The following is a 144,179-nucleotide window of genomic DNA, read 5'->3' as shown; positions in this document are numbered from 1 at the left end:
AAACAAATTGACATAGTTTAAACTAAAGACATCTGCCAAGGCCAAAGGTGCATTCACATGCTCCATGGATGGTCCCATTTCCCAAGTTGGAAAAGTCGTTATTCTGACTTTGGTGTGTTCATGAGCTTTAAGTTAATATGGAAACAACATGGACGCTACAAAGATGATGTGTTGTATTTTATTGTTCAGACCATTTAAACAACACGTTGAGAGCTGTTTCCAGTATTTGTATAATGAAGAGCAATGGTTGATGGATCAGGTGAGCCATCAAAAATGATCGGAAACTCATGTTTCAGATTATTGCGACACCACGTGAATGCAGCACAACTGCTCTTATCTTGCTTGTCTAACTGCGCGTCAATCACTGCTCATGCACACGCATTCATTCTCCCTTGTGGGGGGAGGGGCTTAGGAGACCGTTTTGGGCTTTAGCAGAAAGGGGGGAGGGACTGAGAAGTTGTTGATGTTCACATTTTTTGGCTAAGTCTTGGATCTTCGCAATCCTACCTACAGGACCTTTTAACAAAAGTGAAAAATGATTTGTGTATCCACTCCAAACTTTAGTGGGAACTTCCTTGGCCCATGCAGGCCAGTAGTTATTCCGTAATCCTGCTGACAGACAGACAAACACACAAACTAAGATGAAAACATAACTTCTATGGCGGAGGAAAAAAAGAAGTACCATACTTAGGTACAATTTTTAAGTACTTTTACTTTCCATTCCAACATTTTATGTTACTTCATTCATTCATTCATTCATTCATTCTTCTACTTGACATCTCAGAGGCAAATATTGCACCTTTTACTCCACTACATTTATTTGAAAGCTTCAGTTACTTTACAGATTTAGATCATTAATACAACATATAATATATTATATGTATTATTATATTAAGCTAGCTATCAGAATATAAAATAATTCAAATTAGCTCCACCTTTACCAGCTGCCTATTATACATATAATATTATTATGATCCAATAATATAATACATGTTATTGTAAAATGAGCCATTCTGCTTAATTAGTACTTTTACTTTTAGTACTGAGTATATTTTGATGCTAATACTTTTGTAGTTTTACTTAAGTAACGTTTTGAATGCAGGACTTTTATAGTAACAAGAGTATTTCTACTTTGTACATTGTAGTATTTCTACTTTTATTTAAGTAAAATACCTGAATGCTAATTTCACCAGTGAACAACACACAACACAGTTTTACTGTCACTGTAATTCTTTCCAGTAGAACATACTGTATTTTTTGTGTTTGGTTTTATTGTTTTCACACGTTTTTACGTGAGTTTTGTGCACTCGTTTGGCTGTCATGCACATCACACAGACAGTAACACAGATGGACTTGATGCACAGAATGTGGCTAGCATCCCGTCTCCTTCAACACTTTCTCATCCCCGTTAATGAGAGATGGTACAATTGTGCTGCGCCATCAGTGCTGCGAAGTGTCCCAGTCATTCAGAGAGCTTGCGATACAGCAGACGAGTGTTGCTTGGCTACTTGTGGCAGCAGAAGGAGGAAGGTGAAACAGATTTGCTGAGATCGGAAGCCAGCAGGCGAGACAGAGTAGAAACACCTCGGATCAGAAGTAGATGTCCATTAATGCAAGAGGATCATTCATCAGCTGCAGGGGATCAGCTCCCCAATTTGCCAAACATTCCTACTCAGGTTTAGTTTGACTTGTTCACACTTTTTTTCTAATGTCATTTACATAAACATAACATTTGCTCAAGTACTGCACTTAATGTATACAAAATATATTCAACAAATAAATTACAATGTAGTATCAGTTAAGATCAAACTTTATTGATCATGGGGGGAAACTCACAAACAGCAAGTGTGTGTATATATAGTAAGAAATTAGCTCCACCTTTACAAGCTCCAACATTAAAGTCATGCTTGAACATTAAAGCTTAAGTGCGTAACCTTTTTATATTAATGAACTTCTGTTACATTCAAGCTATTGCCAAATGAGTTGCTACAAAGCTAATTAAGACTATCAGTTCCACAAAACTCTCTCTGTATTTCTCAGTATGGCTATGTTCCGAAACTGGTGTCGTCCGGCGACTTTAACGTGCAGAAAATCAAGTGAAGATGATTACCTCTTCTGAAGAGTCCATGTTTTTTTAATCCTCTGTGTCCTCCTTGGCTACTAGCAACTGCGCCATTACTTCAGATACATTCTCACAGAAACTACTAGGGACACAGAAACCACGCACTATAGCTTTGATGCATCAATAATTATAAAAAAATATAATACACATTAGTCTGAAATTAGCCTGCATAATTCAGCATGATGCATGCTTTTACTTTTGTACTTTTACATAAGTAACATTTAGAGTTTTACTTGTAACACAATATTATTAGACTGTGGTATTGCTGCTTTTACTCAAATAAAAGAGCGGAGTACTTCTTTCACCACTGGTAGAAAGAAACACTACCCACACAGGTTTTTTTCATTTTCAGTCTTTGCTATGTGTTCTCTCTCCTTGTGATCTTTAAAAAAAAAAAAAACTTTCTCATGAACACAAAGTTACAATTCAAAGGTTCATAACAGTTCATTTGGCTTGAACACAAAGCATTCCGTACATATATGTATACATACAATACAGTAGGTGTGCCCTGTTTACAGTGGGGGTCGACATTGGTGGACACTGGTCACATAGTGAACCTTTTTTTCCCTTCCTGCACCTCCTGTCCTGCAGGAATATCCGTCTCCACACCAGACCCCTGGCTCCGGCCCGTCCCTCCACAACAATGAACTCCTCGCCCCACAGCTCCCGCGCCTCCATCGACATCCTGGAGGAACTCCAGCTGATTGCTGCACAGAACCTGGAAAAACTGGACATCAACAAATACTATGAAGTCGTCTGTGAGCTGGGGAAGGGCACCTATGGCAAAGTGGACCTGGTCATCCACAAAATCCGAGGTAACTGCAGTGTGTTTAAGCTGATACTAACTGCAAATGTTGGATGTTTCCCATGTTCGCAGATCGAGATGTCAGTTAGAACAAAGTGTTTTAAGGTTCAAGTGGCCAGAATTACTGGATTTTCTCTGTCAAAAGGGAAATTACTTCTGTTGTAATCAGCACTATGAAATGGGACCAGTATCCATGGATGTGTAATAAAGTGGCTTTTTTTGCCTTTCCAAAACCAAAAATAGAAGAGCAAAATGTGTAAGGAATAAATTAAACTGTGAAATGTCAGGGAACGGCACACAGTTCATCTTCGCCAACCCGGCTGGTGTTTGATTCTTTATTCCAAAAGGAAACTAAAAGATCCAACATTATAGAGTCCATCTTTCTTTTGAAAGAAGCAGGAGACATTTGAATTTCTGGTTTGAATTCATCACGTCTTGCTTTGGGCAGAGAAGATTGTACCTGCAGAAAAGTATTTGTCCAGATAGGGGAGTAAATCTCCAGGGCTGCAGGTGGAGGAAATGGGGATTTATTTTCTTTTGTGTCCCTACTTTGTGATTCAGGGGGTCATTTTTCATAACAATAGTGTAACAAATGAACACTGATATGAAGGAATCAAAAATATTTCAGTTTTCACTTACCCCCTCGCTCAGGTAAAGCACTTTTATTCGTCTCTGAAGTGTTTACTTTTGAAAATGAATTTTGAGGTAATGTGGGCCACCTGGACAGTATATGCAGAACCTTTTAGCACAGCTGTTTATCAGACTAAATTAACTTCTTAACTAATAGAAAATCTGTTCAACCTTTTCACATTAAAAACCAAACATGTTGACCGTCTGCTCCGAGCTTCTTAATCGTTTCTTTTATGGAGCACAAAGCCCATTTCAGGGTGGCTGCAGTCTGCTACCAAGAATTATTCTGACCTTTTCCAGCCTGTGTTAGTGCACAGTTGAAGGATGTATTTGCTGCTTTATTACCGATATCTTCTCAGAACCATCAGAGAACCAGTGAAGCTTTACTTGTCGGATGCTGCTTTGAATGTCATGTGGGAATATGGGAATAAATGGGATGAAGACGACATAGAGAACTTTAATCCTAATTGTGTGGAAGTGCATTTTAGTGAAGAAAGGAACTGAAATGTAAATCAGTCACAGATCTTAGTTAGAAGTGGGGTCGACATCCTGATGGTGTTTTTGATGGAGTCATTTTTTTATATTAAGTGTCTGCCAACCAAATCTAGTCCAATATTTGATTTTCACTTAAACTTGTTTAGAATGTTATTTATTTATTTCCAGAATGCCCCATTAACACAGGAAACTCCTCTTGCATTATGGCATTAAGAACAAACAGAGCTCCCCTTGACCTTTTCTAAAGTGTCTGCAGACTGTAAAACTGCACAAAGCACTTTGCAGAGCTGATCCGGTGGTATTGGAGAAGTGTCCCCTCTCATCTTTGCTGACACACTGACTATTGGTGCCGAGAGAGGCAGACATGGCAGCTCTCCAGGTTTATATTGTCTGGGGTATTTCAGATTAGCTCCCCCCTCGCTGCTCCTCTTGTTGCAATGAAGTGTCTGCTGAGGTGAGCTGAACCTTTGAACCTCACAGTTTACCTTCCTGTGATCCCTCCACACAAGTAAATGTGTTTTTCTGCATCCTTTAACAATATTGCATCCAGTGAAAAAGGCTCCTCGTCTTTGGCGTTCTAATCTTATATCCAGCTTGTTTGCAGCTATTACAAAATTCCAGACACAAAAGCAGTGGTGGACTGTAACTAAGTACTGTACTCAAGTACAGATTCCAGCTACTTGTACTTTACTTGAGTACTTCCATTTAATACAACTTTATAGCTCTACTCCACTACATGTCACAGGTGAATATTGTACTTTTTACTCCACTACATTTGTCTGACAGCTTTAGTTCCTTTCAGTTGACAGTTTTTCATGCCCTTCCTGTCCAGTGAAAACCACGTATCTCCAGATGTGTTGATGTTGAATGTTTGTGATAAACTGAAGGATGAAGGATGAAGTGTTCCTTTATGTGTTGTTAAAATTCTCCTACTTCTTAAGCTAAATAAAGTCTTGGATCAGCTGGAAAATGCATCGTCACAAAGCTGGAAAAAGGGCTGTTTTTCTGACACCATGAACAGTTGACTTTTTAGAGATACGTGGTTCTCACAGGACAGCCACAATGAAGACATATGATGATCTCATAGAATATGATGCACTGCTGTAGATTAAACCACCCAACAGTATATAAAGGAGTTCACATTAGCACAACCTTAAACATCTACAGCAATAAAATGCAACATTACTTATTAATGCAGCAGTAATGTTAATCCATCATACAGTATATAATATGAAAACGCAGACAAGATCGTTTTACTGCAAATAAGTACTTTTTACTTTTAATACTTTAAGTTAATCTTGCTGATACATACTTTTAAGTAATGTTTGAAATCCAGGACTCTTTCTTCTAGTGTAAGTATTTTCACAGTGTTGCATTAGTACTTTTACTGGAGTAAAGGATCTGCATACTTTTTCCACCTCTGCATGGAAGCAGCTCAACATCCTGGTCACTCCGTGAGAACATAACTAGTCTGGCAGAGGATTTGAAAAACAGCAGGATTTAATTCAGTAGAGTGGAGATTTTAATTATTCATCAAATTTTGATCATTTTAATTAAGTTCACGCACACATTCGGCAGCTGCAAAATAAATCCCCAACACTTTAATATGCTGGAAAAAGAACAAGAAGAAGTGAGGAATGAGATTAATGGAGTTATGTAACACCTCTCTCTCTTCTTTTTTTCCAGGCACAAAAATGGCCCTGAAGTTTCTGAGGAAGAAGACCACCAAGCTGAAGAGCTTCCTGAGAGAGTACAGCATCTCCCTTTACCTGTCGCCCTGCCCCTTCATCATCAACATGTACGGCATCGCCTTCGAAACAGACGAGTACTACATCTTTGCTCAGGAGTACGCTCTGGCAGGTGATCTGTTTGACATCATCCCTCCACAGGTGAGAAAAACATTATACAGTTTTTTTAGGAATATATATTTTTTTATTTAGTGAGATTTGCACTTGCCGGGGATACCATTATCTCCAATGTTGACTGTGAGAGAAAAAAATGTTTATGAATCAGCTTAGAAATCATAGAAAAAAATGCACTCTGTAAAACTGCAGAACTTGCCTGAAAATCATCATGTTTTGAAGTATTCTTGATCATATCATGTCGTATCAAAGTAATCCAGCAATATTTTTATGACATGCATGCTATACTATGACTTTTTATGATTATAATCGCACATTACACTATGATTTTTAAGCTTTTGAGGTACTATACTATGACTTTTTATGATTTTTATGGCATACTATACTATGACTCTTTATTTTTTATGACCTACTAAAATATGAATTTTGTATGACTTTATGACATACTATGACTTTTTAAATATTTTTATGACATACTCTACTTTAACTTTTTTATTACTTTAGGACATACTATACTATGACTTTTTGTAATTATTTTTTTTTTTTTTTCATGGCATACTAATATATGACTTTTTTATGATTTTATTATAACATATACTGTGACTTTTTATGATTTTTTTTTTTTAATGACATACTATACTATGCAGAACTTTACTGACAATTATCATGTGTTAATGTTTTCCTTGGTATCAAAGTAATCCAGTGATATTTCTCTGGACATCCATGAGTATACTGCAAGGAACTACTACTACTACTACTATAGCGAGGGAAATTCCCCAGTGTGGGGTTAATAAAGTCTATCTTTTCTTTTCTTATCTTATCTTACTACGAGCATTCTGCATACCTTCAATGGTTTTAATTTGCAAAAATATAAACAAATAGGCAAAGAAACGTGGCTCCCAGCTAACGCACTGAATCCATTGCGATTACAACATGATACATCCCCCAAAGCATTGGGGAACTGTAGCAAAACTTGGAACATGATAGAAGAAAGAATCAGTTACAAAATCCATTATTTTTTGTATCTATCAACTTTGTTGTTATTTGGCAGTTTGCTACTGTAACAAGTTCAAGTTCTTTTTATTGTCATGTACACAATTACAGTAAAGCAGTGAATGAAATTCTTAGATCTCATCCTCGAACAATCGAAAACAGTCGAACAAAATCTAATTAGAATCTAAAAAGTGCAGCAGCTAAAATACAGGAATACGTTCTAATACAGTGGTACACAGTAATAGTACAGATACAGTCAAATGTATCAACTGTAATGTAAACAGGGTGTGCAGTCATGTAGTAAATGTCTATACGTAATGAGAACAGGTTGTAGACAGGTAGGTATACAGACTTAAACATTAAGCAGTGTTGGAGTTATTCTTGAACTGATGGGGTGGTGTTATACTGTATACGTGACCTCATTGTTCTTCTTCTCTGTTCAGGTGGGACTCTCTGAGATGGTGGCCAAGCGCTGCGTCCACCAGGTGGCCATCGCCCTGGACTACCTGCACTGTAAGAAGCTGGTCCACAGAGACATCAAACCCGAGAACATCCTCATTTTTGACAAAGAGTGCCGGAAGGTCAAGCTCTCAGACTTTGGCATGACGCGGCGCGCCGGCTCTCCGGTAAAGCGGGTGAGCGGCACGATACCGTACACGGCGCCTGAGCTATGCGACACCACGCGGCAGGAGGGCTTTTGCGTGGACTACAGCACGGACGTGTGGGCGTTTGGCGTGCTGCTCTTCTGCATGCTGACAGGAAACTTCCCCTGGGAGAAGGCCATGCCGAACGACACCTTCTACGAGGAGTTTGTGCGCTGGCAGCGTCGCCGGACGGGCACTGTGCCGTCGCAGTGGCGCCGCTTCACTGATGAGGGCCTACGAATGTTTCGTAGGCTCCTCTCCGTCGAGCAGGAGCGCCGCTGCTCCGTCAAAGAAGTCTTCAGCTATTTTAACCAGTGCTGGATGTTGGACACCGAGAACGGGAACAGCAGCAGCTTGGTGAGCAGTGCGCCTCCTCTGGACATCAGATCATCCTCATCTGAAGAGGACGTATTAGTGGACAGACTGAAGCAGCAGAGCTTGTCGCCTGCTTGTGTGGTGGTGAAGGGGAGCATCATGATGGACACCCACTACTCCTCCATGTCCACGAACAGCTCGTCATCATCCACCGGCAGCTACGAGCGTGTCAACAGGGAAAACAACGAAAGAGGACGCGTCCTGGTGGCAACACCCATTGAGATCTGCGTGTAGAGACGGCTGACGCTGCGTTTCAGGCTGCTTTGTGTGCTGAGGAGGACGGGAAAGGTGTGGCGACTGATTGGTGCTTAACGTAGCTTAGCTTCCCTGCTCATTTCTGATGAAGACGAGCTCTGAGGAAATGAGCTGTGAGACGATCACAAGCCTCCTGTATGTGATTTATACTTCAGATACTGACATGAACTCCATGGATGACCTGTCAAGAGAAACAAAGATGAAGGGTGAAGAAATAAACAAACAAAAACATTCATAATCCACATATGTTCAAATGTTTGGAAAAATCTAGTCACTGCAAAAATAATCTGTGAAGAAAGAGATGTGATTGGCTTTCAATAAAATGATTTGTTTATGGTACTATTATGTGTTTATTGTAGTGTACCATTTTTATGTTTGGTAGATGGGTTTCTGTAAAGTGTGTGTGTGTGTGTGTGTGTTTTTGTTTTTTTTTGTATATTTTTTTTTCAATTTGGAGTTAAATATGTATTTATATCAGATGCATTTATTTATGATATATTATCTCACAGACCTACATTTTCATTTTAAATATTCATCATCATGTTGTTGTGATCTCCCATAAAAGTAGAAGTATGCAAACAGTTTTTTCATGCAAAATGTCTTTTTTCATGTTTGCCTGTGATGCCCAAACCGACTTGCAGTAGCAACCAACAATATGAGCGGCTGAAAACGCATCTCCCGGTCAGCAGTAAGTGTTAATTGAGTATCTTCTTACTCTTCTACCCAGTCCTCCCATTAAACTCCAGCGTACTGGGACCATAACTGAATACAGCTGCAGCCCACTTCCTTTCAGGTAAACATCTCACAATAATCAGATGATTTTATTATGTGAATAAATATTTAGTAACATGACGATGGAGAAAAACATACAAAAGTATCATGAATGAATCATTCTTATTTTTCAATTTGCATGGTTGATGAAGAAAATGGGAATTAGCTTTGATTGAGCAGGTAAAATAATTTTTCTGAGGATACTACCTACCCTCTCAACTTTTATTCCAATGTTTGCTGTTTAATTAGAAAGTTGAAATGTGAAGCAAGATGGACTAATGAAGAAAAACATTTGGGGATTTAAATGTTTAAAAAAGCTCTCTTTTGTGTTAAAGTATTGCATGCAGTGATTACTTATGTGGTGAACATTTGTTGAAATAAACAAGAATTAAAAGTGGACCTTGTTCTTTATTAAAATAAAAGAATAGTATAACATTTCTGGAAGATTTGATACCACTCTCATGTCTGGGCAGTTATATGAAGCTACAGCTAGCAGCCGCTTGGCTTATCTTAGCCAGCCTGGCACTGTCCAACCAATCCAGTACTGTAACAGTAAAAAAGTACAAAGTAAAGAAGTAATAAAGTGTCATGAAAATCATAAACAAGTGTTTTATGATATACTACTGTATGGCATTAAAAAGTCCTAAAAGTCATAGTATAGTATGTCTTGAAAAATTATAAAAATATATAGTATGTAAAAAAAAAAAAAATCATAAAAAGTCATGAAAAATGTCATATTATAGTATGTCATAAAAAAGACATAGTCATACTTTACCATGACTTTTTAATCACTTTTTTTGACATACTATACTGTGCTGCACGGTGGCTTGATGGTTGGCTATGTGGTCTTATAGCAGGAAGGTGCAGTGTTCCAACCCAGGTAATCCTGCACAAGGTTAGTGGAAGTGACTTTGGATGAAAGAGTTGGCTTAAAAACCTGTTAAGTGAATTTACTATACTTTGAATTTTTCGACATGCTATACTATGACTTTTTTATCAATTATTTCGACATACTATACTATGACTTTTTTATCACTTTTTTCGACATGCTATACTATGACTTTTTTAATCACTTTTTTCGACATACTATACTATGACTTTTTTATCACTTTTTTTTCGACATGCTATACTATGACTTTTTTAATCACTTTTTTCGACATACTATACTATGACTTTTTTATCACTTTTTTTTCGACATGCTACACTATGACTTTTTATCAATTATTTCGACATACTATACTCTGACTTCTTCATCATATTTTTTCGACATGCTATACTATGACTTTTTTATCCCTTTTTTGACATGCTATACTATGACGTTTTTATCACTTTTTTCGGCACACTATACTATGACTTTTTTATCACTTTTTTCGACATGCTATATACTATGACGTTTTTTTATGACTTTTTTTAGCTCCGTGTACCCTGCAGCACTGTGGCCCAATGGCTGGCTCTGTGGCCTCATAGCAACAATGTGCAGGGTTCCAACCTGGGTTATACCCCACAATGTGGTGGCTAAATCACATTTCAAGTGAAGGTCCTATGACATACTATACTATAACTTTTTAATCACTTTTTTCAACATGCTATACTATGACTTTCTTATCACCTTTTTCAATACTATACTATTACTTTTTTATCACTTTTTTCGAGGTGCTATACTATGCACCACTGTGGCCCAATGGTTGGCTATGTGGCCTCATAGCAAGAAGGTGTAGGGTTCCAACCCAGGTAATCCTGCACAAATTTAGTGGAAGTGACTTTGGATGAAATACTTTGGCTAAGACACCTGTTAAGTGAATTTACTATACTATGACTTTTTTATCCCTTTTTTCGACACACTATACTATGACTTTTTCGACATGCTATACTATGACTTTTTTTATCACTTTTTTAAAAATATTATGCCATGTTATTGGACGTGACTTTGGATGAAAGAGTTGGCTAAAACACCTGTTAAGTGAATTTACTATACTTTGACATGCTAGACTATGACTTTTTCATTACTTTTTTCGACATGCTATACTACGACTTTTTTATCCCTTTTTTCGACACACTATACTATGACTTTTTAAGCACTTTTTTCGACACACTATACTATGACTTTTTAAGCACTTTTTTCGACATATTATACTATGAGTTTTTTCGACATGCTATACTACGACTTTTTTTATCCCTTTTTTCGACACACTATACTATGACTTTTTAAGCACTTTTTTCGACACACTATACTATGACTTTTTAAGCACTTTTTTCGACACACTATACTATGACTTTTTAAGCACTTTTTTCGACATATTATACTATGAGTTTTTTCGACATGCTATACTATGACTTTTTTATCCCTTTTTTCGACACACTATACTATGACTTTTTTATCACTTTTTTTCGACATACTATACTATGACTTTTTATACTTTTTTTCGACATACTATACTATGACTTTTTTTCGACATACTATACTATGACTTTTTTTATGACTTTTTTCAGATCATACTATGACTACTATGACTTTTTTTCGACATACTATACTATGACTTTTTTATCACTTTTTTTGACATACTATACCATGCTTTTATGACTTTTCGACACACTATACTATGACTAAGCACTCGACATATTATACTATGAGTTTTTTCGACATGCTATACTATGACTTTTATCCCTTTTTTCGACACACTATACTCATGACTCTTTTAAGCACTTTTTTCGACATGCTAGACTATGACTTTTTAAGCACTTTTTTCGACATATTATACTATGAGTTTTTCGACATGCTATACTATGACTTTTTTTATCACTTTTTTCAGGTCATTATACCCTGCAGCACTGTGGCTCAATGGTTCCCTTTTTTCGACATACTATAGTATGACTTTTTCATCACTTTTTTTAAAATATTATGCCATGTTATTGGACGTGACTTTGGATGAAAAAGTTGGCTAAAACACCTGTTAAATCCATCCATCCATCGTCATCCGCTTATCCGGGGTCGGGTCGCGGGGGTAGCAGCTCCAGCAGGGGACCCCAAACTTCCCTTTCCCGGGCCACATTAACCAGCTCCGACTGGGGGATCCCGAGGCGTTCCCAGGCCAGGTTAGAGATATAATCCCTCCACCTAGTCCTGGGTCTCCCCCGAGGCCTCCTCCCAGCTGGACGTGCCTGGAACACCTCCCTAGGGAGGCGCCCAGGGGGCATCCTTACCAGATGCCCGAACCACCTCAACTGGCTCCTTTCGGCGCAAAGGAGCAGCGGCTCTACTCCGAGCTCCTCACGGATAACTGAGCTTCTCACCCTATCTCTAAGGGAGGCGCCAGCTACCCTCCTGAGGAAACCCATTTTCGGCCGCTTGTACCCTGGATCTTGTTCTTTCGGTCATGACCCAGCCTTCATGACCATAGGTGAGGTAGGAACAAAAAACTGACCGGTAGATTGAGAGCTTTGCCTTCTGGCTCAGCTCTCTTTTTCGTCTAACGGTGCGATAAATTGAATGTAATACCGCACCTGCTGTGCCGATTCTCCGACCAATCTCCCGCTCCATTGTCCCCTCACTCGCTGAACAAGACCCCAAGGTACTTGAACTCCTTCACTTGGGGTAAGGACTCATTCCCTACCTGGAGAAGGCACTCCATCGGTTTCCTGCTGAGAACCATGGCCTCCGATTTAGAGTGCTGATCCTCATCCCAGCCGCTTCACACTCGGCTGCGAACCGATCCAGTGAGTGCTGAAGGTCACAGGCCGATGATGCCATCAGGACCACATCATCTGCAAAAAGCAGCGATGAGATCCCCAGCCCACCGAACTGCAACCCCTCTCCACCCGACTACGCCTCGATATCCTGTCCATAAATACTACAAACAGGATTGGTGACAAAGCGCAGCCCTGGCGGAGGCCAACTCTCACCTGAAAGCGAGTCCGACTTACTGCCGAGAACCCGGACACACTGTTAAATGAATTTACTATAATTTGACATTTTCAACATGCTATACTATGACTTAATTATCACTTTTTTCGACATACTATACTAGGAGTTTTTTCGACATAGTATACTATGACTTTTTCATCACTTTTCGACATGCTACACTATGACTTTTTATCAATTATGTCGACATACTATACTATGAATTTTTCATAATTTTTTTCGACATGCTATACTATGACTTTTTTTTATGACTTTTTTCAGCTCGTTATACCCCACAGCACTGTTCCCCAATGGCTGGCTCTGTGGCCTCATAGCAAGAATGTGCAGGGTTCCAACCCAGGTTATACCCCACAATGTGGTGGCTAAATCACATTTCAAGTGAAGCTCCTATGACTTTTTTATCCCTTTTTTCGACACACTATACTATGACTTTTTAAGCACTTTTTTCGACACACTATACTATGACTTTTTAAGCACTTTTTTCGACATATTATACTATGAGTTTTTTCGACATGCTATACTATGACTTTTTTTATCCCTTTTTTCGACACACTATACTATGACTTTTTAAGCACTTTTTTCGACACCCTATACTATGACTTTTTAAGCACTTTTTTCGACACACTATACTATGACTTTTTAAGCACTTTTTTCGACATATTATACTATGAGTTTTTTCGACATGCTATACTATGACTTTTTTATCCCTTTTTTCGACACACTATACTATGACTTTTTAAGCACTTTTTTCGACATGCTAGACTATGACTTTTTAAGCACTTTTTTCGACATATTATACTATGAGTTTTTCGACATGCTATACTATGACTTTTTTTATCACTTTTTTCAGGTCATTATACCCTGCAGCACTGTGGCTCAATGGTTCCCTTTTTTCGACATACTATAGTATGACTTTTTCATCACTTTTTTTTAAAATATTATGCCATGTTATTGGACGTGACTTTGGATGAAAAAGTTGGCTAAAACACCTGTTAAATCCATCCATCCATCGTCATCCGCTTATCCGGGGTCGGGTCGCGGGGGTAGCAGCTCCAGCAGGGGACCCCAAACTTCCCTTTCCCGGGCCACATTAACCAGCTCCGACTGGGGGATCCCGAGGCGTTCCCAGGCCAGGTTAGAGATATAATCCCTCCACCTAGTCCTGGGTCTCCCCGAGGCCTCCTCCCAGCTGGACGTGCCTGGAACACCTCCCTAGGGAGGCGCCCAGGGGGCATCCTTACCAGATGCCCGAACCACCTCAACTGGCTCCTTTCGACGCAAAGGAGCAGCGGCTCTACTCCGAGCTCCTCACGGATAACTGAGCTTCTCACCCTATCTCTAAGGGAGACGCCAGCTACCCTCCTGAGGAAACCCATTTTGGCCGCTTGTACCCTGGATCTTGTTCTTTCGGTCATGACCCAGCCTTCATGACCATAGGTGAGGGTAGGAACAAAAACTGACCGATAGATTGAGAGCTTTGCCTTCTGGCTCAGCTCTCTTTTCGTCTAACGGTGCGATAAATTGAATGTAATACCGCACCTGCTGTGCCGATTCTCCGACCAATCTCCCGCTCCATTGTCCCCTCACTCGCGAACAAGACCCCAAGGTACTTGAACTCCTTCACTTGGGGTAAGGACTCATTCCCTACCTGGAGAAGGCACTCCATCGGTTTCCTGCTGAGGACCATGGCCTCCGATTTAGAGGTGCTGATCCTCATCCCAGCCGCTTCACACTCGGCTGCGAACCGATCCAGTGAGTGCTGAAGGTCACAGGCCGATGATGCCATCAGGACCACATCATCTGCAAAAAGCAGCGATGAGATCCCCAGCCCACCGAACTGCAACCCCTCTCCACCCCGACTACGCCTCGATATCCTGTCCATAAATACTACAAACAGGATTGGTGACAAAGCGCAGCCCTGGCGGAGGCCAACTCTCACCTGAAACGAGTCCGACTTACTGCCGAGAACCCGGACACACTGTTAAATGAATTTACTATAATTTGACATTTTCAACATGCTATACTATGACTTAATTATCACTTTTTTCGACATACTATACTAGGAGTTTTTTCGACATAGTATACTATGACTTTTTCATCACTTTTCGACATGCTACACTATGACTTTTTATCAATTATGTCGACATACTATACTATGAATTTTTCATAATTTTTTTCGACATGCTATACTATGACTTTTTTTTATGACTTTTTTCAGCTCGTTATACCCCACAGCACTGTTCCCCAATGGCTGGCTCTGTGGCCTCATAGCAAGAATGTGCAGGGTTCCAACCCAGGTTATACCCCACAATGTGGTGGCTAAATCACATTTCAAGTGAAGCTCCTATGACTTTTTAATCACTTTTTTCGACATGCTATACTATGACTTTTTTTTATACCTTTTTTCGACATGCTATACTATGACTTTTTTTTCACTTTTTTCAAAAAATTATACAATGCAGCACTGTGGCCCAATGGTTGCCTCTGTGGCCTCATAGCAAGAAGGTGCAGTGTTTCAACCCAGGTAATCCTGCACAAAGTTAGTGGAAGTGACTTTGGGTGAAAGAGTTGGCTTAAACACCTGTTAAGTGAATTTACTATACTTTGACTTTTTGTGACATGCTAGACTATGACTTTTTCATTACTTTTTTCGATATACTATACTATGACTATTTCATCACTTTTTTCGACATACTATACTATGACTTTTTCGACATGCTATTCTATGACTTTTTTATCACCTTTTTCAATATGATACTATTACTTTTTTAATCATTTTTTTTGAACATACTATACTATGACTTTTTCATCACTTTTTTCAAAACTTTGTACAATGCTCCACTGTGGCTCAATGGTTGGCTCTCTGGTCTCATAGCAAGAAGGTACCTGGGTTCCAACCCAGGTAATCCTGCACAAAATTAGTGGAAGTGACTTTGGATGAAAGAGTTGGCTAAAACACCTGTTAAGTGAATTTATTATACTTTGATTTCTTTCGACATACTATACTGTGACTTTTTTGACATGCTATAGTATGACTTGTTTATCCCTTTTTTCGACATACTATACTATGACTGTTTCATCACTTTTTTCGACACGCTATACTATGATTTTTTTATCACTTTTGTCGTCATGCTATACTATGAGTTTCTTATCACTTTTTTCGAGCTATTAGACAATGCAGCACTGTGGCCCAATTGTTGGCTCTGTGGCCTCATAGCAACAAGGTGCAGGGCTCCAACACAGGTAATCCTGCACAAAGTTAGTGCAAGTGACTTTGGATGAAAGAGTTGGCTAAAACACCTGTTAAGTGAATTTACTAAACTTTGACTTTTTGCAACCTGCAACACTATGACTTTTTTATCACTTTTTTCGACGTGCTATACTATGACTTTTTCATCACTTCTTTCTACATGCTAGACTATGACTTTTTCATAATTTTTTTCGACATACTATACTATGACTTTTTCATCACTTTTTCCGACATGCTATACTAGTGCTCATATTATGCTCATTTTCAGGTTCATAATTGTATGTAGAGGTTGTATCAGAATAGATTTATGTGGTTCAATTTTCAGAAAACACCATGTTTTTGTTGTACTGCACAGTGCTGCAGGTCCTCTTTTCACCATGTGTGTTGAGCTCTGTTATATATAATTACTTTTTTTTATCATTTCGACATGCTATACTATGACTTCTTCATCTTTTTTTTTCGACATATTATACTATGCAGTACTGTGGCCCAATGATTGGCTCTGTGGCCTAATAGCAAGAAGATGCAGGGTTCCGTTGTATGACTTTTTAACACTTTTTTCGACATAACTATACTATGACTTTTTTATCACTTTTTTTGACATACTATACCTGAACTACCTGAACTAAGTCATTTAGAAAGTATTTAGAAAAAAGTGATGAAAAAGTCATGTAGTCTTTGCTACATGACTTTGTGATGCTATAAGTCAAAGTATAGCATGTTGAAAAAGTGATAAAAAAAAGTCATGTTATAGTATGTCAAAAAAGGTTCTAAAAAATCATAGTATAGTATATTGAAACATGGCATAGCATAGTATGTCATAAAAAATGTCACAAAAAAGTCATAATATAAAATGTCAAAAAAATCATACTAAAGTAGGTCATTAAAAAGTTTAAAAAAAAAGTCACAGTATAGTATGTCATGAAAAAAATAAAAAAAAAGTCATAGTACAGTACGTTGTTAAAACGTCAAAAAAAAAGTCATAGTGTACTATTATATATAATACTATACTATAGTATTTCTGTTTGGTTTCTTAACAATAATAATTCATACTTTATTAATCCCACAAGGGAAATCACAATTCTTTCATTCTATTGTTAGAATAGACATTACACACAGGCCTGAAATACACACATGCTCAGTACCTATACATGGACTAATATCAGAGTGAGGGGGCTGCAGCTATCAATGGATAAGCACCTTGAGCAGTTGGGGGCTCAGTGCCTTGCTCAAGAGCACCTTGGCAGTGAATTAGCACCTCTCCAACTAGCAGTCCACCACCCTACTGTTGTCAAATGGAGACTTGAACCACTGACCTTCTAGTTCCCAACTTAATGCCCTACAAACTGAGCTACTGCCACCCCAAATTATATGAGCATATACTATTATTATTATCATATTAGCAATAGTTTGAGTATGGCTGGTCACTGTGGCACAGAGGGAAAAGTCAGGTTTAGGCAGGTTTCCAAAAAATATGAGACTGAGCACAAGAAAATACTTTCAGACTAGAGACCAAGTTGAAGAAACAGGAGAAAGAGAGAAAGGACTGGCTTAAATCAGGCAGCAGATAATCAGAGAGATGGACCACAGGTGTGAGGAGCAGCAGGTGTGTGGAGTTGGAGTCGATGAGCAGAATGTAGGTCAGCCACGCCCAGCCTGGACGGGAGAGGGAAAAACACAGGAATACAAGGGGAAATGGAAAACGTACTGCAGATCCTAACAATGTCATTAAAAGTCAATAAGAATGTCACGAAAAAGTCATAAAAAGACATGCTATAGAATGTCATAACAAATTATAAAAACAAGTCATAGTATAGTATGTAATAAAAAAGTCATAGCATTTAATGAAAAGTCATAAAAAGTCGTATGGTATGTTATAAAAATGTCAAAAAGTCACAGCCATAAAACATTGTGAAGGTTTCACTTTGGGTTCTGGGTAATTGTGACAGCATTTCTCACTATTTTCATTATTTTTAATATAAATCCATAATGAAAACAATTATTAGTTAATAGTTCAAAATGACCTCCATTTTACCAACTACCAGAGTAAAATCCTGCTTTTACATGAGTGCATTAGTCACAATAATCTATGATATAAAAAATAGAACAACAGTCACGGGGGACATATTCCTGCATTGAGTACTATCACTGTTGATACTTCAGCTACTTTTCCTGATTACGGTTGATGTCTACTTCCCGTTTTAATTAATCAAACTGCAGATTTAAAGCCAAGAGATCCACTCCTATTAAGATGTACATTCCTGCTTCAGCATTTTTTTTTTTAAATATAAAACACATTGAACACAGACTACAACTACAAAAAGATCAGTGTGCACATTAGATGAAGCTTCAACTGTATGTCGGTCACATAATTATGCCCCAATAAACTCACAACGCCCCACAAAGCTGTAAAACAACTGAGGCATGTTTCCTGCTTGGCTGTAACGAGCAGCGGCTGCCTCAACAACAAAAAACTCGCTGGAATCTGAATTACATAACACCCACTGTGGTACTGATCTGATTTAATGTCACAGTTAAGAAAATATACATACATAAACAGCAGAAGACATGCACATCACACAGTGTTTTTATGGACTGATACGAAAAAGAAAGAAAAAGACTTTCCAATGTTAGTCCAACAAAATTAACTCTGCTCAGATCTAATGGAACCAAAGAGGGAAAAAAAATGTTTAGTGCAGCTGAGCATCACTGCATGTTCAGCATAGCAATTACTACTGCACTCACTGATCTCAGTGTTTCTCCCAACATGTTTACTTTATTACACTACCAGCAACAAGACTGACGGGAGAAAAAATACAGTGAATGGTCATCTGCTTTGTTTCTGTGACTGATGTTCAGGGGTAGAATAAGTACTAAGATCTTTATACTTAAGTAAAAGTATCAATACTACAAAGTATATATATATATATTCTGTTATAAGTAAATATTCAAAAGCTTACTTCAAAATATAATTAGAATACCAAAAGTACTCATTATGCAGAATGGCCCATTTCAGAATCCTTTAAATTATTGTAATTAGTGATGCATTCATGTGTATATGAACTACTTTATATACCGCTGGGTAGCTTCATCTATCATCATCATTTATGCGTTGTTTATATTTTGTATTATTATTGTAAATCTGCAATGTAACCAAAGCTTTATAAGAAATGTGTGGAGTAAAAAGTGCATTTCCCTCCAAAATGTATAGTGGAGTTGAAGTAGCAGAAAATGGAAATACTCAGGTAAAGTACAACTACCTCAAAACTGTACTTAATTACAATACTTGAGTACATGTTCTTAGTTACTTTGCAGATTCTGATTAAAGCAAAATATAAATCAACTAATGAAGTATTTGTATTGTAGATATATAGATACATATGTATATTAAGTTATTAAAATGAGCTCCAACAGCTGCAACATTCAAGTGATGAACACATGAATGCAACAATAATTCTAATTCAATAATACAATAAAAAATATTCTAAAATGGGTTCTCCATAAACAAGTACATTTACTTTTTGGTACATTAGGTATATGTTGATGGGATTTACATTTGTTTTACTTAAGTAAGATATTTGAATGCAGGACTCTTACTTGCAACAGAGTATTTCTACGCTGTGGTATTTATACTTCTACCAAAGTATACTAAAAGAGTACTTCTTCCGCCTCGAGTAATAGCATGGTGGTAAACTGACTCTGTATTTGTGCTGTTTAGACCATTTTTACTGCTGACACAGCATGAGGCCATATATCACGATGATCAATGTGAGCTTACAAACATGATACAGAATTTGATTAACAACATGTACAGAACTGAATGTTCCCCAAATACTGCATCTTCTTTCTGTTCTGTTGATGTTTTTGCATTATGCAACAAATCATAGCAGAAAACTGCAAGTTCTTTGCATGTTTGACTGTCATTTTCATCCAGTGGTGGAATGTTGCATTTCACTGCTGTAGATGTTGAAGGTCGTGCTAATTTTAACTCCTTTATATACTGTTGGGTGGTTTAATCTACAGAAGTGCATCATATTCTGTTGGGTAGTTTAACCAACAGCAGTGCATCCTAAACCATAATAGAATCATATGTTTGTCCTGTGAGAACCACGTATCTCTAAAAAGTCAACTGTTCATGGTGTCAGAAAAACAGTCCTGTTTTCAGCTTTGTGACGAGGCATTTTTCCAGCTGATACAAGAGGCTTTTTTAAAGACTTTATTTAGCTTTAAGAAGTAGGAGAATTTTCTCAACACATAAAGGCACACTTCATCCTTCAGTTTATCACAAACATTCAACATCAACACATCTGGAGATACGTGGTTTTCACTGGGCAGGAAGGGCATGAAAAACTGTCATCTGAAAAGTAACTGAATCTGTCAGATAAATGTAGTGGGCTAAAAAGTACAATATTTACCGCTGAGATGTAGTGCAAGTATAAAGTTGAATAAAATGGAAATGCTACTTGAATAATACTTAGTTACTTTCCACCACTGGCTTCAGCAGCAGCATTTGGCGCTGAACCACCTGCCAAAGCAGCAGATCTGTGCTGCAGAGATAGTGAGCGAGGGATGTTGAAGGTAAAGAGACAGACATTGAGAAATAAATATAAGCAGGATAAGGAAAATGGTGACGAGGGAGAGAACAATGAAAAAAGGGAAGAGAGGCAATAAAAGAAGAGGAATAAAAACAATGAGAAGCTCCATTTGCAGCTGCAGGCGTAAACACTGCGTTGAGATGACAGCCCAGACAGCCATGCTTGTTAACGTGCTGGTGTTTAGCAGGCATAATGTTGTTCACCATGATAACATTCATCCAGTGAGATGGTAATTAGCTAGTAGCTAAATGGTAGCCTATAGTACATTAGTTTTCTCCTTGTATGAGATTAACGATTCCTGTATATAGTCCCTGACACACACACACACACACACACACACACACACACACACACACACACACACACACACACACACACACACAGACCTCCATTACAACTAAAACAAAACTTTCCCTGATCAACAATATGCAATGGAGAAAAACACAGATAAAGGGAAGAGCTATGTGTTCTCTCACCCAGCAACACTTCTAGAAAATAAGTCTGGAATGCTGTCTGTGATTATTTGTAATCTGCAGCTACACAATTATGCCATCTGTTGGCTTTATGTCCAGAAGTGCTCTTACTTATTAAATCCTCACTGACACACACACACACACACACACACACACACACACACACACACACACACACACACACACACACACACACACACACACACACACACACACCAGCTGCTGCAACACTGCATTAAAAAGTATGCCATGGTAACAGTGTCCACATGCTTACGCAGTCTCAGGCTATTTCAGCAGCTGAGAGCAGCGAGTCTATTTTGAATGCAACAAGGTGAGAAACATCTTCCTGTCGCTGCAGGTCAACACGGCAGCCTGATAATGATATGAGAGAGAAGAACTGTGAAATGTTTCCAGAGATAGATTTTACGATAAGACGGATGTGTTGGAACTATTTCCATCAAAGTGAGGTTGTGACTCCAAAAGCAGAGCTTAGTGTTAAAGCCTGACTGAAAATACTCAGATATTAACTGTTCTACAGCAGCACACTGCCCACACATTCAGCTGTGAACAGCTTCAAGTCCAACAGAAATTAAATTACTCATTTTTTGTCTGCTGAAGTATATATCTGCTGGGCCCTAAAAATCTGAAATTTATATTTTTTTGTAAGGGCCTTATGTATAGTGAGCAGGTCATTACTGCAAATAAAACCCTGAAAGGGGGATGCAGGACCCTGACACAAAGCGGATGAGTAGACGTTTGTTACATGGCTTTAATACTCAATTCTGATTGGTCAATAACGGCATTTGACGGTCTGAGGACCATTTTCAAATCAATAAATCAATATTTTGTCCAATTATTGATTTCTGATGCAGGATCCCCACACACGGCTACTTACTAAAGAAAACAATAATTTGACAAAAAATATTGATTTAAAAATTATTTTATTGATTTAAAAAGGGTCCACCAGTCTATGATCACGTTTGTTGCAATTTATACATTTTCATTTGTTTTTATTAATTGGTTTTGAGGCCGTTACTTTGGTTTCTTGAAGGCAACTATTCACATCAAATATTTATTTTTCTTGTTCATATAGCCCTGGTACTATTCATTCCAGTGAGAATTAAAATATTTCCCTCAGAAACGTAATTCTGCTTGCTATTAAACAAACAGTTGTTTAAAAAAAGATATAAAGTTTGAGAATAAACCCCATTCAGTTATTTGGTGACTTGCCAAAACCCAGACACACTTCACTTCCTGCAGCAAGAACATGTTGTTCCTGACTGTGTAGGAGCAGCAATAACAATTGTGGATCCCAATTTCTGCAAACAAGATTTACAAAACAAACGCTGCATAAATAAATCAGTGTTTCTAAGTCTATTTGTTCATTTCATTGAGAGAGAGAGAGAGAGAGAGAGAGAGAGAGAGAGAGAGAGACAGAGAGACAGTGAGAGAGACAGAGAGAGAGACAGAGAGAGAGGGAGTGAGGGAGAGAGAGAGAGGGAGAGACAGACAGAGAGAGAGAGAGAGAGAGAGAGAGGGAGGGAGAGAGAGAGAGAGAGAGAGAGAGGAGAGAGACAGAGAGAGAGAGAGACAGAGAGAGAGACAAGGGTTCAGTTTTATTGACTTTTATTAAATAACATTTATCTTTTTTTATTCCTCAAATAATAAAAAGTGCAGGCATGAAAGCAAACTCTAAAACTCTGACAGTTTACTTAAAAGCCTCCGTTTTTAAACATATAATGTGAACTGAAATACAAGGGCTTATACACAGATGGATAATTAAAGCTGCACTAGGCCTTCAGCTCTACATAACTGAAATGTATTAAAGGGTCAGTTCACCCAAATCACAAAAACATATTTTCCAGCATATTCCTGTAGTACGTTATCAAGTTAGGTACATAGTTTTATTTGCTGAGGATAATCCAAAGACCTTTTTTTTTCTACATTTGGTCGAATAAACGTCCAGAAAAAAAAGACACTCATAACACCAGAACTTGACTGAGAATCGGCCCATTTTTAAGTTTTTCTCAGTATCAAAGTAAACCAGTGATAGTTGTCTGTACATCCATCCGTCTGCTTAGCCAAGAAAACACTCATTCTAACTCCAGAACTTGCCTGAGAATCATCAAGCTTAAGTTTTCTTCAGTATCATAAAGTAATACAGTCATTGATGTCTGTACATCCATGAGTACACCACAAACAGGAAGTGTGTATACTTTATTCGGTGTACTTTTAATGCTGCTAATTTGACAAAAATTTAAACAAATATAGGCCAAAAAAAAAAAACAAGGTTCATGCCATAGCCCACAGCTAACTCATTGAATTCATGGCGACAGTATACTTCCTGTTTAAATCTCCCAAAGCCCACAAATTATGGGAACAGTAGATCCAAAGTGGCCAAAGTGACATATTCAAATAGTTTGTTTTTTCCGTGTAGTTTGTTATATTACATGGACAATGACATAATAAAGAGAACAGCAGCAAACCCTCCCATTTGAGAAGCTGGAATAAAAATAATAATAATCAAATGTTGATTCATTTGCAGCCGACTAATAACCTTATCAATCAACCTAAGACCACTTTGGGGTAGGTCCATTTTTGTGATTTCATTGAAATGACCCTTTAACTTTACACTTTCAGAAGTCCCGTAACCATAAGAGAAGAATTTACCAGCTTGGCCATGAACACATTGAACATAACATAACACATCTTTTTCTGTACCAAACTCAAGCTGCTGTCTAGGAGATGTTTTCTTCTGTTTGTCAATTTGAAATTGACACATTCTGTGAGCAGAGAAGCCTCCAAACCTGACACCAGAAATAAAAGTGCTGGAAATATGATGAATGTACAGTTCGTGGTCTCAGTCGGAGGAGACAGGATGTTCTCTGTTGCAGTACTACTTTAGACTTGAACCGGAATTCCAAATTTCTATATATAAATCTTTCTTAGTGCATATTTACATTTAAATTAATTAGTAAAAAGGGTAAAACAAAGTTTACAAATAGACATAAATAACCAAAAGAATAAAATCATACTATAAAGTGCGTTGTAGCAAACATCAATTATGCATGCAACTTGAAAATAACAAATTTTTTTAATGACTGAAGCACTAACAATAATAAAAAAAAGTAGTACAAAACTGTAGAAAGAAAAGGAGTGGCCTTATATAAAGATATCATTTCATATACAACAAATCAATAAAGCTCATTTAAATTCATATAATTATTATGTTCAAATAATAAATTGTGTTTGTGACGTGGCTAGTCCAAGTGTGGACCTTCAAGAGGAATAAATTACCATTCACACGCACAAATGAAAACACACACACACACAATCTTGTCCAGTTGGTGTTAAAAAAAAAAAAACAGAACACAACAAAGACACATCTTATAAAAATCCTAAAGTGGCCCCTGATAGATCTGTCTCTGAGGTCGAGTGGAATCTTACCAGAAGGTTCCCCTTCTGCTCAAACATTAATTCATGTTATAAAACGTGAAGTGAAATCAGGCAAATCACGCCGCACCCTGAGGAGATCTGTGGATCATTCTGGAAGAAAAGAAAAAATGACATCAATGATAAAGAAATGTATTTCTGGACATTTTAATAAAAGAAAAAAAAAAAAGGTTTTGCCATTTCATTTTCTCCTGATCAAATAATTTGATTGTTTCAGCTTTACAAGCAAGCTGCTACACTTGTAATAAAATATTCCATACCTCAAGTGCCTTCCAATTTGTTCCGTGTCATCTCTTCTGTTGTCTGGTTACGCTTGTGAATAGTGTGTTCTGTTGGACACAAACACAAATAAATAAACTCACCAAAATCATTTTTCCAAAAGCAGGACATACAGTCATGATTATCAAATAACAAAAAAGTAGATCTGGTTATCTATACCATTCTGTCGTATAATAATTTACCATAAAACAGATGTCAAGAAGTCAGATTCTGGTCTTAACCCCATTTCGTTGTTGTGTTTTGTCTTTGTAGGGCAGTATATATTTAGATTTAGGGAGCCTTGCCAAGACCCTGAAAAACAAGCCTCAGACTGCAATGGAAACGGGGTATCCACATTGATTTGACACTATTACTCATATATTATTTTACAAATATCAATATTCATTTGCAGTTAATCTCACTTTGTTGTCTATTTGATTCTAAAGGCACAAGGTTTAGATCTTTCACTACATTTGCATACTAACATATAATATACTATACCCCTTCTGCAGTTAGTATGCAGGATGAAGTATTTTGGAAACAGTACAACAGCCTAAATAAAACACTAGTGACCCCCAGAGGCCACGCAGCTCCTCACACTATATAACATCAAATACTTTGGACCAACAGACAGATTTAAAAACGTACCTTGTGCTCTGGACATCTAATTGAGAAGTTATCCTCTTTTAAGACACAGCCTGAAAAACACAGACACACAAAATAAGCCTTATATCTTAAAATAATTGTCACTTTAGGCCGAGACATTTAGGAACGACAGCCTTCCCACACATTTCAGAAAAGCACAAGTGACTCAAGCTCTCATCGTTTTCACAGTTCAGTCAGGCAGACAGAGTTTTCAGGTAACAGCAGTTAAACACAATATAAGAATAACTTTAGAACATATTTACAAACAGTACAATTAATAATGAGGGGTTTTACTGTATCCCTTTATGGCTGCAATACTCTACACATACTTCTGACACATATTTCATACTGTACCTGACTGAATGGCACAACTGTAGTGGTAATTTCTGGGACAGCCCTTCTGGAAACATCCCATTATTGCACCGGTTTGTTGACACGCTGAACATATCTGAAAAGGAGAAGCACACAATGAGAAAAAAAAGCACTCAATATTATATTCTATGCAACATTTTATCAGATAAAACTCGTTGCACATTAGAGGATAGATACCCGAACCGAGCCGGGTTCGGACAGATATTTAGAAATGATGTTCGGGTTTGGGTCGGGCTCGGTCACATCAGCACGATAAGGCATTGAACATTTTAAATTTAAAACAGCTTATTATGTAGGTGCGCGCCTGTGTTAACGTGCGCTTGTTGCCCCATGTGCGCTGATCCGCTCATCAGTTGACATTTCAGAATGCCTTCCTACAAACGTACGTGTGTCATTAGTATGAGAAAACAAATGAGATTTTAACTGGGTCGGGCTCGGGTCGGGCTCGGACATAAATATTTTAGTGCCTGTCGGGCTCGGGCCGGGCTCGGTAACTGCTCTGTCGGGCTCGGGCCGGGCTCGGACATAAATATCTTAGTGCCTGTCGGGCTCGGGCCGGGCTCGGTAACTGCTCTGTCGGACACGGGCCGGGCTCGGACAGAAAAATGCGGCCCGATCAGCACTATTGCACATGTAACACAATAACCTAAATATGTCTTATCTCATTAAATGATAGGTTTAGATTCTTTTAAGTCAATTTTGATACATTACTCACATGCACATATGTACATTTAAAAAGGTTTCGGTCGCTAAAATCGTTACTCCTCTTCATACTGGCTGGGAAAAGATTCTCCACCTACATTTTTATTCCTCAATTTGTGTAACAATGCATTCAAAATAGATCCATTTCTGTTTATAATAATTGGCATCCTACAAAGTTCTAATGCTTTTAGTTTGAAATTCCCTCTTTGTTTCCTTTCTGGGCAGGAGTGAGAGGATTGTACTGTATTGTAGAGGTACTTTCAAGGAAGAAAAAGACTAATAGTGCTGAAACTATTAGTCAATAAATCAGTTATTAGATCGCTAGCAAAATAATCGTCAACTATATCGATAATGTGTTAACTGTCTCAGTCATTTTTCAAGCAAAAGTAGTGAAAAAAATGCTTCAGGTTCTCAGAAGATTTGCTGCTTTTTTTGTCATATATTATTGTAAACTGAATAATTTGGTTGAGTTTTGGATTTGTCGTCTGATCAAACAGGACATTTGAAGATGTCACCTTGGGCGTTTAGGAAGTTAAGCTGGGCAATTTTCACTTCTTTTTTTTTTTTGGATAGACTGCTGGTTGAACGTTCTGAGGAGGACAGGGGATTGTGTCCTCCATCACATTATTAATACCACAATAGGAATAAGAGTATTTATTTATATTGATGTATATTTCTATATGGATGCAGAACCACATATACAAAATTAAAATTGGCATTACATCAGACAGAACGTAATACACTTGAAAAACAAGAACTCAAATTAGTCATTTACTGCTTAAAAGTATTTAGCCAGAATTTTCGAAAATGATCACACAAACATAATCATATTGCAAGTCCACAGAGGGTTAAAAAGACGTTGGTGTGTGTCACTTACCGTTTCCTGTGCGAGCCGCGCCGCCTCCTCTAACCCGTACAGCTTCCCTCGGACCAGGAAGATGCCAGCGGACCAGATCCCGCAGTCCTCGTGGATCCAGCCCTCGTCCAGATGAAAAGGCACCTTTGGGATAGAGTGGCTGTCGCTCTCCAGCAAAGCAGAGCAGTCGTAACCATAGAAACCATCATCTGAGGCATTTACTGAACGTCTACTGACGAGCAAATGCTCTTCCTCTTTCTGCTCGCTCCTGCTGTCCCGAGATGGGCCGGTGGAGTAATACGGGCCGTGCAGGTCCCCGAGGCCCATGGCGTTGGCCGTCTGACCGCACAGGCAGCACACCAGCGTGGCCTGACACCTGCTTTCCGAGCTGAACCGACCCAGCTGGAAACAGGAAGTACTGGGAACAAACCCAGACAGAGATCTGGTGGCTGTCTGCTGCTGTGCTCTGCTGCTCCTTACTTTAGCCTCCTCCTCCTGATAGTTAACAACAGTGCACATCCTCTTCTTCAAGTGAATAAAAGGGCTAAAATTTCCCAATTTCTTGCTCTTTTTTTCCTGTTTTTTGTTTGCATATTTAAGCTTGATTTCTGGCTCTCTTGGAGAAAACAGAGCAGAAGGCCCGGTCCGTGGGCGCACTTTATTCTTCCGCGTTGCAACCGTTTTTTTGTTTCTTTTCCTTTCATGCTGCTCTGTTGCGATTCTGCAGTTTTGTTTCCGTTTGTTTCGCAACCTTTTAGTTTTTTTACGAAAGGCGAGGGGCTTCTTTAGTTTATGATTTGCACTTTTCGTGCGCAACGCTTGGCGGCGAGGCTGCGACTTTCTCGGCGGGGACTTCCTGTCTGTCCAACCGTCCACGTCGGACTCCTCTGAATTGCTGCTCACTCTTTGTGACACGCTTGGCTTGGAGGCCAACTCGTTTGCATCTGAGCTGAACAACATCATCGCATACTCCATCATGTCATCAGAATCACAACTTTCGTTATAAATACCCACTGCGTCCATTTTAGCTTGTCTCCTCAAACTGTGCCGAGACACACTGCAGGTATATTGAGGCAATTCGGGCACAGATCTTCGGATTCTGGTACTACGACGAACTCTGTGTGAAGCTTTTTCATCCTCGCTCTGAGGAGGAGTTTTTCTCACCAAACTCTTCCTACAAGAAACACCTTTCTTACAAGAAAAGGCGTTGCTTTTCTTCTTTTTGTTAGTGACCGAAACTTCGATAACGTCGCTGTCATCGCTTGATCCGTCTACCGGAGATTCGGCAGGGTTGCCGTAAACAGCGCTCAGCTCTGACAGGAGCACTATGGGCCTGGTGTGATGTACAGGAATGTCCACCGAGCTGTCTGAGGAGTCTTCGGAGTACGAGCTGTCAGGACTGGGTGAGCTCAGAGGCTGAGGTAGGTGATAGCAACCTCTCCCTTCGTCCAGTGAGGACACAGCTGGGGACAGGGGCTCCACAATGTGCCTCACGCTGTCTTGGATGAAAGAACTGCATAAGAGCGGCTCCTTAGCGGAGGACACGAGGAAAATAACATCAGAGCCGCTGTCACTCTCCTCTCCTCCGCTGCTTTCGGGGACCGGGTCGCCGGTTTGGTCGGGCCCGTAGAAACCCGGATGCCACAGGTTGTCACGGTACAGATCCAACCCGGGAGCTAGTGTTGAATTCATATAGTTACCTAATGGCTGGGGGCCCTGCTCCATGTCTCTGCAGAGGGCAGGTGCCCCCAGCTCAGGATGCAGCTGAGAGTTGTAGGAGGACGAGGCTCTAGATCTGTACGGGGAGCTGATCTCAGTGCTGCAGCTCGGTGGGAGTCTGTGGTACCACTCGGGCTTCTTTGCCAGGTCCATGGCTTCAGTGTGGCTGCGGGTCAGGGGGTTGACGGAGTAGCCCTTTGACAGGTCCATAGCCATGAGAGATGGATCCTGAGGGGACACTTCCATCACTGCAACAAACACATATTAACATTATTCAGGGTTTTCCCCTGCCATTATTAGGTTTAGGTTCAGCACCCGAGCCGAATGAATGTAACTAAAAGACTTTTCTCAGATCTAATGATTGTAGTTGGACTTCTTTAGCTTTAAGTTTTGTCTTTAAGCTTTTTGAGTGCAATTTATTTATTATATGCTCTAGCTTTTCCAACGTTTTAGACACAGATATGGTGATAATAATGCTACAAAATGATATGAAAAAGACGCAAAACTACCCACGAAGAGACACAAAATGTACGGGGAAATTGCTTCTTTTTTTTTATGGAAAAACGTCAGATTTCGTTTAAGGACGCCTAAACCCCTGGCACCTAAGTCTTCCACAAAGCTAGGGAAAACACTGATTATTGAGATGTATACTTTTATACCTGCTTCTTACTAGTTCTTCAAAGGGCATTGAAAGGGAACAGAATATTTTTTCGGATTCATCATATATTCTATGAATTGTCCAAAATAATGTTTAACTTTTTTATTTTTTTTATTTTACTATTTCTGCTTGAAAAAGATTTAAAACAACTAACCGATAGGCCATGTTGTTTGTAGTTGTTTTGTCTCTCTTTGAGTGACATTTTCCAGGTGAACCAAAACCAGAAAGATACAAAAAACTATTTTAATAAATCAGTCGTTTTGGGGTTTTTTTCCAAGTAAAAATAGGAAAAACAAAAACAAAATTGCCAAACATGTTCATCAACATTTTCAGGTTCTCAAATTACAGAATTTGTCTGCTTTTCATTGTCATAATGCACTATAAATTGAATATCTTTAAGTTGTTATCGGTTTGTAAAAGGTCCTATGTTGCTTTTTGGATATAGGCCTTAGTGGTCCCCTAATACTGTATCTGAAGTCTCTTTTATATAGGCCTCAGTGGTCCCCTAATATTGTATCTGAAGTCTCTTTTATATAGACCTTAGTGGTCCCCTAATACTGTATCTGAAGTCTCTTTCCCGAAATTCAGCCTTGGTGCAGAATTACAGCCACTAGAGCCAGTCCCACAATGAGCTTTCCTTAGGATGTGCCATTTCTGTGTCTGTAGCTTTAAATGCTATTGAAGAGGAGAGAGGGGGGGCAAGGTGGAGGGTGGGGGTGTGGTCTTGACCAACTGCCAGGCTTCGCTTGTTTTCAAGCCATGATGTCTCTCTCTTTCTCGTGGGCGGGCCAAATTCTCTGGGCGGGCAAAGCAGAGAAAGAGGAGGTAACCTTTCCCCTTATGACGTCATAAGGAGGAGATTCCAGATCATCCCATCTGAGCTTTCATTTTCTTAAAGGCAGAGCAGGATACCCAGGGCTTGGTTTACACCTATCACCATTTCCACTGGGGGACCATCGGCAGGCTGGGGGAACTCACATTAATGTTAAAAAACCTCAAAGTGAAATCTTCATGCCATGGGACCTTTAAACAAAACACCTTGTGTTTTATGTCACCTTGGGCCCTGGGAAGTTTTGATGCATATTTTTTTCCCTAATTATTTGACATTTCATTGAATATACAATGAATTGATTTATCTGAAAAATAAAAGATGTATCGATATTGAAAATAATAGTAAACTGCAGCCCTGTCACCTGAACTTGAGATTTTTTTAATTCACACTGGAGGTGAAGAGAAGCTGACTGACTCTTGTCCACACTGACACTTCTCTGAAAATATGTATTTGTATAAATATTACAGGAAACCAATAAAAAAAAAAACAGAGATGCAGATTTTATTTTCTAAAAGCATATCTATTCTGCCTATTTTAATTGATTCGCTAATTTTAGTATATTTAAATGAAATGTAGACATGAAAAGGAAAATCAACCAAAATATAAAATAAATAAAAAAATATTGGCTTTTGGTTTGCAGATTTTCAATATTAACATTATTTATTTATATATTATATATTAATACTCTGTTAAGAATCAGGATCAGGACATGTCTTTAACTGAGATTTCTAACATGACATGTTAACAGGTAGGCCCGTTCATGAGTAATGTAGCCAAGTAATGTAAGGTAACCTGCCCATAAATAATGACACGATGTAACGTTGGACCTAACTCACACAATAAGTGTACAATTGTCTGTTAATTAAAGTGTAAAATTGCTGGCGGTCTTACCCCTGAGGCGGCAGCAGTTCTGATGGTTCTGATGGACGACTCCGGTCCTGACAGTGCGGGCGGTAGAAAGACACTTTCCCCTCAAACAAGTCGGGTAGCTGGGTTAGCTAACACACCTCTCCGGGCCCATCATCAGACTGGATGTAAACAAAAGCTGTGAGTTCATGCTAGCTGACTAGCTAATTTTAGCCCGCTAAACTAATTCAAAACGGATCAGACACTCGACGCGATAACGTGAAATAAACATTTTTGTTATATAATTGCTGTCAGTCAGTTAGAACCCTCTGGCTAGTGTTGGTATTTTGAAGTTGTCATAATGGAGACCATCTTCCTCGTCAAGCGTCAAGTCACACTGAAACAACCAGGATGACACCGAAAAAGAACTATTTGCTTTCAAAGTAAAAGCACAGTTTTAGTTTTTCTTTATTGCAAGGCAAGTACAATAACAAATAACAAAATATGCCAGTGGCTATACTGTGTACTTCACACTGGAGTTCACGCAAGTGATGTTTATATTTACTGCTTATTTTGTACTTATTCTCTTTCTTAATCTTTTTCCACTATATTCTGTCCAACTGTCACGAGTTGGATGTCAATTAGGGCTTTTATTTTGAAATAGTCCCTCGGAACTTAACTTTATTTTTATGAGGAAAACTTGACTTCCTCCTCTTCCTACAAAAAAGTGGTGAATACCGTCAGCCTGAATATTATTTTTCTGCATCTTCACAGGGCAGCAATACAATTAATACAGTAGCTGTGAGTTTTTATCTTTCATGTACAAACAGCGACTGAATCTAAATAAATAAAATGTGGCCCCAAATTTCAACCTAGCAACCCTGACAGAGACTTGTAGCATGACAAAAGACAACACAAAATAACAGAGATGGTTTAGGTTTAATCTGCCAATTTGGTTTAATTAATACAAGACAGTCATATTTCTAATACTTTAGTGTACAAATATAAATTGCAGTTTGTGTATAGACAGAGAAATCTGCCAGTAAAGTTACCTGCAAGAAATGTTTATAAATGTGTTTAATTTAAATAAGTTGATTGATTAAATAAACAAACTTTAATGACAAGACATACAGCAGAGAATAAACGTGAGAACAACATACATACAGTAGAAACCACTGTAAATGACAAACTCAGTGTCAATACACAATAAACAGTGTAATGTAAAAATATTTAAAACCAAAAATATAAAAGGAGTGAGAAGTGAGATTGTGTATAAGAGTTCCAGGATTTATTAAATAATATTTTGTGTTTGTTTTAAATACATTTCTTGTGGGTAAAGCTACAGTAAATATACTACATGTTACAGTGAAAACAAATGTAATGTTGCTATTGTAAAAATGGACAATTTCAGGGTGAAGTCAGGTCCAGAGCGTGATGGGCCAGCCTCAGGTTCTCTCTCAGCTCGTCCATCTCTCTTTCTGTTTTGGCCCTCGTGATGCTCAGCTCGGTGTACATGTCTTTGTACTTCTTTGTGGCGTTCCTCTTGTCCTGGAATGTGACAGACATCAGGTTCACTTCCCGTCTTTGATTCACAGTTATTATTGGATCTGCTGTACATGTGTGACTCTCACCCTCTGTGCTGACTGCAGGTCGTCCCTCAGAGATGTGATCTCCTGCTTCAGACACTGCACCTCAGACTCCTTCACTCGCAGGGTAATCTGAGATGAAAAATAAAGAAAAATCAGCTACATATAGCTAGTTAGTTTCGAACATCTTCACACTGAAATGACACATGTGACACGTGTATTGAGAGGGTTGCTAGTGTTTAGTACTTCATGTAAACTGATTGTAAAGCCCATAAAACAAAGGCTAACTGCCATAGAGGAGAGCACCCAACCTCTCATTCAGATGTTCAGATTTACTTTCCGTGCAGCTCTTGTATTTGGGGTCCCTCTCGTTTTTGCGGATATTATTAGGGGCCGGGCAGCATGCTTTTCAGTTCCCTCTCATTTCTATTTGAACTGTTACCTTTCTCCACCTTCACACAAGAGTGAATAAAGAGAAGACGTACCTCCATTTCATACACATCCATTCCCTGACTGTGTGGCAGGGCGTCCTGCTTCGCCAGAGAACAAAGTCTGGTGATCTCTGCTGCGAGGTGACTGCTCAACTCCTGGAGGAAAAAGTCAGAAACAATACAACAATGAGGCTTCTTACTTATTATTGACACTATGTTTTTGAATACACATCATACTCATTTTTTTTCTACAAACAAAAACCTTCAGAATAATTTAAAACATACTGCAAAAATATATAAAATTCTACATATAAGGGGTTTAAATTAAGACAGAGTAGTTTTTACACCCTGGATCTCTGTGGGTATTAACTGTGTAGAAGAACATGTAAAGGATGTATTAAAAAGTAAGTGTCAGGACTCTCACCTGGTTTCTGGTCCTCAGGTCTTGGTTTTCCTGCTGGCACTGACACAAAGCCTTCCTCTCAGCATCCAGAGCTTGGACAAGGTGTACGTTCTCCAGACACTTCAGAGAGAACTGCTGGGACAAAACCTCAAGCTCCCGCTGGTACGAGCAAAGCTCCTCACTACAAAAACACACAGATATTCAACATAAACATCTATTATTCATTAGAACATGTTGGAGAGAACTACGTCTAAAAGTGCTCACAGTCATCAGTTTCAAGCTACACCACAAGATGCCCAGATATAAAGTTTGTCTGGATAATGGGTCCTACATACAAGATGTACCTGTGTTGTCTGAATATGTCCTCCAGGTGTGTGTTTCCTGTGCTGTTCTCTGACTGACATCTCTTTTGCACCTCCCTCTCCAGCTCCAGCCGGTGAGCGTTCTTGACGGCTTCGATTGCTGAGAAAGGTGAAATTAAGGGGGTGTAAGATTTCATGAGATCAATGAAGGATTTTATGCTGAATATCAACGTTTTTTTTTTTTTTATTGAAGCTGCCCAGGAATCATTTACAAATGTTATTGATATAACCAGGGCAGAAGTAGACTACATTGTTTATTACATTTCTGAATATATACCAACTAATAAATACCATACTATACTTGTGAACTTTAGAACTTTGTCTTTAAAGAGAGCATGGATGGATATAACAGTATCAGTTCCCTGTCGAAAATGGCTGTCTGATGGCAAGGTTAAACCGGTGAAAACATTTTAAATATTCATTTCACTTCACTGATATTGATTTTTTTTTTTTTTTTAGGTGGCTAAAATACGTTTAGCTGCTGCCGTCCACAGCAGTACCTGTACATTCCGTGTCGGTACTTCTGCCTGCTTCTCCAAACTGGGGGAGGGTCGACCGCCATCTACTGTAGGTAATACACTGTACTATGGATAAGTACCTCATACAACCCCGCTTCAAACTATCTGAACTATTCCTTTAAAGGTGCAGTAGGTAAGACTTATAAAAATAACTTTCTGTCATATTTGCTGAAACTGACCCTATGTTCCAGTAGAACTACATGAAGCAGGTCATTTAAAAAAAAACTAACTGCGTGTCAATCACTGCTCATGCACACACATTTATTCTCTCTTGTGGGGGGAGGAGCTTAGGAGACCGAAAGGGGGGGGAGGGACTGAGAAGTCCTGGATCTTCACAATCCTACCTACAGCACCTTTAAGCGTTAGATGGGTTTTATTTTTCCTTGCAGGAGGACTTTTCAAAATAAAATATGTTGTGGACAGGAGTAATGAGAGTGTCTGCTCACCGGTTGCCGTGGCAGCGGTCTCCTCCTCCAGCAGTCTGTCTCTCTCCACCAGGAGACGCTCGACTTCCTGTTGGTGTCGACGCTGCAGCTCCTCCACAACTTTTAGGTGAGACTCCTCCATGGAGGTGAAGTTGTGTTCACACGTGGCCTGGAGGACACGAGTCACTTACTTATAACTTTCTCTGTCCCATATCTTTATCATTTCAATGTTATTAATAACAATACTGTTACCATTAGAATATTAGTTTCCTTATCATGTTGGATTAATGTTTTGCTTTCTCTCAATTAAAATCAGATATCAGATGTCAGGAATTGTCATCCCTGTCTGTTATAATGGAAGCTAAACAGTTGAAAGGATAGTTTAAAAAGTGTGTTTCCCCATTCAATAAAAAATCCCATCACCTCTCACCTACATCACCTCTCACAATGTTTCAAAGTAACCGTGGGTGATATGGCGATATAAAATGAATATCTCATAATGTATTGGTGGGCAAGATATTTCTATGTCTTTTGCACTGAAGTGATGAAGTACCTTGACAAAAGAGACTGGCAGTAAATGTACTGTATCATGATCAATATCATAAAATGAAATTACATATACTGTGATAGAGAACTGTATGCATATTGAACTTTTTTATCCCCCTGTCCCCGCCCAACGCCATTGGTTTCCATAACTTTTCTCTGTAGTATGAAAACGAATAATCAAAAGACACTTGAACAATGAACATGCCTGCATTTTTTTTTATATGATGTGTCAAATTGGTGGACTTCCCCTTTAAATTTATGAATTTTGTCTAGCATGAAGATGGTTAAATGTACAGACAAATGATCTTTTTATAAGTTTCAACTATGGGCATCTATAATCTTAAAATACTGTCTATGTAAACCCCTCCAGCTCTACTTACCTTCAGCTTGTCCATCTCCTTCTCATGTTGCGTCTGAACAGAACTCATTTTCCCATCAAGCTCTTCTTTCACCTGTTCGGCCATGACGGCCAGCTGCTCCTCCAGTTCCTCCACTCTTCTTCTCAGCACTACAACTTGTTCCGTCTCCAAGCCCAAAGGATCTGTTTCCTTGTGGGATGCATTACTTTTCTCTGTGTTTTCATCTGCTATCTCCTGGATCCCCAACTGACATTCAACACATGAAAGTGGGATTTCCAGGCACTCAACCATCTCCGCTTCTTCCCCAATTCCATCTGCAATACTTTCATCCGCTACCTGTAACTCAACATCTGTGTCCTGTGGGTAAGCCTCTTCTGTCTGGCAACATGTGTTCACCTTATCGCCCAACGACGACGACTGCTGTTCTACATTTGACAATCTTTCGCTCAGCTCCCGGTTTTCTTCCATTAAGTCCACACAGTTGCTGCAGACGAGAGAAGAAGTGAGCAGCTTCTGTTTGGTTTCCTCAAGTTGCCTCTCGTATTTTGACTGAAGCCTGCTTAAATGACAGCAGTGTAACGCTTCAGTTGCTGCAGAGTGAATGAAACCAGACCAGGGATACTCAGAAAAGTGAAAGTCAGCCATCAACTGGAGTTTGTCGTGGGCTGAGGTGTCGACAGAGGAGGCGAGATGGTTCAGCAAAGAAATTTTCACCTGTGTGACGCCTCTGAAATGTTCCATCTCATACAGCTGGTGATTCAAATCAAACATCCTGCTTTCATCTATATTTTTGGTTTCAGTCTCACTTGCAACATTCCAAACAATATCCAGATCTTTCAAACCTTCCCTCCCTTCATCTGTGCATGTCTCAGAAAGTAGACAATGCCCTAAAAGCAACATTTGTTTCTCCACCAGCATACGTTCTGTCGCCTCAGTAAGAAGCCCTTCTACGTGTTTCTCCTCATTAAGCTCAGAGGGATTGGCCTTCAGTTTGTTGAGTAGCAAACTCCAAAACTCTTCCTCCCACTTCAACTGACTCTCTGCTGTAGGCTTCCTCTCTTCCTCCTTTCTCAAAACAAAATCCAACTCCTCAATCACCTCCAACAATTTCTCCAAAGCTTTCAACCTCATGACCATTCTGTCTATCACTTGCCGGATCCTTTCTTCACCAGAAACACATCTGTTGCTATCTCCATCTTCCAACCTCCTCTTTTCCAACTCTTGATTCAGTCCCCTGATGTCAGCCTCCGCCTCTGCAGCGGTTTGACGGCAACGTTTCTCAGCTTCCTTCAGCTCTGCGTTCTGCGTCCGGAGCTCCCTGCAGGTCAGTTCTGATTGCTCGAGCTGTCTCTCCAGCCCCATCAGCTTGGCCTCGGTGGCCTCAAAACATCGGAGCAGGTATTCCTTATTCTCCTCTTCTGTTTCTTCTGTTTCTGTTGGGACGTTCAGCTGCAGCAGCGCCTCCATCTCCCTCATGTTCTCCTCAAGGGAGGTGATCAAGGTCTGGGCCTCAAGGAGCTGCTGGTCTCTGGAGCTTAGCTCCCTCTCCAGATCTTCTACCCTTGTTTGTCCCAGCTGTTCCACTTCAGGGAGGTGATGGGGTTCAGTGTACCTGCTGCTGAGCTCCACTTTCAGCCTCTCTATCTCGCGGTCGGCCTCCGTCAGTTGGTTAAGCATCTCCTGGTTGCGCTGGTTCAGGGCCTCGTTCTGGCTTGTGAGCTGCTCCACCTCTTGGGAAAGCCTCTTCACCATTTCCTGTTCTGGAGGTAAATGCTGCTCTTCACAGTAGCTTGGCGGGTCGGCATCTCCCTCTGCAGGCGACTCCAGAATGAATGAACTATATTCACTATTATTTATTTGTGTTTCTGAGCTGGGAACCTGGTCACAGTCGTCTCTGTCCAGCTGATTCTTGTGGTTAATTGTTGCAACGTCCAAATCTACAGTTTGTCCGTCAGTCTGAGGAAATAAGTGTTGGCTGTCTGATGCAGGTGATAATAATAAAGGTGTGTCTTCTGTCTCAGGATGCAAATCCCCCAGTTCTTGGAAGTTGCCCTCTGAGTCATGCAGCCAGATGCTGGGCGTCTGAGGCGGTTCCAAGCTGAGCTGCTGCTGCTGCTGCATGCTGATAATTTTCAGCTGGAGCTCTGCGGTTTCTTTGCACGCATCCATCAGGGTCTGTGCGCTGCTGTTTAATGGCTTTTCATTTGTGTTCGATGGGCAGAAATCTGCTTCAGAAGTAAGAGGACGGTCCGGCTTAAAAAAAAAGAGAAAAGGGGACAAATAGAAGCATTAGCAACCCCACAACTATCAAAAACTGAGAAAAGCAAGTAGCTGAGGTGCAACCTCTGGCGGACCTGCTGCTGATAAAATCCTGCTGTACTCAGCTGAGGCTCCAGCTCCAGTCTGCAACGCTCCGACTCTGCCAGCTGAGCCTTTAGATCCTCCACCTTCAATAGACAACCAGTTACTATATAAAAGCTTGCATCCCAAATCTGCAGCTACAGTACAATAATCAATTACATGTAAGAATATTGGTATGAGTTGAACCCATATTTAAAGCACTCACCCCCTTCCTGTAGCCCTCCAGCATCTTCTCAATCTCCACAGAGTCTTTGGCTTCAGTAAACAGCGGGACTCTTCTTTCCGATTTGAACACCGTCTTCTCCACCTGCTTCCAGCACTCTTCAATCTCTTCTTCCACTTTCTGCTGTGATTTGGGACTCAGTGCTCTGACATCTTCTGCTTTAACTCCAATCGCCTCCCAACCCAGAGGGAAGCCCAGCATGCTCTCGTACCTCCTCCTCCTCTCCTCCCTCCTCTTCCTCCTCTCCAGATCGCCTAGGTCCAGTGAGCACAGAGTTTTAGTCCTCTGAGGATCCGGAGACAGTTTGTTCGGAGGCCTGAACTCGGCCCAGTCGAAGGTTTTGTGGCGCCCCTCCCGCCGTCTCTCCATCACACTCTTGTGTTTGGGGTGAGAGTCTCTCTCTGTGGAGACGTCGGCCGGGAGAGAGTCCTGAGTCACATCTGGTTTGGGGAGAGCTTCAGGTGGGCTGCAGGGAACGTGGAGGCCAGGTAAACTGCACACAACACATAGGCATGTTTAGATGGAGGATAGGAAAATAGCACGATGTAAATAAAGATCTAACAATTAGTATATTTATCTAGTCGAGTAATCGTCAAACATTTTGATAACCAATTCATTGTTTAAAATGTGAGGATTTTCTGCTTTTCACTGTTTTATATCACAGTAGATTAAATATCTTTGGGATTTGGACTGATGGTCGGACAAAACAAGTTATTTAAAGATGTCAACTTGGGCTCTGGGCCATTGTGGTGGCCTTTATCTTTTGTTTTTACTATTTTTCCAATATTTTGTATAGACTAAACAGACAGATTAATCAATAATGAAAATAATTATTGGTTGCAGCCCTAGTGTAGACAAATCATGTTTCTAAATCCTAAAACAAAGCCCATGGGTCGGATGCAATTTGCCACCAACATTTTTATTTTTTTATATAACTGGTTTAAGAGTTTACATTTAAACATTGACACACCATCGCACAAGAGTATTTTAATGTGACTTTACCTGGCTACATCAGGGGCGATAGCTGGACGGACGTTTTTCATCAGAGCCTGGATCCAGTTCTTGCGTATCCCTGAAGTCATGGCCGACAACGTGTAGACACCCTTTGGGGTCTAAGAAAAACATTTAACTTAACTTCATGTTAATGCAAAAGATACAGTTTTGTCTGTTTAGAGTGGAAACTGTTTTCTTACATGGATCTGAAATCCGTAGTTCCTCTGCACCTGATACTCAGACACATTATGACACTTTGTTAGGTCGATATCTCCTTCAAGATCTGAAGCCTGAGGGGAGAAAAGCAAAATACATTTGAACTTCTTAAATGAAACAATTCTTATTTCTAGTGTAAATTATATATAAACTGATATCAAAATACCTCCTCAGCTATTGAGTCCTTGTAGTACCTCAGGCTGTAAGTCGACAGCACAAACCAATATTTCTTCCACTAGAGGGAAGCAAAAGACAAACAAAACAATGATCGAGAAGTTCACAAACAGAATCAAATGGTATGCATTTAAATCAATCAGTCAGTAAAAAATGGTTTACCTGCTCATTTTCATCCAATTTGACCATCCAGCCTTTTTTAAAGTTTAATAAATCTGGCTGTAAAGAAAACACAATGTTAACACTGTTGCTATAGTATTCCCAACAGTAATCAGACTTGTGTGTAAATTAAGTATTTAAGAAGAACAGGATTATATTTTTTTAAATCGATTAAATGTTTTCACGCCCGAAATACACACACATGCACAAACAGGAGAGCTGTCAGAGGGAGGAGGCTGCCCATGGACAGGCGCCCCCTGAGCAGTTGGGGGTTTGGTGCCTTGCTTAAGGGTTCAATCAGTAGTGCCCAGGAGGTGAACTGGCACCTCTCCAGCTACCAGCCCACACTCCATACTTGTTCCGCGTGGGAACTTGAATCAGCGTCCATCCGGTTCCCAAGCCAATTTACAGTGTGGTATTAATACTTTAACTTCAGTTAAGGGTCTGAATACTTCCTCGACTCTGGTGCAGACACAGTTTTGGAAAGTGCTATGAAATATTGACATTCTCACATGGAGCCGTTTGGTCTCTAGGGATCCCAATTGGGGTGGCCATACTTTTTTTTTTATCCACACTGTAGTTCAAAGAGTTACGTCTCACTGCTACCTCCCCTGATGCAGATTACAGCCACAAATAATAAGTATTTAGTTTTTTAATTGTTAGTAAAAAAAACAATCTGTTTGGTGACTCACTGGCATGATGGTGTCGGACGTCCTACGGTCCAGAGACTTGGCTCTTCTCTGGGGTGGGGGTGCAGTGAGCTGGGCTATGTCTCCACATGACTGGAGCTTCTGTGGAAGGCAAAAAAAAAAAAAAATCGAATGATAACTTTGTGCTAACTTCTTTCACCACTAACATTTGTTTTTGTTTTTATCTGCAGACGTGAGGTGTTTTCTGAATCAGGACGGTGGCAGTTTGTATGTGCGGCCTGCATTCCATCAAGCAGAGTAACCGATCAGTCTGGATCCTTGGCACAGATGTCAGCTGTAAGGATTAGGCCTGCTGTAGAGCACTGCGGGGAGCCCAACAGGCTTTTCCACCGCCTGTTAAACTCTTACTCACATCACCACTGAACTGCACACGGATGACTGCATTTGGCTGCATGTATGTGGAATGCATGAAAAGGTTTTAGACGCAACATAATGCCTGATGACTTTTTTTTTTTTTTTAAATGATCCAGAATCCAGAAACACTGAGCGAGATCCCTGCATGCTTCTTATGATAAGGTTTCATGCTGGCGGATAGAGCTGCACGTATGTCTTTCAAGTCTGAATTACACAGAATTAAATAAAACAAAGGGTATGTTTTTTTGTTCACTTGAAAAGATTCATTCTCCCCTCTTATATAATCACATTTCAACAGGAAAAAATGAGCACTTTGATCGTTACAGAACATTCTTTGTGTTTTTCTTTTCCTGGCATTTAAATTGAAAACTATCCAAGGACACAACACATGGAGGAACACAGTGCTCTGGGCTGCAGTGATCTTTCTTTCTTTTCTTCCCAAACAATCGCTGACCACTGCAGACAGAGCCTGTCCTCTGTTTGGTGAAGAAGCCTCCTTAAGCTGGAGGGGGGAGAGTGGGGGGAGGGGGGTGAGTAGGAGGAGGAGGAGGCTGTCTTGGGAATCTCAACTCTGAGGCCTGAATGAACTCCTGACAAGCTCTTTTGACCTTCTCCTGGCTACCAAAACAAACGCACCCAAAGACACATAAATCCTCACATGAGATAAAATGTGCTGCTGTGTGTATTTAAAGGGCAAATCCTCTGGAATGAGGATCTGCCTCGATGAATGAGGAATGAGGTCTGTTTAATCAAAGATTAACAGCTGCCACAGTAATGACCATCTGGGACAAAATAAATGTACTGTGATCATACTTTTACAGTTGTTTTCTACATGAGCTTTGACCAATGGAGGGGTTGTTTCATGAAGGTGGCTCAGGAAAGCAGTTTTTACTGTGAGCCTATCGAACTAAACCAGAATCTAACGGTTTCATAAAAGCCCACTCAGAGCTGAAGTCAAGCCTGGTTTATTTCATTTCATTATCTGAAACACAGACGTGAACCATCAAGCACTGATCACAATAATTCACTGTGAAGAAAACAGACATGTAAAATGTAAAACATGTAATAAAACTTATGTCCGTGGCCACCGAGCAGCAGATATTAAACATATAAAATGGAGAATAAAATATTGAGGGGAATCCAAATAAAACCACGGCCATGAATAAAGTATAAGAGAACTTGTTTCTTAGTTTAGGTCAGCAGTGAGCGCCAACTCTTCTAACATTGGTAATCCTGGATAACTATCATTAAGTTGAGGGATGTTGCATAAAGCCTTAATAATACCTTCTTTAAGTAAGTCAGGCTTATTTTCAGGAAAATTCTGTTTCATAAAGGAGGTTTAAATAAGTCTAACCTAAGTTAATGTGGAAACTAATCCCTCCAGACTAGCCTGGCCTCGGTCAGGTTAGTTTTCAGGGTTAGCTTCACTTCAGAAACAATCTGACAGACTGAAGCACAGTTCCTCCCCAAAGGTAAAGTGTATGTCACATGTTGACATGTGATGCACTTAAAGGTGCAGTAGGTAAGACTTATAAAACTAACTTTCTGTCATATTTGCTGAAACTGACCCTGTCAATCACTGCTCAGGCACACGCATTCATTCTCCCTTGTGGGGGGAGGGGCTTAGGAGACCGTTTTGGGCTTTAGCAGAAAGGGGGGAGGGACTGAGAAGTTGTCGATGTTCAAATGTTTTGGCTAAGTCCTGGATCTTCGCAATCCTACCTACAGCACTTTTAATTGCATGATTAGAATCTGAAATCATATAGTTTGTATTCTAATGTTTCTTATTTTTATTTAATGACATTTAAAGAGAGAGCAAATATTTTCACCATATGTACACACATGTACAAACCAAGTAAAATAATCCATGATAGAGAGAAATAGGCTCATTATTTACTTAATTGTACTGTACTTTAAGTATAGCAAGTGGCATTATATACATCACTAATTATACAAAGAAAGTCTTGTCAGTCTTGTGCGATTTGAACCCCTGATGTCATGATTACAACAAACACAGCAACAAACGGAGCTAACAGAGTACAGCTGAGCTGAGTTCATCTTTACTTTTGACAGAGTGTGAACTCGCTGCTGACCTACAACTTGCAGCCTAAAGTTCTCTTTTGCGTTGTTCATGGCAGTGATTTTGTTTCCTGAATTGTACTGAGTTAAGTCCAAAGACTGCAGATTAACCCACTAATCAAGGTTCAACGTTCAGATTTGAAATGCATCTTTAGTCCGCTCTACACACAGGCAATTCAAATTCAAATATATAAATTAGAATAGAAGAAAACAATACAATAGCACAACGTATATAAAAGTAGCACTAAAGGAAGAAATAAAAATTAAAACTAAATTGCATTTACAAGGGAGATATACAGTTACGTATGTACACAGTATAAACATTAAGTATGTGAAATATCAATTATAATATTGTTGCTGTCAGGCAGAAACCTCATATATAAATATAAGATCTAAATATAAGAAGGTTAATATTTATAAGGTTAATATATATAAGGTTAATATATATATATATATATATATATATAAAACTAGAAAGAGCAGTACAGCAGAGTAAGTACAAAAAACTGGGAAAAAATGGTTCTTGTGGCGGTAGGTTTTGGTCCTAATGGACCTAATAAAATGTTTTCAAATTAGTATTTTTCATTACCTGAAAAAACGGTTTAGGACATACAAGGTTTTTACTTGACAGCGACGATATGCAAGTTATAGTGCAAAAAGACTTTAGGTAGTAGTGGGAATGAGGGTAGTGCAAAAGCCTGCTACTTGCACAGAAGTTCCTGAAAATAAGCCTGATTTACTGAAGTAAGCCTGGTTGAACTGATAATCTTGCTTTATGTGGACTGTTTATGCTTCATGTATGTGTTCTGTTGGTACTGTCACACAAAGACAGACACCCGTCTTCTTAACGTCTACGCACCTTTTTAATCACTAGTGTCTGGCTTGACAATACACACAAACAGATGTGCACTTGGAAAGGAGGCATGCCTTTTTGAGTTCATCAGGTTCAGTAAACACAGGCCGTCACTTAATTCAGAGTTTCGAGATTCTCGTAAAGAGTCCTTGAGAGTTCCTGACGTTGCGCTGTATCTTGTTTTAGGTTAGAGGAATCCCTGGAAACAGTCTGCAGGAGGAATGCCATCTCCCACATTATTACACACACAAAAAGAGGCAGGCAGAATGCCTTCAGGGCATCACAACCAGTTCTGTTCACAAACAAAATGCAGCTCTGAATGAATCACTGCCTCTCTCCCACCTGCTGACACATGCACCCACTCTCACACATGCTTGGAGGAAACACAAGTCCTGACACGGCAGGATCGACTCGTCCACGCGTTTCATGCCAAACTCTCAGCACCTTCTTTTCAGCGCTTCAACATTAACTGAATGTGAGTTGTTATGACGCAGAAGACTTCAATGAATCAGGTCTCATGTTTACACACATTGGTTGACTGATGCAAATAGAGATTGACTTCGTCCAGCCGTCCACAGTGTTTGATCAGGTCAGAGCTTCATCGGTAGAGTGAGGTTTTTCTCTGAGTAACAACTGGTTGAGTGAATCATGTTCAAACCAGCCCACAGCCAAGCCCAGTACAGGCTGAGTACAGCTGGATACAATGACTGGTCTTAATCATGACGAACCCACCTTGAGATGAATCAACCCTTTCTCTTTATGGTTATAACTATCAAATGGTAGCAACCAACCACAGTCAGAAAATGGGTTTTTAACTGTTTGATGTTCATGTTAAAGGCCCTGAAAACCTATTTTCTTAATCACATTCCTACAATATGCTATGAGCACATTGTTCTACAACGTTACAATACAACAATAATAGTAATTTCACAAGGGATATTTATGCTTCTATAATAATAATAACATAATAAATATAATCATAATAATGTGACATTGGTACCCCTCTATCTCAGTCGGCCTCTTGTCCAAACATAACTACCTGATCAGCAACTCTGTCGCTCTGTTTTAGGCCTCATTTCATTTGGTTAGGCCTTTATTTTCTTTCCATTTGCCTTGTTTTGCTAATTAAAACAAAGCATTATTGTCGTAGCTTCATGTACTGTACCGCACAGACGTGAGAGTGATATTGATCGTCTCATTTAACTCCAAGCAAGAAAGCAAATATTTCCCAAAATGTTGAACTGTTCCTTTAACATACACTGGATGACATAAATTTGTGTTCTTTTACACTGAAGACAAGAATAAAGAAGCATGCAGAAACTTGCAGAAATTCTATAAATGTGTTGCTTTGGTGATTTAAAAGTATTACTGTATATTGTTAAACAAAACACGCCTCATGGATGACTAACGTTCAAGGTATTTTGGGCACGTCCAACTAGGAGGAGACCCTGTGACAGACCCAGAACACGTTGGAGGGATTACATATTGTCGCTGTCCAAAAAAAATCTTGCAGGTCCAAATTTGGTGATTTTTAATCAATACAGAAGGAGTTCTTTTATGGGTCTTAAAGAGGAACTCCATCACATAGACTCTTGTTGGCACATGATTTTCCCAACAAAACACATTTTCTTTCTGCTCAAGATCTGAAAGTTCAGTTCTGTCGGATTCTCTGGCCCTTTCCGAACCGTGACGAAATAGACAAGACTCCGAGGACAGTGGGTTTTTTTTTTGTTGTATATTGGGGGGCCACCAAAATATAGCTATTAAGAAATGAAATTGACATTTAAGGTTGAAATAATTGTGTATAGTTCATGTTTTGAGTTTCTTCAGTGGTAGCATGCCACGTTACGACAAGACACACTTCCAAGAACCACAGAAATGTCTGACAAAAAGCCAAAGCAGTCAAAAATATTTGAGTTATTCGAAAGAGACGCACACTATCAACCTGGCGGCCTGAGGCGACGCAGAAATATCAGATGCTGTCTCTGGACCACCAGAGAAGCACAGGAGGACAGGATTGGATCCAGCCTGACTGACCCGAGAAAAAGTACAGTTCCTGGATGTACAGGAAATACAAATAGGGGAATCGCTTGAGGTCTATTTCTAACGTCTGCTTTTCTGTATAAATAGCAGAAAAATGGCTAACTGTAGCCCCTTTTAGTGCCTCTCACACATAGCATTAGCCTGATAAGCGCCTGAAGAAAAACAACATCGTGCATGACCCAGATTTATTGCTCTACAGTGGCAGTAAACAGAACTCATGGGCCCGCTGATAACTGCGCTACATTCACACCACTCCTACAGGCCATTGCCCCCTCCCCCCTCCTCTGTTGCATCTTTTAAATATGTATAATAAATATTTATATATGCAGAGAGGGTTCTAGCTGAATCTGAGGGCGTAGTTACCCTAAAATAAACACATTTAAAATCCTTTGGGATTATCTGATAAATATGAAAAAGAAAGAGAGAACTGGGGGACTCTCAGTGCCTTAGACAGTGAGAAAATGTATTTTTCTCTGCATTTTTCTCTTTCTTCTTTTGTAATCTTAAATATAATTATACACTTGTTTTATATGAAACTTTTGAACAACAATTCTTAAAATGCACTAGTGATTTTGTATGTCTACAGTTTACCTTTGGCATGTCTTTTGGGTGTGTGTGTGTGTGTGTGTGTGTTTTTTTATATAAGCCATTACAGGTTTCTACCACACCCTCACATGTATTTGATATTAATTATATGTGATTTGTATTTAAATGTGTGAAACAAATAAACCAAACAAAAAATAGATGGATGGTTCGACCTGTGTACAGTACAGTAGTGTCAGAGGTACACTGTCGTATTAAACGTGTACTTGGTGTAGTTACCTCTCTCTTGTTGGTGCGAGCTTCTCTTCTGCCCCTCCTGGAAACGGCTGTCTCCACTTCCTGCTCTTTCTCGGTGGCCTCCGATCCCAGCAGCCTCTCCGCTGATCTGCCATGGCTGGAAAACATGAGCAACTAATTAGTGAAAAAAACAAACAAACAAAAAAAAAACTGCATGTGTTGCTTCCCTGACCTCGCTAACACACAGGTAGGTTCTGACATAATTTCCATCAGCATGATCACTGAGGATGACAGCTTGATAATAGACTCCAAACAGCACCTGTGCAGCAGAGCAGAGCCCAGAGGACACTAGATCTTTCTCTGAGTGTCACCACTGTTATTGTTGCTGTCAAGAGTTATCACTCTTAACAGCACTCTCAACGTTGTTGCTGTTAAGAGTTGTCACCACTGTTATTGTTGCTGTTTAGAATAAATAAGAGCTGACATCCTTCCAACTGGTGTCGGAGGTGTATTGTGTAGAAGTAGAGAAGGTATTATACGCCGAATACACCAAAGTAACCTGATATACAGTAATGTATACACAACTGGGATGAAAAGCAGTGTTGTCAGTTAAAAGTTGGCTTGTGCTAATGTGTGCCGATAGGAAGTTGATGAAGGATGACAGTAAGATTCACATTATTCTTATTTAGTGGGTTTTGTAAACACATAAAAATACCCAAAGATTTGCTGGTTATACCTCTTATACGTTTTCTCTCTTTGATAATGATCTAAAATAGTTTTTTATACCACTGGTTTGGCAAAATAAGTTATTTTAAGATATCAATTTGTGCACTGGTAACTTACTGATTGGTATTTGTGATTATTTTTGACATTTTGTAGAGTAAATAATTGATCCTTTTAAAAAGGTCCCATGACATGCTGCTTTTGGATGCTTTTATATAAGCCTTAGTGGTCCCCTAATACTGTATCTGAAGTCTCTTTTATATAGGTCTTAGTAGTCCCCTAATACTGTATCTGAAGTCTCTTTTATATAGGCCTTAGCGGTCCCCTAATACTGTATCTGAAGTCTCTTTTATATAGGCCTTAGTGGTCCCCTAATACTGTATCTGAAGTCTCTTTCCCGAAATTCAGGCTGGGGGAACTCATATTAATGTTAAAAAACCTCATAAAGTGAAATTTTCATGCCATGGGACCTTTAATTGGAAAAATAATCAGTAGGTTAACTGATAGTGAAAACAAGACAACAAGAGAAATGAAAGCAATAAGAAAAGGATTGCTTAGCAGATATAATGTTCACCATCTTAGTTTAGTGTGTAAGCATGCTAACATTTGCTAATTAGCACCGGACGGATCCACGGTGCCGCTGCAAAATAGCCTCGGGAAGGAACTTGTTTTGGTGGAACGTGTACGTTCAAAGGTTGTTTTAGTTGTGCAACAGAAAACTCAGATTGGACAGATAGTCTAGCTAGCTGTCTGGATTTACCCTGCAGAGATCTGAGGAGCAGTTAACCATAGTCCTCAGAAATTAACCAGAGTTAACAATTCCAACTCAAAGAAAGCCCAAGGTAACAGACATCCGGCCGTAAAGAGTGACATCCGGCGGAATTTCCGGCGGCACCGCAGCAATCCCGGAAGTGGAAGGTCGTGGGTATAGACTAGTTTTGCAGGTATTTGGTCATTAACCAAGTGTTGCACAAAGTAAAAGTTTGACCTGATGATGGCACTAGAAGAAGACTGAGATGATCACTAAAAAATTGTATCCAGAGGGGAACATGTCTGAACCAAATTTCATAGCAATCAATCCAACAGTCACTCAAAACAGAACAAAAAAGAGGCATTAATGTAGCAATATTATCAAATAACAATGATGGGAGTTTTTAGTTTTCTTTGACCCCAATGAATCTTGACATAGCTTTTAAAATCCTATTTTCAGATTAATTAACATAGTCTGTAAAAACATAAAACATTACATCACCGTGTAACTCTTTCAGTACATTATAAATGGAATAACTCCTGTAACCTTTTCTTGAGCCTGATGTTTTAGTGCCCGCTCTGCCTCTGGTGGGTTCAGAGAGCTTCGTGCCCTAAAACTGCGCTTTCAGCAGAAGTCTGCTTCCTCTGACAGGCAGGCAGACAGTCAGTAAGGTCCTGAGAAACAATGCTGAAGATATCTAATTACACCAGAGTTTTGGAATTTCTGGCCTTATTTGGGGGGCATTAAGCATTTTCTGTTTTTGTTTCCCAAAAAGGCAATGAGTGAAGAAATGAGATGTATTCTCCTCACGTGACCAGTTTACATGGTGCTGGGGCACAAACTGGGAGGGTTTCTTTAAGCTAAATTTAAAAATGCAGCAGTCAGATCTCTAATGGAGGGGTAGAGCGTGAGCCTTTGATCTGGTGTTTAGCGGTGTGTGATGGCTGTTGGCTTTATACTGGGGGGGGAAGCAGAGAGGCATTGGATGTCCTTTGTACTAATTGCTTGCACATTTACCCCCTTTTCCTCTGCCAAGGCACTTTAAATGGCTGTTACCAACAGAATACATAAGAAAATAAACACCAGACTGCTGCCAAACACAACGTATAGAAGACTTATTTACACATATTATCATCAAAATTGGCTGAAAATCTTCCCCCTGATTCAATTCTAACCTTTTGTTCTGGCTCTGATTCTTGTTGTTTGCTGATGTCTGGATGTTGTTTGACTCAGCCAGCTGGTTGTTACTGCCGGGGGCGATGTATCCACTTCTCACCAAGTCCAAGGAGCCAACTAGGCCACTAAAACTGCCAGTAGAGACCGGGCACAGGTAGCTAGATGTGTTGCCTGGATATAGAAAACAACACAAAAGGGTTTCAGACTGTTAAATATACTGAAGGCAGGAACACAGTTTGTTGCAATTCCACACTGACTCGCTTTAAAACAGCCAGCAGCCAAAGAGCTAGATGAAATCATTCTTTTTGTGTGTGTTTGAAACACTATGTCAGGGTTCACACAGAGTTTTTCCTCTTAACATTTAACTTTGTGATAAACAACATTTTTCTCAAATTTAGGAAATTACCTAAAAGTTAAAAGAAGCAGCTCAACTGGATTTTCTGGATAATAAGATAAAATACTGAGTGGTATGAAGTGGTTCAATATTCAAAAGTAATTGCTATGGTAACGCTGACAAAACCACAAACCAGTTTTGGGTCCATATGACAGCTAATTAATCATTTTCATTTTGGCTACACTCCGACACAAACAAAGAAAAGACTACAGTGACCTAATCATGAATAAAAATCAACAAAAGGCACAGATGAACTGGACAGGAGAAGAGGAGATGACCTGAAAAAAAAAATACTGTATATATAACTGCTTGAGATAAATGAAGAACCTGAAGTTACAAACTAATACTCCACCACTTTATTGCACTCCTATAACACAGTCGGAGTCACGATGGACAGTTTAAGTTAGGTTTAAAGTCGATACAGGAGAAACGGAGGTATCGTCTTTTCTTTTCGACACATTCTTCTTCCTTGTCAAAACTTGCCGCCTACGTTACCCACAATGCCAGTCAACCATCGACAGCTTGAGTCGCAGATTCAGGACTGTTATGCTAGTAGCGGCTAATGTAGCCTCAAGCCACTAACCTGGAGCAGAAATGAGCAGCAGGCTACAGAGATCTGGTAAGCTCATTCATTTTATTATTATTTTTTTATTATTTGGTTGAAAGAAACCTGAATTCTGATAGAGAAACGTTTTGAAAATTGGTCAAATTTGACAACAGGAGGGTTAAGTTAAAATGTTTCACAAAATCAGCCACTAATTCCATCACCTTTCATGAGTTTCCAGATGTAAATCAGAGTAGATCCATGACTTAAATATTTGACTGTATGTGTCTGTATTTGTAGTCTATTTAAAAGGGTGAGCTGTTTCATTTCTTTTTCATTTCTCTTTCAGGAATCCAATGACAAGAGGGAACCCTGACAGCATATTTCATTAGACAGCCTCCCTGTTTGGCTCTCAGAGGGTCCCTCGTATATAACCCCCATCTCTCTAATGAAGCAGCCTATAGGCACTGTCAGCAGGAGTTAACCCAGACCTTTATTACAGGACCTTTCCAGACCCTGCCATAAGTCTGATGCCAGATGGGTGCTGCTGTCCACTTTGTCACAGCACAAAGCTCCAGTAAGGAGGAATACCTGTCCTTTGCTAATCATCAAGCCTATTAGGACATGTTTAAGAGGTCTTTTATGGATCGTGTTTGGCTTTAATGGTGCCTGAGGGTTAGAGACACACGTTTTCCTGCACATCTCACAGTGTGTTTCTGTCTGTCAGTCTGTTATGTAACTTCCTGCTAAAACTCCTCCAGCCCGTTCCCATGATTACAAGTCAGTACTGGGTCAACATTCCTGGTTAAACAAGGGTTAAACGAAATGTATAAATAAAAAGCTGGAAGTGTGAGAACATCTGCAGGATGTTAGGACAGTGAGAGAGAGAGGACAGGAAGTGGCTATGATTGGCTGACGGACATGAAAGCCTGGGTTATGTGAGTGTATGTTTTGATTCTGTTGCACCTGCAGGGGTCTTCTCAGGGCCCGGGGGATCTGAGTCTGGGACAGTCCACATGGGGGTTTCACCCGGTCCCCTGACCTGCTGGTCTTCCTGCCACCGACCACAGCCAGACTCTGCAGCATTCTCAGAGGACGGAAAACTTTGTTCAGTTGCAGCCATTTTTGCTGGACTGGGTTCCTAATGTTTTGTTAGAAAAACAAAATGATCGTTCAGTAACACGTTTTTATTTTTTGTACACTGTTCAGAGACCATACAAATAATAACATACTACAAAGATTGGCTACAGCTAATTTTCATTATTGATTATCTTGATTCATTCCTCAATTAACTGATTCATTGTTTCGTTTATAAAATGTATGAAAAAACCCTGTTTGATAAATAATCTACACGATTAAAAATTGTTGCTGAATAACTTTCTGTCTGTTGATAAATCACTTGTTTGGCCCTGAGGGTAAAAATAGGACATGAGGTCACTAAAACCAAAATGATTCAATCATCCTATTTATATATGTATATAAATGTGCTAATTTCATGGCAATCTGTCATCTAGATTATGAGATTGTTAAAAGCTTGTTGAAAGCCCAAAAAAAGCCAAAATGCAAAGGGGATCATCCTCTGGAGAACATAAAGGCACTCAGAACTTTTCAAATCAATGTGCTGAGTAGAGTTATATATATATATATATATATATATATATCATTAACTACTGGATGGAATGCAGTGGTGGAATGTAACTAAGTATATTTACTCAAGTACTGTACTTAAGTACAAATTTGAGGTACTTGTACTTTACTTGAGTCTTTTCTTTTCATGCCACTTTCTACTTCTACTTCTACTCTACTTCTATACTTTCTACTTTTTACTCCACTACATTAATCTGACAGCTTTAGTTACTAGTTACTTTACACATTAAGAGTTTTGCACACAAAACACATGTAGTTCATACGATGGTTTATAATAAATTAAATAACCCAACAATATATAGTAGGCCTACAAGTTCATCTGAAATGATGAGCCGATTAATCACTTAGTTGATTGACAGAACTGTTTTGGATCGTTTCCAGTTTCTAAAATGTGAGGATTTGTCTGCATTTAGTACTTTCACTTTTAATACTGTGAAAGTATAGGGCCGTACGTTCCCTGATGATACTAAATACTTATACTTAAGTAACATTTGCAATGCATGACTTTTACTTGTAACAGAGTATTTTTTTACAGTGTGGTATTAGTACTTTTACTTAAGTAAAGGACCTGAATACTTCTTCCAGCACTTATGGAATGCAATTTTAAAAAGACATTCATGGTGCCCAGGGAATGAATCCTACGGATTTTGGTAATCCTCTGACTTCTCCTGTGGTGACACCAGCAGGTTGACATTTTTTTAGTTTTGGGTGAAATGTCTCAATAACTATTGTATGGATAGCCATGGAATTTAAAACAGATATTCATGTTCCCCTCAGTATGAAATGTAAAAACTTTGGTGATCCAAGATGAAAGGTTAGGGGTCGCCAAAAACATCAAGATTCATCCTCTGAGGACAATGATTATCTATATCGAATTAAATAGCAATCAGACCGGTAGTTGAGTAATCATTTGGCCCTACAGCTGTTGGAAAAACTACAATGCATGCTCAAATGTGCACTGAAGCATTTGATGGATGTTTGCTTTGCTACCTGCGAGGCAACAGGTTCCACTTTGCGTTTTTTCTTCTGATTTTGCTTGTTAGTCTGTAGATAGACCACAAGCTGTTCACTCCACCTGGTAAACAAAGATAGAACCAGCAGAGACAAAACATGAGTTACAGGGAAACCTTATTACTTACCGCTCCTGTAATTTCTCTACAGTTTTATACACACCCATTAATGATCTCTTTATTGTCACCACGAATGAATATTTCCTGCTCCGGCGTGGCGATGCAGAGTGCATTTCTCTGTCCCGTCCTGGGCTCTGCATCAGTGATGTCTGCACACAGATTCATGTTCACTGTCCCCTGTGGCAAAGTGCTCGGCTGGAGGGGAATCAGAGGAGAGGTTGGAGAGCTAGTTATGGAATCTGGCTTACTGGAAGGACTGATCACCAGAACGCAGATGACTGACAGTTAAACAGAGAGTAGTTTGTAGGGGTGGGAATCGATTGGCACCTCACGATTCCGATTCAGAGGCCAACGATTCAATTCTAAACCGATTATCGATGCAACAATTTTTGTATGTACATTTCCATGCGGGATTTTTAAAAATATACATATAAATCTGAGTTTGCTACTCAGAGTTTGCTAATCGCTTCCTAGACCAAGCAGCTAGACAAAGCTTAGATTTTGACGTATACAGCATTTGTCACACACAAGTTTTAATGAAATGTTTTGTCTACGGAGGTTTTTGTTTTGTAGTGCTTAATACTTAAGCCTTAAACGTGCTTGTGAAAGTCACCTTCTCTCTCAGTAATCTTCCATGTCAGAGGCTCAGTCATGTTTAAAGGTGGAGAATTGGCTTTTTAGAACATGAAACATGAGGTGGTCAGATGTAATGTGATAAAGTAGATGAACAGCCTATGTGTTTTGCCTAATTATTTTATGTCTTATTAGATCATGTGTATATATACAATGTTCTGCACTCTTGCCTAAACTCTAAGTTGCTGTCCATCATATATATATTAACTTATCAGAATCGATAATCAAATCGTTCTAGAGAGAATCGCGATGCATCTAAGAATCGATTATTTTTCCCACCCCTAGTAGTTTGTGGTGTTAAGTGTGCAATGAAAGAGATTTGAGGGGATCACCGAGAGAGGGGGATGTGTGCATTAGAGGACAGGCTAAGCCCAAATCATCTGCTGTGGTTCTGCACACAACATCTGGCCTAAAGATGCCTGCTTGATCCCAACATTACTGTAAATGCAGATATACAGAACAGGGTTTACTGTACACTGCGGCCTTGTGTATATTTGTGTCAGAGCAGTCTCTTACCAGTTCGTCCAGGGCGAAGCTCAGGCTGCCGTCTTCGTACAGGATAAAGAAGCGCCGCTGCCATTTCTGACATTAAGACACAACAAATAAAATCACCACAGCACCGATTTTCTTGGGGGAAAAGTCCCAATAAACAACTAGAAAATAAAGGTGTGTATTTCAGCTCAGTTTTGATCATGTCTTACCCTTGACCTCTGCATCGGGTTGTCAAAATCTGTCCCCTCAGGAGCCAAACACAGCCAGCCTGCATATATGGGTTTTGCCTGCAAGTCACGGAGGAAAGTGGAGTTAGCATTCAGAATGCCTCTTAGGTGTTGAAGCACAGGCTGTGATCACCTGACTGATGTGTAAGCAGGGTGGGAAATTAACTTTTTTGCCCACCATCCACTGTGGCTGGTGGATACTAAATTTTACCAGCCACTTAGCCGATATTTTTTACCAGCCACTATGTGCACTATTTAGAATTTTTATTATTAGGCCTAATACATATTTTATTAATATAGGCAAATAAAAAGTGATGTGAAAAAAAGCCTGCGAGACCATGGTAAAATTGTGTTTGGTCAGTTTGGTCATATTCTACAGTAATTGTAGGCCTACATGTTTAATGAACAAAAAAAATATTGACTCATCTCTCAGTAACATAGCATTAAACAGTCCCTCCAGGATTTCACAACCTTTTTTTAAGATTGTTGCGGCCCAAAATGCCTGATTTTGCGGGAGCTTTTGTCAAAGATTGCGATAAAAGTTGCGATGTCTTTTGTATTTTTGTTGCAATGAAGTTGCGAGAGACAGTGAAAGTTGCTTTTTTTGTATAGTTCTTTAAAAAATAAAAAGGAAACGTATTTTGGGGAGAATAAAATGACTCTGGGCTGAAATTTCCAAGTAACCTTACCAAAAAGGCTCAGGATGCTGCAAATGTTGGTATAATATGAAAATGGCTGGTGGGTTTAAGACAAAAAATAATAATTTATTGAATGAATCAAATTTGAACATTTCTGTCAGTGGCTTGTTGATCTTTACATTGTTTGTTAATTTCCTAACCTGGCCTGGTTTGATAAAGTACTTATTGGACTTTAACTTATCATTGCACTTACAATAACGACCGTAGCTGTCCTCAATTTAGATCGTCGTGTACGTCTCATCTCCGTTTTTTTCCTGCATCCACCGTGTGTGTGTGGGTGTGGGTGTGTGTGGAACAGAGCAGCAGAGAGGCCGACAGGATTAAAACAGCAGCAGCTTTCAGCGACTGAAAAATCATTACAGCGTACATTGATGTTTAGTCCAGGTTGGCAGGACGGTCTGAAATGTTGTGCATGGTCTTTCGCTGTACGTTTTGTCAATGCGCCACTTGTTCGAAAAGTAGGCTACCTTCTCTTTTTCTTTACTTCGCCCTTAACAGAGTACATTCATAGCTAATGCTGACTCCGCGGCAGGCCTCTTAACACCGGGGATATGTCGCCACATGTTTTTAACCGATAATTTTCATTTCGTCTCTACCTCAGCTCAGCTACATAGTGTCACGGATGATCGCTGAAAACTACTTGACGAAAGTCTGGAGTTGACGGAAATATGCGTGTTCAAAGCCCCGGCTGTGAACGGTTTCATTTCCTATAAGTTCTTCACGATAAATGTCCTCCGTTATTTTGGTATTTGAATGTTTTTATTATGAAGCAGCAAATTCCGGAAAATCATTCATTAGCAGTAACGAAACGCGACTCCTATAAGCATTGTGCATTGTTTCTTAGCAACAGCATTCTTTGACAAAAGCTGTCCAATCCATTACAAGGAATGTTTTACAATCCCCCCGCCACTGTAGCTGGTATACAAGGCAAAGTCACCCGCCACTTTGAAAAAGTACCCGCCATTGGCTGGTGGCGGGTGCTAATTTCCCACCCTGTGTGTAAGGCTAAAACAATTTGTCGATTGATGGATTAGTCAATTGAATTAGCATCTGTTTATATAACCAATTAATTGCTATAGTCATTTTTTTGTTCCCTACTTCCTGCTTCTCAAATGTGAGAATGTTATGCTTTTCTTTGTCTTGTGTGATAGTAAATGAAATACCTTAATTAAATACCTTTAGGTTTTGGACTGATGGACGAAAAAAAAAACTATTAGAGCTAGACTAATAAATCGGCCAAGTCGATACATCTGCAAATATTAGTTCATAGCACGTTTTGAGTTCATTTAGAAACAGGGCCACCTTTACATAGATAGTCCACTGACAAGTTAATCATTTTAACTGTAAAATGTTCTGCTTGGTATGGACAGTCTCTTGGTCACAAAAAAATCTAAGGGATCTGTATCAAAATTGTTTATTATGTTATGTGTTTGTGAAAAAAAAAAGATGTTTTAAACTATCACACACTGATATCAGTATCAGCCAGGCTATAAAAACCAAACATTAATGGACGTCCCCGTTAGGTATACGAAACTGTGTGAGGCATTTCTTTTTTTTTACTATTTTATGACACGTAAAAGACCTTCAGATGAATCAATAATGAAAATAATCATTAGTTTGTGCCTTACAGAATGCTGTCAGATACATACTGTATTCAAATGTACACTAGAACTCGATTATGCAAGCTGGAATCTACAGTGACATCCAACACTTCTGCAAAACTGTTTTTAACTGTATTTAAGCGCTAAAAGCCAAGCCACTATTCTAATTTATATGATGGAACATGAATATGACCCCTTAAATCTGAAAGTAAGATACAAAAAAAAACAAAAAATAAATTCTTTTCAGGTACATCTTCTTGTTCAGCTATCTGGGCTGCAACTAACGATTACTTTCATTCTTGTTTTTAGTTGACTCATCGATTTATCAACTTATTGTTTCAGCTCTACAAGAAAACGCTGTCTATTTGTGCTGTAATATTGCTGACTGTAGACTTTTCTTTCAAAGCAATATGCACACGGTATGTAATATTTTACAATATGTTAAAAAACAGTCAAAAGATGATCCACAAAATAGCTTTTTTTTCTCTGTGAGCACTGTGACTTGAGTCAGAGTAATACCATGTGTAGTGTTTGCAGGTTGAGCTATAGCGCTAAAATTACAGGGCACCGTGAAACCAGGCAGGGGGGACAGAGAGTAATAACACATTTCAACAATGTGAGGCATGCAGGAAGCTGTCATGATCATCTCTTTACATCACCTCCACATGACAGACCTGCAAACACTGTTTTCAGAGGCCGGTTGAACCAGGTGTATTGATATTTTTTGTGAGCACCAAATAAATAGAAGTCTGTTCTGTGGAAATGTTTCACCAATAGGTGGATTGAGAAATATGGATATATCATTTGGATATTTGATTAATTATTTGTCATATATCCAGTAAAAAAAAAGCAAACTTTTCTACAAACACCGATTCCAATGAAGTTGGGACGTTGTGTAAAACGTAAATAGGCATCAAATTCAAAAGAAGTGAACATTTGCAAAAAAATCTATAAAGTTTACCAGTTTGAACATTAAATATCTTATTTGTAGTGTATTCAATTGAACATAGGTTGGATAAAGATTTGCAAATCATTGTATTGTTTTTAGTTACGTTTCACACAACGTCCCAACATTGGAATTGGGGTTAGTAATTCCACAGTCTCAAATGTGTCTGTTTCATATCAGGTGTATTTAAAGTTACCAATTTCTAAATTGACAGCAGTTATTAAAAGGTGTTACTTATGTGACACATTTATTTTTATTTTATCTTTTGCTATAATGAAGAAGAAAATGACAATTGGTATACTATTAAGTGCGATGGTAAAAAATAAATCCCTGAAACTGAAACAAGATTTTTGTCCCTTTATGACCAACTGTGCACTCCAGAACCATCATTTGTGACTATTTTATTCAGTTTTTTTTTATTAAAATATAAATTAAAAACTTAAAAAAATAAAAATAAAAACACTCCTACCTGACCTCCCCTGCATTTGTGTAAAGTCTCTAACTTAACCAAAGATTTTACACATTTAACTAACGTTAGCTAACAGATCGGAGTAGCCTACATACTTGCTGATAGCTACAATTTATTTATTTTTTTACATGTTCACGTTTCATATTTGAATGTTTTCAGACTTCAAAATAAGGCTGGATTTACAATACATTATTTATCGTTAAGAAAACTAGCTAACGTTAACATCCGGTCATTTTAGGATGCTCATAACAAAAAGGAGCAGACCACTACGTCGACTATTCACAAAGGTGTTTTCTTGACGTAAAAAACATGGTTTATTTTTTTCTATTAATAACTTAAGGACAAATGCATGAAGACCATAATTCACTCTTAAAATGAATGAACTAGCTAACAGTCACATTACAGTCACATTAACACATGAACAAAAGTTAAACGTTAACGCTACCTGCTCCATGTCATGGTCGGTCAACAGATGCAGCTCCCGGGACTTGAAGCAGTTTTGACATTTACTTTTGTTAAAAATGTTGGCTTGAAATTTGTTACAGGGACTCATTGCCTTTTCTCCCGACATGTTTCAGTCCTTTGCCGGTGAGTAATCCAAACACAGCCCGTTCTCCCTCCTCCGGTACTCGGCTTTGAATGAAGCGGTTGATCCCGAACACGAACATCTGTCAAACACAGAGCTGGTGACTCTGTCGTCATGGACATGTAATTTGACGCGTTATCACCAAACAACATCCGGTCACAATCTACAAAATAAAACCAACAGTTTTGCTTTTGCTTTAAAACAATTAAAATACGATAGAACGATATACAGCAAGTAACCGATATAATGACCAATATCATGAAAGAAAATAAGATAAGATAGTCTTTCATTAATTCAGAGTGGAAATTCCCGTGTTGCAGCAGCACAATGACAAAAAAAAATCTACAGATAAATAGAGAAAAGTAGAAAATACATAATTATAGGTATATAAAATGAGAATAGATAAAAAAAAATAGAACCTATACAACAGCAATTAAACTCAAAATTTAAAAAAGGCAAGCATAGTGTACCCGATACACTGGCAAGAACAGTACTTATATTGTTATACTGTCTTAAGTGAAGTGACATCTACTGTGACAGCTACACAAGAATACTATAAAACAGTAGTAGTATTTATACTCATAAATAAATATGATGCAGATAATATAATGAACATATTAAGATATTGTGGTATGATATAGTATAATATGGTATGGGGTATAAAATATAATATGAGATAAAAAGTAGCAATATAGCGTTACAAAATACATAGTATAGTATAGCAGTAAATAAAATAAAAAATAAAAAACCTTGTAAAGCTAACAGGTGTTGGATGTTGTTAGTACATAGCTATGGACATGTATTGTTTCACAAAGATAATCAGCTCAAAAAAGATTGATTGGCTTTGATTTATAAAAATAAAATTTGTTCAAAAATAACAAACTACTAGGGTAAAACTGAAAGCATTACAATACATTTTCCCAACAATCCCCCCCCAGTTAATTACTGTACTGCATTATGGTTATAACCAATCAATTGTATTTGTCATGTTATCATATAAGGTATAATTCTAGCTTTTAGTTTTACCAATACATGACTACAATGCGAGACTAGCCACAGGTTAAATGTAGTGTTGCAGTTTCTCACTGCGACCACTGGTGGGGAGCAAACAGTATTTGCTGCAGGGCTGTTGTAATACATTGTATAATGCTGAGGTTCATACTGTTACAGATGACAACATGTATATTATAAGTATAGATACTATTAATATTTGTAATAACATGCCTATTAATAACCATATTAATAATTCTTAAGATCGATAATGATCGTGAGAATAAATATCTATAAGAAATGTAAAGTCATTTTTATTAATTTCTGATTGCAGTAGTTCGGTCACTTATATTTATTATTCTGTACTAAGCTATCGTATCTGACCTGACATGTCATGCCTGGAAGTAGTTCCTCAATATGACCACTGTCGGGCAGTGAAAACACAGGATTCCACATGCACTCATGTCAACTGTCAATTCCACTAGGCATGTTAGCATGACAATTTACAAATCTCGTTATTCTTGTTATTTGTAATAAGCACACCATACATATATGTACATGATTAACACCCACTGTTAGCCACAAATAATGTTGTGTTACAGCTGTTCACTGTGGGCACTGTAGGGCAGTGGCCGCTTATTTAAAGCACTAAAGCCAAATCAAAGCCGTCTACGGACTCCTTACATGTCCTTATTAGACATTATCTGGCCAAATGTAACAGACATACTATCACATCCGGTAAAGACCTTTCAAAATTAAACAACCAAAAGCATTTTCAATATACTGGCAGCAAAGTTTGTAAATGTAGGTAGACAAAACATTCAAAAAGTAGTATGTATTGGTTAACCCGGTATCCACAACAATAACATTTTGAATAAAATTGTTTAGTATTGATACAGGTTTTACCAATACTAACGTCACTGTTGTAATTTGTAATAATCACACTAACATTGACAAAATGTGTTGCAGTAACTAAAAAATATTTACTTCCGGTAAAATCTTTCAAAATAAAACATCAATAGTTTGATAGTTGATTCTAATGTGTTATCCACCACACAGATTGTTACTTCTGGTAAAACCTTTCAAAATGAAAAATGTAAACGCAATAGTGGTGTATATAATATACGTTATCCACAGCCAAGTTTGTAAATTCACAAGAGTAGTATTTATTGCATTACATGGTGCTAGAGGTGTTTGAACAGTGTATAAAAATACAGATACAATATGTTACCAACTAAATGAAAATGGAGGGACATCTGTGAAGAAAAAGTTAAGAATTTGAATACATATTTGTATTATTTCCCCACATTGAATACAGTATATATATATATATATTTCCACTTACAGCTGATGCAATCAGATAATGCCGAAAAAAGACGCCCACACAGGCAGGCTGACAGTGGATGCAAGCATTTATTCAAGGCAATGGCAGTGGCAGGGATTGTACAAACTCAAAGTGTTTTTAAATATTTGGCCATCCAAAAACATATAAAATACAGTGGCTGTTTATTATTAGTTATGTCCAACTTACTATTACACTACAATACAATTTGTTTACTTTGAAACAGAACATATTGTTTGCTGTATATGTGCAAACCAGTTGATGTTAAAATGCATATTTTCTCATATCCCAATGTCGGACAAAATTGTTTGGATATTTGTGCCTGCACTTTTCAAGCAGATAAAAGTTATTATATTTTATTATTATTATAATAAATAAATTTCAACAGATCAAACAAACAATAAAGCTTAAAAAACATTTAGTGTGCCATTTACAAAACATAAAGGTGCATTTCTTAATATGTGCATAACCTGCTTTATTTTTTCAATGAGACCATTAGGACAGATTGATTTAGTTTTTCTGATTTTGACAACTAATTGTGGACTGTTGCTGGTTAGCTAGATGGACACAACATACATTAAGCCCCGCCCCCCCTTAGTTAACATTGCTATGTCAATAAAGTTTTGTGGGACTAACCGATGTATTACCAAAGATTCTCTATACCAAATAGAGCGCACACTGCGCCAATGGAATGAAACGGTACACACTTCCTGTCTCTCCTGCCTCGTTTGAAAGTGTAGTGATCGTTGTGTGGATGGATGAAAAGTTATATTTGCACAATTTATTATTTTCTTTTGCTAACATTATATATTTACACAGCTAAAAGCCATATTAGGCATTACGAACGTTAGTTGATGTTAGTTTATCCATGTTGCCAGATCTCGCAAGAGTTTGTTCCTGAGACAGAAACAGGTCTCGAACAAAGTCAATTTTCTCCTGATTTGTCCGTCTGTAAAAAAAAATACAGTGTAATGCTGCGTTCCAGACAACATTTTTAGCCTGTAAGTTACGACTTCAAGTCACAACTCACGACTTGGTAGCGTTCCAGGCAAAGTCACTGACTGAGGGTTCAGGTTAGGCTACCTAACGTTAACGTTAGCTAGCGGCTACCTCATTGACGTTAGCTAGCGCTAGCTGATACTAGCAATTTCTAGTCGGTGACATATTTTGGGCTTCATTTAATAAACATAACCTATAGTAGTACACAATCGTATGTGTATTGTTTTGATTACAATGTGCGGAATTACTTTACGTTGGCTATTTATGTCTAGTTATTTGTATTTCTCACCGTTAATCACGGCGTCTGTACGGCATCAACAGGGGTCGCCATTGTTGTTTATGTGTGCGTGTGACGTCAAAAACTGTAACTGGGAGTACAACGATCTGGTACGAGTTCACGGGTAGTAAATTACGGGTTTGACTGCTGTTCCACGGCACTTTCACGGGTAGAAGGTTGTGAAAACACGGGTTACGGGTTGCCTGGAACGCATTAATTTCAGAATGTCTGGGAAATATGTGGCTTGTGAAAAATGGCTCCAACATTTAGTTTGGTGACTATGGGGCAAAATAATCTGTCCTAATCTCTGATCACGTTCACTTCTCCCATTGGAATCAACACACTCAGGACCTGCAGCTAGTCTCCTAAAGAGGCATGGCACAGATACAGGTAATTTCTCTGAGTTGGTGTGTCTCGGTTCTAAACCGTCTCTGGTGTTATGTAATTCATAGCATTCTCAGGTAACGTTGGCTTCCTTGTTGGTCTGGCTCAAAGGATGTACATTGCTGGGATAAAGCCTGACATCCAGTTCCTCCCCTCTTGCTGTCTCTGCTATCAGGGCATAGCGCCACCCATGATGGTTGTGATTGGTTTAAAGAAATACAAACAAGCCAGGGCGTTTTTTTCCACCCTACTCCATAATAGATCGGACACAGCGCTGTGGAGATAGGTCTGGTAATGCATAGTCTCGCTTTGCCAGACCCTCCTCCAAAGCGCGCTGAAGGAGGGTTTGGCTACTCCACATAGCATTCGGGGATGGGAGGAAAACGTGCTCTGGTTTAATGGCATTTCTTTAAACCAATCAGAATCGTCATGGGCGGTGCTAAACTACTCGCACAGAGCCACTGCAAAATAGTCATGCAAGAGAAAACTCAGATTGGACAGATAGTCTAGCTAGCTGTCTCAATTTACCCTGCAGAGATCTGAGGAGCAGTTAACCATAGTCCTCATAAATCCATCAAATTTAAAATTCCAACACAAAGAAAGCGGAAAGGAAACGGAAAATACATGCATTCGGCAGAATTTCCTGCAGCACCGGAGCAATCCCGGAAGTGGAACGCGAAGGATATAGACTAGGTAATGCAAGACTACTCGAGTGTAAAAATCCTTAAGTTCCTTGAAATCAAATACCTAATCCAGTACAATCTCTGTTCTGGGGGAGAAGCTTTTTGATAAAACATTTACAATTAAGAAAATTATCGTATCGTCACAAGTCATGTAGCTTCTAGAGTAGATGGCCGATTTAATATATTTGTTATCTTTTAGATATTAATATTTCATTTTTGCAAAATGATATTTGAGGCCGTTCTGACAAAAAAAAGTAAGCAGTGGAGGTAATAGCATCATACATGTTTAATGAACATTAATATGCGACGTATAGATGAAAATATTACTTTGGAAAAATAAATAAATAAATAAAAACTTTTTTGTCTCATAGCCACATCATTTATAGCGGCTTCTCAAGTCTAAAACAGAGAAATGAATGTTTGTGCTCAGGAGGGAAGTCTAAACATTTCACAGATTTTTTCTCATATAGTGCATACTCGATAAGACAGCTACTCTGGCATTGTCAGGCAGTATTAGTTTAGGTACGATACATGTCACATTCATTCTTCTACCAATGTAATGGATACTACAATATTTTTGAAATTCAGAATGAGATCAGTTCACGGTGTGGGTGTTAAAGCTAAAGCTGGGAGTTAGATATTCAGTGAGGAAACACACACTGCAGTCCAGTTTGTTAAGTCGATGATGTAATAAAACAAGTCTTTTCTTGGACGCGTTCACAACATTCAGAAGAGTAAAGAAACCAAACTCAACTCAAGCTCACAAACAGAAAGGAGGACTCGTCTGTACTTTCAAAACTCGTGTCTGTGATACATGTCTGGATCGTAGTATTTGGTGACCACCACTCTGTTGGCAAACTTGCGGCCGGTGAGAGCTTGCATGGCTTTCTGACAGTCTGCAGCAGAAACATACTCCACAAAGATCTGGAGGAAGAAAAAGAAAAACAGTCGGTCAGTTCCTGAACGGTATGAAGATGAGGAGGATCTCAGATGTAGGCACACTGAAATATTACACTCATTCAGAGCTTCTTTACATGTGTGGAAACGTCATTAAACATTGGGTGTGTCCACAAAATATGTGTCTCAGTCTTAGATGTTTCCCAAAGAAAGTCTTAGAGAAGCGGCTGTACTCTGCTCTTTACTGGAGGTGGGAAACTTAACCCCACCAACATGTGTCAAACCAACCAGTTTGTCTTCATCCTTGAAGTCTTATTTCTTCTTGTCATAAGCATAAATCTCACCTTTGGGTCGCTTGTCCAAGTAAGTTTTCTAGTGTGGCATTTTCTTCGCCTCATTATAATGGGCTCATTACTGCCACTGAGGGCAGAAAATACACACTGGTACCATTCTCTCCAGGACGCTGAGGCGGGCAGGAAAGACTAGCCGATCCCTCTCACCCTGGACACAAACTGTTCGAACCTCTCCCCTTCTGACAGAAGGTGACAATAAACCTTTTCCTGATTCTGATTCCACACTCAAAAACAAACTTTGTTGAAGTGAGATTTTGACAAATACACCTATGGTTAACTTCCCCACCTCCATTAAAAAGCAGCACACAGCCCCTTCCCTGAACCTGTCTGTGAGAAACATGTAGAGCTGCAAAGATTGTCAGCTATTAAATAAATCGCAAACTATTGTGAAAATCGATAAATATATATATTTTTTTTTATGAAAAAAGTAAAAATTCTCTAATTCCAGCTTCTTAAATGTGAATATTGTCTAGTTCCTTCACTCCTCTATGACAGTAAACTGAATATCTTTAAATTGTGGACAAGAGGACATTTGAAGACATTGTCTTGGGCTTTGAGAAACACTAACAAACACAACATGTTTCACCATTTACTGACATTTATTGACCCAACAACTAATCGATTAATCGAGAAAATAATCAACAGATTAACCGACAATGAAAATGATCGTTAGTTGGCCCTAGAAAGATGTTCAGCTTACTTGTTTACATGTTTATTATATGTAGTTTTTCTATGTCTGGCAATGTCTGGAGTAAAGAAGGAAGGAAGGATGGGTGGATTAGTATTTCTTTTCAGTTTAACTTTCTTCAAGAAAAAGATTTAGAAAGGTTTCAAAAGAGAAAAGACTTCAAGGATGGAGACTAACTGGTTGGTATGACACGTTACGTTAATGGTTAACTTCCCCACCTCCCTTAAAGCGCACAGCAGCTTCCATGAGCTTTCTATGAGATACATCTAGGACTGTGTCCCATGCAGTACATGAGACAGTCCCAAACGGGGCTACAGCCTCAAAAGTTGTCATGAAAGCTACCGGTTTATAAAAAAGGATACAATATGAACTTGTAATGTTTGTAAAAAGTACACAATAGCAGAACCATTTTACTTTGGAAACTCTATTAGCATTTGTTTTAAATGACAATAGAAATGTTAATTGAGCATACATTTCTAGCCTCACAAAGACACAAATGCTTGGACCTGTGGTTGCTAGTAGATTTTAGACTTGGCATGGCCTATATTACTATGTAATTTTACTGCACATACGTATTACTTTAATCGGAAACTGTTTTGGTGTGTAATCAAGCAGAACTTTGACAACATTTTCCACCATGTTTTTCCAGTTTGAGAGTTTAAAACAATGGCCAATAACAACTCAGTTAATGGTGGGTTTGAGGGGTCATGTTGATGCCTTATAAAGGAGAGAACAAAGTGGGGTGTGGCAGACTAGAATGGGACAAACAGAAATCTGTGTGCTCAGCTGGCTTTGTGCAGCTAATTCATCTCAACATAATCTGTGTTTTGTGAAAACAGTGAAGTCTAAACTTGTACCTTTCCACAGCCGGGGACTTCCACACCGTCGATGGGTCGGGGGATCTCGATGGAGCGGACGCTGCCGTACTTGCAGCACTCCTCGCGGATGTCTTCCAAGATCTCCTCGTAGTCATCGTCATCCACCAGCTCCTCGGGCATCACCATGTTGAGAAGGCACAGCACCTCTGTGGGTATGCCAGAGTTCTGCAGCCTCTGGAGCCCGGGGACCTGCAGCGTCACAGGGGTCTCTATGATGGAGGTCTGGGGGTGGAGGAGATGTCACACACATCAGTTTCAGTTTGTTTTTCACAAAAAAGTTCCAGCCCTCAGCCTTAGTCTTATGACAAATGTATTTTCCATAAAGCCTGCAGTTTTCTGCCCCACCCCCCCGCCTGTTACTAGATCTTTGGCCTTCCTTCAGAGGACAAACATGTTGGAAGTAATTTTTCCATTGACCTATAACTCCCACCATCTGCCACTGTGAGTCTTTACATTGTTAAAGTGTAGAAGCTCCAGAGACAAGCTTGTTTGTTTACAGTTTTATACTAAAAGGTATTTTTAACAGCAGACATTTGACAAGTCACAGTAGTAAAAATACAGGTACAAATAATGAAATTAGTGATGGCTATATTCCATTTAGCATAACAGCGTAATGTACTTCAGTAAACACACACAGAAAAGGCAGCACTGTTTCAGTACATATGGTAGTCTCTAACACACGCACACACACACACACACACACACACACACTAGAGTGGGGATACCCGACCCGAGCCCGACGGGACCCGACAGGCCGGGCCGGGTTCGGACAGATATTTAGAAATGATGTTCGGGTTCGGGTCGGGCTCGGTCACATCAGCGCGATAAGGCATTTGTTGTAAAATGGTGCTGCGGCTCCTTTAAGAGAGTTCAGTGCGTGTGTGTGTGTGTGTGTGTGTGTGTGTGTGTGTGTGTGTGTGTGTGCATGTGTGGTAAGTGGGCAGAAGAGAGATAGAGAAAGAGGAAGCAGACGTGTTGTATGCAACCGGAGCAGAGTTGGTGGAATAAGTTTAAGTTTTGTACACAGTGTGTGCGGTGTCCGAAATAAACCCCAGACTGAAAGCCAAGTTCATTCATTTGCTCACCAGAAACGGGATTTTAACCCCGACGTTATTCATTTTGTAACGTCGGCCCTGGAGGTAACGAGTCTCCCCTGGTTTTCTGGCCATGGTCGGAAACGAAGCGATCAGGAAAGGTTAACACATTGAACATTTTAAATTAAACAGCTTATTAACGTGCGCTTGTTGCCCCATTTGTGCTGATGCGCTCATCTGTTGACATTTCCGAATGTCTTCCTGCAGTTGCTTAATAAAAGCGGGCTTTCCACACAAACAAATGTACATGTGTCATTAGTATGAAGAAGAAAAAAAACGAGATTTTAACTGTGTCGGGCTCGGACAGAAAAATGCGGCCCGATCAGCACTCTAAAGCTGCAGACACACAGACCAGACGGCCGACCCTCGGCAGAAAAGGCAGCTGGACTGATCAGTCTACCCGAGTTGGTCAAAAAAGTGCCTCGGAACACAGCAAAGTGACGAGACGTAATACGTCTCCATAACAGCAGGCGGCGCTAATCTGTATTGTCGCTCAAAAATGAAAACCGGCAGCTGATTGGACGAACGCGTCACGTGGGTCTGGTTTCTCCGGAAATTCAAAGACAGACTGTCATGGCGGCTTGTTCAGAATACGATCTCATATTGTACTAAAGTAGTTCACCGAAACGTGTTTCTGAAAACATTTTAAGCGAGAAATAGGCCATGCAGTTGCTGAATCTGTCTTCATTTCAGATCAACAAAAGGTCAGTTTAAAAGATTTTCGCTCCCCGTTTCCGGGTTAGCACTCTACCAATCAGATGGGTCATTTGAGTCTTTCGGTACCCAACCCTACTCGTGTGTGAGGCGAGCGTGGCTGGTCGTCACAGCGATGACGCAGGAAATTGCCGTGACCTAACGCGACACACACACACACACACACAGAACTTTGAAGGTGTGTTGTTTTTGATTCTCGGCATGTGAAGACACATTTTGTTTCAAAAGAAGCTGGAGGCAGCAAAAAAAAAAACACCGCTGGCTAAACTATTTAAAAATGGCGGGTTTGAGCAGGACACACTCGTCTGTCGCTAGCAATGATGACACAGCGATTAGTGACGATTCTCTCTGACCAATCAGTAGTCTGCAGGTTTTCACGTCACCTTTTGGTATCGCCTCAGCTCGCTTGGAACCTCGACGGAGGTGGTACTAAAAAAAAAGTACCCGTTAGAAGATACCAGGGACAGGGGCGAGTAGAGTCGAGGCGAGTCGAGCAGGTACCACGTAAATGGCAAAACTGTTTGAACCCTTTCCCTCTGGCACGCTGCGCTCCATCAGGACCAAAACCTCACAACATAAAGACAGTTTCTTCCCCTCTGCAGTCAGCCTCATTAACAAGGCCCCGGACCCCCACGGACATTGACTCTTAACCCCACCCGATCCCTAGTCACTACACTTTGCATCAACCTACATCCTGGATCTGCCCATTGCATATACTATATATTTTTTGCATTCTGCACTTAACCCATTCAGCCTCCTTTTACTTATGCTAAACAGCTATTTTGTATATATTTGTTTCCGTTTCTGTATTTATTGTTTATTTCTTATTTATGTTTAATATGTTTGTTTGTGTGTGTATGCACCAACCACCAAGGCAAATTCCACATATGTAGCTGAACTTACCGTGGCAATAAACCTTTTCTGATTTTGATTATTTCCCTGTTGTACATGCAGGCTCACTGTCACACCTATGCTATTCCTACTGTGATCTTTAAGGAAGATAAAAGGACTCACAAGATTGGTGTTTTTAGCTCCCACACTTGCCCTTTGGACTATCAGCTTTTTGTCGCCCAGTTGCATCCCATTGAGCCCAGCAACTGCCTGACAGAGAAAACACACAGATCTTAAAGTAACGAACAACAAAGTTAATAAGGGGAACACCTGATCACACCATTACCTGGTCTGTGGCACTGACGTCTACGTATTCACAAAAGGCGTAACCTTTTGACAGTGAAGTGGCACTGTCCTTCACAAGATTGAATGCTTTGAGAGGCCCAAACGATGTCAAGAGTTCCTTTACCTGCAAAGAAGAGTCAAACGACGAGATATGAGACTGATAATTCATACTGAACATGCAGAAAGATACAGAGTGAATTCTAAATGTCCATTTGATACCTAAAATCATCACATCACAGTATATTTAACAACATGATTATTGGAAACAAAATGTATGCAGTTAAATAGAATTTGCTTTGGTTGTTTGTGCAATTTGAATTTTACAGATTTTGCATTGCTATGAAAAGAAGAAAGAAGAGACAGCAGTGCATAAAAACATTCATGTCTTTTGAGGGTTTAGGAAAGACGTGAAGAGCTGATGATATGGAACTGAGCTACATCTGAGGGATCAACAAAATAACTTATGTTTTATTGAGACATAGAGTCGGTACAAATATGCAAATGATGCCGAAAGAGTAATAATAATCTCATATTAAAAGTTATTTTTTATGACAAGCTCAGCGGTAAATGGTGCAAATAAAATAAAAAATAAATTAGATTTAAAGATTGACTTTTATTGTATTTTCGAGCTACAGGCAGTTGGACAATATGTTTTCTTACCTTTACATTAAAATACAAAAAAAACAAAAAAACACCACCACCACCACCACCACCTTCAACAACAACATCCCCAAGTCTAATGATCAGGCCTTAACCCCCAAAATCCCCTGGTCGTAAACGCGCTCCAAAAGCATGATGGGAGGCAGAAACTAGCCAGTAAGGGAGCCTGCTGGCTGGGAGTGTATCCGTGTGAGGACCAGAATGTCTTACTTGCCTTGTGTTACATGTTGGCATGGCAGCAGTAGATGAGTACTACTGAACAAATTATGAGCGCAGACTTAACGATCTTACAGGCCCCTAGCTGGGGACAAAGTGGGGGAACAAAAATGAAAGAGCTGTGAGTATCAACGCAGTGGCAAGTGACTGCAAGTATTAAAAAATTAAAAAATGTCAATGAATAATATACATCAGGCGACATGTGCTCTGTAAGCTAGTTAGAATAAATAAGACAGAATGGACAGTTAGAGTTAAAGGGATAGTTGGAATTTTCTTAAGTGGGGTTTTATGAGGTAAATATCCATAGTCAGTGTATTACCTACAGTAGATGGCGGTCGGCACGCCCCCCAGTTTGGAGAAGCAGACAGGAGTACCGGCACAGAAGCTAAGCAATGTACTGCTGGGACAGGGGGCAGCAGCTAAAGGCATTTTAGACACCTAAAAGAAAATCTATATCAGCTTAAGTGTACGCTATATTTAGAATATTTTCACTGCTTTATCTTGCCATCAGAGAGCCCTTTACGGCGGGGAACTAAAGCCGCTACCTATGGTCTCTTCAAAGCCACCAGACCTTACAGAAAAGGGAGTTGCTGGTCTACCACTGCCTCGATCAGTTAGTTTGTTTTGTGTTTTTGTGTGATTCTGGTGTTTCAAAAGGGATAGTTAAGATTCACCAAAGACATCGAGATCGAGGCAGCGGTAGATCAGCAACTCCCATGTTCAGCCAGGTAAAATTACTGTTTTTATCTAAGGAGTCTGGTGGCTCTGAAGAAAACATAGATGGATGTAACAGCTTCAGTTTCCCGTTGGAAATGACTGTCTGACAGCAAGGTAAAGCGGTGCAAATATTCTAAATATACCGTACAATTAAAAGAATATAGATTTATTTTAAGGTGGGGCCTTTTTTAGGTGGCTAAAATACATTTAGCTGCTGCCCCCATGTCCACAGCAGTACATTGCTTAGCTTCCGTGTGGGTACTGCTACCTGCTGGAGGGCGTGCCGACCGCCATCTACTGTAGGCGACACACTGACTATGGATAAGTAGCTCATACAACCCCACTTCAAAAAATCCAAACTAACCCTTTAAATGTACTGTGTAACAGAGAACGTTTACACCGTCTGCTCACCTGAGAGCAGTTGGAGCTCTTCAAAGTATTAGACGTGAGTGAAACCTATTTATGTCCAAATATTTACTGTAACTTTTTAAATTCTCAAAGAAAAAGTCCACCCATATATTTATACTTTTAGTTATGATTTATTTCCAATGTTCAATGTATTTCTGGAGTTTGTGACTTGTTTTGTGTGTTCCCACTTTCCCTCAACCTGCCTGATTTTAAGCCCTTTCTACAACCGTCTAAATTTATTTGACTCAGTCCCAGTAGGTGCAGAGTAGGACTGCAAGTTTGGCCCGACCAATACAGAATTTTTGAGGCCGGTAATGAAATCAATACTTGGGAGTTTATAAAATAAAAAATAAAAACTTGATCATTACATAATGGTAAATATCACAACATTGATATGTTGGATTTGGTTTACAATTTACAGGAACACTTGACTTGTATATTGATATTGTATGTTGTTGGTCACTGTTTCCTTTTATGTATATTTATATATATACATATATGTTTTTACCTACTAGTATGTACATAATTGTGTTTATTTGTTCAGCTTGTTGTTGTAGCTGTATGTCTATTTCTATCTCATTATATTGGAACTGTGTGTAGTCAAATTACTTGTATGCGTACACATACTAGAGTTGAGCTACTGGACAAATATATCAGCTATCGACGATTGGCCGAGTACATTACCGGTTGTTGTTTTTTTGGTTGATTTTTGCCATTTTATTTTGCTACAAATGCTGGCAATCACCAGTAGTTGGGCTGACGGTGGCCAGTTGGAAAATGTTAAAGTACAGTACATGTAAAGTACAATAAATAATACAATAAAACAAAAATATTCTAAAAATGTCCATCACAAGATGTTTTCAAACTCTTTGTTTTGTCCAAAATCCAAAGATACCCAATAAGCATCGATATAAAACCGTGAAAAGCAACAAATTCACGTTTGAGAAGCTAAAACCAGAAACTATTTGTCTTATACAATTAATCAATCAGGGCTTAAATTAACGAATACTTTCATTGTCGATTAATCTGCCATTATTTTTTATTTCAATCAATCAATAAATGGTCTGGTCCCTAAAACGTAAGAAAATGGAGTAAAAATAGCAATTACATTTTCCTAACGTCAAAAGATAATTATATCAGATTGCTTGTTTTGTCCGACCAAAACTTTAAAGGTCCCATGGCATGAAAATTTCACTTTAACATTTCAATTTTTTAACATTAATATGCGTTCCCCCAGCCTGTCTATGGTCCCCCAGTGGCTAGAAATGGCGATAGGTGTAAACCAAGCTCTGGGTATCCTGCTCTGCCTTTGAGAAAATGAAAGCTCAGATGGGCCAATCTGGAATCTTCCCTTTATGACGTCATAAGGAGGAAGGTTTCTCTGCTTTGCCCGCCCAGAGAATTTGGCCCGCCCATGAGAGAGAGAGACATCATGGCTTGAAAACAAGCGTAGCATGGCAGTTGGTCAATGCCACACCCCCACCCTCCACCTTGCCTCCCCCCCCCTCTCCGCCTCAATAGCATTTAAAGCTACAGACACAGAAATGGCACATACTAAGGAAAGCTCATTGTGGGACTGGCTCTAGTGGCTATAATTCTGCACCAAGGCTGAATTTCGAGAAAGAGACTTCAGATACAGTATTAGGGGACCACTGAGGCCTATATAAAAGCATCCAAAAAGCAGCATGTTATAGGACCTTTAAGATACTAAGGTTTGTTATCATATACATGAAATAAATTAAAACAATTAATCAATTTTTTTTTTCAGCTCAGTGATTAATTATCATGGTGTCAATTAATTGTTCTGCTAGTCAACATTTAATCAACTAATCATACAGCTATTGAACTATAGGATGTGTTACAGCCACACTCCTTTTCAAAATAAAACATCCTGCTTTCTTAAGGTGGACTTTTCCTTTGACAATATTGACTCAAATGAATCAGGAACAACATTCAGGCCTAAATACCACACAGAAATAAATGCAGTTTATCAGGCTCTTATGTAAATATGCTGGTCTTTGCTTACCTTTCTTTAATCAGTATGCTTAACATGAGAAAGGTATAAGGAGTTTACTTAGTCACAAAAAGCCTTATAATATTCAGATACGATTAATGACATGATATGATTAATGCTTGTTTAAGATAAGCTAGTTTTAGCAAAATATTTAAATAAAAAGCTAATTATCTGTAGAAGTTGTCCATTGTGAATACTCTAAAATATCAGATACATATTTATGAATGCAAGTCATTAAATATGAACTACTTTCCCTATATTGTGTAATTGTTAAATAGTTTTTTTTTTTTATGTATTTATGCTCTGGGGTCACTTTCTGTTTCTGGCTCTGATAAACATTCAGCTTTATTTTACTTTTTTTTTTTTAGGACATTTTCTGTTTTCTCTCTACCACAACACAGTTTTAGATTTTTCATGTCATAAAGAAATGTAAAACATATTTTGAGCATGTTTAAAGTGTGACAAAAAACCCTCAGCAAGTGAGAGAAAAATAGAAAAAACATGAGTGCACCTTTTCAGTCTGTTTTCAGTTAAATACCTGGTCATCGTTAAGGTAGTTCGGCAGGCCTCCTATAAACAGTTTGTGGGGGGAATCGGGAACGACTGTGGAGACGACGCCTACAGACAGCAAAACCACAAGCAAAAAATACATTTTTGATATCACATATTAGAATGTGTCAATACTTAAAGAGACCCTATTATGCTTTATCTCTTAGTGTGTTATATAGTTTTTTTGTATGTAATAGATGAAGTACAAAACAAACACATTTAACTCCAAATGGAGCTTTTTTTCCCACAGACTCCCACTTTTTCTTAACTGCCTGAAAACGTCTCGTACACATTCCTTTGAAATTCCATCAATTAACAGGGCTCCAGACTGAGACCAGATGGTCGCATTTTGCGACCACAATTTGAGAGTGTGTGACCAGTAAATTTGCCCCCTTTTTTACACGTTAAACGTAATTTAAAATTTCGGTACCTGAGAGCGCGTAAGCTCAAGCTTATCTGTCCTCTCTGAAAATTGACAGAGAGCGGAGCTCTGACACAAACACACACACTTGCACGCACACGCATAGCTGCGGACGGTGCAAACTACGTTGGCTCTGCAGTTTTGTTGAAGTCACAGTGAGTCACGGAAATGCCGATAAAGTGGTTTCAAGTGTGGTTACAGTTTTTCAAAACTTCACGCAGACAGCGTTTGCTGCGATATGATATTAATGGAGAGCCAAAAGCGGTCGCGGTGCTGTTGACGTTATACTTCCTAAGCAGTCACAACAGTGGTTTCTGTGCCCTGGTGACTGACTGACAGGCTGAGGTTGTAAGGCAAGGCAACTTTAGTTCTACAGCACCTTTCAGCAACAAGGCAGTTCAAAGTGCTTTACATGAAACATTAAAGAGCAATTAAAAAAGGTCATGAAAATAAAACATTTCAGGTATCGGTACCGATATTGGTTCAGTTATAGCCTAAACAATGCATGTTTAATTTTAAGTTGAATTCATTGTAATTGTAGACTTGAGCTGATATATAATTTTTTTTTTTTTTCCATGACAACGATGGTGCTGTCGGTTAACCTTCAATGTTGCATCTTCAAAAGTGACACTGAATTTGAAACAGCACATTGTAATTTCTGCATCTATTATCAAAGTATTTATTAGTAATACAGTGGAAATTAGTAGAAATGTGAATATTTGGTTAGCAAGTTGATTTACGGTGTGTGCCCCTAAATTTTCTGGTTGCGCCCCTAAAATTTTAAGTTGGGGGCCACTTTGCTCCTAGTGAAAAAAGTTAGTCTGGAGCCCTGATTAATGATGTCACTGATTGAGAATGCCAGCCAGTTTTTCATATGTGATGCCCATAGGTGCTGCCTGAGTAAGCACAGCCCGCCCAGTGGCTTGTTTGAATTTGGTTGACCAATCACAACAGAGTGGGCCAGCTGACCAATCAGAGCAGAGTGGGCTTTTCAGGAAAGCGGTCCAAGAGCTCAGACAGAGTGTTTCAGGTGGAGGCACTGCAGCAATGGGCAGTATGAGAAACATAGTATGTTTTTTGAACATCAAAGCATGTAAACCTATTCTAGTAGACCCCAAGAGTACAAATATTACGCTGAAAAGGAGTAAAACAGGGGCTCTTAAATATGACTCAGTAACAAACCTGGGACGTGGAAAGCCGGCTGCTCTGAGATGCCAGGTAAAGGCCGATAGTCGTGAGGTCGTCTAATTTTCAGTGATTGACCCTGAAAAATTATTCCATCGAAGGCCATCGCCTGCGTCGTCTCATCTACAGACCGAAACTGGAAAGAATAATCATTTTGAGAGTTCTGGTGTCCCAACAACAGTGTTTGAGATCTGCAGGTTATATTTAAAAAAAAAGAAAAGAAAAAAAAAATTAAATCCTGTGATAACAGGCTTAAAAAAAAACAATATGAGTTACATTTAATATGCCTGGATAATGTATTAATGCACTGGGTTTATTGTGACTACATTTTCTAATTATTTAAACATTGTAACTGTTGTTTATCATGTCTGCTCTTTCTTTTTAACGGCATTTCTTGTACATGAATGAAGTTTACAATTGTTTGTCCTTTCTAAAACTTTATAGACCAAAATACATTTGATACACAGCCATCTTCTAACCATATACATGCTGGGAAGTATTCTCAGAAGGCGAAGCACTGCTACTTGGGCGGAGTGACTTGCTCGCAGCACCTGAGAAGCCCTGTGGTGAGGAGCAGAGGGACAACGGTGCTTTTCAGGTGTTGCGCTAATTAAAAATAATAATTATTACAAATAATAATTTTGAATTCTGTGTCCCGAGTCCCGACAAAAGCCTGTCAGGACACTAAAATGTCCCAGTTTACACCACGAGTGGCGTGAGCCGATTTTACCGGGGCTTCAGCCCCAAATAGTAGCGCCGAATGTAACTTTGTCCAGTTTATTTTTCAGAGGCGAATAGAACGGGCAGCTACGTGCGGGGTCCGACCATGCTGTATTTGTTGCTATCACCTAGCAACCGTATTTACGTGAGGAAAGCTGTGAAAGGTTAAGTTTTCGGAGGAATAATAGCCAAATGTTAATATATTGATGCCATTAACACAAAGTTCAGGAGCGCAATACTAATGATTTAGTTTGAAGATGAAGTGACGTTTCAAGTCTATGGGTCAGACATTAGGGGCTTTCCGACCGGAGGGATTTTTGCAGTTCTTATAACTAAACGTTCCTAGAACACTTTTTTCGTCGTGTTCCGACAGGAAAAATTTGGGTATTTTTAAGTTCCTCTGGCCGCAGTAGCGTACTTTTTTAGCTCCTACTTCAGAGCAGGGTCTTTTCCCTTTTCCAAGGTGTACCTGATTGGTCGAACTTATAAGTCACGCCCACTGCCAAATCGCAACTTGCAGACAGAGCAACAACCAACAACGGGACATTTTTCACCATCTTATTCATCATTAAATTCACTTCTGACAACGTTTTAGGCGAGAAATTAACGGCAGTCTTGCAAAAATTGATGCCGAATTGACAATTTGCCGTCACTCACACACACACACACACACACACACACAGCGCAGCAGGCAGAGGCGGGGTCTGTTCCGAGTATAATAAAGCCCCGTCTGTGTTGAGCAAAACATTACGTGAATTACTACGAGAATGGACGGAATGCGGAACTCGGAAAAGTGGACTGATGCGGAGGTGCAGGCACTGCTGGCCATGTACGGCCTCCTCCATGCTGCTTTGTTGTTGTTGTATGTGGCGCTAAGGTCTAGTGACGATGCTATAAAGACCGTTGCCGTGCTTGCGTCACTCCCTTACCCCTCCTACCAGTCCCTTTGGCCACTTGGCCAGTGGGAATGCAAATGGAAAAAAAGATTTTGGGGGAGAGTAGTTCTTAAAACTGCTTAGAAGTGTACTTTTCCTCTAAAAAGTACAAGTACTATCCGGTCGGAAAGGTTTATATACCGCTCAGCTGTCGACATGCTGCGGCAGATGTGTCCCGTTTGTGCTCCGTGTATTTCTGCAGCAGTAGTTTCAGTTTTCCACCTCCAATGTAGAGCAGCGTACAGCCACTTCCCTAGCTAAACTATTTGTCTCATTCAGAGACCCAAATGTTGAGCATTAAAAACTTAATTTCCTGCATTCAGGTGAATTTACAAGGTGTGATTGGTCTGCTGATATGGTAGATCTCAGACCTTCTGACAGGCACTACCAATATAGTGATTTTATTCTTGTAATAGCCTATTATAACTTTATTTTTCTCAAAAAAAACTTTACTTTTCTCAAAATATATCACGACTCCTCCAAATCACAGAGAACACAGATATATTGTATTTTGTATATGTGCAGTATTAATAAGTAAGTTTTGGATATGAGCAGAAATCAGGGTTTTATTCAGTCCAGGGGTTTATTAATAAATTAAATACGAATTCATGTATCATTGAGGTGAATAATTGTCATATGCACATTTAAAAAGGTTACTTCCCCAACAAAAGACGCAAAACAGGAGGGAAGAGTAAATGATGCTAGGCTACATGTGTGCTGACTCAGATATAATTAGTAAAGTCGATCCAAAGGAGAATAAATAGTTGAAAGCAATACAGAATGCATGAGAGCCTTACTGTAATATATCCCATTATGTTTTTATATTTGGATTGTAATCCATGTTTCTCTTTACATAAAGATATTTGCAGCATACATTGATTCAGAAAAAGGTAGTAATAGGTGCATACAAATTCACCTGAATGCAGGAAATGAAGTTTTTAATGCTCAACATTTTCAATAAATCATTTTAATTATTTTGGTGTTATTGGAATAAATAACACTTCAAAAAAATCTTTTTTAGAAAAAATCTCAACTGCTGCAATTTTGTTAATTTTACAGGAAAAAGCACTGTTATTATTAGATGAGGAGCCTACGATCAAAATAATGAAGTCACTGTCTGTGTCTATGTCTGACCTGGGCTGGCACATGTTCACATTAAAAAGCGTGTGCGTGCACGAGCACTACGGTCACGCGCACAGTGTCCCGGTTTTAGTTCAGGGAAATCTGGTCACCCTACTTTAAAGCACTTTGTAATATCTGGTTTATATGAATAAACATACTATTATTATTATTATTATTATTATTATTATTATTACTGGCTAATAATATATCCAACAAAAAATGCTGTAATCACAGTACTCTGACGTCTAAATTTTTTGCTGTTTAACAATATAGTTAATTGGTACTGTTCTATTGCTCCTACTGCTTTGTGATGAAAACAACACAAATGTAAGTCTGACTGTGATTGCTTTTCAGATGAATTGTACAAAAAACAAAGTGTAAAAAGGTTGTGGTTGTGTGTTGTGTCTGTGAAATAAAAGAGCTATAAAAATCTGATAAAGTCCTTGTAAAATAGCAAATTGTCTGTTTCTTTAGTTCGTATACATATTAAACAAACAAGATACAAGGTGTTAATTTGTGAGCTTTAGAGATGCTGGTAGGTTGATTTGTTTTACCTTTGGACAGAGCCAGGCTACATGTAGCTGTTTCCCACTGGTTCCAGTCTTTATGCTAAGCTAAGCTAACCGGCTACTGGCTGTAGCCTTATATTTAACAGACAAACATGAGAGTGATAAAGAGAATTGGCAAAAAGAGAATAAGTTCATTTCAAAAATGTCAAACTATTCTTTGAATACAGACTTTATAAAAGGTAGCAGCAGGAATATCAATATAATACGGTATAATAGTATACATTACAGCACCTACCTCTAGGAAAGCAAAGTTTTTATCCTGATTAATCTGCACAGCGAGTACAGGGTTGCTTGGGGCTTGTGAAAGTCCTGCAAGCCTCATCTGAGCGTTGAAGAACTCCGCCATGGACTCCTGAAGAGGAAGACAACAAACAGCATGGCTGGAATCAACATGAACATATCCGTGTTTGGTATAAATATCACAGAATAAACAGGAAGTCAAAGAAAAGAGCAACAAGAGAGACTTTACCTCAGTTACTCCAAAGGGAATATTTCCAACATAGAGGCGTCTGGCTTGTCTCGTCATCTGACTGCCAACTATGGGCACTTGTGTTGGAGCTGCAGCCACTCCGGTGGTGGTGGATGTCGCCAGCAGAGCTATCGTTGGTATCTGCCCGGCCGCTGAAGGAGAGAACACAACAAGAAACTTCAGATAGATCTGGTTAGGCTGTGAGTAAAATCGGTTTCTAACTCGAGTCCAGTATCAACAAGTTTAATGACTTTCTTGACTTGTTGCTCTCTGTTTAAAGCAGGGGTCTTCAACGTGTTTTAAGCCAAGGACCCCTTAACTATGAGACACGGAGCAGGGACCCCCTACTACATATATTGTATAAAATGAAGTTGCATATTAAACTGGACCTATAACGTGTGGGCGGCCTACAGCCTTTATACATACCTTTTTATTGCACAGAATACTAAGCTGTTAAAATAATAATTGTTGGCAAGATTTTATAAATCATGTTTTAATGTTAAACCTGTGGCACAGTGAATCCTTAGGATTAGCTGTATCTGTGGATGGCTGTCTTGGTGACTACCTTACTTATAGGCCAGTAAGCCTATCACTAATATTTTTTCACAAAAAGGCTGTTTTATATGTGCTAATAATATGTTGGATTCATGTTAAGATATATTAGTTTTTGACAAAAACCTTCACAAAATTAACAATTATTTGGAGGCCCCCCCTGCAGTGACTCTGAGGACCCACTAGGGGTCTCAGACCCACTGTTGAAGATCTCTGCTTTAAAGAATAAAAAATCTCAACTTTGACTTTTGTTTGGTTTATTTTCTCCCAAAAAAACCAGCATAAACGTTGTGAAATATATATATACAGTACTACTAGACCCTGCAAATTCAGGGTGGGTGATATGGATTTAATATTCTAGCACAATATATGTAATTTTATTTAATCTATTATCATTTATTATTTTAGTTTTTTGGAAAATCAATTGAGACATTGTTCATGGGCAAAATAACCAGACAGTAACCAGACAGTCTGACTGTAGCTAATCCAGTACATTAGATATCAGATAAATAAAAAAAAAAATACATCATTACATTGATTCAAAAGTCATATAAAAATATATAGCCATGAAGCCGACCTGCTCATTCATTTGCAACATTGTCCGCAATGGTAATACAGGGGTCCATTGAGGCACCATTAAAAGTATGCCGAATGATCTATTACCAGTTCCTGTTTGCAGCGTACCCATCGACACACAGACAGCTATCACTGGATTACTTTGATACTGAGGAAAACTTAAAAACATGGTTCTCAGGCAAGTTCTGAAGTTGTAAGTAACACCTTTTTCCTATGATATCCTTGGAAAGTTTAAGTGTAAGTAGAAAGTGAATCTAAAAATATTGGATCATGTCCATGTGTTCAGATTTGACTGAGTTATGGCTCCACGAAGGAATATGAATTTGGATGTTTTTGGTGAATTTATAAAAAAAAAAAAAAAAAAACTTTAATGCTCCTTGCTAGGTCTAAAGATGTCTGACTCAGGGACTAAGAAAGCAAAAAGCAAACTTGATGATAGGTACCTTGCATAGCTTTATATTGCATTGGTGTGATGTGTTCAAAACCAGGAGGAGGCACATCCCAATATTTGCAGGTCCTTTTCTTCCTTGTTCGCCTCGGAGAGTGGCTGCAGAGAAGAGACAAAATAAAACCTGAAACTCATGTGAAATGATTTCTCTAAAAAAAGAGCTGTAAAAAGTAGGGATGACCCCAAATAGTTGAATATTCAATGCTTTGATCGATTCGACTGGTAATCTCACAGTTGAATCTGAGCAAAGAGGTTATGTGTTATGTTTGTCTTGTCCAACCAACAGTCCAAACCTCAACATTATTACTAATACATTACAATTATTAACATTATTAAAAGCAGCAACTCTTCACATTTGAGAAGCTGGAACCATGAAACGTTTTTGCATTAAAAATATTTGCAATAATTATCGACACAGTTGCTAGTTGTTAATCAAATAATCGTTTCAGCTGTACATTTTCATATGTTTTGTATGCAAAAATCTTAAAAGCTGCTCTAAGCGATGTCACGTGTTGTTAAGGCCAAAACATTTTTTTGTCACATACAGCAAACATCTCCTCACTATCCGCAAGCTGCCTGTCCCCTGAACACACTGTAAAAAAAAACGGTCTCTGTAGACAGCCCAGGCTCCACAAACGACAACAAAAGCGTTCCAGCCAATAACCGACAAGAAGGATTTGGGGGTGGGGGTTGGGGGGGTTGGGGGGTTAGTGTGCAGAAGGCAGGGAGAGGGGACGGGATGACGGGAGGAGGAGCCTCGTTTTGTTTGACAATATTTCGAACGTCAACAAGAAGTGCCGTCACCCAACATCGCTTAGAGCACCTTTTATTTCGTAAAGTAATTCAAGCTGAAAAGAAAAAAGGCTCAAGTACAAGTAAGTACCTCTGATTTGTCCTTAAGTACAGTGCTTGAGTAAAGTACTCAGTTACATTCAACCAATAGATTTACAGCTTGATCGCAGCTATGGCAGGTTTAATGTTATCAGTGACACCTGTGATTGTTCTACAATGACAAGTCAAAATGTGAGCTGTGAAAAAGTCCTACAACAAAATATATTTAGGAATACAGTTCATGGAGTCTCAGCCGATGGGGATGGACCCATGACACACAGGTTTTCGAAAATAAAACCCTGCAGCAGTGAGCCACCGACCTGTGCTTCTTGTGGTCCCGTGAGGAGCTCCGGCGGTCCCGGCTTTTCCGGTCCCTGCTGCGGCTTCTCTTCTCTCGGCTGCGACTCCCTCGGTCTTTGCTCCAGCTGCGGTGCTTGTCGCCTCGGCCAGGCGATGCACTGCGACTCTTCTTTTTGTGTCTCTCTCTTTCTCTCTCTGTGCAGCAGCAAGCAATAATTAGGCTGCTACATGTCTGCCCATAAAATACCCGACATATATAAATAGGGCTGGGCGATATAGAGATAATATAACGGCGATATCATTGGCCAAATACCCTTTGATGTAGATATTACAACGATGTTGTAGGGTTGACAATTGCCGCTTTCACAAAATATTTACACAATTAGATTTTCAAGAAATAATCATCAATAATGTGGATATAATGACTAAGTGGGTAAAGGCAAATAATAGAACAGCTAGAACAGTCTGGTAAATTCAGAAAATTGTACTGTAATGCAGCCTTAAAAACCAGGAAAAGACAACACTTATATGTAACGATATAACGATGTCCAAAATCTAAGACGATATCAAGTCTCATATCACGATATCGATTTAATATCGAAATATTGCCCAGCCCTATATATAAATAATACTGTATGTAGGAGAGCTGCAACGATCAACTGATAAATCGACTGACAGAAAAATAATCGGCAACAATTTCTGCTTCACCACATCTCTGAGGGAAACATTGTACTGTTTACTCCACTTCATTTATTTAACAGCAATACTGACTTTGATTTTACACACAAAACATATGATAAAAATATAAAATAGCATGTATTATAATAGAGCAACGGCCCTGCACACCCACACAGGTGTTTTCAGTTATGTGTCTGATTAAACCTTGCTCTTGGGTTAGGGTCGACTTAGGAGGAGGGTCTGGCTAGTTCAGCACTCCGGGATGGGGGAAAAACGTGCTCTGGTTTATTGGCATTTCTCTAAACCAATCACAGTCGTCTTGGTCAGCGCTAAGCCCCGGACACAATGCCGGTGCCGCTGCAAAATGGACTCGGGAAGGAACTTGTTTTGGTGGAACATGTGTACGTTCAAAGGTTGTTTTACTTGTTTAGGTTGTTAAAACTCAGATTGGACCGATAGTCTACCTAGTTGTCAGGATTTGCCCTGCAGAGATCTGAGGAGCAGTTCACCATATAGGCGAAGTCCCTCCCCGTCCGGTGGACCGCCATGGGACCTTAATTCTGAAAAAATACAAACGGTCGTGACAAATTATTTTTTGATCCCGTTGAGCCATTGTAAGTATGAAGTTCGTCTGTTTAAAAGATAATTTTGCATGTCAAGAAGGTCTCAGTTTATTGTTAAACTGTTGAAGTATAAGACTGTGAAAATACGTAATTAGAAAGACTACACACTTCAAAGGATGACGTCTCGCTGAAGCTACGGTGTCTGTGTGTTTGGTACCGGGACGTAACGACACACACTCATTCTTTCGCTTCTCTGTTGATAAAACTTCACTGGATAAAACACATCAGGTACGCTAACGTTACATGTTTTGTGGAACAGCGCTAAGCTAGCTAGCTAGTGAGCGAGCCGAGCATCACGCAAGGTGATGCAAATTGTGGGAGACGAGAGATGTAGTTCACTGAGCTGTTTCACACAAAACTAAGGGGTCATACGACAAACCTACAACAAACTAAGACTTTCTTCAGTTGAAAAAATAATAGCTTTTAAATTGACGGACATCATATTTGTAATCCATGGCTCAATTCAAACGGGATCACAAAAAAAAAATGTCTCTCCCCGTTCGCTACCGTTCATATTTTTTTCCGAATTAAGGTCCCATGAGGTCCACCGGAAGGGGAGGGACTTCACCTCTCCATAGTCCTCATAAATCCACCGGAGTTCAGAATTCCAACACAAAGAAAGCAGAAGGTGACGGACATCCGGCCGAAATGAGGGACATCTGGCAGCAACGGGGCAATCCCGGACGTGGAACGTCGTGGATATAGACTAGGGTTAACAGACAATAAGAATGATAAAATTGTATTTTTTTTCCCACAACAAAACTAACAGGATATCTATTTATTCTTTAAAGCAGAGATCTTCAACAGGGGGTCCGGGACCCCTAGTGGGTCCTCAGAGTCGCTGCAGGGGGGGCCTCCAAATAATTGATAAGTTTTTCCTAGCCTATATTTTGTGCGACAAGCTATCACATATTATCATCTTGTGCATATATGAGATTAAAATAATAATAATAATAATAATAATAATACATAATCAGCATCCTGAAGTAACACTGATAACATTCTGAAAGAAGCTGTTTTTCTATAATGAGTACTTTTACTTTGAAAACTTTATGCACATTTTGCTAGTAATACCCACTCAAGTGAACACTTGAATGCTTTGAATGTACAATTTTTACTTTTAATGTATAATTTTTACCAAAGTATTTCTACATTGTGGTTTTGCAGCTACTGTAAAACCACTCAAGTGAAGCATCTGATTCAATCTTCTGCTTGGTTTTTTGTGACAGTAACCTGACTATGATGGAGCTTTAGGAATTTGTAGCAGGTAATTGTTTGTTTTTTTACGCTATTTTGTTCATTGATTTATCAATTCATCAATCAGAAATCTAAAAAGGAATCTGCAGGTTGATCGAAAAACAACCGATGCAGCAGTCCTAGTATGTAGTATTACTAATCTTAACAGGTGATTATGATTATTATACAAATATTTTCTGCATAATTACCCAGTGAATGTTTAATTAATATATCTGATTCTTTTTCCTTGAAATGACTCCTGCTGTAATTACTGTACCTGGACTTATTTCATGGCACTCGCTGCAGGCAATTGCATTTTCAAAAAACAATTATCGTACAAAGGAAAATAGAGTGTTACCATAAACAAAGTCTCTTCTTTATATTAATAACATGCTCTGATTCCCTCCAGTCTCCTCTGTTAAGACCACTGTATTTCTTTGAGAAATCTGACAGTTTAATGTGGCTGTTCTTCTTGGGTACATCAGGCAGAACATGACTTAAGACCGTTTTAACAAATCAATAAGAGGCACTCTTCATTTCTGTGTAAATCTGATCCACACAGTGGCTCCACGCAGATTAAATGTCAAGTTTTATATGTGGTATGGCTGTTTTTCTTAATTTCTTTCTTTGTATTGTAAGTTACTTCTTCACCTCACTGTACTTAGTTTATTATTTATTTCCATTATCAGTTAGTTTTGACAAATATTGTCTTGGTTAATAGATACCAATTAATCTATCCGTCTGTCTGACATTTTAAATGTAAAAAAAATCATATTTAATATTAATAATTTTCTTACTTTAAACGCCTTGCCCAATATACTGTAATCAGTTCTTTATCACATAAAACAAAGAAAAGCAGGATCCTCACATTGGAGGACATGGATTCGGGAATGTTTGGCGTTGCTTAGCCAACTACTAAATCTATAATCTATTAGTGGTGTTTTTCTGATGACTTTCTAAGCAGTTTATTGACTAATTATTAAGCTCTACTTGAGTTGTATATCTGCTCAGTGTTTTCTCATGACTGTGAAACACTGTGAAACTTTCCTTTGTTGTTGCTGTTGTTATCAGGGGACTAACACACATCAGATGTGAGATTTTGTATTAATTGTATCCATAATGTGTTGCAAAAATGAATAATAGATGCCGAATTGAAAAGTACATGATATTGATTCGGCAAATAGCATAGTAAGTCATTTTTACTTGTATGTATCTTTGCAGGCGAGGATAACAATTTAAAAGGTGCAACATTTTAATGTGGTTTCGCATCTAGCTGTCTCGCGCAGGAGAAGCGCAGGTAACGTTAAGTTCACTGCTTACCCCGTACCCAGACTGCGTTCAGTGATGCATGTAAGGTTTAGCAAGGGCTTTGTAGTGGCTATAGGATGAGGATGAGATTACGGACATCATTAACCTTAAGTTAATTATGCTAACATAAATTAGCTGAGTCATGTTGTCGAAAACTACACGCTAAAGTTGCTGTCAGCTCGGGTTATTCATTCATAAAATATCAGTGGAGCTAACGTTAACGTTACGCACTATGCTAGCTTGGGGACCAAATTGGGGCACAGACAGACAGTTAATACTTACCCTGTCGATTCTCGCTGAGCTGTTTCTCAAATTCCTCGAAATCCGACATTATGCCGGTTGTCTCGGTGTATAAAAATATAGCAGGTCTGTCTCGTCTAAGGGGAAGGATAAACCAACCAGCCCGCTGTCAGTGCAGCAAACCCACTGTAATCTCCCCGGTGTCAAAGTGGAGTTAATGTATATACAACATCCGGTTAAAACCGTCAAAATAAAATCACTTAGATTTACCGGAGTTTTTAGGTAACAAAATGTTTGCCTTTTTATTAACATCATTATATCATGTATCAGTTGCAGCACAATTATATACAAAATACAATGAAGATAATCAAGACAATAAAGGTGAGGGGTGTGAATAGCAACTTCTCAAACATGTTACAAAGAATGATTAAAATATGTAGTGGTGGAAGAAGTATTCAGATGTTTTAGCCTACTTTCATCTTCATTTTCTGTCATTTGACTTATTGTTTAATTAATGCAGCTCTATGCAAATCTTGAATATGTAGACTAGGAAAATACTGGGACCTGCATTTCAATTCAAATGTTGGGAAGAAACAATGCATATAAAATATACACAATTAAAGATAAAGAATATTTTTAAGAAGAGCGTGAAGGTAAGATTAATTAAATTATGTTTTTTCAATTAAAAAAAAAATAATCAAGAAGATTTATATTTAAGACTTCTGGCTTTAAATCATGAGTGTGTTGAAGGTAAAGAAATTTACATAAAAACAACCACCTTTACGTAGCTGCAAAAGTAAAGAAATAGTGAACAACTGCTTTGTTTGTACACAATTTTCATACATGAAGTTATACACTACTGCAGGGCATCATGTGGCCAGTAGTCTGTGGACAGTGACATAATGGGTTTATTGTGGTGATGTCAACATGCCTAATTTTTGAGATAGATAGATAGATAGAATTACTCTGTTACAAGCAGCAAGTAGCAAGTTACCAGACTGATCTCATGAAGTGGCGTATGTATGACACGCCAATTTGTATGGCATTACTGGCGTGTTATCAAGATGCATACTCGCTTTTTAGCGTGTTTATCAACGCCGTTTGGCCTCCATTGACTTACATTACCTTGCGATTGTGTGTGAATTGACGCCGTAGTGAGTAATATGAAAGGGCGAAAATCCTTTCCATGTTTGTTGTGTTCCTAAACCCAACCCGCGTGTCACGTTTCCTAAACCCAACCGTAACCTCGCGATTAACACGTAGTCTCGCGATAACACGCCACTTGGCTTTAGAAAGTGCCACGTGGCGTGTATGATTACGCTGTGACGTCCGCTGTATACAGCGTAGACATACACGCGGATAGCTCAAAATGCGTACAGATAACACGCCATTTGGCTTTAGGAAAGTGGCGTGTATGTTTACTCAAAGTCATGATGTCATGTTGAAGTTACCAAGGACGTACACACATACTCACTCACACACAAACCAAAAATACAAGAAATATACTACAAATAATAAATAAGCTAAAAAAAAAATAAGATTAAATAAAATAAGATAGCAAAGATTAAAAAAATGCCAGAACAACTACTGTAAAATATACTTAGATGAATGAAAAGAACTTGATTGACAGAATTTTCGAGCCCTTCATTTCATCTCACACACACAAAATGTGTTTTTCAGCAGTTTTTAAACTAGTTATTAGTTAGTAATGTGTAAATCGTGTTTGCACTTCAGTAATACATTTTAATTTAGTGACATGCAAAACTCCGCTTAGCATTAATGATTCCTATTACAATTTGTCAATTCACTTTAGGCCTGTTTGTTTTTTTCTTTGATACTGAACAATTAAAGCAGCCAACATTAAAGAAAAAACAACCTCAAACACATATAGGTGTATGTACGTGTGACCAGTGGTGAAACGTAACTAAGTACATTTACTAAGGCAGTCTAGTACAATTTTGTTTTCCGTAGCATACTTTTTCCACCACCTGCGTACAACAAATAAAAAAATGGACAACATATACAGTATATTGATATACCCATCGCTGACTTATTGAAGTCAGTGACTTATTATGATCCTATTTCAACTCATTATTTTTGCCTGAAGATGAAAATAAAAATAAACTTGTAAACACTTTTATCTGTTCAATTCTATTAAGGGCATTTTGGTCTCACTCATCTCACCCTTTAGAACTTGACATTACCTACTGCTGCTTAGATCATTTTAAAATGCATGATTCTCAAAAACCTTGCTTTTATTCCTCAATCTGTTTTGCACTATATGTGTATGACTGTATGTGTTTATGTTAATCTGTGCAACATACAGTACTGTACATCAGAAATGTGACCTAAAAGAAGCCAGTGAAACCACCTCTCTTACCCAGCGGCGCCCTTCTCCTGACACTCTAAACATAACATGTCGACAACATGCGTGGAAAATAACTGACTCAGCTGCGCTGCTATTAAAAGAGCTCAAATCCCAAAGTATTGCTCTGGCAGCTCTGCAGGCTGTCATGTCAGAGGAGCTCTGTGTATGAGCTGCTGAAGCGTTGCAGCTCCACGGGAGAGGAATAAAAAGCCAGAGTCCAGAACACCTACAGAGGCCTAAGGAGCAGTAAGTGTTGGCTGCATGCTTATTTACTTCTAGCAATATCGAGAACAGTTAGACATGGTCGCTCTCTTTAATCTCTCAGTGACTTGTGCAAAGTGCCAAGACACTTTGTCAACTAACTGGAGGTCAACAACTCTGTTTTTATCTTTTATTTTATTCAACACAGCTGCTACACAGAATAAGAAGTGATCCATTTCTTTTTTTCCTGTTCAGTTTTGATTGTGTTAATTCATCTTTTCACTCTGCTGTGGAATAATGTGGCTAGTACTCTGTGGAGTTGCACCTTTGTGAGAGATACAGTATCTATTTCTAGGGCAGTTTATATTTAGACAAACAGCTGGTGCATGGCATGGTAAACCTAAACCAAAAGGTTATCTTCTAATTCACTGTTAGGCAAATCTAGAACATGTGAGTGCCCGTCTTTATCATGCGATGACAAGAAACTGGCCTTGTCAAGCGGTTTCTAACAGATTACATACTCTAATGTAAAGGACAGATTGTCACTTCAAGCTGATCGTGTAACTCAAACACTATGAGGTCATGGACATTATACGAGACAATGGGCACATGGTCTGTTTGGGGTTGTTTTGTGTCTCTTTGTGGTTGTTTTGTGTCTCTTTGTGGTTGTTTTGTGTCTCTTTGCGGTCGTTTTGTGTCTCTTTGTGGCTATTCTGTGTTTCTTTGTTGTTTTTTTTGGCATCACTTCAAGGTTGTTTTGCATCTCTATGTGGTCGTTTTGTGTCTTCGTGGTTGTTTTGCATGTCTTTGTAGCAAGTTTTTGTCTAAGTTGACACTTTGTGTGTCTTTATGGTCATTTTGCATCTCTTTGTGGTTGATTTTCCCACAATAAATGTAAGCAGGCAGTTCAAACAGAGGCCCTGGCATCGTGGCTCCTGATCTCTGGGCCCCTGGGCCTGTGCCCGGTAGGCCCTGTTCAGTAATCCATCCATGTTTAAGATATAATCACAGTCACAATTTCTGAAATTGAAACCATTTTTTTTTCATGCTTGAAAAGACTGCTTTGTAACCAAAACTTTTAATGATTTGAGAATGCGATTTACCTCATGAAGTACTGACGGTCTGTATATTGTTGATGCATAAAAATATCTAAATACAGTATCTAAGTATGTGCATATACGCATGAATGTCACATAGATACATTAATGATGCTGTATTTATCATTTACTCTTTGTTTTTATGACTAATATATAAGAACATGGTTAAAAAGATGTGTTCTCTGTTTTTATTTCAGAGTTGTAAGAATAGTTAGATTTAAAAATGGTTGTAGCAGGTGAGATGGATTCCAATGTTACGGAGACGGAGAGCTTTTGGGTATGAAACGCTCCTTTTTTCCCCGCAAATCACGTTCATTAGATCCTAAATGGTCTTTGACATCCCATCCCATCTCATCTGCATCATCAGAAAAAGACTTTTCCATCTAAAATGTATAAATCACAACAACATAAAGCATGTTAGCTAATGCTTATACGCTTATTTGCTTTCTTCCTGAGATATAGATGAGAGGATCGTTTAACTTTCATGTCTGTATGGTAAATATGAGTCAGCAGCCAGTTAGCGTAGCTTAGCACGAAGACAGGAAACGAGGCAAAAGCTAGCTTGGATCTGTCTGAAGGTAAAGCAATCTGTTGGTCAAAACCATCACCTCTAAAGCTCAATAATTAACCTTGTTATATTTCATTTGTTTATTTTTTACAAAAACTTAATTTTATGGGGGGGGGGGGGTTATGTGCAGGCTAGCTGTTTCCCCTTGTTTCTAGTCTTTGTGCTAAGCTAACACATTGCTGGCTGAAAGCTTTTATTTAACTTTGCGCCAGAAAGCGAATAAGCGTTCTTTCCAAAATGTCGACCTATTCATCATTTTATGAGCAATTACAAAGATATATATACTTTTGTTTTGTTTCCATTCTGCATATATATATATTTTTTTTAAATAAACAATTTTCCAGGATATCCTCCAAGAGATGGACCCAGTATGGATCACCACTGTTCTCATGGTGCCATGTGTAGTCGTGCTGACAGCTGGATTTTTCTACCTCTATAGCGTGATTATGGGTCTGTTGTCCAAAACATCTGTACGCAATAAAGTGGTGGTTATAACCGACGCTTTATCTGGGCTTGGAAAAGGTAATATTTTACTTTAAAAAATGAGAATTTGCAATCCAAAGTAGCCTACTGGTAGACTCTGGTCATCTATTTGATTTTACTTTTTTTTTTTTTAAATCAATGCAGAATGTGCAGGTGTGTTTCACAGAGGAGGAGCGAGGCTGATCCTCTGCGGGAAGAGTTGGGAGAAACTTGAAGAACTGGCCGATGATTTAGCAAATGCCTCAGACCCCACTGTGGTAAGTACAACAGCACCAAAACAGGAAACAGACTGTTGTTTACTAAAATACTCCATCACTAGTAGAAGTCCTGCATTTAGAATCCTACTAGTAGAAGTACAGAAGTATTTTCAGCAAAATGTATTTAAAGTACCAAAAGTAAAAGTACTCGTTCTGCAGATAAATGTCTCCAGTGAATGATATATCATATATAACATTATTAGATCATTAATAATTTTGTTATTAATACTGATGTATACTATATGTGTCTGTCCTTTTATGTCTGTCCTTTTAATTGTGTTGTATGTTTTTAAATGGACCTTGAGTCTAACAATAAAGCTATCATCATCATCATCATCAATGTTGGAGCAGCATGTTACTGTTGCAGCTGCTCGACTTTATAAACGGTTAGCTGGTTTAGCCCATTGGTTGCCAACCTAGGGGTCGAGCCCCTCCAAAGGATCACAAGACAAATCTGAGGGGTCGTGAGATGAGTAATGGGAGAAGAAAGAAGAAAAAACTAAGTTCTGATCCACAAATTAGTATTTCTTTTTTTTTTTACTTCTCTCTTATCTTAGTTTTGTATGTGAAATATTAGATCAGTTTAACTCTTTGGGACTCTAACCGTGATTTAAATCTGAGAGGTTTAGAGGGGGAACTTTCAACATTCATAGACATCTGAAATGTAGTCTCGCTATGTCAGACCCTCTCGCCTGGCTACTCCACATAGCATTCGGGGATGGGAGGAAAACGTGCTCTGGTTAAACGGCATTTCTTTAAACCAATCAAAATGTTATGGATGGTGGAGAAGGTTGAACCCAATTGCAGAGATGACAGGCGAAGTATTGAGCTTCAGTCTTTAGTTTAACAAAAATCCATGAAAAAACAGAAGGCGTCCACAAAAACGGCAGGTCAAAAAACAAGGAAACAAGATGAACAGGAACCGAGAAAATACACAGAGAACAGGCAGGGAAACACACAGCACACTGACACAGGGACACGCCACAAACAATGAGCTGACACCGGACGGACGGGGGAGACAAAGACTAAATACACAGGGTAACGAGGAAACACAAGACAGGTGACACAAGGCTGAGAAACAGGTGAAACACATAAGGGCAATCACAAGGGCGGGAAAACTAAGGAAGTAAAACAAGACAAGACAGAAAACAAGACCGTCAAAATAAAACAGGAAACAGGGCAAAAATACAAAACAGAAAAAACAGATTACCAATATAAGACAAAACACACCAAACACATTACACAGAATCGTCATGGGCGGTGCTAAACTCTGCACAGAGCCACTGCAAAATAGTCATGCGAGAGAAAACTCAGATTGGCCAGATAGTCTAGCTAGCTGTCTCAATTTACCCTGCAGAGATCTGAGGAGCAGTTAACCATAGTCCTCATAAATCCACCGGAGTTTAAAATTCCAACACAAATAAAGCTGAAGGAAACGGAAAATACATGCATCCAGCGGAATTTCGGAGCAGCACCGGAGCAATCCCGGAAGTGGAACGCAAAGGATATTGGACTGAAATGAGATCTGAAATGTGACAAGAAGCCAAAACCAGACACTGATTTCTTTATAAGAGGTCACAAGCCAAACATATTGGAAAACACTGGCAGGCTACTGTTGTATTTTATAAAATTTGTTACATAAACATAAAACACATAAAAAATGTTTTTTTATGTGAAATCTTAACGTGAAAATTTGTTTCAATTGACAGATAAATGTAGTGGATTAGTACTAGATGTATGAAGTAGCATAAAACGGATCAAGTAAAAACTTTAAAAACTTACTTATATATATAATATACCTCTTTATCATGACTGGCTCTCCTCCTCAGACGTTCCCCTCTAAACTGGTGCTGCTGGATTTTGGAGATATGGACAGCATGCCTGAGGTGATCTCAGAGATCCTGGAGTGTTACGGCTGCCTGGATATTCTCATCCTCAACAGCAGCATGAAAGTCAAGGCACCTGCACAGAGCGTGTCTCTGGAGATGGACAAGTTACTGATGGACAACAACTACTTTGGACCGGCAACGCTGGCCAAAGGTAGACGATAGAAACACATTTCAGTTTGTAAAAGTATGATAGTGTCGTTGTGGTTCTGCAGTGTGTTGAGACATTTCTGTTTCAGGTTTGCTGCCCTCCTTGATCTCGAGGAGAACCGGTCACCTGCTCCTGGTCAACAGCATCCAGGGGAAAATAGCTGTGCCTTTTCGCACCTCATGTGAGTTCAGAGGTTTATGAGTTCATGATGGGAAATACTCGGCTCTTATTTGAGGTGCTAGTGGAAAAAATGTGTGCAAGACTGCCATTCTCGAAAAACGCTCCCATATGTCGGTCGGACAAGCAGCAACTGGCAGCTCCCTCTATTGGCCTCCCGTAATTATGACGGAAGCAAAGCAGGAAGTAAGGTGACGAAGTATAAGAGCGCCAATTTCCACTTTAGGAGGCAGGTTGGAAAAGGAGGCCTGGGTTCGTGTCAAGTTTGAAAGTAAAAGTAAACAAATGGAACAACGTCACGTTCTGCGGCACATTCTGTGGCACGTTCTGTGGCACGTTTATGTGCATTAGTATAGACCATAGACTTTTTATTTGGACAGAAGAAAATGCAATAAAACACACCTGTAATACAGTAAAGATTAGAACAACATATGTCATATTTATAAAAATGAAAACAATAATGCTAATGTAAATGATAGGCAAAAGAAAAACAAAACTAACCAAGTCAAACTGTCCGATCAGCCCATTCAGAGCTTAGTAGATGATGTAATGTGTTTGCAGAGATACTTCAACATGAGGTAAAAGTAACGGTGGGGTGTGTCACTACCCGATGTGAGTTGAATGCAGATGTGAGTTGGGCATGCGTCACATTGCGACAGCCCCACACAGGTAGGCTAGACCAGATTGCACGCAGAGAGATAGGTACATTACATAGCATACATTTACATATACATACATTTATTATTTAGCATGAGGGATCACATTTTCACAGCATGATCCCTGATGTCAGTTCTAGATTAGAGGCTGAAGTAGCCTACAAGAACCTGCTAACGAGAGAGTTCTGTAATGTCAATACAATAAAAATGGACCTACATAACGTTCACTGCTGGCTACACGTTAGCAATCAAACACAACAAAGGCTGTCACTTGAATGGCGTTTTGAGCTAACGCTAGCAATCAAACAATCATAGATAGCTAAAACGTTTTTGAAATGATTTCCATCTTCTGTTATTGTTTGTAATGAGAAAAGTTTATTATTTTATGGATTTCACAAATTTCAGTATGACACAGACGCGCCCACCTGGCTTGCAGCCGGATCCGGATCCCTTGGCGTTATGCCGTAAACCGTTTAAATCTGAGCATGTGCAACTCACATCTGCACTCGACTCACATCGGGTAGTGACAGGGTGTACATGGCTGTGGTATAAAGATGTTGTGTTTTACTTTGCGTATTTTTCCAGACGCAGCATCTAAACATGCAGTTCAGGCCTTCTTTGACTGTCTGAGAGCTGAAGTAGAAGAGTACGGCATCTCCGTCAGCACCATAAACTACACCTTCATCAGTCGCTCTGCATCGTCTGAAAACACAGAGCCAGCCTCCAAATCCATCTGGTCATGTGAGTAAAATCAGAGGAAACCAGGCAAAAGTACATAGCGTTTTGAAAACAACTGTATATTTTTGGTCCCTAAAGGATGATTATGATTGATTTTGCCTTCTTTGAGCAACATCATTAGGGCCAATTTTGCCTTTAACAACCATTATACTTTAAAACTATATTTGATTCCCATTCTGTGGATATTTAAATATGCATAATGCCACGACATGCTGTATTATTTTGTCTCTCTGCTCTTTGCAGTGTTGTACTCTCAGAAACCTCTCGGCGTTTCTCTAGACGAGGCAGCGACCGAGATCATAAAGACTTTAAGCAACAAGAGGAAAGAGGTGGTAATTGCTCCCTCGCTCCCAAAGGTGGCCGTCTACGCTAGATCCTTCTTCCCTAATGTGTTCTTCGCTGTGATGGCTGCAGGAGTGAAGAACGCCACTGCCTCTGAGAACATGTAGTGCTGCTGGTGTACACTGTAATAATAAACTGTAATAACTGAGGATATTAATGAAATGGTTTTATGTTTTATCGTCCTTTCATCCAGGCAGGCAATCTAAAAATAATAATGATAATCTATTTGTTTTTCCTGTTGTCTCATGATGTCTTTTGAGCTACAATTAAAGTGAGTGTGGGTCTTAAATGTACTTACAGAAATAACTAAATATATGATTGAAATGATGATTTCAAAAAATGTCACAGAGTATTTGGCCTGTAAACAACATCCAATGGACACTTCATATGCATAGTTAAATGTTGATTTTCCACAGTTTTCTGCATATTTCTGTAAGTTAAAATGCATAAAATGATCATCAAGGTGCTGAATTAACTTAAAAATAGTAAATTATAAAGACAATGTTGTATCTGCGCTTGTATTTGTAGATTTAGAATACAAATAAACATATGTATGTCTAAGCCCTTTAATGTAATAGTTATTTTTTTTTCTTGAATCTATTTTGCCATTTGTTTATAATAGTTATCAGTTAGTAGGCCCGCACGATAAATCGTTATGAAATCACCATCTCGATTCACCCCTGTTCACGATTACATTTTTAAATGACTTCGATTTTTTTTTCTTCTATTTAATTAATTTATTGAAAGCATTTGACATTGACATTAACATGTTTTAATTATGTAAAGACATGTTCAAGGAGTTCAGATAGAGCCTTTAGTTCAATGTGTTATATGTCACTATTTTTGGTAGCCTACTGTACTTAAATGGCCAGTATGTACTTTATTTTTATGTGCTATAAGTGCCAAAACAAATCTATGTTTGGTACTGCCAATTTGTTTTGTTTTGTCATGGTTCATGTGTGCAATAAACTTTACACTTTGTGAAAAAACTCGTGGCAGAGAATCGTGATAAAACCGAGAGCACGGATTCTGAATCTTTGCGCAGCCGAGATCTCCGTAGGCCTCCGTAGATCCCAGAAGTTCGAATCTGTGAATATATTTCTAATTTTGCTTACATTTATAAAACCGAGAGCACGGATTATGAATCTGTCTGCACGGTTTAGTTTTTATTTATCAGCTGACCCCAGGGGGGTTCCGTACCTATCAGTTAGTATACAATTTTCACAACAGTTGGTGAGAGGACCACATGTGCTGAAACACTTTATTTTACAGGTCCATAATTTTAATACGTTTTCTGGAAATAAAATTAGATTTTTCTATGAAAAGCTCAATTTAAACTAAGTAAATGTTAATTTACTATTAGACTATTAGATTACTATTGACTACTATTAGGCTGTAGACAAAATTCACCTGCTCTATACTCTCTTATAGCCTTCACTTGCAGTTAATTTGAATGATTGAATACTTTTGCTATTTCCTCTAATTAATACCAAATTATATAGACCTTTCTAGAACATTTGCTTTAAAAAAAATCCCAGAACTGTAAAGAAATCTTGGTGTATAAATTGTGAAAACGTATAATTCCTCATAATTGAATCCATTTAAAAAATGAACCCGTTTTTATGTAGGGCTCAGGGAAAAGTTCATATTCTTGTGTGCATGTGGCGCCGTCTAGTGGTCAGTCTTTAGAAATACTACTACGTGCTGCTCAGTATTACGAGTCTTTTTACAAATATATTTTACGTATAAATGGCCTTCAAAATATGTCCCAGACTCACTGCGTTAACTCTTCGACTGAAGTCTCATCCGACCGTCGTTAGTGCGTTAAGCTCCGGCTGCGGTTTAACGGTGGAACATGACCGACAGAACCGGCGCTTCACCGTCACCCCGGGCAGCGGGGCTGGTAAGCAGAGAGAGCCGGTCAGATCCTGTAAAGGAAGCCTGGCGTCCACTCGCGGCCTGCTGAAATAGGCTTCTGTCACTGGTTACTGTACACAAACCTGTGCGATGGATTCATTTACTGTTAGAATATACAGCTATTTATTTACAGATTCTTTTGGACAGTCGTTTTTGTAAGGAGAGAAGACTCAGCTAAACTTCATTTAAAAATCTAGGAATTTAATATGACTTCGCCCAAGGGCAAAAGTTGCACTGACGATATGAATGACTTGTGCTTTAAACGATTTGGTTCTATCCGCCAAACAGTTCGGCACACATATTAACAGCAAAAGTAACACATATCAGTACATTTTTAGCTAGTTGGCCACAGTAGCAGAGTAGAAGCAGGCAAGTGGAGACCACTAAAGGTATTTTTGAAGGAAATTTGGATTTCTTATTCTTAGAATTTCTGACAGTCTAGATGCCTTTACGGCAATTGCTGCCTCCTACAGGGCAAATATATATTCCTATTTAATATCTCGCATATCTCCACAGCTCTAGGGCATGTTAGATTTGCTCATTTTGGGGTCCCTTGTTGTCTGTGATTGTGTCTGACCTGCCTATAGACCGTATATTTACAGTCTATGGAGCTGTCTTATGGTTACTGCAGCAATGTTACATTTGGTGTGAAGTCCTCTGTGTCCTCTGTCCACAGGCGACCATGACTGTGCTGTGCTGCACTACAGATTCACCGGGGAGAAGGAGGTGAATTTAATGTCAACCTATGTACCAGCGACGCTTAGGGGCCAAGGTGTTGCTGCATTGCTGTCACAGGTAAGTTTAACTTTTCCGGCATCATTCATTTTTTTGTTTTTTTGCTGTAGGCCTATTTAATGTATTTAATGTTCGTCTTACAGGCTGCCATGGACTTCCTGGTTGAAGAAAAACTCAAAGCTCATGTCTCCTGTTGGTATATAAAGAAATACATTGAGGACAACCCGCTACAACATTATAAAGAACTTGTAATCACTTGACTGCAGCCTGTTGTTCCAGTTTACAGCCTGGAATACTACCTCAAATCAACCACAACCTCATGTGTGTTACTGTAGGCTACAGTGATACAAAGGCCAAATGGAGGATGTAAAGTGGGCCATACTTGATCTTCAGCATCCAAAAGTCATGGTTTATATTCCATACTATAGAGATGCCTGATTAAACCCATTCATGTTTTTTAATTAAATTTAGGGATTGATCCTGATTACTGTTTATTTTTTATTTTTTCTTATATCCGATTGCACTTTTTTAATCTTGTTTGTTTGATTTTCTCTCAAAGTAGTAGCCTCAAATATTCAATATTGGGACAAGACATGGAAATATGTATCAAGGCATAATGTTTGGATATTGATAATGTCTGCACACTTTAAAGGAACACATCAACTTATTGGGACCTCAGCTTATTCACCATATCCCAGAGTTAAATAAGTACATACCCTTCTCATCTCTGTGCGTGTTGTAACTCTGTCTCACCCCCACCGCTAGCCTGGTTAGCACAGATCCTGGAGGTAACCGGTTCCAACTAGCCTACTGCTCCCAGTAAGTGACAAAATAACGCCAACATTTTCCTATTTACATGTTGTGATTTGTATAGTCACAGCGTGTACAAATATCAATGTCACATGAGACACAGACATCTTCTAACCGTATACAAACTGGGAACTATATTCTCAGAAAGGCGAAGCACTGCTACTCTCTGCTCCTAACCACAGGGCGTCTCAGGTGATGCAAGCAAATCACAAATCACAACATGTAAATAGGAAAATGTTGGCGTTATTTTGCCACTTATTGGGAGCAGTAGGCTAGTTGGAGCCGGTTACCTCCAGGATCTGGGCTAAGCGAGGCTAGCGGTGGGGGCGTCAGACAGAGTTACAACATGCACGGAGATGAGAAGAGTATGTATGGACTTATCTAACTCTGGGGGAGACGGTAAATAAGCTAAACTCCCAATAAGTCGGCGTGTTCCTTTAAAAAAACAACAAATACAACTTTGTCTTTCTGAGATGTATTTGTTGACAATAAAACATGATTCTTTTACTTGTAGTATATTGGTAGCACTGTTGTGAGGGTTGATAGCCAACCCAAACAACTATGCCTGTTGCTGCATCCCTGTATCACAAGATAATATTATAACTGAGGGCAAAACACTTGCTAAAAACATCACCCAGTTAATAAGGAACTCGTTTTCCATTGAGCCTAGAATCATAGATGATGTTAGGTGAATGCAGGAAGTCTTGTATTCTCACAACCTAATGAGGTTACATCTGCTACCACAGCAGCAGAAATAAATAGCTCACAGCGTCAAGTTGTCTGCAGGGGAGAGGTCTGATGAATGGTGCCTTTCAGTAAGAACTAATGATGAGAGATCTCCACATTTACCAGAAGTGACTGAACAACTAATCAAGGTTTTGATTGAATTTGGTGGAGCTGTCTTTCTCACTTGAGAAATATTTATCATCTTTTGTTTGACATCTTCAATAACAAGTAAACTCTATGATCAAATTATACATACATGCATTTCTGTGTTGTGCTAGAAATACAGATATCCTGTACAGAGAGCCTATGCTTTTGATCCAATAGATGTCAGGCTTACTCCATTATAGACGTGTCCCTTTGCGCTTATTTTGGTCTATTTCTGTCAATGTTTGATTTATATCTCAAATTACAGAATGTTCAACATCCATTACACCAATAAGAACCCATCAAAAAGCAACAGCAGCTGTTTCAAGTGAGATACAATGATCATTTTTAAACAATGACATAATTATAGCATGGATAGAAATGGTGAAAATGAGCAACTTTCAAAAATCCAATACATGCAGGCATTTTGCTAATAAATTCTGCACCATCAAACGTGTGAAAAAAGCTAACACCATTTCTTAAGCATATTTGCAGATGTCCTTCCATATGCACACACTGTAAATGTCCCTGCCAAATAGAGATCATCAATATAGCAACAAGCGCCAGCTGATCCTCTCAGCTCCATATGAGCTGTAACATGAACCCAGCGCAGACAACAGCTTGTCCAATCTGCTCCTGAATAACAGTGTGATTATAATATTCAGTGTTGTCGGCTCCAGACACATAGAAGATGTACTTTTTGTTGACAAGAATAATCTCTCCTCAGATGTGTTGTATGTGGTATACATGGACGATATGAGGCAATAAAAAAAGGACTCCCACCACTCCAACATATACTGTAGCAGGAAGACACAAAGACACCTGATAGAGAAACAAAACAGCTGCAGCTGCATCGTTTTTCTTCATAGTTGTTTCTTCATGTGGTTGCCATGCGTGTATTTGTTGTTGTTATGTATGTCTTTTTGTGGTTGTCGTGCATGTCTTTCTGGTCGTTCTTTTTTTGTGTTTTGTGTCTTTCTGGCCGTTTTGCGTGGCTTTGTGGTTTTGTGTCTCTTCCAGATTGTTTTGTCTCTTTGTGGTTGTTTTGCGTCTTTTTATGGTTTCTTTGTGTGTCTTTGTGGTAGTTTTTTGTGTCTTTGAGGTCATTGTTTGTGTTTTGTGGTCACTTACCATCTCTTTCTGATTGTTTTGTGTGTCTTTGTGGCCTATTTGTAGTTGTTTGATTGACTTTCTGATAAGAAATGTTTACAGTCCCTTGACCCCCATGCCTGTACCCAGTAGGCCCATTAAGTAATCCATCCATTATGGTAGTACAGTAATGGTCTCACTGAGAGCAATTGTCCGTCTTACAAAGGTTTGGTGACCACCAAGTATCGTCACATAGAACAACACATGAGTAAACCTTTCATGCAACTTGAGTGTAAGAAAAAGGCCAATTCAGCAAAAGATCTCTGAAGTTGAAATATAACGACATGAGACATGAGGATCTGTGTTGCAGTAGCAGCAGCTCGCACATCCTGCAGCTTGACACAGATTAGTGTGAAGACGTTGCAATTGCAGCCCTCTTCCCTTCCTCCCTCAAATAATATTGCATGGAAAGATTGGATGAAATGCATGTTGTGTCAAAGCCGAACATGTTACATTATTTCCAGAAAAAGAATCTGGGCTCTGGCCTCCTGGAAACACATTGGATGTGTGGCAACAAAACAAACAATTATATACCCTGTTTTAGAAATTGAAATCCAGGAACAAGAGTCAATCTATGTCCAGGAAATCAGCCCTGAAAAATGGGTTCCAGTGTGGCACAGGGGCGGGGATAGTGACCCTATTTGATAGTGACCCTATTTTTAACAGTATGCCTCTCCTTGTGGTTCTGGTTCATTGTCCATTTCGACCACATATGTCGTTCCTGCCAATGGTTTGTGGCCGTTGACCGGCAGTTCTAGCTGTACCTCGGCGTCAGCGGGCACAGTGGTCAGGTACATGTCCCACATCTGCTCAGGGAGGTCCAGCTCCATCATCTTCTGCTTAATCATCAGGCTCTTCTCGATGTTCCGCCGCTTGTATTTAAACTCTACGATGGTTTTTGTGTACCTGTTGAGCGCCGTCACTGCAGAGCCCATACAGGTGCCAAAAGAGCCCCACGCTAAGCTGAGAAGAGGTTTGGAAACAGCGTTAGACTAAAGTCATACTGCTGCAAAAGAAATAACTCTTACCAAATAGGCAAACTAACTGTGTATATGTGCCTGTGAGTAGGTATATATGCATGTATGTGTATTTGTACATAAATGAGTGAAGAATTAAAATGTGTGTATATAACTAAAGTATGAAAGTAGAAAAAGGGGGTAGGACCAGAAATGTTTTCTTCAACTTCTTCCTACTCCTTTTTTAACATGGAAATCTAGTCTTCGAGTATTTTGTTTTTGTTGGTTTTCTTGCTTGTACTAAAATTTTTAACCTGTTCAAAATAAACTTAATCAAATCAACAACAACAATATACTGTATATTTACTGGTATGATGATTTCAAACTTTAAAGGAACACGGCGACTTATTGGGACTTTAGCTTATTCACCGTAACCCCCAGAGTTAGATAAGTCCATACATACCCTTCTCATCTCTGTGCATGTTGTAACTCTTTCCAACAGCTCCACCGGTAGCTTAGCCTAGCACAGATCCTGAAGGTAATTGGTTCCAACTAGCCTACTGCTCCGAATAAGTGACAAAATAACGCCAACATGTTCCTATTTACATGTTGTGATTTGTATAGTCACAGTGTGTACAAATAACAAGGTCACATGAGACACAGCCATCTTCTAACCGTATACAAACTGGGAACTATATTCTCAGAAAGGTGAAGCACTGCTACTTCTGGTACTTGGGCGGACTGATATGCTGCACCTGAGAAGCACCGGACAGAGAGTAGAAATGCTTCGCTTTTCTGAGACTATAGTTCCCAGTTTATATACGGTTAGAAGATGGCTGTGTCTCATGTTACCTTGTTATTTGTACACACTGTGACTATACAAATCACAACCTGTAAATAGGAACATGTTGGCGTTATTTTGTCACTTATTCAGAGCAGTAGGCTAGTTGGAACCAATTACCTTCAGGATCTGTGCTAGGCTAAGCTACCGGTGGAGCCGTCGGAAAGAGCTACAACGGAGATGAGAAAGGTATGTATGGACTTATCTAACTCTGGGGGTTACGGTGAATAAGCTAAACTCCCAATAAGTTGGCGTGTTCCTGTAAACGACTCTACATTTTTCAGAAGACATAAAAAGTGCTTACACATAAGACCAGCTGTAGTCCCAGGTCTTGGGCCTCCAGTCTTCTGGTCCTATAGCGACAGCCAGCTGAAATATGGTGGTAAACATCATGTGGGCCACCATCCCACAAAGGCCTGGGGACAAAAGCAAATCTGTGTGTATTGAGCAGTAATATGTACATCTGAATACCCAACACAAAGTACTTACTACTTTAGTAATATGTGTTTTGCATATGATTCTAATCTTTGGTGTTTTAAAGGGTTAGTTCAGATTTACCAAAGTCAAACAATAACACTAACTAACTAACAGATCCAGGCAGCAGTAGACCAGCAACTTCCATGTTCTGAGAGTTTTTGGTTAAAGGTGTCTGGTGGCTTTGAAGAGAGCGCTATAACAGCTTCAGTTCCTCGTTGTAAAGGGCTGTCTGACGGAAGGTAAAGGGGCGAACATATTTTAAATATATTGTACACTTAAACTGATATTGATTTTTTTAGGTGTCTAAAATAATTTTACTGTAGCTGCTGCCCCCGTCCACAGCAGTACATTTGCTTAGCTTCCGTGTCAGCACTCCTGCCTGCTTCTCTAATATGGGGGCATGCCGACAGCCATCTACTAAAGGTAATACACTGACTATGGATACCTAGTACCTCAGACAACCCCATTTCCAAAAGTCCCAACTATCCCTTAAACTTACAGCAGTTACACACTATCTGCTGATTATCACCTGGTACAGATTCAACCTTCATAAACTTTATCTCCATAAAAGAGCTGAAGTACAGTAACCGTAACCCTAGTACGCCAGTTGCAGTTTTCTTGCAAATAAGCAGAAAGAGACATCTGAAACGAACAAATGTTTTCGTAAGTCTTCAATAACTACTTGGCCACTTGGGGATAGCAGAAAAACAAGTTGTGAACACAACATTGAAGTTTTAAACTGATATGTTGAACTCGTTAGCAAACAGTTATTTACACATCCAGCAGTTACAGAGCAACATGATCATTCATTTGGAGTCTTTGTGTCCACCTAATGAATGTAAGCCCAATATTCTCTCTCTTTTAGTTCTGTTTTTGGTCTCTACCGACTACTGAGGGAAATATCTGTCTCCTTAGCTGCAAAATGCTCCACTATGTTCACCTGCAAATAAACATAAAGATAGATCTTTAAGGGAAACAAATATTTACTGACAGTAAAACTGTATTGCAACTGTACTGGGATGTGATATATTCAAACAGACTCTGTTTGAGGTGAAGTGGCCTCTCTGTCAGATCCTGACCCTCTCATCCAGCAGTCTGCCTCTCCACAGCTTCTTTTCTTGGGATTAACTTGTAACCACAGGGGGGGATGGGACTGGGAGTCAGGGGATGGGTGCAATGGAGAGGAGAGAGGGGGGGGTTTGTGCAGAGCCCAAAACCTCTGCCCCGGCTCCAATCAGATTAGTCCACAAACCAGCAAATCCTCTGAGGAAGTGAATGGATGCAGTTAGCTGCTCTGTGTGTTAGCTGCTGCTGCTGACTGTCAACGCCTGACCTGCTGCCCTGCTCCTTTTCTTACTCATTTATAGCAAAGATATTTATTAAAATATGTAATACATTGTTTATAACACACTACAATGTGCTTATTAATGTCAACAACTACAACTGCTCTTGTGTGCATCCATCAGTGCACAACAGACAATAAATGGCAATATAGCAAAACAGTTATAATAATATTTTTCTAATCTTTAGTATGATGTTTTCACGTTTGGATAATTGAGGCAGCTTCTATATATGAATTCATAAATATTCCAGTTGTAAGCGAGACAGTGTGCAGAGATTGTTCCTCCGACACACCTGTCACATACAGTATTTAGGTGTGAAGAGACTTCTTCAATAATATAAAATATGTCTTCCTGAACAGTCAAATGTAAATGCCAACAACTACACTATAGTGTGTTAAAAACAATGTGACTTTTTATAGAACAGATTTCTTAGAATAAAAAATAACACTTCAATAACACAGTTTTTCTTATGTTTTTGTTATATTTAGTTTGGGGAATTTACGGAAAATACACATAGTCTGTATGAAAATACCCCACAGAGTTGATTCTTCTTTGATGAACGCAGCATTTTACAGTTGCATAAATATACTGTACTTCTGCACAAATAAATACATATTAAACTGAAGCTTTATGGAATACACACATTGTTTTCAGGGAACCACATAGATTAATCCAGATTTATGGCATGAAGCTAGAAAACTGTGTTCTCATGTGTCCAGTTGAAGCTGACATAATTTACAGGCTGTCACACTGTGGTTTCACCCCTTTGATTGGTTCAGCCTGGCTGGATTTAGGCGAGGGATCTCAGCGGTCATCGCTCAGTGTGAAACTCAGAAAGATGTTTCAGAGGCAGAACTGCAAAAATAATGTCAGTGACTGAGCTCAGTGGGTGAAGCTGAAGAATATCACAGTTTGTTTAAATCAGATAATTAGATAGTACGTCAGCTTGAGAGTGCCAGCAGAATATTGTTTTTCTCAGTAAATAATGATCATCTGTTAACTAATGCATTTAACAAATTATAATGTGATTAATCAAAGTAACATTATTAACTTGGCTAATTAATAAACAATTCTAAATGGATAAATGAAAATATTTTTTTAATGGCCAACATACTCCATCTAAAAGTTATATTTTCTCATATTTTGTTATTTAGTTTTTTCTTTGGGACGAGGTTTGGTGGTCTCATGCTTTTTTTGTTGCTGTGACAATGGGCAACACTCAAACTTGGACAAGCAACACAAATTTATTTTTTGTCATGACTTTGACTTTTACAAGAGAAAAGACGAACTGGTTGTTTTGACAAATGTACGTCTGGTTAACTGAACCAAGAGCAGCTTCTTCCTGAAGCTCGTCTACGGGACCTTCTGGGACCCGAGTGGGGCTATTGTAGTAGATCACCATTTGGACATTCAGTATCTAGTAGGCCAAAAAGCTAACTGATACTCACCGGAGTTACCACCACAACCAGTGAGATTATTTCTGCCTCTAAGCAGTGTTTTTAGAACTGCAACTCCAGTCAGACCCACGTTGCAGCTTTATCTTGGCATCAGCTGCTGTCACTCAAAACCAGTAGAAACACCCACGCCAACATCCCACCTGCTGTTACAACTCATCTGTTTGATGACAGTGATAGAAAAGAAGAACAGCAGCGTTACCTGACAGGGCAGTGCACAAGGCAGCGAAGGCACTGAGCTTCAATTTGTTCATGATACTGAAGCAAGGGCACTGCTCCAGGATCATCAGAGCCCCGCCTGTAAAGAGCAGGGTGAGGTACAGACTCTCAGCCACGATACACAACCACAGGACCCCTGGGAACACAGGAAACAGGGGGGGGGGGAGAGAGAGAGAGAGAGAGAGAGAGAGAGAGAGACAGAATTGAGTTGTGTTGTCCTCATAATACCCTGTCCCTATTGAATAATCCCTGTTGCCTGAAGGGATGTGGCTACAACAGGTCTGCTCCTTTTAGGTCTGTACATCTGAATCTGATCGGCTGGGATGGGACAGATTCAAAGAATCCGGGCAGCAGCTGATGCTACTGATGCTAGTTTATCATAACATGCTTGTAAAGATGGGATCTATTTATCTGTCTGTCTGTCTATCTATCTATCTATCTATCTTAAAACTAAAAGGGAATAACACTTTATTTCTGAGAAATCCTGTTTTGTGCTTCTATACTGAATTTGTAAACAATGCTTTATCACCATTTTTATAACCCAATCAAAACTAGTGCATTCCTGTTCCTTACATTTGGCACTGGTTGATAGTTAACACTAGATATGTCTTGTTTCTTGGACTACAGTAGGAGTCTAGGTAAATAATGAAATTTAGGTAGCCATGTTTGTGCTGTAACACGTTCTTCTGAATGATGTTTCAGGAATGGATCACACAATTTTCTTTCTCTCAACAATTTACAGTAAAACTTTCAAACAACACATCCGCTCATAGTTTACAGATGTCAAACTTTCATCATTTTACCTCTTTCATGTTCTGGTGCAATCTCTGAGAAGTCTCGACAGTCAAACCCTGCAAGAAAGAAATATAGTAAAATTACAGTAAGCTGTTGTTGTTGATGAAAGAACTGACACTTTAGGTATTTACAGGGCTGTAATTTCCTAACAATTCCCTATCAAGTTCCTTTGAAGAAACAATTTAATTTGCTACTAAATATAGAGATAATAAGACTTATTTATGTGTCATTCATTTATTGGCAACTTTATTTCTTATATACCAGTATGTTGAATTGTAAGCTTATCTGTAGGCATATAGTGACTCTCTTGGTTATGTTACGAGTTAATGGAAATTAATTCATTTGAAGTGTACAGGACAAATTGAAATAGTTATACAAACAAGTCATTTCAAGAAGAAATAGTAACTGTAGACTGTGGTATGGTCAGGAACTGTTTAAACATATACACGTAATCTAATCAATTTAATCTTACACAACATTTTTCTCTCAAAGTAACCCAATTCATTCTGAATTTTTTCTGGAAAACATTCTTTTCTGGAAAAAAAATTTCTCATAATATTACAACTTTTCTCTGGAAATATTACCACTTTTTTTCAGGAAACATTATGACATTTTTTCTGAAAATATTACTACTTACTTTTCTTTCTTTTTTTTTACAGCATCCCTAATAGTCTATTGCACAAATTAAACCTGGTTTTCAGGGCATATCCAGTTTAAAACTGAAGGTATGCTTCATTATTCCAATAATTTCAGACACAGAAGTCTAGATGTGAATTGATTAAACCACAAAAAAAGTTTCGGAGTTGGTCTTTTTTTTTCAGTTTGTATGCCTGAGAAACTGCCTTGCATATAATGGTCATATTGGTGAAAGTCAGTTTGTCTCTAAGTTGCATGCAAATCCTTAAAACTTCTTCACTATTTTCATGCTAATACTTTTGCACTTTTACATGGTATTGCTACATTAACTTTACTGTAAATATCTGAGTACCTTTTGCTGCCTAAAGATCCAGACTGGAGGTAAACTTGTTCTGATGCATCTTAATTTGTAAGTACATGTTACGTTCTGTTTCGTGAGGTTTAGCTTTGACTTTAATTGTGATTAAACCTGGTGACAGTAAGAGGAAAACGGTAACACTTTACAATACGGTACACAACAAAATAGGTAGTTAATGATTAGTTACTGTTTTTCAGAAGGGTAGTTACTGTTTTTTGAAAGAGTAACGAATGATTAGTTACTCTTTCAAAAAACAGTAACTACCCTTCTGAAAAACAGTAACTAATCATTCGTTACTCTTTCAAAAACAGTAACTAATCATTAACTACCTATTTTTTTGTGTAACTTATTGTAAAGTGTTACCAAATATTATTATAGAACAGTTCAAGGTTGTAGAGAATATTGTTTCACCATTTATATGCACAAATACAGCAGCAAAATGTAAACAAAACTAAAATACAGTTGCTTCACATGTTAAGTAATTTTATCCCAACTGTGCCTTTACATTGAATACTTTTTTTTGCCTGTAAATCTCGGAAATAATAATTCAAAGTTCAGAGAATCTCTATGGTGTACAGACATAAATTGGATACTGTGTGAAGGTCTCCACTTGTCTAATGATATACATACAAAGTTATGTTTCTGTACATAAAACATGTTCAGTGTATTCACCAATGAACTCTGTTCACATTTAGAACATGTAGATTGACAAAAGAGTCCGATTGTTGCCTCCTCCACCATCACTTCCTGTTTTTGAACGGCTAGCTGAAGCTGAAGGGTCATCGTCACACTTACCGTTCATATCGGCAGCCTGCTCACAGGAGAAAAATATTCCCGTGTGGAACTTCCTCAAAAGAAACTTCTCCTCTCCACTCTCAAAGATGTACTGGACCAACCGGCTGTCGTTGATGTTAGAGCTGTTGAAGCGGATGCAGAACCACTGCTTCACCTTCAGCGGCGGTCCTGTGCAGAAGGGTTTGGGCACCTTCCTGGTCCCCTCACACCAGTAGCTGGTGGTCACCGCTGATAAGGCAAAAGCAAACGCCACAAAGTTGAGGGTGATCGCCAGAGAAGCCCGCCGCCCGTGCTCTAGCCTCATGGTCGAGGCCAGGCCAGAGGACATGAAATGAAAAGGCAACTAATCCTGGCTTTTGATATGTAGCCACCGTGTTTCGCCTGCCTGCAGATATATCAAATCTTCATAATCTTGTTGGGGCTCCTTGGGTGAGGATTCTGTACTGTACATCCCTCCGCCGGCTCTGATGATGCAGCGCCACCTTGATTAAACCATTCATTCTTTCCACTTCCCCAGGGACAATAGAAACCCATGGCAGTCTTTGCTTTTCTCTGCTTTATTTGAACTCTTTGCTGCTCGTCCAACCCCATCCTCGCTCCTCCCCTTCTTCAAAGCTTTTCCTGCAATATTATCCATTACAAATGGCAAATTACATTGCAGATTTCATAGCAGATTTCATCATATTAATAAAAAAGATTACTATGAGCTTATAATCCAGTACAAGTTTACATTTCCCAGATTTTTTTGCATTTTATGCCGAAGCCTATCTCCAAGCAACTGCAGCCAGTGCCTGTTTTACAATCGCTGACCCGTGACATAATGCGTACAGTCTCATATGAAAATCCATCCATAATGTGTGTGCATCCAGGACAAATCTCTTCATGTCGAATAGCCTGCTGATGTGGGATACGCCTCGCAAAATGAAGACAAATTACTTACATAAGTATGTGAAGGAGATGACAGATGTTAGGAGAAAACATCTGCTGCCTTTACTCTGGTACATTTGTCTTTTCCCCTGGATGATTTTCCATCACACTTTGTAAACTTGTCATGAGATTCTGCAGCTCGGACTCTCTGTAACAAACGTGTCACCTTTGGTTTGAACTGTAATTTACTGCACGCAAATTAATGTAATTTTAAAAGCTGAAATGCAGAGGTGAGATTCATAAGTCTTGCTAATATTAGAAGGTTTTGTCTGAGATTCAAAAATAGGGCAAATGGACGAGCAGGTAAATAATCTGATGACACTAAGAGGCATTAAGATAGTGGTTCTCAACCTGGTTATTGGCAAGATAAATCAGACAGGTTGAAGAAGGTTAACAAGAAACAAGACTTAGAGTCCTCCACTAAACGCTAAACATCAGCATGCTAACATGCTCAAAATGACAATGCTAACATGCTGTTGTTTAGCAGGTATAATATTTACCACGTTCACCATCTTAGTTAAGCGTGTGAGCATGCAGATATTCGCTAATTAGCGCTAAACACAAAGTACAGTTGAGGCTGATGGGAATGTTTTGTACCATTTGGTCATAGCTCTGACCAGTACTGGACCAATTTAAAAGTTGACCTCACGGTGATGCTAGAGGGAAAAGTTAACCCTTGTGTTGACTTCGGGTCACATTGGCCCGTTTTTAATTTTTGTTTTATATCAGAAAAAATGGGACGTAGAAATAAGCGCTGAAAATGTGTAGAAGAAAATTTTAAAATTTAAGACGTTGCAAAGCAAAAACAAACTGTGAAAAAAAAGTCGTAAAAAACGTTTTTTTCAAGGTTGACGGGAAGACAACACAAGGGACCACCAAAGTCATTCATCTTGAAGGGGAACGTCAAACACATTTCATGGCGACCCATCGAATAGTTGTTGAGACATTTTTCTTAAAATCACAAATGTCAACCTCATGGTGGCGCTTGAGGAAAAGTCAGAGGATCACCAACGTTAGTAAGATTCATCCTCTGGGAAATATGAATGTGTGGACAAAATGTCATGGCCATCCATCCAACAGTTCTCAAGATATTTCAGTCCGAACCAAAGTGTTGGCGGGTGTAGTTTGGTAGAAAGAAAATAGTTCCTACATGAAACTGCTCACAACCAGGTCTGTAGATTATCTTAAGTAACCAGATCATGAATTCTGGTAAGAAACATTGCTGTTTTTCAAATGTATTTTTTTTGGCGCTTTGAGCACCACAAGCCGAGTGCCATCTAGTTCCATTGTATTTGAGAGAAGGCAAACATCTCTATGGCTGATATCTCCAACACAATTTACACCCAAACAATCTAAATGTCCTTTTAAGGCCCTGTTAAATAATATCCCACTAAGACTACCACAAACCTATTAAATGGGACTTAATAGAAATTGTTTTTGTGTTCGACAGTATAAATAAACTGCTATGAGCCAAGAAAATGTATACCTAGTGTGTATAGAATCTATTTAATACTGGAGAACCTTTGCTCCCCATAGTCGATTAAGACAGAAAACAAATGTTACACAAAAGAATTAAGCAAGTCAGAAATGGGTATGACGGTCTGATGTGTGTGAACAGAGTCTTAGCGCTTTTTTCAAGAAAAGTATTTGCATCCATAAATATTGATTCATTGTCAAGTAGGTTATTCTTTAAACTTGAGAGCAGTACTTTGAGTCGTAGCCAGCATCTAACCAAGTAATTCCACTGAACACAAAGAGATTATCCTGAACATTAGCTTCCATGTAATAAAAGTATAAACACAGGACAAATAAGTCTAGTGTTCCACTTAATGAAGAAGTAAGCCTGTTGTACAGTGAATATTTGCTGGACTCTTTTTTTTTATATACATAATATATACCTGCCAGGTGGGGGGGGCATCTGAACATTTGCTTTTTCCCTGAGACAGAGATGCCTGACATTGTGTGCATTTTATAATAAAACCTAAATGTTATGTGATTGTGTAAAAGTATATGTGATGATATTTGAAAGACTAAGAAATTATTTGGCGTTTCGTAGATACTGTATTCCAAGTTTTAGATAGATGCTCCCAGCATTGGAAAAAAGAGAACAATATCCACTTCCTAGTAGAGAAAAACCAATTGGCCCCCATTGATCCTCAATATTTGCCTCCTGCACGTTTCTACGGTGGCCGAGACCGTTCAACACAAATACAAAAGCCACAACACAAACGCAAAAGCTTAAACACAAACGCAAAAGCTACAACACAAATAAAAAAGCTACAACACAAACGCAAAAGCTACAACACAAATACATAAGCGACAACGGAAGTGAGTGACAACGATAGTGAGCGTGTTGTTGACAAACGGAGCCTGCGGATGAGCAGGAGGAAAGTTATTGTATGTTTGAGAAGTAAGTGAAACATGGTTCCTTTCTAATTATGATTACTGTCCCTATGTGATTGTCACAAATAAGCAATGTATTTTCGTATGTACTCTGCCATTTAGGCTATTAAGGAAAGTGTGTGTGTGTGTGTGTGTGCCTATTTGTAGGGTAAGACTGAGGACATGCAACAAAACCAAGCATGAAGCAAGGTCATGGTTAAAATTCTGGGTTTATTTTATTCAGACCAACCGTGTATGACCGTGAACATAGACCGTGTATGTATGACATATTACGCCCCAAACACTGTAATAGGCAGCATATTGAAGGTAACACAATTAGCATTCACTTTAAACATCTGTTTACCGTAACCATAACCACACACACACACACATTTTCCAAACCAACCGTACCGAGGGAATTTGCTGCTGGGAACTGATCAATAACCAGATATATATGGTTAACAAGTTATAGGCACGTAACAGTGGGATATATATTTGTGTGATTTAAACAGTTTCACTAAACGTGACAAACTATAGACTTTAAACGTAGCACTCATGCTTTAAAAGACGCTGGGCACCATTTAGATGTTATAGCTGTAGCTTCGTAGCCTAAATGGCAGAGTACATACATATGAAAATAAAAAAGATATTGAACAACATTGCTTATTTGTGACAATCACGTAGCGACAGTAATCATAATTAGCAAGGAACCATGTTTCACTTACTTCTCAAACATACAAGAACTTTCCTCCTGCTCATCCGCAGGCTCTGTTTGTCAACAACACGCTCACTTCCGTTGTCACTCACTTCCGTTGTCGCTTATGTATTTGTGATGTAGCTTTTGCGTTTGTGTTGTAGCTTTTGCGTTAGTATTGTAGCTTTTGCGTTAGTGTTGTAGCTTTTGTGTTTGTGTTGTAGCTTTTGTGTTTGTGTTGTAGCTTTTGTATTTTTGTTGAACCGTCTCTGCCACCGTATCTTTCAGTACACAGATTTCCTCTCACCTTTATCCTGACTACTTTAATGTGGGGATAGGTCTCATTTAACCTCACTACAATACAAATTAATCACACATTGTAGTGGATCAATTATCAATCATCAATTATAATCAACAGTGGAGGACATGCAACACCTCTGTCTTGTAGTTGTTATCTTGGTACTAAAGGATTACCACCACTCTGCCATTACACAACACATCCCACCCCAATTCATTAATTGCCTTCACTTGCGAGTCCCTGTGATGTGGTTTTGGCACCACTGCAGCAGATGGTCTTGTAATCTGGCCTGAGACTATTACATTGGAGACACAGATAATCTCATCCTATTCATTGTGGAGTAGCAGCCCACACCACAAAGAGGCATCACCACGACCCCGAGAACATAAAATAAAGGTTTCTTAGTACAGATATACGTGAAGTTGATAATAATATTCTGGTGCATTAAGTAAGACGTATCTCAAAATAAAGTAAAACAATGGACTGCATTAATGGACTGTGTTAAAACAAACACAAATAGTGTGATTGGAAGTGATGGTGGATGGTAAGAAGCAGGGTATAGTGGCTACATTAAGACAAATCTAGCTTGATACTTCCATTACCAATCATGTTTTTATGTGTAGTCTGATGTAACATCACAGAGAGTTATTAAGCCCAGGGATAGCAGATGGGATTGCAGTTTAAGCAATAATGCTGCAAAAGGCATAAAAGGACCCCCCAGATGTTGTTAGCCACCTGTGTTTAATCCTCTTATACCTCCAGTATTTAACTGTGTCTTCAAAAAGGTGACATAGTGGTGACATGGTTATCCCCTTAATCTTCAAGACAGCTGTCTGGATTTAGGTAGTGATAACAATAATCCCATTTGGCACCTTGAGGGGCGGCCAGGGTGAATATTAGGCAGAGTGACTTGAACGAGTGTCACTGAGGTTTTAACCCCAACCACAGGAAAGCAAGAAGACAGAGAGACAATAAGAAGTTTCACCTTTGTGAGAGTCAGTCTACAGGATGGGGAATAATAAGAGCAGCGCTTTGTCAAAAGAACTCCTGCAGGATCTGAAATCCAACACGAAATATTCAGAGTCCGAGCTCTGCACCTGGTACCAGTCCTTCCTGAAGGAGTGTCCCAGCGGGAAGATCAGCAAGCAGCAGTTTGAAGGCATCTATGCCAGCTTCTTCCCAAATGCAGACCCCACAAAGTACGCACGGCACGTGTTCAGGAGTTTCGACACCAATGCAGATGGCACTTTGGACTTTAAGGAGTACATCGTCGCTCTGCACCTCACATCTGGCGGAAAGACTATGCAGAAGCTGGAGTGGGCCTTTGCCCTGTACGACGTGGACGGGAATGGAACCATCAGCAAAAATGAAATGCTAGAGATTGTTAAGGTACCTATACCTTCCTTTGTTCATCATGATGGTGCAGAAAACTGTGTGTGTTGTTGCTACTCATTTGACAAAAAAATACCTTTATCCCTGCAGTAATGAACAACTTTTGACCTCTATTCAGTCCCTTTACAAAAGCCTTTCACAATTTTCACCGATAAACGTTGAAAACAAGATGGTATATTGTTTCGTAATTGTTTAATTAATTAATTTTCTGCTTGGCAGATAATTGATCACCTTATGTATTGCTATTTACACCTTATTACCTCAAAATGTATAATGGAAACAAAATGGATTGTAAGTAAGTGATTAATGAATCTATCTAATAATAATAATAATAATAATAATAATAATAATAATAATAATAATAATAATAATAATAAAAATTAGGCTTGACTGCACAGTTATTTCCTTGACTATTCGTGTAATAATATAATTGCCATCACAATGTCCCCAGTTTTAATGGGTCTTTCAAACAGACAAACAGCCCAAAATCCCCAAAATAATAAATATACATTTTTACAAAGCAAAGAAAAGCAGCAAGTTGTCATATAGAAGCTGGAACCAGCAAATGTTTGATAAATGATTAATTTTTCAGATTTCTGAATCCATTGGGAGGTTCATGGATTCTTTATTTTCTTTCTGATATTATTTAATATGTATTTTATGATTAAATTAAGCATGCAATGCAAAAACATGTCAAAAAATTACTCTCATGCAGTCAATATTCAACATGATTCCTGCTGACGACCAAAAGAACCTCCCAGAGGACGAAAACACGCCAGAGAAGAGGGCGGAAAAAATCTGGGAATTCTTCGGGAAGAAGGACGACGGTAACTCACACTTCATTAACAGCCTCTTTAAAGCTTTTCTATACTTTTATCATCACCCACATGTTCATGCTGTTCTACTTGTATTGTTTTTCGTCCCTTCCCAGATAAAATCTCAGAGGGAGAATTCATTCAGGGTGTGATGGACAACAAGGACATCCTGCGGTTGATACAATACGATGAGCCTCAGAAAATCAAAGACAAGCTGAAAGAGAGGAAGAATTAATATATGTGGTTTTAAGACTTTTTTCTTGTTCGGTTTACATTTTAACATGATCTGGCTGCTTGTCCGCATGACTCACGTCTCTCTTTTTCTTTTTCAGATTTTTTTTTGGTCTTAGCAACCAGCTGAACATTGCATTTCTGTCTTTGTAACCAGAAAGCAATTAAATAATTGCATTTCATACCAGATGCAGAGGAACTCTTGAAATATCAATTTAAGACCTGAGTTTGGCATTTTGTGCAGTTACAGTGACAATCTGTTTCAAATATGCAGTACACAACATTGTTTTACTGCCCTACAAAGTCAAAACATAGACAGATTTAGTCAAAATTGACCAGGATGCAATACCTTACCATAGGAAATACAATGTCATATCATGAGTGTATAATTTTTTAAATAACAGCACGTAGAGGTCTTAAGAACTAGAAAACAGGTCAAAACCGAACTGCAGTGACTGCATTCTGGCTAGTTAAGGCTACAGTATCTGGTAAGATAGCATTAGCTAATTTACACATGTATTTCTAGTTTCTAGTTAAAATAAATACAAGTTGATGTTCTAACATATGAGTTTGTAACACCACATTAATTAAAAGACTAAATCTTACATTATAATAGAGAAAAACAGAAGATAAGCTAGTCCAGCAAAAAGCTAAGTAGCTAGGAGAGTAGCAGTAACTGCTGTCTTTGCAGCCTCTGACTCTGGTGGAATTTATGTGATTTCATGTGACTAAGATACTTATACATTACATTTATTTGTATGGAAATTAAACATGAATGCATTAGCTCAAATAGACAAGAAAGCTATGGAAGAAACAAGAAACTATTCTAATGGAGAGAAAAATGAGTAACACCAGATAAACTAGTCTGGTTAAACATTAACTAGCCTAGCTAGCAGGGAAGCAGTAACTACCATCTCAGCTGCCTTTGTCTCTAGTGAAATTCACGTGACTAAGATAGGCCTACCTTTAAATCACATATTTTGCATTGAATTAAAGAGTTTATTAGCTCAAATGCACAAGAGAGCTGAAGAACAAAAACATGACATAATTGAGAGAAAAAAGTAAGGCCAGATAAGCCAGTCCAGCTAAACGATAATTAGCTTAGCTAGCAGAGTAGCAGTAACTGCAGTCTCTGCTGCCTCTGACTAGTGAAATTGACGTGACTTAATATTGTTGAAACACATTCAAATCATAATTTGGAGTTTAATTTAAAATTAGCTCAAATGGACAAGAGAGCTGAAGAAGAAACAGACAACACATTTACATTAGTCTGTAAATACTGTTTTCCCAGCGCCCAATAGTTTCTTTTTAGGTTTTATGTAAGGACAATGACACTTTTTAAGCATAAAAAAGGCATACCATTTTACAACTTGTATATCTGTTACACAGTTCAGCTAAGTGTTTTCACTTTCACTGCTTCTGTATTTGCCTAATTAGGACTCTGTATCCTGACTTGACGTACATACAGCACAAACTCGGGACCCCTCCTGCCACCACCACCACCCCTTGTGTTTCCATGTCAGCTTTTCCTTGACAGCCAATTTACTCTTTCACGTCTGGTCCATGCAATGTTTTTTTTCACACTTGAATTCATTCATTAGGTTGATAGCAAGAAAGTCAGTAGGAGAGCTCCTTATGCGAGGAATTAGGCTTAGGTTAACAATCTGCCTGTATCAGCCAATCCTATTAGGAGCTGAAGGTCACTCCTTACTCGAGTGTCTAGTTAGGATAATGTGGGCATGAAATAATGAAGAATACTTTGCTGGACATCATGTTATTAATATTCTTAGGCAAGCTATAAGTAATAATGGATGTGTTACTGCAAAAGATTAGAAAAAAAATACTATGACGCTGAGTATTTTAAGCATGGAATATGCAATGATAACAGTGTATATTCACTGACAACATTGGCCTTCTACCATATAGTTAGATAGTAATCAATGACAAGGATAGAATAGAACTATATGTACATTTTGTGTTATTTTGTTTTTTTTTCTGTTTTTGAAATCACTTTTTATTTCAAGGTACCCTGTCGAATTTTCTAAAGCTTTTTGTGTATCCTTGAGGTCTACAAACGTGTTGAATGCATGTCATTCCTCAATAAACATTTGCAAAAATGACTTTTAAGGGACTGTTAAAGGTAGTGGTAATTATTTGACTGGTAATTATTTGGGGTGGGGAGAGGGCGCAAACAGTTGCGTCAAAAGAATTTAAAGTATAATCTGACCCTATTAACCTCAAGCTTCTTCATCAGAAATATAGTGCTTTGCTTGTGCATTATCTTGTAGTAAAGCCGGTTTTGGCTCGGGTTAATACCTGGAAGAATACTCACTGTACGAGTGTCCGTCCACCTGTCATACTTTCCCTTCCAATCTTTACTGGATCCAGTGGCATTTGGTGAGCCTGTACACTGACCTGAAGATCAAAAGTTTCAGCTGATTAAACAATGCCAACCATGAAAATATTATCCTCCTAATACAGTTACATAAAAACACACCGTGATATTACATTTTTAAAGAGGAGATTTATTTTGGACACTGCATTCCACAGTACACCGTCTGGACAGAGGTCACCTATGATGAAACATTCATAAAACATCGGATTTGAATGCATGTTATGAAAATGTTAATCACAGAAGGGCAGTAAACTCAACAGGTACGTCATCATGAAACTGTCGAACATTTAGTTGAAACATAATAACTTGTTACATTTAGTGCACAACATTGACACACTGATAAAACCTCTACAACATATACGCTATTTAAACCTGCGCATCAGCGTTTGGGTTTAAAGCAAAGTCTGTAATAAAGATGACTTTCCTTCAATTAACACAAAAATAATGCAATGCATTTAACGCATTATCAAAGTTGGAGATAAGGCAGGTAAGCATTTATATATATATATTTTTTAATAGCAATTATTTTCTTGTGCCCGGCAGATGGATTAGGATTACGGCTTTTGTTATTTGATTGGCTTTGTGCTTTTGAGAAATTTAGAATTTGCTTTTAAAAAACAACAAAATGTAAAGACAAAGACAGACACATACATGTAAACACAGACACGTACTGTTCATGCAGTCTCTGATACAGTAAAATGTGTTTCGTTTGGGCAACTGAGATGAGTCAGCTGGCTGTAGATCATCAATGTCCTGCCCAGGTTAATCCACATCACAAATTCACTACTTTATCTTCTCTTTTGGGGTATTTCATTTGTTGAATTTAGCTTTTTTCTTTCAATCACCATCATAAAGATATTCTCTGTACATTTACCAAAAATAACACAAACAACATTGTACAGTACAAACACCTCATTGGCCTCAAAGATCATTTGGGCCTGTTAAACATCTGACAGCAAAATACATCTAGCCTGTACGTACAAATGTACACTTATGCAGTAAAGTAGAATATGTCAAGGACATTCCAGGTATATAACCGCTAGGCACTAAAAGGTGTTTCAGTGTAACTTGGACCACCTTTTTCCTCCGGACTGATCCAAAGTAGACCGTGGCGTCAATCCGATCAACCATGACCACCAAAATCACATTATATCAGTGTTTTTTTATCCAAACAATTGAGGTTACTGGATATTAACGCTGTACACGTTAATTCTTGTTTTTGTGTGTGCGAGAAAGCTCCTAAATTCTGTCACTTACAAGATGCAGAATACCGTGTTTGAATTCAATGAACTATACCAAAAACAACCACCATGGTTCCACAAACTGTTCAGCTCCCCATATACAGAAAAAGCAAGATATTTAAAGCATGCATTCCCACCAAAATGAACCAGCAAAATATGAAAATATATCATATTCAGTCTAAGATCTCAGTATGCTTGAATATCCGTATCTAAAATAAAGGTAATATCAATAATCAGACTTTTTTTTGTTTTTGTTTGGTTCACTCAAAACTGTAGATTGAAGCTAAACTAAACAATTCGAAATACATGTAATCTTTCTAATAGTTACAACTTTACAACAGGTAAACAGCAGAATATGTTTAATGGCATTCAATAAGCTAATGTGGATTATGAGAGGGTTAAAATTTAGAAGGAACATGCTGGTACTTTGATCCATTAGGGCTTCCTGCCTGCATGAACCTTTCCTCTCGTTCTTCCTGTCAGAGAGAGGATGAGCAGAGCTCAGTAGTCTAATCATGCACTGTCCCTAGATCTGTGTTATCAGAATTGTTCTGGGACTTCTGTGGATGTGTTATAATACTAAAGACAGAATGGCTGATCTCAGGTCAGGATGGTCTAAATGTCCATATCCACTGGCCGAACATCACCGGTGTTATTCTCCCTCACCCACAGCTCTCTGTCTTTGGCTGGATCCACGTTCTGCAGCAGCTGGTCGACCGGCTCCACCATCTACAGACATAAACAATAATATGAGCCCACAAAACAGCAGCATTTATTGTTATTACCTCAGCAGGTCAGGTACAGTGTACGGACATAATTTGGCTTGTCCGCCCAACACTTTGGTCCAAAGCCAGAGCCAGAAAAACTAACTGGAAATAAAATTTGGGTATGCATATATTCATGGTTTTAATTATTATATATATAGCTTATTTGCTTTCTGGCAGCGAGTTAGATGAGAAAATGGATAGCACCACCGGTGAAAGAATTATCTAGATCTTTTAGATTAAAGTGCTGTACTCAACATTCAGACCATTAATATAAAATAAAATATATATTAAAATAGAATGAAGTCACACTACCTTGGTGTGTGTCTTTATCCAAGCTTCTCTTTTCTTTGTTTTGATAGCGGTCCGGCCGTGCATGCACATTAGTGCACGTGGACATGACATGCATTTTCTTGAATTGAGGGGCAGTCTTTGAGAGCCGTGTGGAGGCAATCCCAGCTCACTGTTTTTGTCAAGTACAGCCCCATTAATGCTGAATTTAGTGCTCTACAATGATTGCTAAATCACTGTTTTACATTTATTATTAAGATTAAATACAGGTAGCTGTTGTCCTTTATAACTTTAGATGGGCTCTCCTACCAAGGGCTAAACCAGTGTGTAACCCCACTTTGTCTTAAAGGTGCAATATGTAATACTGACAGCTAGTGTTTAAAATAGTTACTGCAGTACAAATTCAAAATACTGGAGAGAGTCGCCTCTCCCGCCCCCTCCTCCCCAGACTCAAAGTTCACGTTGGTTGCCAGGCTGAGACCGGAGCATCCACAACAATGTTGCTAGATGCTTGTCTCACCGGGCCAGACATTACTCCACAGCACAGCGGAGTAGCTAATGTTAGATGCTGGCTATATTGCCAGTCATTAAAGCCTGTGCTCTCGCGGAGCTCTGTACCCAACTGACAGGCTTTTTCGGCTTAGAATTACCGTAAGAACCGCTAAAAACACAACATCCTTGCTGTCCTCTCCACCCGACGGACAGACACACTTCCTTGTCTTGAGAACCGCTAAAAATAACACTACCTTGCCGTCCTGTCCACCCGACTGAACACACTTTATTGGCTTAGAATTACAGCAACAATCGCTAAACACACTGCAAACTCAAGGTCATCTCTTCCCGATTTACAGCCCCCCTCTCTTGGCTTAAAATAACTCACCGTTGTCGGCTACAGCCACTAAACAGGATACACGTTGTAAACAGCCGTGGCCCGCTTGCCTGGTCCACCGGTAGTGTTAGCAGTTAGCAGGGTTAGCATGGCGGCGTTAGCCAGGACCAGTCGGGATCACTTTACTGGCTGTGTCTCAATTGTTTTTGCGAGTAACCAACTCGGGTACTCTATAGCTATATAATTCAATGGGAATACACAAATGTTGAAATGACATTAAATGCCCGTCCCTAGTAGCTGTGATAAATTAGCCTGAAGCTAATGCTTACCTGTTCAGGAGGAAATTAGCCAACTCTGTGTCCTTTTTGGCTCTAAGCTGTCTCCATCTTTCAAATACATCTCCAGTATTTACCCAGACGGGTTTGTTACGTCTCTGGTCACGCAACTGTTAGAAACGTGTTTTTTTTTTTTTTTAGGTCGGGTAGAATCTATCTCCGTTGATCCTGTTCGTTTGTTTGCTGCTTTTATGGCTGTACTAACCTTACAGCTGTAGTGCACTGGGTTTACATTTTTCAAAAGGAGAAAATACTGGCATTAGCATTGTTGTCAGAAAAGATAGTATTTCAACTTAGCATGTTTCCTTAATCTCTGATGACGCATTTTTAGGATTTATTACAGTAAATATATTACGTATTGGACCTTTAAATTCAATTACTTTATTAGTGTTGGTTTAAGATTAGATTAAATCAGTTTCCATCCTTACAAAAGCAATATTCTGTGTCTATCGTTGCAGTTTTCTGGCAACAAGAGTCAGTGAGTATTATAATAATGACCCGATTCAAAAGAGATGTATAACTTAGAATGTACATTCTGCTTACAGATCATCTGGTTGATCTCTAGTGTTTTTATCATCTCAGAGGAGCTCACAGAGAAGCAGCACCCTTGTTATTCCCGCAGTGCTGACAGAATACGTCTCGTTAGATTTACTGGGTTTACTCTTTGCCTCCTAAATAAGCAGAGTCTGGCTGGGTTCCTCTGAGGCGCAGAGTGATGACAGCAAGTGAGTTGGATGAAAGGCTGACAGAGGAAACGCCAGCTGTAGGGCTCTATCTGTCAAAACATCTACACTCACACAAAGTGGCACGCAAATCATGTCAAAGCACAGTACATCAGGTACATCCAATAATGGAGTTGTTTGCTGATTAATTGATTGAAAAATGCAAAGAATTTCCTAATTTCTTAAGTATGTCTTAAGGTTTGTTTTTAGGGAATACTCCATACTCATATAAAGCATCAGTTTGATATCACGGACAGTTCCTATCTTCAGTATCGGCACAGACAAAAACAAGAAAAAGGAACTCAGACTCACACTCTGGTTGAACATGTCTGTTTCGTGCCGCAGAGTCGTGTACTGGCGTAAATGCTGCTGAATCCACTCGATCCGTTCAACCTCCAGTTTCTCCAGCTCCTGAAGTGGAAGGAAGACAAAAGTTCACATTCAGTAACAGAGAAAAAACGGTAACCACTTGTGTTTTGTTCACATTGGCTTTACTTACTCCCACAGACCCCACTGCTGTACAAATAATAATAGCAAAATCAACCATTCTCTTTAAATATTCTTTCTTATTCCCGTCTCCTTGATAAACCTTCGTACTTAGAAACATATTAAAGTCCTACCATGCTGGTGGTGACCATTTCTTCAAACCACTTGCACTGGGTTTGGTTGTACAGATCCACGCAGCGCATCAGGTCATCTCCTGGAGAATATAGAGAGGGGTCAGAGGTCAACAAAGGGATGCTGGCAGTCCACAAGGAAACAACAATCAGCATTTACAAGGTTATTTCTTTTTCTCCAAACTTTTCAGCATCTTTTTCAGCTCAGCATGTCTGTTATTATTATTATTATTATTATTATTATTATTATTATTATTATTATTATTGTTAGTAGTAGTAGTAGTAGTTGTAGTAGTAGTTGTAGTAGTAGTAGTAGTAGTAGTAGTAGTAGTAGTAGTAGTAGTATAACTAATCTGTGGTACACATGTAGAGCAAAACATTTAAGGTCCAGCAGAGGGAGCTCAGAATTCACTCCTCAATGATGCAAACATGAATCTTTTAATGAGGACATGAAGCTGTTATTATCAGGGCTTTACAGTATAAATTCAGCTATAAAGACAACTGGATTAAATATATTCTGATGTTTTGGGTTTGTTTTACAACAAACGTTCCATTTTATAAAAACTAAACTGAAATAATAGTTTTTGACTGACAGCTAAAACTCCCCTTTGCCCACAACGCTGCACATTTCTGCACAAACACGAAACAGATCTCAGATTTGGTTTGACAACTACTATTTTTAAATCAACGCTAAACAACCTGAACTGTTCGCATTTGCGTCAAATTCATCTTTGGGCTTTTAATTCAGTAAAGGATCTGAGTACTTCTGTCACTTCGCTCATGTCTCTCTCCCAAACCCAAATGAGATGCAAGTTTTTTTAAACTTTTTTTCAAATGATGACTATTGGTCAAACACTGCAGAATATTTCAGCTCTCTATACATCTAAATAAAACCTGAAGAAGTGTCAGAAACAGAAACATGACTTGAGCGTATTAATATTCACTCAGTGAAGGTAAAAACACATCTCCATCTTTGGCAGCGAGTGCAGTGAGCCGTAATGACATTTGGCCCAACTTTGAGGCAGCAGTGCTGATCACTGACACAAGGCTGACTGTAACTATGAGCGCCATTGATTAGTGCTGTGGACTGTGACTAATCTACTGAGCGAGAACTACTGAGAACAGAGAAAAACGAGATAAGTTCCTGCAGTGCTTTTCTCTCTACAGAAGCCTGAGAACAACAATTACAACATTTATATATATGTATACATTTTTGAGTGGGCATGAGGTACTTATTCATAGTCAGTTTATTACTTGCAGTAGATGGCCTACTGTACAGTTATCTAGGCTCTCTTCAAAGCCACCATTCAACACTTATATATTTTACCTTCACAGAACACGGTAGCTACTGGTCTGCTACTGCCTCAATCGGTTAGTTTGTTTGTGTTATTGTGTGACTTTGGTGTTTTAAAGAGTTTGTTTGGATTCACCAAAGTCACACAATAACACTAACCGATCGAAGCAGCAGTAGACCATTCGCTCCTGTGTTCCGCGTTTTTTTTCTCAAAGGAGTCTGGTGGCTTTGAAGAGTCTATAGATGGATACAGCGGCTTCAATTCCCCGTCAGAAAGGGCTGACGGCAAGGTAAAGAGGTGAAAATATTCTTAATATAGTGATGTATACACTTGATGTTTTTAGGTTGCTAAAATACATTTTGCTGCTGCCCCCATCCATTATAGGGCTGGCCTGTTAACGTCCTGCGTCCTCAGAGTCACTCCAGAGGGGCCTCCAAATTATTGTTAATTTTTGAAAGTTTTTTCAAAAATTAAAATGTCGTGTGGACACGGAACGTGTGTACGTTTAAAAGTTGTTTTAGTCGTGCAACAGAAAACTCAGATTGGACAGATAGTCTGGCTAGTTGTCTGGATTTACCCTGCAGAGATCTGAGGAGCAGTTAACCATAGTCCTCATAAATCCACCAGAGTTTAAAATGCCAACACAAAGGGAGCCCAAGGCAACGGCCTACATGAGTGAAATCTGGTGGATTTTCCGGCGGAAGCGGAGCAATCCCTGAAGTGGAACTTCAAGGATATAGACTAGTGATACACTAACTATGGATGAAAACCAACCATCAAAACAACCAAACTATCCCTTTTGCATTCTCTCACATGTGTGTCAGTGCAGTTATTTGGTGACATAGTGACACCTTAAGTTCAAATAAACTTCTCCAAACATGGCTGCTGTGACTGGCTCTTATTTAAAGCGTTGACTCTGTGACTTCTGACCTGCTTGTGTGGATTTCCTTCGGGCCTTCTTGATATCCTCCTCGGTCTTATTGCTGAGTTTGATCTCCAACTGCTGGGTCTTTACCTCCAGATCTTTCTGCCTGTCTGCCAGGGCTTTACGCGCCTGCGTCACACACACACACACACACACACACACACACACACACACACACACACACACACACACACACACACGTAGAAGGTGTGAACATAGAAACAATGAGTCATTCCAGCATAATCCTCAGATTTACTGTACCTACATCTATTACAAGAATCATTACAGCCTTTACATGTTGGCTACACGCTCTGATCCTGGTCTCATCCTTTAATCTTTCTTTATCCATATCATTGAGTCTTTCCTCTTATTCTTTACTGAGGCACCGCTCCGAAGGTCATGGTGTAATAGTGTTTCAAAGGTAAACATAGAGTAACGGTGGTGCCAAGAAAATCAATTTTTTTAATGATTAAAACAGAAAGAAAACGTGGGATGGATGCAACCTAAACCCACTGACTGTGTGTGACTGTGTGTGTGTGTGTGTGTATACAGAGGAAACTAATTCATTGATGAAATGATTTTAGCATGTGGGAAGCAGTTAAGTACCAACATGTTCCAAGTGTAGGAGTTACTGAGGCTCTTTTCATTATGTAACTTTCTGATCTATACAAACACTAACGTGTATTTTCTTGTGCAACTAGAACATCACTATTTGGAGGGAAACATTGGCCAGTTAGGAATGATGGAGAATTTCTTTTACAGTATATGTACAAATACTACATCTGTCATCTGAAAATGCCCATTGCGGTGTATCTGGACTAAAATCCATTAATAATAATTAAATGTATCATTAATTTATTAAATGAATTAATAATCTACTGGCATGTCAGAATCGGTACCTTCTCCACACTTGTGTAGCGACTCGCCAGCTGCTTCCTGAGGTCAGCGATGTGATGGTCGTACTTTTTCAGGTCCTTCTTGAAGTTGTCGCACCTGAACGTCAGCAAGGGTTTTTCTACCTCAGTGTGGAGCTGTGAAAACAGGTTATTTAATAATTGTTGATGTGTCATGTAAAAAAAAGTAAACAAGCTTCTATCCTACGGTATGCACTGTATTTTGCACTGTTTTGCAGTGTTTCTGTTGTCTCATGACCATATGACATCCTAGGTTATGTATCACATGTGCACAAAGTTAAAGCATGTTAAACCAAGCAGGGGAGTCGCACACCATTCTGGGCCCTGTAAAAAGGCATTCTGTATGGGCCCCTCCCCGCATCCACAGCTATTCATTCTAGCATATTTTTGGGCCCTGGGTACTCAGTCTCTCCGCCCCCTAATCTCGTGCAAGTGCCAAAGCTGGTAGATACAGATGAAATGTATTGCTTTTTAGAAAATGAGACAGACAGCATCTGCAGGCTTGATAAGACTTCTCATTCCCTGCCTGACCACGCATTACCTTCTCCTCACCCGTCTCATAGTGAAGCATGGAGTGTCAGAGAAGTGGTGGGGCAGGGAGTCGGCTGCATGGCTCTGGGTAGGGGTTTGTCAGAACACGTAACTAATTAATTAGACAACAGAGGGCTTTGAAAGAGCTCCGAGGCGGCCTCTGCGTTATTTAAGGCTGCGTCTGCATGGCCAGTGTGCATCGCTGGTAATCGGACCGCGGACAGGGCATTTTCTTCGCTCAGAGCTGACAAGGTTGAGGTAAACAAGCCACGTCACCTCAGGATGTGGTCAGATCAAGTATCCATTACTTCACTTGATTGAAAACATTAAACACTTGACCTGAGGGGGCAGAACTGCAAACCGAAGGCATCCAGAGGGATGAAGGTAGACTCTAAAATGTTTGTGAAAATGCTTGAGAAGAAAGCTATACATGTTTAGCCATCCATTACTTTTTTACACCTAAATTATTTACAAATCAATTGATTATTCTGTCTAGATAATGTCAAAAAAATTGTAAGAAAAGACCATTATAATATACCGGAAGGTGGATTCTTCATATTATTTTGCTTTATCTGACCATCAATCAGAAACCAAAAGATTTTCAGTTTCCCATCATGTATGACAGAGAAAAGCAGCTAAAATCAGTTTTTTTGTGACCGAAATAATTAATCGATTATCAAAATAGTTGCAGGTTAATATTCCTGTCAATCCATTAATTTATGGTTTTCACCTCTATATGAGATGTCACAATGAATGCATTCCTTTCCGATCACAACCGATATTACCTTGTTGGAGAACTTTAGGTGAACTTCAGCCTCATCATGAAGACTCTTCTTCAGCTGAGTCCAGGCTTCTCCCAGAGTCCTGAGAAAGCACTGATGTCAAATAAATCCTGAAAATCCTGGCTACCATTTCAATGTTAACTAAAACAAAATGGGGAACCACGACACTGTGAATGTGCTAGTCATGAACAGGGATTTTTTTTGTTGTTGTAACCTGTAACCCCACTAAATAATATAGTGTATCTACTGATATGTAAACTCTTGGATGTAATGCTCAGTTACTACTGGTATTACGCAAGGTAGCCAGACATGCTTATAAGATAAATTAAACTTGAAACAAAAACTCTTTTTATTACAAGTTGTGTTTAATTGTCAATGCCCCAGCCATCGTTTCCACATCAACCAATTACCTTTATTCAAGTACTGCACAAGTCCAATTGTAGATACTTGTACTTGACTATTTCCAATTTATGATACATTATACTTCTATTCCATTAAAAAGAATTTGGGGAAATATTGTTCTTTTCACTCCTCTACATTTATCTGACTATGTTATATTACTTATCAGTCTAAGATTTTATATGTAAAACATATGATTAGTTTATAAAATATGATCCACTGTTACAGAACAGGCTATCCAACAATCTATAAACCTTAATAGTATTAAAAAGTTGCTTCCACGTCAATGTATCAGCAACAATAATCCAATTATAATATTGAAATATATGAAAAATGATGAAAGGAATACTGAATTGTGCCTTTTTGCATATTGAGTATTTTAGTTTTCTGAATTTAGGAATTCCTCAGGTTTGAATTTAGGAATTTTACTTGTAATGGAGATCTCAATACTTCCACCACTGGTTATAATGCCATTGTAAACAGACATGAGCAGTCAGACAAGTTGTAAACAAGCTGACAGTTTTACCAGATTAGCACACTTTATTTTGAAAAGTCCAGCTGTAAATTGTGATGGATGTTTACAACGCACAGTTCAGGCTGTAATTTTACAGTACGCCTTCATCTTCTTCAGATAAATGGGATTAAGCTGTTGGCTTGTTTACGACTTTTCTAATTGTCTGACCCTGCAAGCTTGATATCCGGACTAGTGTTTGTGTTTCCATTAGTTTCATTTTTATGGCAAAAATGTTCTCTAATCGAGGAATTTCCTGAGCTGGAAAGCAACCAAAATCCACTGTTTCTCGAGCCAAGCCTCATCTTTTCTGTCCACTGATTTTGAGATCTGCTCAAAGATTTTTCTGTTATTTTGCTGACAGAGAGACATGAAAAAAACATCCACTCTTTGATCATAGTAACATGGTGCATCAAACACAAAAAGTACTGTGGGGATACGGCCATTTAAAAAACTCCTATTTTTAGACACAGTCCTGTAATTACTATACTGTTTTGCAGAGGGAGCTTTCGAGCTGCGCACACTATTTGGTCTTACAGCTTTTATTTACTGTACTCACCCTTCCTCCTGTGCTGCCAGGGGGTTCAGAGACAGCTTGGAGAGGTTCTTCGCATATTCTTCTTCAATCTTTATCCTGAAACACAAAGACCAAGATGTGAAAGCTGCCTGGCTCGAGGAAGGATGGAAACCGCTTTAGGGAGGTGGTAAATATGCTTTAACACAGACCATTTCAGGGGTGCACTGCAGCAGAATTAAAGAAACTACTTACTACAACTTTCTGCAAAGCTGAAATCTAGCAGTGATCCGTGTACATCAATAATCCCATTGTACTTGTGAAAAACTCTGCAGCAGTATTGTACAGAACAGCACATTTTCAGAATGGCTGTTCTCATTTCAATGTTCATTTAAGAGATGGAAATGTGATCTCTGATATTTGCCCCGAAGGCCATTCAGCCAGAGTAGCCATGTCTGTGCCCTCTGTGACATTCAATTCCTGCACCGGTCTCACATTTACCATCCACACCTGAGTAAATCTGTCACCTAAAGAAGGTCACAAAGCCCATTCTTTGACCAAAATCTTCGGATACTTGGCAGCACCGAGCAACACAGCGAAACAACACAGAAAGGTCAGCACTGAATAGTAATCTCACTGAGAGATTTGGGAGATGGGGGCCTCGTGAATCAAACCTGAGAGTTTATTCAGAGAAGAATCCTCATTAACTTCCCACGACTGGGACCAGGATGTGAATAGAGCTTTTGTACAATTAGGTGGAGCTAATTCTATAGAGAGACGTGAGATCGGATGTAAAGGTTTTAACTGAACTTCTACTATTCATGTTGTTTTTTGACATCCTGTTTCAGATTCAGTGGGAGCTAAGCTATCTATGCATCTCCTGTTGAGATCTAAAGACACTTTAATTACTGGGTGCGAGCATAAATTGCAGCAATAAGAAAAAACGCTTGGAACCCCACAGACCTTTGAAAGCTTTAGTGTGTAACGTTTTGATATTAATGAACGTCCGTTACATTCAAGCCATCGCTAAATGAGTTGCTACAAAGCTAATTAAGACTATCAGCTCCACACAACTCTCCCTGTATTTCCCAGTATGACTATGTTCAGAAGATTGTGGCGTCCGGTGACTTTCCCTCGCAGAAACTCGAGTGAAGATAATTACCTCTTCTGAAGAGTCCATCATGTTTTTTTTAATTCTCCGTGTCCTTCTCGGCTACTAGCAACTGCGTGGAGGGGAGGGGGCAGGGGGGTTGCACGGTCACGGAAGGCTTGTATCATGTGGACGCGCTGACAGTTTTGTTGTCATTACTTAGAATTCCTCATGGGGGTGACAGAACTACGCACTATAGCTTTAAGAACTTAAATATGCACGGCCATGACAGATGCAGAACTTTGAGGTAAGGTTTTCATACAGCTAACAAAAAGTGCCTTTTGATTTAGTTATTTTGGTGATAAAAAGTACATATGTTCGTACATTTTGTAAATCTGATCCTCTGTGTTTATGTGTAAAGTATTTTGATCCTTTACTTCAGTAAAAACAGTAGTACTAGAGTATAAGAAAAGCCATGCATTCAATTTACTTTAAATACAGTACTGTTGGGTAGTTTAAAAAAGAAGAAAAAGTATCATATTTAATAAGCCCATTAATGTATGCAAAAGCTGAACTCACAAAGTAACTAGTAACTATAACTGTCATAAATGTAGTGCAGTAAAAGTAGGCTATCAAGTAACATAACATATTAATGCTGATGTACAGTACAAGTACTCCAAAAATACAAAATTGTCCTTACCACTTGTAAAGTGTCATTTCTATAATTACCTGCAGTATTACTTGATGTTGTTCAATTTCCCTTAACAAAATAAATGAAGCCAGAAGTGTCTTAACGTTTCCATGCGTGTTGCGTGTTAACACAGAGACAAATGAACAGACATACAAATACTGATGGTGATAAGACACACAGATTAAACTCTGACAGCTCTATTGAACAATACGAAGGGGCATGAATTTATTTCTCTGACCATGATGAATAATGAAGCTGTGTTTAATATTCACCAGAATTGGCAAAACTGGACTCAAAACCATTGGAAAAGAAGGTTAAAGAGTTTGTTACTGTTAGTAAATCCCATGAAAAGACCCAAACCAGAAATGTGTTAGTCTGTCTCATACAACACATACATCTACATTTGGCGCTTTTGTGAGTATTTGTGGCAGCAGGATAGTGTATGTGGGATAGAGTCAAAATAAACTACAGTGTGTGTTCATGGTTATGTTATTAACAACAATGGAGCTCCATGCACAGAGGACGAAGATATATCAGGCTGTGATTAGTCTCGCTTTGCCAGACCTTCGTCCACAGTGCTGAAAAGGAGGGACTGGCTAGTCCACACAGCATTCCGGGATGGGAGAAAAACGTGCTGTGGTTTATTGGCATTTCTTTAACCAATCACAACCGTCATGGGCGCCGCTACCCACAGGGCAGAGCCACGGTGCCGCTGCAAAATAGCCTCGGGAAGGAACTTGTTTTGGTGCAACAACAAAAGTTGTTTTAGTTGTTCAACAGAAAACTCAGATTGGACAGAGAGTCTAGCTAGCTGTCTGGATTTACCCTGCAGAGATCTGAGGAGCAGTCAACCATAGTCCTCAGAAATCGACTATAGTTTAAAATTCCAACACAGAGAAAGCGGAAGGAAACAGACATCCGGCTGAAAAGAGTGAAATCCGGCGGAATTTTCCGGCGGCAACGGAGCAAACCCAGAAGTTGAACATTGTGAATATAGACTAGGCTGTGATAGACACACACACACACACACACACACACACACACACACACACACACACACACACACACACACACACACACACACACACACACACACACACACACACACACTACTTGTTGTTTTGATCTTTTAATGAGATTTGTTGACCATAAGAGATAGAATATCACCAGACTTATCCTTTAAGAGAGGAGTTTACTGACATAATACTTAGCCTACTGGTCTTCCGAGATCAAACATTTTTTTAATTTTAGCTGAGCTTGTTTCATGTAACCAACTTCTTCTCCAATAAAAGCTTCTCTGGCTCCTTCAATGGAAATATTGCTGCCTCTAGAGCTTCTGTCTGACACTGTCCTTTATTCATTAATTAAAACTGCTGTCCAAAAAAACTGCAGTCTCTGTTTTGCTGTTAGAACAGTATGATCAGAAATTAAACTGTTACCTCTCGTGGATAAACTCAGCCATCTCTTTCTGCATCTGTTTACCCTTCAGCTGCTTCTGCAGAAGGACCTCGAAGCCTGCCACCGAGGTGGTCCCCTGGGGGTCCTTTTTGTCGTTCTGAGCAGGAGGAGAGCATCATTCAAAAACAGCAGTGGACCAATGAACAACCACAGCTACAGTCAACACCTCTTTATTGTGTACCGTATGTTTGAGAGTGTGTAGGGGTTTGTGAGAATAAGCTCTGAAAATGTGACTCACACTTGCATGTCAAGGAGGACATGCGTTGGTGTGTGTGCGTCAATCACTGATGGGTGGATGTGTATTATGTGTGTGTGTGTGTGTGTGTGTGTGTGTGTGTGTTTCAGAGCACCAGAACAGGGTGTGGGGATGTGCAGTGCTTTGTCTTGTTTGTGACAGGACTGATGCGGAACAGAGGTGCCAGATTTATTTCACACAGCAGGTTTGAGCGGCAGGTCAGTGGACGTACAAAACATCACAAGCAGCGATGACACAACAAGCCGCAAACAAGGAGCCAAAGAGTAATAATGGAGGAAGAAACACGTATCAGATTTCAGTCAATTATGCAGGCTGAAGGGTTTTGTCATACAAATCTAATTTAGGATGGAAATGTATGGAAACGGAAAATCGCAGCAGCCACTAGGGAGACATAGGAAGCAGGATGATCACTGTGTTTGCACAGAAGCTGGTCGATCCACCTGATCTGCCTACTTCAACACAAAAGCCAATTGTGCCTTTTGTTAAACCAGAGCGGATCCATTTGCTTTCTATTCACACAGCCATATTTAGTTACATAACCTAATGTAAGCATTAGATGCCTTTAACTGCACTTTACATTTACCAGCAAAGATTTGCTCTAAAAAGGTCAACAAAATGTGCTGACAGGAACCTTCTGGAGCTTTTTCTGGTGGGTGGATAGTTGGACCAAACACATACATAGTGAATGATAATAAGCTATATATCGTTGCTGTAGGGCTGCAACCTTGTATCTCCATATTTTGTCATTTTAAATCAATGCTATCAGTCACCGTTTACATCTCTCTGTGGGTTTTACAAATTTTTGTAATACGGTGAGGCGATTTCGTCTGAGCTAAAGTGTTCAATCAAATGTTTTCAAATGAACATTTTCTTTTCCCGAAAAACAATAGTTTTGGACATACAAGGTTTTCACCTGACAGCAACGATATCTGGGCAGGATATACTGGCACCAGCCAATTTATCATTTATGCGCTGCCTGTTTGTAGCCACATCTCCTCCATGTCACCCATGGTTTTCAGACTACAGTGACTATACAGTACTGCCTCATCATCACCAGAATATCACAAGGGATAGTTACACGGTAGTTTCTGCGTTTCAGCCAAACTCACCCAGAAGTAATCGCAGTAGCTCCATTCGTTGGGCTTCAGGAGCTGCTGCTCCGGACTTTCTCCAGGCAGAGGGAAAGTCACACAGTTGATCTGAAGCGAAAAGAGAAGAAATACAGAGATGACTGATAGCAACGACCTTACTGAGAAATAAAAACAAATAACAGATGAGATGAGAAGTCAGAAGAAGACAAGAGGAGTGGAGTTGAAATGATGTATTTAAGGCAGTGAGGTAACAGGCCTGGGTTTTATTTGGATCATGCAGATGAGAAGAAAAAGGTCAGGCATGAGTAAACATACTAATGTTGGCCATCCAGAAGGTGACCCATGGGCCTTCAGGGGGAAAGAGAGACAACAATGTCCACTCCAAAACACAGAGAAACCTTTTGTACTACAGTATGAATAAAACAACTTTATACACTTGAGCATATGTTGTGTTGCAGATAAACAAACCCAGCACTCAGCCTGAATACAGACTCCATGGTCCACAGAGTCTTCAATTACTCTTGGGGCTGCAATTATGTAATGTTCACCATCTGTGAGCCCTCCCTCCTGGCACTGCAAGATGCCCTCTGTGCCATGTCAACCGCTGCTGCAAACTACATGGGCATCCAGACAGGATGCTTCATCCACAAACACACTGAGTCATGGTGTTTACTGCATGAGCTCACCACTGTACGGCTGTCACACAGACTGAAGAAAAACATGGAGCGTTAACCAGATGGCTCAAACAAACTGCTTCATTCTTTTAACTTTCCAATAAAAAGGTGTGACGGGCATCATTTGAATCGTCTGAACAACATGGTGTCACTTCATGTATGCCAGTGGCTGAAGATGAGAGTGGTGTCCGACAGTTGAAACTGCAGATTTTTTAAACATCCAGCAGGATCATTCATTTCGAGTCGTGTTGGTATCCACCTGAGGAATGTCACTATTCTCTCTCTTTTAGCTCTGTTTTGGTCTCTACCAACTCCTGAGAGAAATATCTGTCTCTTCAGCTGCTTAAGCCGCCTTCACATGATAAGCGATTTGCTCTCTGTGCACCGCTAGGTAGGGCGCAGAGCAACGCGCAGACAGCAAAGCACAGCGCAGGTATTCGTCATCAAGGGTGGCAAGGAAGCTATTTCCCGTTGCTAGGGAACAACATGCTGTTATCTCATTGGTTGCACTTTTGAAAGGTCAGCGGCACTTCGGTCAAATTTGAAATCATTTTAACTTTGAGCGCATCACAAAGCAGCAAATCCGAGCGGGGCACGATGCCAGGGGTAGCAGAGAGCATTTCCCCAGAGGAAATCAATGGAACGGCCGGCGCAAGCCGGTTTTGCCACTTATCATGTGTAGGTAGCTTTAGGCTGCATTCACACCGAATTAGGCGTTGTGGCTATTAGCGCAGGGTTGTAAGGCGGTGGGGGAGTGTCACAATTGTGTGACGTCATGTTGTAACCCCAACAATCCAAAAGGTGGCAGTAATACACATAAAAGCAGTTTGCCAACCTACAGTAGCATTTAGTCATGCAGGCTAATATGCCGGGTACTACAAGGGATTTTCTGTCCGCATCGACAGATTAAAAAAATAAATTTTCGTTCTGTAACTAACTAGGATGCAGGGCCTATCATTATAATGGGTTTTAAACTAATGCACAAGGCCAAATTGAGTGACTAAATGTGAAACGCTACTTTACACTCCATTCTGTTGCTCGGTAAACAGCAGAATGCTTCAATCCTACATGGTAAACAAGGTTCTTCATCGTGTGGGCGTCTTGAGTCTGATTGGCAATAGCCAATCTGGTTACATGATTGGCTACTGCAGCGTGACATCGGGTTGCGTTTCTCCAAAAGTTGAATCTGTTTAAACTTTTTGCCACATGGCAAAAAGTGGTCCCCACCGCCGCAGCCTAAATGCACTACACACATTCAAATGAATGGGAGAACGCCTGATTTGGTGTGAATGCAGCCTAATGTTTGATGCTGCTGAGCAGGTAGTGTACAGTGGGTTTTTCAAGCAGAGCGGTAAGAGTGAACTAAACCAGTAAAGTTGTGGGTCGAACAGATAAATATAAATAGCTGTAAAGTCGAGGGTAGCTGCAGATGTAGGTGATCGTACTGTGTAGGTTCATCACTACGCGGGACCCCGTTCACATTGTTATTTGATACATTGTGATTATAAAAATAGTGATTATAGCTGCTTAAATACAACATTGACATACAGTATTATCACATTAAAGTTATTATGACTACAGTTGCCTATTTACATCCAGCAGACATGGAGCAACATTATCATTCATCCCGCTATCATCCCTGTGTTTCTGTCCTTATCTAACCAATATTTACTCTATTTTAACAGTCACTAAATGTATTTGTGTTGTTTGGGGCTGGGTAGGTAGTGTACGGTACGATCAGCTTCTTAGAGCTCTTTTGAAGGTATTGGCTTCCTACAATTGTATATGTTGGAGTTAATAAAAGTAGTTAAACTCAACCAGTCAATGTCTAACTGGAGAACCAAAACAAAAAGGCAGAACGTTGTAAAAAGCTGCATGATACTGCAGAGCTGGTGATAAATTCTCTTTAAGTGCTTTTTCTCCTTTTACATTACACACACATCTGATTTATACTTCAAAATATTACTTAAATGTACAACATCTCCGTCTCTGAGATTCTCTTCACTGTTGCAGCCTCTCTGTGTGATTCATGACGATAAGTTGGGTGGAGTTTTGCATAAAACTCTGCAGCTTTAGACTTCGCAAATATCGAGCGTGAAAAAGCTGAACTTCCAATAAACTCTCGACATTGACCCCCTCATTCTCTGCACTGCCACCGCAGCACTTGATGTGAACAGCTTCCAATAAACAACTTCAAAAACAGATGAGTAATACTCTTCTCGGTTATATAATCACTACAAATCCAGAGGAAATACTAATATGGCCACCTGCCAAACGGGCATACGTCAGAAAGCAGCTAAAACATGCATACACAAGAGACACATTTATTTACAGTAACACTTCACAATCCAAAGGAACAACAAGTGTGATTTACTCCGTGCGCCGACCGGTCACTTTGTTCATTTTCTGCCTCAGAGATCATACTGATTGTCATGGGCACTAGATTTTCCATTACACTGGCCCCACATCTATCATGACTGCTGTTTATCTGCCTCTCACATCCAGCAGAAAATGAGACCATTTATCTAAAGGAAGGCTGTCTGGCTAACTTACTTCTCCTTTATGGCTGCTTAGTAAGGTGCTCCCGGGTTTGGAAATAAAATATTAATATAGATTACCTTTATTACACAGCATGTAATAAATCCTTCTGAAGGATCTAAGTTGTTGGACTTGGAATGTTGCAGCAGGCTGTGTCGCCATATTTCATCTTTGACTGTTACAGTTTGGCACAAAACAAAGCTGCAAGCAACATATAACGGTACATTTGTTATGAGGGAACTGGGACATTTTGTCCTCAATAAGCGTTCATAAACGTTCAGTCTCATGAGGGTTTTGTATCCAGGCCAGAGGCAATGGCTGTTTCATTATAGGCTACGGTTTAATGTTTTTACATCATTCATTTATTATTTTTTTGTTTTGCTGAATACAGGGGAAAAAATCATGACACAGTGAAAAAGGAAATGGCCCGTGAGTGATGTTAGAAAAAAGAATTGTTTGGCTGTCGAACAAATGATTGAAACACTTGCTACTCACATCCATTTCTGAGCAGAATATTTCAGAAAATGTGACTGTAGGATGCACTGCTGCTGTTGCTAAGCAACAAATTACTTTTGCTGTAAAAGACCACCCCCCACCCCCACACACGCACACAACAAATAATCACAGACTCCATTCTGCCTCCATTCCGCCCTTTTTGTCTCCAATGATTGATGATAATTCAATGATCAATCAAAAAGCCCTGTCAGTGTCCCGCCAACGAGGCCAGATGACACTCTTAACGAGCTACTGTGTCTCCTCCCACCCCCCACTATCCCCCCCACACACACCCCCAGTGCCTATGCAGAAGCATACGCAGCATAGGAACGAGTCAAACCGCACGTGAACGAATGTCTAAAAGGCTGAAAAAAAATAGAAATGCATTTGTTTTGATTAGCCACACTGTGAAGGTGAAAACAAGGGTACAGTATCTCCTATCTTATGTGTGAAGCCTCAGCGTCCTGTGAGGGTCCATTTTGCCAACAGTCATGGATGTGTGCATCACCATGACAACTGTGGAGGGTTGTGTAATGTGAGGTGCATCTAGGCGAACAAAAAGACACCTTTGTGGACTGACGTCATCCAGCCACTGCTACAGTTTCAACCATCTTCACCTGTATTTTATATTTTATCTTCATCAGCTGCAGCAGAAATAACTAACCATCCACCACCACAATCCATGCATGATTCTTGTTTACACTGCTGCACTGTACGCTGAGTATTTCCTTCCATTTACCGGCTGTGTTTTCAGAAATGAACACTTCTCTGCAATCCTGTTTATTGGTAACTGATTAAGATATACAATCATGTTTAAAATACAAAAAAAGCTCTCATGCTTCAGCTCTACATGAGAATTCCCCTGCATTATCATGGAGCAAAGATTCACAATAGATCTTTGAGCGGTGAAAGCTTTAGAAAAGGCCCTGCAAAGAGAGAGAAAGAAAATCATATTTTTTCAAACAGTATGTCTTCTGTGAATTTCTAAATGGCTTCCCGTCTCATCTTCTCCTATGCCAGTGTTTTCCATTTCAACACCTATTAATCAGTGCTATTGCTTTTGTCACCATGGAAACTGGACCTGCTGCATGTCACGCAGGTCTGGAGGGGTTTTTCACAATAGCCAGACTGACGGCTCCCGTGGCTGCATCAGGTCAGCGAGCCCACCGAGCGCAAAATCAGACCCTGCGAGACACAAAAGCACCTCTGTCTGTCTTCCCCTGATCATCACCACCACACTGTCTCCTCACCCCCTCCCACAGCCATCATTATAACTGATCACATCACCACAGCTTCTCTCTGGCCATCTTAAGACAAAGATACTATATACTTTATTGAAGAGCACATTTAGTTCCTCCTTTTAGCCGTATTACAGGCTGATGCAGAGGACTGTGCAGTCCAAACACTACTATAAGCTAAAGGGGGAGTTCCTCACAGTCTAGCGCACAAAAGCATTCCCAATGCTGCTGTGTGACCCGCACAGCCCTGCAGATTACATGTGGAGTCCTTTGAGAAAGAACAAGGAGGGAATAGAGTATCACACTGAGCAACAACTCGATGAAATCGCTCAGACAGAAGCGATTCTAAAAAATACCAACCACGGTGTGCGGATCAGTTCCATACTTTACATTTCAATATGGTGAAAAATTGCAAAGCGAAGACACACATTTCAGTGTCTTGAGAGCATTAATGAATCACTGACAGGCATTCAATCAATATTATGGATCATGGCCAGTCAGAAATGAGTGCAAGAGTCCTGGACAGCTTCTTTATTCATCATTCATCCAATACACAGGGAACCCCATGTTACTCCACGAGAACCCATAATGCATTATGTTTTGAGCTTGAAGTCGATGTCAACAGATGATAGTAAAAAGAGAGAAAAAAAAAAGATGAACTTATTCCAACCACTTGAGGAGACTCAAAGAGGATGGAGATGGAGAGACAGCAGAATTGGAAGAAGAAGAAGAAGAAGAAGAAGAAGAAGAAGAAGAAGAAGAAGAAGAAGAAGAAGAAGAAGAAGAAGAAGAAGAAGAAGTTGGAGCTCCAGGGTACTCACAGTGATCTTGGTCTCCTTGACCTCCTTGATCTGCCTCCTGGCTGGCGAAACAGAGCCGGGGGGCTGTGGGGTGAGACAGGAGGGATCGTCAAAACTCTCCTCAGTGTCAAAGCTGGCTTCCATCGTTATCCCTCTCACCTCCTCCTTGTTCTCTATTCTGGGAAAGCCTCACTCTCTCCTCTCTCACTATTTCCCTCCACGCACCGAGGCTGCCTTCAGTCTCACAGGCTACGGAGTGAGTGGAGAGGAGTCGCGTTGCAACGGGGGGTGGGGGAGGAGAGGTGGGAGGGGGGTGTTTGGCGTTGGTAAGGTAGCGTTAGGGGTGAGGATGGGTGTGTGTGTGTGTGTGTGTGTGTGGGGGTGGGGGGGGGGAGAGAGAGAGAAAGGGTTGTAGGAGGAATCTGTGGCGGCTGTGGGAGTGTGACGAAGTCTAGCCTCCGGTTAAGCTGCTGTCACGCGAGTTTTTAAGGTTGAAGGCTGCGAGGAGATGGATGCTGCCTGCGAGGGGCTCTGCGTCCCCTCCACCCCCACCCAGTCTAACCTCCACCCCTTACCCGACAATGTCCATGCAGAGAGAGAGAGAGAGAGTGAGAGAGAGAGAGAGAGAGAGAGAGAGAGAGAGAGAGAGACTGCTGAGAGAGACACCGAGCCAGCTCATGGATGGAGATGCTGGAGTGTAAAGGCGGAGATGCATGGGGGGGTGGGGGCATAAAGAAAGAAATAGTAAGAAGAGGAAGAGTAGGAGGAGCAGGAGGAGGTGGAGGAGGAAGAGGAAGAGGGGAATTTACATGATCCCTGCCACACCTCCCTCCCCAGAGAGGCAGATAGTGTGGGAGGAGGGAGCAGAAGTGGTGAAGGTAGCAGTGGTGGGGGTTGGTTTGATGGAAATGGTTGAATGATGATCTTTAAAAGACTAATTACGATTAGGAGGGAAACCAGAGGAGGAGGGGAGGAGAGAGAGAGCTGGAGGGAAAACAGGCAGCCAATGAGATTCAGCCTCTCTGATTGTGTGTTAATGTGTTGGAAGAAATGTGTGTGTGTGTGTGTGTGTGAGTGTGTGTGTGTTTAAGATGGAAGGGGTTATAAAAGTGCGTTGATGAGGCAGATTTAGGACTGTGTCAACATATTGCGCAAAAATATGAAATATTTGTGTATTTATGTGTTGTCACGCTATGCTCATGTTTACTGTAAGTATGTGCGTGCAAGACGGCGGCTGCTACATCGTTATCATCTCTCTCACATGACAGCCCGAGGCATCAAACACAAGCTGTGTGCAGAGCGGCTACGGCGGGACACGTGATCAGCAACCCCTCACACCTTCTTCCAACATCCACCTGCGCTGGTCCAACAACACCATCACAGCCAGAACAAACCCGCATGAACGAGCACAACAACCCCGTTCTCACCTTCGCTGCACAGAACATGGCGGCGGCCAGCTTGGACCACCACAATCCCAGTCCAGGTTTTGTGATCCGTGGTTCCAGCGCTCCCAGCGTGAGCTTCTACTGTCTTGGCTGGCCTCCTTTCCAAAACTGACAAACTCTGACAAGTGGGAGTCCAAATTTCAGCTGCCCATATGGCACCAACATGTCTGTCCATCTATACTCTCCTGTGTGATCATGAAACGGTATGCCCTCATCTGACTCGTAATTAGTCACGTGGGTTGGCATGTAATCAATGTTGGCCCAGGTCCATCAGAGCTGTGGGAGCGGCCCTGCTTTCAGTAGACAGGCAGCTTTACATCATGGAAACACCGATATCAGATTGTGGAAAGAATTGCTGAAATGAGAGCACCAAAAGTGGATTCGATGTTTTTGCACTAAGGCCACTCAAGACAAGAGGACAGAGATTGTGAATGTAGCTGGGGAACTGCTTAAAGGCAGGCCTACAATGACTAGGATTTTCGTAAAAGACAATGTAAAGTCTAATAAAAAGTAATCCCTCTCAATCATCACTTATGACCCACTAGAAGCGTGTGGCAGTGTCTGTATCTGCAGAGACCCTGCCGTCTGCTGAATATTTCTTATTTTGCCGTGTTTGGAACATTTCTGGGCATCAACCTCTATAAAAACGCAGAGACCAGGTGCCAGATTGTAAGCACACATCCAAGAGGAAGTTAAGAATATGACAGACACAGTGCAGAAAAAAAGCAAATATAGAGAGGCAAAACGCCAAGTGGAAAAAGCTTGGTCCAAAACTAGAGAGAATCTGGGGTTGGCTTACACTCGCTGGGGATGAGGGGTCAACTTTGAATGTTGTGTTTACAAAACCCAACTGAAAGAGCTACCCATTCTGCCTCAAAGCTTTTAATTGTTTTTTCAAGTTATCGTTTATATGAATACTGTGAAAAATCAATTCTGAGTTCCCAGAGTCCAAGGTGTTGTCTTCAGATTGTTTTGTTTTCAAAAAAAACATTTTCATATTCCAATTTTACGACAATTTCAATTTCAATTCTCTAATTTGAAGACTTGCTGCTTTTCTTAAATAATTACTAGATTATCAAAGTTGTTGATTCATTTTCTGGCGAACTACAAATCAATTAATCCACTTATTGTTTCAGCACTACGTAAAACCATGAAGGGAAACAGCGTAACAGATCAGACTTAAACAACACAAACACGAGACTGTCCTCCCAAAAAGAACGACAGCATCAGTCAGTTCAGCCATTTACCAAAAACGTGTTTATGTTCAAGTGACAAAGCCTCTAGCGGCCGTATTAATTATGACCAGAGGAAAGGAGGCTGTCGGGTGATAATAAAACAGAGAGACAAAGTCCGCAGAAGGAGGAGGTTGAGGTGGATGTGTCAACAAAACATCCGACTTTTCCAAGGACCACGGTTCATTCTTTAATCCAATGTCATTATTTTTTACAGCATGACTAAGATCTCGAACGTGTTTTGTTGTTTAACTCGATGGACTTGTTGGTCGATGACCAAATCGATTAATCCACTTATTGTTTACTACATAAAACCATGAAGGGAAACAGACACTGTGAAACAACTTCATCAATATGTGAAGCATCAGACTGAAGACAGTCTGAACCTCTTCGTGTGCAAACAAAGCCGACCGTTTTGGCTTACCTGTTTGATCATGGTGGGTTTCCTCAGAGCAACATCAGTGGCCTCTGTGGGCTGACTGGTCTTTGTACTGCTGTGGCATCCATTTGCTGTCGACAAAACAGATCATTGACCATAAATTATTGATCAAAGCGACAGCTGGACTCTTACTTTTGTACAATAACTTCACATAAAATGGCCAGGTGGGAAGCGAGGTGAATCGACGATTTGAGAGGCGACACAATAACAGCAAAAACGTTACATTTTACTGAGATTTTGATATCTAAATATCGCCTCATCCAAGCTGTGATTTGCATTTTTAGAGCACACAGACTCTGATTTGTTCTCCCTCACAACAAAATAATGACTATTTCATCTATTGTTAGCTATTGCAGCTTTTGTTTATTGGCAATTTAAAGCCAAGTTGAGCATTTGTTGATTTTTTTGTCTTCTTGTTCCAGCATTATTATTATTTCAGGTTTCTACAGTGTACATTCTCTTCCCACATACATATACCCATCCATCCACATATTGAAGGAATGACATTTATTGGCCTCCCCTTCACTAATCTGTAGTAATGTCCACGGTTTTTATCCTTAAGGGCCCTTAATGGTTCTTCATCGCTTGTGATTCATGAGCTGTCTGCTCGTTGTATATCAAATCGTCCCATCTCCAGCTGACGGTAAACACGTGAGCCCAGCAGAGTGCGACCCCTGAGGCCACACATTTTACAGCCAGGGATGCTGGGCCACATGACTTAAAAGTGACATTAAGAAATCTACGACCTTCGTTTACCTCTGTTACTGACCAGTAAATGTCAGAAATAGAAGTAGTATTTCACCTGTGAGGGCTGTCAATTGTTTTTTGGCGTTAGCTTTATGATGAAAATGGAGAAAATCACAGAAACTTCTGACTTGCTTGTGGCCCAATCCTAAGCAATTAAGTAAAAATGTAACATCAGTAGAAATATAGTCTATATCGACGACGGTTCATTTACAGGATAGTTCTGGTGCGCCAGATGTCCCTCATTTTCGGCCGGATGTCCCTCACCTTCTGCTCTTTTTGTGTTGGCATTCTAAATTCTTAGAATTCAATTAGAATGATTTTACCCCGGAGAGCAGCGAGAAAGTGAGGGGCACTCACTCTACAGCTTCTTCTGGGGACCGAAATGTCTCCAGAAGTAATTGCACACAAAAAAAGGAAAAGAAACGACTGCTCGACTTGAAGAATCTCAGTTGACTGAGGGGTCACTGCTGACGATTTGAAAATTTGACTTTCAGGGTTACAATCTAACTTTTTAGGGTTTATTTCAACCAAACCATAGTTGGTTGAGTTGTGAGTTATTTTGTTTATTTAGCTTATTAGAATAAAAAAGCTAAGAGGGATTGTGGAACATAGCAAACTCAAATGTAATATAAAAGTGGATTTGTATTGTTTGTAACACTTTTGACTATTTGTGCATATTTGTAGGCTACATGTGTTCATGCATGCACATATTCCTGGGATGCCATGGCACGTGTTCAGCAGTTCAACGTTATCTCATCTACTTCCCCTTGCATCACTATTTCTGTCTCTCTGGACCAGTTGGATAAATCCCTGGTTTCCTGTCCAGAGGTTGGAGGAGACGTCCAGGCTGCTCAGATCTAAATCTGGCCTTCATTAAACTTCTCTCTCTCTCAGGAGGATCACACTTGTCTGGTTGAATGCTGACAAACTCCCCTGCAGCTGACTCGTTTTTCCTCTAAGTGTGTTTAGGCCACATGCCAGCAGAAAGAAGAAAACCATCTGCTATCTGCTAAGATGTCGTTAGCGAATATGCTGGCAGTGATTGAACACAATAAGCCAGTCGTTAAGAAAATGTAAGATTTACTCCAGTAGTGAGGTTCGTGATAATGTAAGACACAGCAGAGAAATGTATTACAGGGGATTTGTCAAACCTTTTGGGAAAATGTTACTAAGACTCTTGGAAAAACAGTGTGATTATTTGTATTATGTCAAACTGCTTAAACTGCTCAGCTATTGGAATCTGTTTCAGGATAATAAGCAGCACAGCTGCTGATGTCAAAAGGCTAAATCTGTCTAACAGGAATCATGTTAAAAAATTAAGTTATGACCTGTGATTCCAAATGGAAACAATGTTCATGGAAAGAGCAATTTACCCAATGAATACAGATATTATAGTTGTCATCTTTGTCATTCCCAACCTCTAAAACCTCTATAAAATATAGATATAGATAGATATATCTATTTTCAGAGTTTGTGCTTCTTGTACTGTTGTTTTGTTTTCTACATGTTAGTGCCTTTTAGAAACTGT

The 144,179-nt window shown here is 39.4% G+C and overlaps 9 protein-coding genes across 9 annotated transcripts; 4 read left to right on the top strand and 5 right to left on the bottom strand.

Moving 5' to 3' along the window:
• Nucleotides 1–2,724: 2,724 nt before the first annotated feature.
• unm_sa1261 (un-named sa1261) lies at nt 2,725–8,852 on the top strand. The gene is made up of 3 exons (XM_078269755.1): nt 2,725–2,937; nt 5,739–5,941; nt 7,351–8,852. The coding sequence occupies exons 1-3, from the start codon at nt 2,766–2,768 to the stop codon at nt 8,158–8,160; spliced, it is 1,185 nt and encodes a 394-aa protein (XP_078125881.1). The 5' UTR covers nt 2,725–2,765; the 3' UTR covers nt 8,161–8,852.
• Nucleotides 8,853–22,798: 13,946 nt separating this feature from the next.
• On the bottom strand, nt 22,799–31,914 carry LOC144530330 (uncharacterized). The gene is made up of 6 exons (XM_078269850.1): nt 31,576–31,914; nt 27,497–29,442; nt 25,900–25,993; nt 25,549–25,598; nt 24,903–24,971; nt 22,799–24,735 (listed from the first exon to the last, which is right to left on the bottom strand). Exons 2-5 carry the CDS (start codon nt 29,438–29,440, stop codon nt 24,930–24,932), a joined length of 2,130 nt encoding a protein of 709 aa, XP_078125976.1. The 5' UTR covers nt 29,441–29,442; nt 31,576–31,914; the 3' UTR covers nt 22,799–24,735; nt 24,903–24,929.
• A 542-nt stretch (nt 31,915–32,456) lies between these two features.
• Nucleotides 32,457–59,225, bottom strand: LOC144530084 (uncharacterized). Its single transcript, XM_078269494.1, has 22 exons — nt 58,982–59,225; nt 54,805–54,882; nt 54,620–54,685; nt 53,514–53,665; nt 53,331–53,415; nt 51,660–51,834; nt 49,755–49,926; nt 47,148–47,262; nt 40,979–41,077; nt 40,290–40,346; nt 40,120–40,188; nt 39,938–40,027; nt 39,747–39,856; nt 38,727–39,237; nt 38,515–38,607; nt 36,182–38,413; nt 35,277–35,424; nt 34,295–34,412; nt 33,972–34,131; nt 33,602–33,703; nt 33,162–33,248; nt 32,457–33,078 (listed from the first exon to the last, which is right to left on the bottom strand). Exons 1-22 carry the CDS (start codon nt 59,105–59,107, stop codon nt 32,938–32,940), a joined length of 4,986 nt encoding a protein of 1,661 aa, XP_078125620.1. The 5' UTR covers nt 59,108–59,225; the 3' UTR covers nt 32,457–32,937.
• A 4,843-nt stretch (nt 59,226–64,068) lies between these two features.
• Nucleotides 64,069–86,568, bottom strand: LOC144530703 (splicing factor U2AF 65 kDa subunit-like). The gene is made up of 11 exons (XM_078270393.1): nt 86,417–86,568; nt 82,310–82,484; nt 81,154–81,257; nt 79,583–79,734; nt 79,349–79,465; nt 75,765–75,903; nt 74,151–74,230; nt 69,599–69,754; nt 69,436–69,522; nt 66,593–66,835; nt 64,069–64,721 (listed from the first exon to the last, which is right to left on the bottom strand). The coding sequence occupies exons 1-11, from the start codon at nt 86,463–86,465 to the stop codon at nt 64,590–64,592; spliced, it is 1,434 nt and encodes a 477-aa protein (XP_078126519.1). The 5' UTR covers nt 86,466–86,568; the 3' UTR covers nt 64,069–64,589.
• Nucleotides 86,569–90,967: 4,399 nt separating this feature from the next.
• Nucleotides 90,968–95,405, top strand: LOC144530496 (dehydrogenase/reductase SDR family member 7C-B-like). Its single transcript, XM_078270085.1, has 6 exons — nt 90,968–91,130; nt 91,236–91,348; nt 93,178–93,388; nt 93,474–93,566; nt 94,804–94,959; nt 95,200–95,405. Exons 1-6 carry the CDS (start codon nt 90,968–90,970, stop codon nt 95,403–95,405), a joined length of 942 nt encoding a protein of 313 aa, XP_078126211.1.
• Nucleotides 95,406–96,987: 1,582 nt separating this feature from the next.
• On the top strand, nt 96,988–99,781 carry LOC144530066 (protein NATD1-like). The gene is made up of 3 exons (XM_078269473.1): nt 96,988–97,201; nt 97,892–98,010; nt 98,094–99,781. Exons 1-3 carry the CDS (start codon nt 97,048–97,050, stop codon nt 98,208–98,210), a joined length of 390 nt encoding a protein of 129 aa, XP_078125599.1. The 5' UTR covers nt 96,988–97,047; the 3' UTR covers nt 98,211–99,781.
• Nucleotides 99,782–101,438: 1,657 nt separating this feature from the next.
• On the bottom strand, nt 101,439–108,957 carry LOC144530696 (germ cell-specific gene 1-like protein). The gene is made up of 5 exons (XM_078270365.1): nt 108,654–108,957; nt 106,873–106,920; nt 106,053–106,205; nt 102,881–102,992; nt 101,439–101,742 (listed from the first exon to the last, which is right to left on the bottom strand). Exons 1-5 carry the CDS (start codon nt 108,955–108,957, stop codon nt 101,439–101,441), a joined length of 921 nt encoding a protein of 306 aa, XP_078126491.1.
• Nucleotides 108,958–113,962: 5,005 nt separating this feature from the next.
• On the top strand, nt 113,963–115,396 carry rcvrna (recoverin a). Its single transcript, XM_078269733.1, has 3 exons — nt 113,963–114,343; nt 115,062–115,173; nt 115,278–115,396. Exons 1-3 carry the CDS (start codon nt 113,963–113,965, stop codon nt 115,394–115,396), a joined length of 612 nt encoding a protein of 203 aa, XP_078125859.1.
• A 2,557-nt stretch (nt 115,397–117,953) lies between these two features.
• Nucleotides 117,954–139,018, bottom strand: gas7a (growth arrest-specific 7a). The gene is made up of 10 exons (XM_078269524.1): nt 138,810–139,018; nt 133,062–133,151; nt 131,678–131,793; nt 128,503–128,577; nt 127,037–127,115; nt 125,706–125,837; nt 124,812–124,935; nt 122,590–122,669; nt 122,282–122,380; nt 117,954–119,757 (listed from the first exon to the last, which is right to left on the bottom strand). Exons 1-10 carry the CDS (start codon nt 138,930–138,932, stop codon nt 119,644–119,646), a joined length of 1,032 nt encoding a protein of 343 aa, XP_078125650.1. The 5' UTR covers nt 138,933–139,018; the 3' UTR covers nt 117,954–119,643.
• Nucleotides 139,019–144,179: the final 5,161 nt, after the last annotated feature.

The sequence above is a fragment of the Sander vitreus genome, chromosome 15 (genome assembly GCF_031162955.1).
Source record: "Sander vitreus isolate 19-12246 chromosome 15, sanVit1, whole genome shotgun sequence".
Classification (NCBI taxonomy): domain Eukaryota; kingdom Metazoa; phylum Chordata; class Actinopteri; order Perciformes; family Percidae; genus Sander; species Sander vitreus.
The sequence above is the reverse complement of the archived record's forward strand: the minus strand, read 5'-3'. Positions and strand labels throughout refer to the sequence as shown.

What these genes read in the sequence shown, in the direction of transcription:
- unm_sa1261 (XM_078269755.1), top strand. Translation starts at nt 2,766, where the DNA reads ATGAACTCCTCGCCCCACAGCTCCCGCGCCTCCATCGACATCCTGGAG. An exon ending in GGTCATCCACAAAATCCGAG is followed by an intron (nt 2,938 to 5,738) that starts GTAACTGCAGTG and finishes CTTTTTTTCCAG; the next exon opens with GCACAAAAATGGCCCTGAAG. An exon ending in TTGACATCATCCCTCCACAG is followed by an intron (nt 5,942 to 7,350) that starts GTGAGAAAAACA and finishes TTCTCTGTTCAG; the next exon opens with GTGGGACTCTCTGAGATGGT.
- LOC144530330 (XM_078269850.1), bottom strand. Translation starts at nt 29,440, where the DNA reads ATGGAAGTGTCCCCTCAGGATCCATCTCTCATGGCTATGGACCTGTCA. An exon ending in CGCGGCTCGCACAGGAAACG is followed by an intron (nt 25,994 to 27,496) that starts GTAAGTGACACA and finishes TCTCCTTTTCAG; the next exon opens with ATATGTTCAGCGTGTCAACA. An exon ending in CAGTTGTGCCATTCAGTCAG is followed by an intron (nt 25,599 to 25,899) that starts GTACAGTATGAA and finishes TGTGTTTTTCAG; the next exon opens with GCTGTGTCTTAAAAGAGGAT.
- LOC144530084 (XM_078269494.1), bottom strand. Translation starts at nt 59,107, where the DNA reads ATGTCGGGAGAAAAGGCAATGAGTCCCTGTAACAAATTTCAAGCCAAC. An exon ending in GCTTCGCCCTGGACGAACTG is followed by an intron (nt 53,666 to 54,619) that starts GTAAGAGACTGC and finishes ATTCCCCTCCAG; the next exon opens with CCGAGCACTTTGCCACAGGG. An exon ending in ATCGCCCCTGATGTAGCCAG is followed by an intron (nt 39,238 to 39,746) that starts GTAAAGTCACAT and finishes TGTTGTGTGCAG; the next exon opens with TTTACCTGGCCTCCACGTTC.
- LOC144530703 (XM_078270393.1), bottom strand. Translation starts at nt 86,465, where the DNA reads ATGTCGGATTTCGAGGAATTTGAGAAACAGCTCAGCGAGAATCGACAG. An exon ending in GCTCAGCGAGAATCGACAGG is followed by an intron (nt 82,485 to 86,416) that starts GTAAGTATTAAC and finishes GCTGCTGCACAG; the next exon opens with AGAGAGAAAGAGAGAGACAC. An exon ending in GCCGGCTTTCCACGTCCCAG is followed by an intron (nt 74,231 to 75,764) that starts GTTTGTTACTGA and finishes TGCTGTCTGTAG; the next exon opens with GCGTCGTCTCCACAGTCGTT.
- LOC144530496 (XM_078270085.1), top strand. Translation starts at nt 90,968, where the DNA reads ATGGACCCAGTATGGATCACCACTGTTCTCATGGTGCCATGTGTAGTC. An exon ending in TGTGCCTTTTCGCACCTCAT is followed by an intron (nt 93,567 to 94,803) that starts GTGAGTTCAGAG and finishes GTATTTTTCCAG; the next exon opens with ACGCAGCATCTAAACATGCA. An exon ending in CTCCAAATCCATCTGGTCAT is followed by an intron (nt 94,960 to 95,199) that starts GTGAGTAAAATC and finishes TGCTCTTTGCAG; the next exon opens with TGTTGTACTCTCAGAAACCT.
- LOC144530066 (XM_078269473.1), top strand. Translation starts at nt 97,048, where the DNA reads ATGGCCTTCAAAATATGTCCCAGACTCACTGCGTTAACTCTTCGACTG. An exon ending in CACCCCGGGCAGCGGGGCTG is followed by an intron (nt 97,202 to 97,891) that starts GTAAGCAGAGAG and finishes CTCTGTCCACAG; the next exon opens with GCGACCATGACTGTGCTGTG. An exon ending in TTGCTGCATTGCTGTCACAG is followed by an intron (nt 98,011 to 98,093) that starts GTAAGTTTAACT and finishes TTCGTCTTACAG; the next exon opens with GCTGCCATGGACTTCCTGGT.
- LOC144530696 (XM_078270365.1), bottom strand. Translation starts at nt 108,957, where the DNA reads ATGAGGCTAGAGCACGGGCGGCGGGCTTCTCTGGCGATCACCCTCAAC. An exon ending in TGCACCAGAACATGAAAGAG is followed by an intron (nt 106,206 to 106,872) that starts GTAAAATGATGA and finishes CTGTGTTCCCAG; the next exon opens with GGGTCCTGTGGTTGTGTATC. An exon ending in GACTACAGCTGGTCTTATGT is followed by an intron (nt 101,743 to 102,880) that starts GTAAGCACTTTT and finishes ACCTCTTCTCAG; the next exon opens with CTTAGCGTGGGGCTCTTTTG.
- rcvrna (XM_078269733.1), top strand. Translation starts at nt 113,963, where the DNA reads ATGGGGAATAATAAGAGCAGCGCTTTGTCAAAAGAACTCCTGCAGGAT. An exon ending in AAATGCTAGAGATTGTTAAG is followed by an intron (nt 114,344 to 115,061) that starts GTACCTATACCT and finishes ACTCTCATGCAG; the next exon opens with TCAATATTCAACATGATTCC. An exon ending in CTTCGGGAAGAAGGACGACG is followed by an intron (nt 115,174 to 115,277) that starts GTAACTCACACT and finishes GTCCCTTCCCAG; the next exon opens with ATAAAATCTCAGAGGGAGAA.
- gas7a (XM_078269524.1), bottom strand. Translation starts at nt 138,932, where the DNA reads ATGGAAGCCAGCTTTGACACTGAGGAGAGTTTTGACGATCCCTCCTGT. An exon ending in GCTGAGTTTATCCACGAGAG is followed by an intron (nt 128,578 to 131,677) that starts GTAACAGTTTAA and finishes TTTGTGTTTCAG; the next exon opens with GATAAAGATTGAAGAAGAAT. An exon ending in ACCTAAAGTTCTCCAACAAG is followed by an intron (nt 125,838 to 127,036) that starts GTAATATCGGTT and finishes CTGTTTTCACAG; the next exon opens with CTCCACACTGAGGTAGAAAA.